Source organism: Drosophila eugracilis, unplaced genomic scaffold, assembly GCF_018153835.1.
Source record: "Drosophila eugracilis isolate 14026-0451.02 unplaced genomic scaffold, ASM1815383v1 contig_75, whole genome shotgun sequence".
Classification (NCBI taxonomy): Eukaryota; Metazoa; Arthropoda; class Insecta; order Diptera; family Drosophilidae; genus Drosophila; species Drosophila eugracilis.
Window position 1 is genome coordinate 334,812 of NW_024573645.1, and position 107,302 is coordinate 442,113.

General features: G+C 39.4%; 19 protein-coding genes across 24 annotated transcripts; 9 read left to right on the forward strand and 10 right to left on the reverse strand.

Moving 5' to 3' along the window:
• Positions 1 to 263: 263 nt before the first annotated feature.
• Positions 264 to 5,294, reverse strand: LOC108117252 (protein PAT1 homolog 1). The gene is given in 7 exon segments (XM_017229602.2): positions 264 to 1,914; positions 1,971 to 2,216; positions 2,342 to 2,701; positions 2,703 to 3,871; positions 4,166 to 4,502; positions 4,504 to 5,004; positions 5,183 to 5,294. Coding segments are annotated over 7 exon segments (2,931 nt in total). The 5' UTR covers positions 5,222 to 5,294; the 3' UTR covers positions 264 to 1,635.
• Positions 5,295 to 5,621: 327 nt separating this feature from the next.
• LOC108117279 lies at positions 5,622 to 6,440 on the forward strand. The gene is given in 2 exon segments (XM_017229632.2): positions 5,622 to 6,064; positions 6,066 to 6,440. Coding segments are annotated over 2 exon segments (594 nt in total). The 5' UTR covers positions 5,622 to 5,721; the 3' UTR covers positions 6,317 to 6,440.
• On the reverse strand, positions 6,435 to 7,597 carry LOC108117278 (putative tRNA (cytidine(32)/guanosine(34)-2'-O)-methyltransferase 1). Its single transcript, XM_017229631.2, has 3 exons — positions 7,375 to 7,597; positions 6,630 to 7,318; positions 6,435 to 6,575 (listed from the first exon to the last, which is right to left on the reverse strand). The coding sequence occupies exons 1-3, from the start codon at positions 7,493 to 7,495 to the stop codon at positions 6,471 to 6,473; spliced, it is 915 nt and encodes a 304-aa protein (XP_017085120.1). The 5' UTR covers positions 7,496 to 7,597; the 3' UTR covers positions 6,435 to 6,470.
• A 270-nt stretch (positions 7,598 to 7,867) lies between these two features.
• On the forward strand, positions 7,868 to 11,688 carry LOC108117277. The gene is given in 14 exon segments (XM_017229629.2): positions 7,868 to 8,017; positions 8,152 to 8,167; positions 8,169 to 8,288; positions 8,342 to 8,452; positions 8,511 to 8,670; positions 8,728 to 8,754; positions 8,820 to 8,985; positions 9,039 to 9,386; positions 9,440 to 10,258; positions 10,320 to 10,491; positions 10,543 to 10,639; positions 10,706 to 10,837; positions 10,900 to 11,041; positions 11,103 to 11,688. Coding segments are annotated over 14 exon segments (2,634 nt in total). The 5' UTR covers positions 7,868 to 7,922; the 3' UTR covers positions 11,332 to 11,688.
• Positions 11,689 to 11,970: 282 nt separating this feature from the next.
• On the forward strand, positions 11,971 to 14,293 carry LOC108117043 (peroxidase). Its single transcript, XM_017229215.2, is given in 6 exon segments — positions 11,971 to 12,252; positions 12,254 to 13,209; positions 13,271 to 13,610; positions 13,671 to 13,866; positions 13,921 to 14,026; positions 14,089 to 14,293. Coding segments are annotated over 6 exon segments (1,947 nt in total). The 5' UTR covers positions 11,971 to 11,985; the 3' UTR covers positions 14,171 to 14,293.
• A 228-nt stretch (positions 14,294 to 14,521) lies between these two features.
• Positions 14,522 to 16,931, reverse strand: LOC108117055 (translation initiation factor IF-2). Its single transcript, XM_017229228.2, has 2 exons — positions 16,894 to 16,931; positions 14,522 to 16,828 (listed from the first exon to the last, which is right to left on the reverse strand). The coding sequence occupies exons 1-2, from the start codon at positions 16,922 to 16,924 to the stop codon at positions 15,444 to 15,446; spliced, it is 1,416 nt and encodes a 471-aa protein (XP_017084717.2). The 5' UTR covers positions 16,925 to 16,931; the 3' UTR covers positions 14,522 to 15,443.
• Positions 16,932 to 18,127: 1,196 nt separating this feature from the next.
• LOC108117019 (basic salivary proline-rich protein 2) lies at positions 18,128 to 20,305 on the reverse strand. Its single transcript, XM_041819493.1, has 3 exons — positions 20,129 to 20,305; positions 19,348 to 20,052; positions 18,128 to 19,289 (listed from the first exon to the last, which is right to left on the reverse strand). Exons 1-3 carry the CDS (start codon positions 20,157 to 20,159, stop codon positions 18,133 to 18,135), a joined length of 1,893 nt encoding a protein of 630 aa, XP_041675427.1. The 5' UTR covers positions 20,160 to 20,305; the 3' UTR covers positions 18,128 to 18,132.
• Positions 20,306 to 20,904: 599 nt separating this feature from the next.
• LOC108117245 (peroxidase) lies at positions 20,905 to 36,233 on the reverse strand. Its single transcript, XM_017229590.2, has 9 exons — positions 35,825 to 36,233; positions 23,400 to 23,569; positions 23,132 to 23,338; positions 22,860 to 23,071; positions 22,052 to 22,796; positions 21,827 to 21,983; positions 21,396 to 21,765; positions 21,226 to 21,331; positions 20,905 to 21,166 (listed from the first exon to the last, which is right to left on the reverse strand). The coding sequence occupies exons 2-9, from the start codon at positions 23,567 to 23,569 to the stop codon at positions 21,061 to 21,063; spliced, it is 2,073 nt and encodes a 690-aa protein (XP_017085079.1). The 5' UTR covers positions 35,825 to 36,233; the 3' UTR covers positions 20,905 to 21,060.
• LOC108117246 (adenylosuccinate lyase) lies at positions 28,447 to 30,141 on the forward strand. The gene is given in 2 exon segments (XM_017229591.2): positions 28,447 to 29,703; positions 29,705 to 30,141. Coding segments are annotated over 2 exon segments (1,446 nt in total). The 5' UTR covers positions 28,447 to 28,587; the 3' UTR covers positions 30,035 to 30,141.
• A 2,040-nt stretch (positions 36,234 to 38,273) lies between the features above and the next one.
• Positions 38,274 to 42,652, reverse strand: LOC108117319 (epidermal growth factor receptor kinase substrate 8). 2 transcript variants are annotated; one of them, XM_017229688.2, is made up of 7 exons: positions 42,518 to 42,652; positions 41,056 to 41,449; positions 40,952 to 40,996; positions 40,010 to 40,891; positions 38,989 to 39,358; positions 38,574 to 38,914; positions 38,274 to 38,505 (listed from the first exon to the last, which is right to left on the reverse strand). In XM_017229688.2, the coding sequence occupies exons 2-7, from the start codon at positions 41,446 to 41,448 to the stop codon at positions 38,410 to 38,412; spliced, it is 2,127 nt and encodes a 708-aa protein (XP_017085177.2). In that variant the 5' UTR covers position 41,449; positions 42,518 to 42,652; the 3' UTR covers positions 38,274 to 38,409. The 2 variants fall into 2 exon arrangements, with proteins under 2 accessions (XP_017085177.2, XP_017085178.2); XM_017229689.2 differs by lacking the exon at positions 42,518 to 42,652 and adding an exon at positions 41,940 to 42,013.
• Positions 42,653 to 44,199: 1,547 nt separating this feature from the next.
• On the reverse strand, positions 44,200 to 48,531 carry LOC108117321 (chorion peroxidase). 2 transcript variants are annotated; one of them, XM_017229692.2, is made up of 11 exons: positions 48,274 to 48,531; positions 47,047 to 47,143; positions 46,552 to 46,885; positions 46,306 to 46,492; positions 46,033 to 46,214; positions 45,406 to 45,971; positions 45,149 to 45,296; positions 44,916 to 45,083; positions 44,738 to 44,855; positions 44,519 to 44,681; positions 44,200 to 44,346 (listed from the first exon to the last, which is right to left on the reverse strand). In XM_017229692.2, the coding sequence occupies exons 1-11, from the start codon at positions 48,347 to 48,349 to the stop codon at positions 44,316 to 44,318; spliced, it is 2,070 nt and encodes a 689-aa protein (XP_017085181.2). In that variant the 5' UTR covers positions 48,350 to 48,531; the 3' UTR covers positions 44,200 to 44,315. The 2 variants fall into 2 exon arrangements, with proteins under 2 accessions (XP_017085181.2, XP_017085180.2); XM_017229691.2 differs by having other exon boundaries at positions 45,149 to 45,320.
• Positions 48,532 to 49,235: 704 nt separating this feature from the next.
• On the forward strand, positions 49,236 to 52,210 carry LOC108117257 (splicing factor 3A subunit 1). The gene is made up of 7 exons (XM_017229607.2): positions 49,236 to 49,434; positions 49,553 to 49,717; positions 49,780 to 49,951; positions 50,020 to 51,479; positions 51,537 to 51,709; positions 51,770 to 51,940; positions 51,999 to 52,210. Exons 1-7 carry the CDS (start codon positions 49,326 to 49,328, stop codon positions 52,098 to 52,100), a joined length of 2,352 nt encoding a protein of 783 aa, XP_017085096.1. The 5' UTR covers positions 49,236 to 49,325; the 3' UTR covers positions 52,101 to 52,210.
• On the reverse strand, positions 52,128 to 55,136 carry LOC108117258 (xylulose kinase). The gene is made up of 6 exons (XM_017229609.2): positions 54,924 to 55,136; positions 54,383 to 54,504; positions 53,349 to 54,176; positions 53,074 to 53,295; positions 52,632 to 52,821; positions 52,128 to 52,573 (listed from the first exon to the last, which is right to left on the reverse strand). Exons 1-6 carry the CDS (start codon positions 55,053 to 55,055, stop codon positions 52,337 to 52,339), a joined length of 1,731 nt encoding a protein of 576 aa, XP_017085098.1. The 5' UTR covers positions 55,056 to 55,136; the 3' UTR covers positions 52,128 to 52,336.
• Positions 55,137 to 55,546: 410 nt separating this feature from the next.
• Positions 55,547 to 57,303, forward strand: LOC108117293 (ER membrane protein complex subunit 2). The gene is made up of 4 exons (XM_017229649.2): positions 55,547 to 55,703; positions 55,846 to 56,254; positions 56,516 to 56,672; positions 56,733 to 57,303. The coding sequence occupies exons 1-4, from the start codon at positions 55,670 to 55,672 to the stop codon at positions 57,012 to 57,014; spliced, it is 882 nt and encodes a 293-aa protein (XP_017085138.2). The 5' UTR covers positions 55,547 to 55,669; the 3' UTR covers positions 57,015 to 57,303.
• Positions 57,304 to 57,454: 151 nt separating this feature from the next.
• On the reverse strand, positions 57,455 to 58,960 carry LOC108117295. Its single transcript, XM_017229650.2, has 3 exons — positions 58,737 to 58,960; positions 58,247 to 58,678; positions 57,455 to 58,185 (listed from the first exon to the last, which is right to left on the reverse strand). Exons 1-3 carry the CDS (start codon positions 58,778 to 58,780, stop codon positions 57,810 to 57,812), a joined length of 852 nt encoding a protein of 283 aa, XP_017085139.2. The 5' UTR covers positions 58,781 to 58,960; the 3' UTR covers positions 57,455 to 57,809.
• Positions 58,961 to 60,739: 1,779 nt separating this feature from the next.
• LOC108117328 lies at positions 60,740 to 65,202 on the forward strand. 3 transcript variants are annotated; one of them, XM_017229702.2, is made up of 3 exons: positions 60,740 to 60,961; positions 64,035 to 64,084; positions 64,609 to 65,202. In XM_017229702.2, the coding sequence occupies exons 2-3, from the start codon at positions 64,072 to 64,074 to the stop codon at positions 64,878 to 64,880; spliced, it is 285 nt and encodes a 94-aa protein (XP_017085191.2). In that variant the 5' UTR covers positions 60,740 to 60,961; positions 64,035 to 64,071; the 3' UTR covers positions 64,881 to 65,202. The 3 variants fall into 3 exon arrangements, with proteins under 3 accessions (XP_017085191.2, XP_041675459.1, XP_017085192.2); XM_041819525.1 differs by lacking the exon at positions 60,740 to 60,961 and adding an exon at positions 62,435 to 62,451; XM_017229703.2 differs by lacking the exon at positions 60,740 to 60,961 and adding an exon at positions 63,882 to 63,899.
• Positions 65,203 to 66,581: 1,379 nt separating this feature from the next.
• Positions 66,582 to 70,522, forward strand: LOC108117297 (adenosylhomocysteinase-like 2). The gene is made up of 8 exons (XM_017229656.2): positions 66,582 to 66,945; positions 67,073 to 67,133; positions 68,410 to 68,479; positions 68,755 to 69,421; positions 69,546 to 69,864; positions 69,927 to 70,170; positions 70,228 to 70,348; positions 70,414 to 70,522. Coding segments are annotated over exons 1-8 (1,491 nt in total). The 5' UTR covers positions 66,582 to 66,943; the 3' UTR covers positions 70,421 to 70,522.
• An 884-nt stretch (positions 70,523 to 71,406) lies between these two features.
• Positions 71,407 to 73,465, forward strand: LOC108117296 (smoothelin-like protein 1). 2 transcript variants are annotated; one of them, XM_017229655.2, is made up of 3 exons: positions 71,407 to 71,752; positions 71,804 to 72,358; positions 72,421 to 72,541. In XM_017229655.2, exons 1-3 carry the CDS (start codon positions 71,518 to 71,520, stop codon positions 72,432 to 72,434), a joined length of 804 nt encoding a protein of 267 aa, XP_017085144.2. In that variant the 5' UTR covers positions 71,407 to 71,517; the 3' UTR covers positions 72,435 to 72,541. The 2 variants fall into 2 exon arrangements, with proteins under 2 accessions (XP_017085144.2, XP_017085140.2); XM_017229651.2 differs by having other exon boundaries at positions 71,804 to 73,465.
• A 112-nt stretch (positions 73,466 to 73,577) lies between these two features.
• Positions 73,578 to 73,919, reverse strand: LOC108117298 (V-type proton ATPase subunit e 1). The gene has a single exon (XM_017229657.2). It carries the CDS (start codon positions 73,885 to 73,887, stop codon positions 73,621 to 73,623), a length of 267 nt encoding a protein of 88 aa, XP_017085146.1. The 5' UTR covers positions 73,888 to 73,919; the 3' UTR covers positions 73,578 to 73,620.
• Between the last annotated feature and the right edge of the window lie 33,383 nt (positions 73,920 to 107,302).

The following is a 107,302-nucleotide window of genomic DNA, read 5'->3' on the forward strand; positions in this document are numbered from 1 at the left end:
CAAAACACAGACAGACACAAAACACGGTCTCCATTGATGTTGATGTTGATGCGATTGCCCCCACTCTGGGGATAATTGTTTATAGACATAAAAGTATGATTATAATTTATAAACTAGATCAAAGTAGATCTTTATTTGTAAAATTTTTAAATGAAACCAAAGATGTAATGTCATTTAAATAAAGGTATTAAAATAACAAGAATAAGTGCTAAGGATAATAAAATGATAATAGAAAAACCCCCAATAATTACTAGATCATTTTGTTCGGTGTGTTCTGTGAAATGGTATGTTTTATTTATTATACTCCTTGAAATTATATCAATTTTAAAAGTTTGCCTTTGAATCTGCGAACATATTTATGTTAAATGTTTGACGTGTTTTTGCGTGTGATAAATACAAATAAAACTACAATAATTATTGTATATGCGTTTACAATCTTAAACACCTATCGTATTTTGACTCTTGTTTGCTTAAAAAGCAATAGTTTTTGAAGTGTTTGCCAAACTCTTGTCTTTCCTTTCAGATACAAAACATGAATTTCGTTTTTTAAAAAATTACTTAAAACAACATTGAAATGATAGTGTAGATAAAATTAAAAACGAAATAAAATTAAAATGCTCCACAACGGATTCTTACAACAAATATCTCTCCGTTGCTTTACAGAAGTTTTGATGAAAATTGCAGTATTTTTTTTTAATTTCAAATTTGTTGATTTTTTTTTTTTTGGGTTAAACTAATTCATTCCGACCATCGGGTTTTCGTTTACGTTTAAAAGTCAAAATGTATCACAATTTTGATCATTTTGTTATAATAAACACGCTTTTGACCGTACCTTCTCTCACAATGCTAATTATTTAGTACACATTTATGCTGAATGTCTCGATTATATATTTAATGGGTCTTGCACAAATTTGATTCAATGAAACCCAAAATGTATTATTGTAAAAAATTTCAAAAAAAACGATATTTACAAATACCAGAAAAAAGGTTGATATATTTGTAGCTGCGCGTTTAAATGAGTATGCATGAATCGCGCATATATATATATATATATCGGTGCTTAAAAATTTTAAACGTATTTATCATATTCCCTTATTAACAGGGGTATAAGTTACATACATTGAAAGCCCAGTTGTTATTTCGATGACAAAAAAAAAAAAAGAATATTACCAGAATATTAATTTACACAGAGGGTCGATTATTCTTTAGAAATCTCTACAGAAATGCCGGAAAAGTACTCCTTATCAAATATAAAATGACATAAGTATGTACAATGGGCAAAACTAACCATTCGATATTTTATTTATAAAACATGCTCTCCTTTTCTCTTTCTCTCTACCTCTCTTGTACAGTGCACATAATTTTGGATAAAAGAACGTTTCTAACAAACTATTATCAAAATTTATTGACAGTTGAGTAGTTTCTCAATTTCAGTATGAGATTTTTTATACCCTGTATCAATAAGTTTTTGTGTAGTATGCGTAAAAGTAAACACGGTCATGCATATGTGAGTATTGTATACATAATTTATACAAACATATGCGTAATTGAGTAAAGCAATGCGAACTCGGCTACATAATTTCACAATCATTTAAAACGCTCAATCAAGTGAAATGAAAATCTTGCAAAGCAAACCTAATCAATTTGATGCCTGGCTTCAGTTATTAATGCTAAGAGGGCATCCAGCTTAAGATCTTTAAACCGATCGAAATGGTGCATAAGCGGTTGAATCGCATCCGACTCGATGGCAGCCGATATGGTCTGGTTTTGAATAGTGCGGTTGAGGCAGGACGCGACCTGTGCCAGGAACTCCCGCCATTTCTGTCTGTTCTCCTCACTAAGAGTTGCATCAGTTTGGGAAACGTATATTTCCTCGGCCCGAAGTATCAGGGCAACCAACGATAGGATTCCGAACTGTAAATTTAATGATTATAAAACTATTCCATTACTTGATAATGAGATTAACATACGCGACTGCAGAAGATTCCAGTCAGTTTTTTGTCATTCAGCGTAATGGCAGCTGAAATGCTCACTAGGATTTCAAAAGTGGCGTGGTTTATGTGTTTCTTAAACTCTGGATAGAGCGCGTACAAAACTCCTTCAACGTCGTCTTTGTCCTTTTTCACCACTGTCTGCAGGGAACAGAATACACCGCTCCACACGATCCAACGAATGTTTTGATCCGCGATGAAGGGCATAATCCGACGGAGAAGTATCTGCAATGACACATTGTTTTAGTAAGGTGTATAAACCACTTTTAGTGACCTCTTGTAAGTATTTTCAATTCTATCATTTAAATGCTACCTGTTTTCATAAATAATATAATATGAGACCAACTCACCTTTCCTTTGCGCACATTCATCATGGACACCACCTTTTCAAAAGCCAGACCAGCTTTTAACTTATTGACCAGCGCAGCGTTCGTCTCTACTTCATAGTTGAACTTGTTCTTCAGCTGCGGATTCATGGTCTGCGGATTAGCGGCTTCAGCGGCACGCTCTTCGGGTGTTTTATTTGCCATTTCTAGCTGCTCAAGGGCTGCAATGCGCTCGGCCTCCTTTTTCTTTTTTAACTCTATGGTGGCCATTACCTCCGGGCTCTCTAGATCCTCTAATTTCAGCAAATAACGATACAGCGTCTCGATCAAAAGAAGAATATGTCGTGACTTTCGCATGCTGCTGGGATTAACATCATGGCTCGCAAGAATGAGGCAACGGAGTCGAGCTCGTGGAGGGTGAAGTCGGATTGGCATCTGCATTTGATTCACCACTCATTATATCAGCATCGATGATTTTTCGCGGCGCTGTTACACTTCCGTACTGCAGTTTTCCAAGCGAATTCTCGAATTTCAGAGGCGAGAATATATAGCCTGTCAGGTTGTTGTTGTTATTCCCACCTGAACCGTTGTTCGTGCTGCCTGCTGTACTATTGGCGTTCTCCGAGTTGCGACGTTCACGTCCGTGTCCATTGCGTGTGCCATTTTTGTTGCCCAACTGCACGAGAATAAGCTGCGCATGCCCGCGTGGCTGGGTCAGCGGATGATTCAGCTGATTGTCCTTGTGCGCCTGGCTGTTTCGCATCTGCCCGTTCTGCTGGGCCTTGCGCTCCCTGAACACCGTATAGTAGTAGTCGTCGATATACGGCGTATCCGTGTTCAGCTGCGACAGCTGGATTCCGATTAGCCAGTGCTTATCGCGTGTGCTCATCAGGTTGGCATACTCATCGTACTCTTCCAGCGGATAATTACCCGTACCATCTGGACGTCGTCCTAGTTGTTGCTGTTGCATCTGGGTCTTTTGGCGATCGCTGGCCACAGATCCGGATCGGCTCTGTTGCATTTGTCGTACCACTGCTGCCTGCTGAAGTAGCGGATGGTTCTGCTGGATCTCCTGCACCAAACGCATGTTGAACATGTTGTACATGGAGTTCGGTGGCTGTTGACCTAGTAGGCTGTTGCCCCCTTGCAGGGGTAGCGGTAGCATTCGCGGTGGAATCTGATGCTGATGGGGCATTTGCAAGAAAGGCGGTGGATGCACACCAGCGGCACGCATTGCATTGAAGCTCGGATGCATGGCAAAGTTGTTCAATGCCGTGGGCAGGGCATGCGGATTGGGTAGTGGTCGCTGGTTACCGCCGGGGAGTGGAAAATTTGGTGGCATATGCTGCGGCATTAGCGGATGCTGCGGCATATTCCCGGGCAAACCTGGGGGGTAAATAAAACCAGGTGGTACTCGGTTTCCACCCATGCCGTTCAGTTGTTGTTGCTGCGAAGGCGGTGTGGGCAGTAGCTCGGACAGTGGATGGGGACCAGGAAAACCCAAATTTGGCCTAGGTGGAGAGGTCTGCGGCGTTCCCATAAAACCAGGAGGTGCTGTAATAAATTGATAATTAAATGTCAGTCCATGATGTTTTTCTGTTTTCTTATCTCATTTTGAGGTACTTTGTGAAATTGACTTTCAATAACGTTGATATTTTTTAAAGGATTTAAAGGATTTTACTCTTATAAATACTATAAAATTTTATAATTATATAATTTAAGGAAATTTAGGAGCAATATTTTGATATTTTGGCTGAAAAAGCACAAATTACATCCCCATTACGACTAAAAGTGAAAGTCGGAGCAGTTATGCATAAGTCAATAGAAATTGATTTTTAATATGCTCACCCTTGTGCTGCGTTTGTTGTGGAGGCTGTTGATGCGACTGTTGTTTCTGCTGCTGCATTTGATGTTGTTGAAGCTGCTGCTGCAATTGTTGCTGCTGCAAGATGGTTGGCGTGGCCACCTGCTGCCTGTTGCCCTGGCTGAAATCATCGAACATCTTGCGCTCGATTTGTGGCTGATTTGGCTGTTGTTGCTGTTTGGGCATGGCTTGCTGTATAATCATATTCCGTTCTATGTCCTCGAGGGTTGTAATCTTGGGGAAAGCCTGTGGAGGCAGTGGAAAGTTGGTATTCGCCTCCTGCTGAGGCTTCATCTGTTGTTGCTGATGCTGAATATGTTGGTTGCTGTTGCTGCGGTTTGAATGCACTATGCATGGGCTCTCGGAACAAATTTTGGTTATTGGGAAAAGTCTGCGATCCCCAGACGCCTGAGTCCAGTTTTATTCTATTGCTCAGGCCACCGGCTTCGTTGTCAGCCGCGAACGTGGATAGGTCCATGTCGTCCAGCTTCATCGAAGAGAGGTTCAGCTCTAGATCGGAGTCGCCGATGTGCCGCGACTGCCGGAAGGGGACATTAAACGGGGCCGGAGTGGAGCCGCTAGACGAGGGCGCCGAAGAGAGCGGATGGCCGTGCCTCAAAAAAGAGCCGTTGCCGTGATCAGCGAACTCTGTACTTCCGCTGGACTCCGCTGGCCGCTTGCGTACCCTTTCGCCATTCCCGCCCAGCCGCACCATCGTCTCATGGGCCTCCTCCCAGTCGCCATTTATCGCCGATCCAAAAGTTTCGTCATTGAGGGCATCGTACTCCGCCTCACCTATGCGTCCATCCCCACTTTCATCGTCCTGGGCATACAATTAAGATAAGTAAATTAGAAATTTGAACATTTTATTGCCCCCGGTGGCCTTCGATGCCCCCTTCTTTGCCGAGTGAAAAGATAATGTGTGCGTTGTGCATTTGCAGATTCCGGAACGGGCCCGTTCTATCGGATTTTTCTGGTGCAGTACCAGGATCACAGCTTACCGGTAGATTTGTGTCAAAGCCGAAAAACGAGTCATCCATGGCGATAAATATATTGCTTTACAAAAAATTATCATGACTTGTCAGTGACAAGTTGTCACCACACCAGTGTGACCAGCGCGGCGTGGGTGGTTGGGTAGCAGAGTATCGATAGGTGATATCGGTTGTGGCACGCTCTACTTAACCAAATAAAACGGCGGGATATATACGATGGCATAAGATAAAATAAAAAATCAAATTACAGATTGGTTAATAATGTTAAGTTAAATAAACCAGAAAATATTAAGAATTATTTGTCTTTTAATGGATGAGTCTGATTCCGTAATAAATTTATAGACATGTTACAATATGGATTGGCCATGCTAAACTAAATTTATTTTTGCAAGTACCCTTTATCAATGCATTCGATATTTTGAACCAGTCACGAGATATGGAACCGCGAGCGCATCTCCAAATTAATGGTTCAGTTATCGGTTCGGACGCAACGCCGAGTCTGTTTTTCTTTTCCCAATTACTTATTTTGACCAGTTAAAGCGGGCAAAATGAAGCGGAAGACGAGCGAGATTTGGTGCTTCTTCCGGGCGGTGGACGACACGTTCGCTGTGTGCAATATCTGCAAGGCTAAGCTATCCTACAAGACGACTACCACCAATCTGAGCAAACACATGAACAGAATGCATCCAACATCAGGACTTGGCCGGAGTACTAAGCACTACAAATTCCAGACCCAGAGCAGTAGTGCCATTGACCGAAATAGAGGGAAACCGCGTAACTCTACGCAGGAGGTCATAATGCTAGAGTTCGTGAAGAAGCATCCGCGAATGCTGCAAAATCCGACGTGGGAAACGCGAACTAATCTGGAATCACTGTGGGAGGAGCTGACCTCCGGCGCTGGCCAACAGTCGCGCGGCGGAGGAAAAGACGTCGCTACTTGACAAAATTAGCAATAACATTGAGATGGTCCATGACGCTGCCAACAGCGCACATCTCGCTCTCAATGAGTTCTTCGTCCTGTATAAACAGAAGCTGTTTGAAGACAAGCGACATCACTTAGCCATTGAACAGTTGATGGCTGAGAAAATAGAATTAAAAAAGAAACTCTTGGAAATCGAACAGCGAAAATTATCGCTAAAATGAGGGGATGTAAGGTAGTCTTAATAACGTAATAATTAAATAAACTAAGTATTCGATTAAACTGTTGCCTAATTGTATCATATTTCAACTTGCCTGATCCCAAGCCCACTTAATACACAAATTTAAACAGCATCCTTAAGTTTTATTTTTGAGACATTTAGCTGATTTGCAATTGTTCTTCGTATACTTCTTTTAGGATTTCTTTAAATTCCGCAGGATAAGCCGCATCGCTCATAACAGCATCGTAAACATACTTCACATTCTGTGCAATACAAGCTTTTAATTAAAAGGCCGACCAATAGTCCATATTACTTACCAATTTTGAATCAGCTGATGTAGAAGATTGAGCCTCATCAGGATCACTTAGCCCGTTTAAGTCTCCGCAAGCTATGAACGGAACTAGCCGTCGGTTGACATCGGATCCAGTTTTTTGTGCCAGAAGACGAATATCATCTCTTGCCGGGTTAATCACTTGTGGAATGTACCCCGCGGGCAGGCAGAAATCGGAGCATACAACAAATGCTTCGATGCTCGATGGACGCGAACTTGGTGGCTTGTAGATGTCGAATTTCTTGAAGAATATTTGCATTTGGGAGCTTAGTAGCCATGTGGCATTGCCCTTAAAGATCTTGGCAACAAAAGTTCCGCCAGTTTCAAGAACACAGGTGGCAATGCTTAGAGCAGCTACGAGTAATTGATGTTGCATGTACTCATCCATTTCGTGAACACCGGTAACATCGGGGGCTCCATCGCAAACAACCAACTGTGCCTTCTCGCCATTACTGCCGCCAAAGTGCCCGATGATTGCTTCTGCTGTTGACTGTTTGGTGATATCTCCCTGGAGTTGGATTATGCCTCTGATTGGTGCCATAGCCTGGAGATCAACGGCTATGATCTTAACAGCTGCTTTCTCGTCATCCGTTTGACAGGGATCATATAGTTTCCTCGATAGAACCTGGGACCAGCTGCCAGGAGCAGCGCACAGGTCTACCGCTCGCTGGACACCTGATTAAGAGGATGCAAAACGAAAATGGGGAGGAGAGAAAATATAAAACACCTACCATTTAAAATGCCGTAGGCCTCGTCCACGTGTAGTAACTTGAATGCACTCCTGGCCCTCCAGCCCTCCTCCTTGGCTTGGCGGTAATATATATCGCGTTTATCCTTCGATGTTTTCCCCATATTAAACTATTTTATAACTGGAAGAAAATAACTCCCATGCTGGGATGAAATATTAGGGATGGTCTGTGGAAGAACTGGATCCCTTTTAGATTTGCGAAACAAATGAATATACTCAGACAAGTTATATATGGGGTATTCTCTTTACAGTTTCAATTTAAAATTTCTGATTTTGCCCCATATACTAATTTATTTCTGGTGAAATTTAAGAATTATAAAATAAAAAGTTTGTTAATTCTTGTTTGTTTAGGTAAAAAAGCTAGCAAATAAAAATGCGTTGTAAAGTATCTTAGACTCCACAGAACAATTATATGTAAATTCATACAAAAATTGAGCCTGGATTTTATTAGCTACGCGATACGGTCTCATTGTTAGCGCGAGAGCTTTAAAAACACGCATTGGAGAGGTTTTTCCAAATTAATTGCTAAATATGCACAGAATACCACTGCATATGGTGTCAGAGCTTTGTCCCGAGGACTCTGAATATGTAACAATGTCAAAAGTCATGTCCCCACGCAACCTCATGTAAGTACCAACGCTAATCGATCTATGACAACGCAGGTTTCCCATTATTGCGAAATACTCGTTATCCTGCCATGAGGACGTCTGAATATTATTATATACTCCATGAGATACTTTCTTTTTTTGCAAAATTCTAGAGAATGCGAGCTGTTCCTTGAAAGTTTTGCGAAAGGAAAGCGAAGCAGTTTTTGGCGGCTTTTCAATATCTGCTCAAAACAGCCTCGATATTTCTAAAGAATGTCTGAAAATGAGAAATCCGAAAGTGTTAATGAAGGTATTTGCACAATTTGTACGATTATTATCCACGTTGTAATCAATTTTTTTTAGACTTTGCACAGCCTGGACGAGATCATATGCCGCGCACCCACCGCCACCACCACTTTCGTAGACGCTATTTTGGCCCGAAGTTTGCTCTATATGAAAAGTAACCAGCATGCGGTAGGCCTTCATAAAATATTTATTATAAACTATGTTTATAATGTCATATTACTTTTAGATTGCCTGCACTGACTTGTTGTTTTACGAGGCTTTGGATCCAACGCTCAAGTCACCGGCGGGAACTATAGTCTCACAAATCCTTCTCTGCATATCCCTCTACATGAATCGGGAATATCAAGCATCGAAAGATAAATTGGCTTCTATAAAAGACCTCATTGGTAAATTTTAAAATTGATTGAATTATTATTATAAAATTCAGTATTTATGTATTCTAGGGAAAACACCATTATCCGATAAAAGCGGTGAGTAAAACTTTTATATACGTATTAAATAACTGATGTAACCTAAATGTTACTATATATCCCAGAAATCGGACAGTTCATTACCCTTATAGAACAATACGAGGAGAGAATAACCCAAGCTAGGAAGAATGTAGAGTTTAATAAGAAAGTTCAAAGTAAGTCACTGATACCTTATGAGGGCTATAAGCTTTCACGGAAAATACCCTATACCAGCCAAGCCTGTGAATACTTGTAAGTAAAGAAAGATTGGTTTATTTATGTGTTAATTACATGTTATTGTATAGAGAAAAAACTACTAAGAAACCTGCTGGAGTGTACGCCTCCCGTGAAATTCCCAAAGGAGAATTGGTCCTAGTGGAAAATCCTGTCTGCTTTCAGTTCAGTGCTCCGTTCCTAAACTGCGATGTGTGTGGATTGCACCAGGAATTGCTCTACTCCTGTGAAAACTGTCGTTATAGAACATATTGTTCAAAGTTGTGCATGGAATCAGATGCGGATATTCATATATTTGAGTGCTACGGATATAGAATTGGCGTGATACCAATGCTAGAGGCATCGATGCTATTTCGATTATTTGTTGAAGCAGGAGATTATATACTTCCGGCATTAGTCGACTATGCGATGGAAGGCGGGTATGTTAAGTTTCGATTTACCGTTATCTAAATTCATGGTTAACCCCCAACAGAATAATAAGTAAACCCCGTGAAGCTTGGAACTTTATACTTGACCATGCTAAGGAAGAGGATAAAAAGTACAAGATTATTGGAGAACTACTTGCCACAGCACCAGACTATAGCCTTATTACCAAAGAAAAGTATTTCGAAATTGTAACAATAGCATTTCGTTTGTCGGTTTTCATTTTCAATGATACCGAGCTCGCAGACAAATATTTTTATTTGCTGGCTGTTGTCAAGACTGACCTTATCATTGTAATCGCAGCTATGCTGTTACGATTAGCCGGACACGTGCTATTAAAGTCGCAACGAGATGAGTTTTACTATCCGAAACTCGGAGAAGTCATGAATGAAACTCACGAAGAATTCACCGAGTGTGATGCACTTCCAGTGCCAATTGACCGTATAATCGCAAATGCGTTTAGTTACTATGGAGTAGATGGGAGATCTGATTTCGTAGACTGCTACAATAAAGTTCACGACAATTTAGTTGAGGACGAAAATGAGATGCACGAAAAGTTTTCTAAAGACAGTCCTATATTTAAGTTTGTAGATAGACTTCATTCCATATTCATTAAAAAATGTGAAATCGAAACTGTTGAGCAACTGATGGAAGCGAAAACCCTACCAGCTCATCAAGTGGATGAGATTCTTGAAATGTCTAACACTTCAAAACGCTGCCAATTGTTAACAATTATTGCCAAATATTTTCATGAATTTGTTCATCAATATTTCAACAAATTTGAAAACACTTTTCAATCTAAAGCCACACTTTGTATCACATTAAATACCTTTAAACAAAATTGTGCTACCGAAAACGTTAAAATCATGTGAGTTTAGTCTTTTGATATGTGTTAACATTTTTTAAAGATGATTTTGTTCTTTTCTCAGATCGCTTCCAAATGGAAAATTTGTCGGAGTTACTGAAAGAAATGTCGCTATTGGCGAGGAATTAGTATTATGTCCTGAATTTATCAAACATCGTGATCAGAACATTATATTGAACTTAGCACACTGCAAAGACTTAAATTTTTCTTCAAAAATAAATCATGGAAAACCAAGTGTAGGTATAAGGTTATTTTATTAAATCATTTACTAATTTTTGAATTTTTAGTTCGAAAAAACGGCTTCTCCCGAGTTTTTACGACACAACAACGCGTTCATCTCTGCAATCAATAACAAAATTTTAGCTTGGAAACATTCTAGACAAGGTGAATCAAGTGAATACATTTTTCAAGTATTTACCTATATAAACGTATTTTATGTTTATTTTACAGATCCGAAATTACAACTGAACTTGTCAATTTTATATGGTACTTATAATAGTTTTCTTGCCTTGCATTGCGAAGAAAATGATGAAATACGTTTGATGGGAGTCCTTAAATTTTCAATGTTTTTAGCAATAAATGGTTTGCATCTGTGAGTTTATAGCCTGAACTTGCTTGAACTAATTGTACAATATTTAATACAGGTTTTTTGCAACATGCCAGCGATAATATGTTACACTTAGTTGAGTTAATTGAGCTGGAAGACATATATTTTAAAGAAGTCCAAACTTATCGGAAAGTCCTTCGTGTAATTCAGAGTATTATGGAACAATATATTAACATCATGTGAGTTCAAAATTCTATATAGACCTATATAGTTTATAATTTACTAACTACCAATTTTTAGGACTGAAGTTACCCATATTGGGCCGGACTATCCCAAAACTGTACTTGTGAGCTGTTCCTTAATTTTAAAAAGACTGCAACTACATGTCGAAGCTTTAATTGATAATGCAGAGGCTTCAGCTTTATATATGGAATATAGTAGCCTTCATTACAAATGGAAAACATTATTTAATTCCTTTATTCTAATGCCACCAGGTTTAAGGCACTTCTTGGTAGACTCCAATAAGTGAGGTAAGTTGTGCCAAATATTTCCATAAGAATTGAATTTTTATTTAAGTTTTATAATTGTTGTGCTTAAAAGCATCCTGTTAATTCTCACTTAAGACCGAAATACTCTAATTTTTGTTATTTTAATACAATTAAAGACACATTCCAGTTAAATTATATTTATGAAAATAGAAAGCCAAACATATGTATTAGTTTAAGTTAAGCGTATGTTGTATATTTCTAGAACTAGCTTGTAAAGTTATTTAACAAAAAAAAAAAGAACTGTGAGTCAGAACTCTTTACTTAATTTACTTCTTTATGATTTCTCTATCTATTTCCATTGTTCATGCTGCTGGCAAAAATAAAACTTTCAATCTTTTTATCTTTATATATCACTTAGCAAGAACTTGGCCATTGTTTTTTTACGAACCGTAAACACGTTCCCGTTGACATTATTTGTTTAAGAAATTCGCCTACAGATTAAGACTTCCGAATATTGGAAATTATGCTTGCATATTTCTGCACGTTCTTCAATCTTGCCAATCTTACCAAGAATTTCGCGTTCTGTTATCACGTATACGAAGCTCGGAGATCGTGCGAGCCATCAACTGGCGTAGATCTATATATAGGCGCCCAGTTATTGGTGGTGCATTATGTTTTGTGGTGTCGTTGGTGCTATGAGAGTTTTTATAGTGGTTTTGAGTGTGCTGACCGTGGCGGTTGCCAGCCAGTGTCCTTATTCGTCGATGGAACCGTTGTCAAGGTCTAAACGGAATGCTTTTGACGTGCGTCCAGGGGTCAGTGACGGAAGTTTGGATGCCTTGATCAAGGATTTTATGCCCAAGTACAATTCAAACAATGTGCATAACAGTTGGGCTGAGCCTTCTGGACCCCATCAGACCTTACGGTGTGGGATTCCGCCTCGCAATTGCCTTAATGATACCTAGAAACTTGCAGTACCGGAGTTTAGATGGATCCTGTAATAACTTGCAGTATCCGGAGTTTGGAATTGCTGTTTCACGGTACCAAAGGCTTTTACCTCCTCGGCAAGTGGAACAGGCTCCGAATGCTCGTTTGATATCCTTGTCACTGTACGGCGAACAAACGAAGAACGATAGATTCCGCACCATGGCGGCCATGCAATGGGGACAGTTTGTGGCCCACGACATTAGCCAATTGAGCACACGGGGAGCTCCTCTGGATTGCTGTGCAGAACCACGTCACCCTCGTTGTTTGGCCATCAATTTGCCACGCGGAGGACCCATTGCCTATCATACCGGTAAGACCTGTCTGCACTTTGCCCGCAGTGTGTCCGAAGCTGATGCCATTTGCCCGAAAAGTGGAGCACCTTATCCTGAGAAGCTGACAGTGGCAACTGCCTACCTGGACCTTTCCTCTGTCTATGGAAACAATCCCTTGCAAAACAGCAGAGTACGCCTGTTTAAGGGAGGTCTTTTAAAGACAAGCTACACGAACGGCCAGCATTGGCTACCGGTTAGCCAAAATGAGGCGGGCGAGTGCGGTGCTAAGAGCGAGTGCTACATCTTGCCGGATATTAGGAACCGTTTCTCGCCCACCATCGCCCTTCTGCAGACTCTATTGGTTAGGGAGCATAATCGACTTGCTGAGAACTTAGCATTGATTAATCCCGATCACGACGATGAGCGCATCTTCCAGGAGGCGCGCAAGATCAACATCGCCCAGTTCCAGAAGATAACCTACTACGACTGGCTACCGCTTTTTGTGGGTCGCTCTTACACATATCTCAATGGTCTGATATATCCTGTGGAGCCAACGGAGTACGTCAACGACTACGATGAGACAATCAATCCTGCTGCTTATGCGGAGTTTTCTGCTGCTGCCTTACGATATGCCCATACTCAGATCCCTGGATGGTTCTCGTAAGTATTCAGTTTAATACCTAATGGGTTCTGTCATTACTAGAGTGATTTTATTTTACAGGCTGGTTGCCCCCAATCGAAGCTCTAACCAGACACTGCGCCTGAGTGACTACCTTGATCGATCGGAAATCATCCGTCTTCTTGACACGTCCGACAATTTTGATGCTTTGTTAAGGGGCTTGGCCACTCAGCTGCACAAGCGATCGGATGGAAATATTGATCGAGAGATTAAGCACTACTTCAACCGCAAGGAGTTCGAGGAGTATGGTTCGGATCTTAAGTCCATAGATATTCAGAGAGCCAGAGACTTCGGCTTGGCCTCATACAATGATGTCCGAGAGTTTTGCGGCCTGCGACGAGCTGTGGATTGGGCCGATTTCGCTCATGAGATTCCGGGAGAGGTGGCTAATCTTGATAGTTTTCATTTTAAGCAAAAGTATTTTATTATTTAACTTCTACAGAAAATTTCGCTGCTGCGCCGATTGTACGCCACTCCCGATGATGTGGAGCTGAGTGTGGGTGGCACCCTGGAGTACCATGTCCCAGATTCTCTATTTGGACCAACTCTTTTGTGTGTGGTGGGAAAACAGTTCCTGAATACAAGACGCGGCGATAGATTCTTCTTTGAGCGGGAGAGCGCAGGAGGTTTTTCACGCGGTAAGTTTTTAAATATTATTGTTCCTACAGAATATTACAATTCGGTTTCCACAGCTCAACTGGCGGAGATCCGTAAAGTGAGCCTTTCCAGTTTGTTCTGCAGCAACGCCAACTACCTGCATTTAGTTCAGCCAAATGTATTTGTTTTCCCAAATGCACAGTAAGTCTATACACCTTTAAATATTAATTAATATCCTCTAAAACCCATATTTCTTGTTTTAGTAACTTACTACTCAACTGCAATTTTATCCCGCAAATTGATCTTAGCAAGTGGCAGGATCTCAGGCCTCAACTTGTACACTAATGTTATTACTTGTAAATGTGTCTAAAACATATTGGAACGCTCAATTTGTTCTTTCAGATACACAAATTTTTTATAAATTTAATTTCATAGAAATTTCCATCAACTATTTTACACAAAAAAATAACAAAAAACGTTTGGTTTGGAATTTTTGAATTTCTTTTTAAAATAAAGTCTGGAAATTTGTCCTAATATTTATTTAATGTTAACAAGTTATTTAAAAGGAAATAAAAATGTTGAACAAAACTGAAATAACCATATTTATAATATGTTTATATTTCTTTATGCATTACCATTAATGGTAAATGAGAACAATATCAATCAAGGCACTACTTAAATAAGAACACTAACAAATTCTTTTATAATATTTTATTTAACATAATTGTTTCAGACTCTTTAACTTAAGAAATATTTAAGCTAGTTTGTGTAGTTTCAATCTCCTCATGCATTGTATCTACTAGTATAGATACAGGAATCCCAAACGCAGATTCTTTGGGAGTTGAAGGTATAATCGGATCATCTTGACGGCAAGGTCCTTCTCTGTGGTTAATGCCTCTGTTGTTTCTGTTGTGAAATCTTCTGGTTTATCTGTTGGATTGCTTGATTCCAATTCATGATCATTTATTATTGTTAATATTTTCTCTGGCACAAGTGTTGTGTATTCTGCCGATTCAGTGGTTTCCGTTGGATAAGTCTCAGGGTTATCGGTGCTCGTTATGGGTTCCAATGTAGTGAAATCATTTAAACTTTCTTCATCATTAGCTATATTATTCGTTGATTTTTCCTGTGGTTTTTCGGTGGTTAGTTTTTGGACGTCCTCTATAACTTTTTCTGTCCCTATATCGGCGTTTTCCATTTTTAAGGTTTCTAATTTTAATAGTTGTCTCATTTTTAGCACCAGGCGTTTTCTCAGTAAATGTGTCTAGTCCTTTTAAGATCTTGCTTTTCCTCTACTATTTTATCAATTTTAAACTGAGTTTCGCCTTCAAGTTTGTGATCTTCAAATGTAGTATTTGGAATTATTGGATTTATTTCTTTATTTAATACAGACATTTCTTCTTTGTCCATTGTCGTATCGGCATCATTCTGTATTGTTTGACTTGTTAGGTTGTTAATTGGGCTAAGTTCTTCATTTGTTTCAAATTGATTTGTTGATTCATCAAAAGTAGCAGGTTTCTCTTCAGTTAAATTATGTAAAAGGTTAGGATCTTTCTTTTCTTGAATATTTTTATAAATGTTAAGCTGAGTTTGATTTTCAAGTTTGGCACCTTCCACATTAGTATTTGATATCTCCAAATTGGTTTTGATTCACCGCAGATTCCAAGTTAGTTATTACTGAAGGTGCAATTTCTTCTGGTGCTGCTGGTTCGTTGTTTATTATTAAACTGGCATCATTCTGTATTGTTTGATTTATTAAGTTGTTAATTTCACTACTTTTTATATTTGAATCATTTTTCATTGTAACTTCATCAATAGAACTAGGCATTATTTCACTAAAAGGTGCTATATGGTTAAGGTCTTGATTATCTTCTGTTATTTGATTATTGCTGGTCTGAGTTTGGTTTCCAAGTTTGGAATCTTCCAAAGTAGGATTAGATATATATGAAATATTGTGATTTATGGGAGAATCCATGGTTGGTGATTTCTTGATTTCTTTTAATATAGAAATTTCTGCTGGCTCTTTGCTTAGTGTTGCATCTTCACCATTCTGTGTAGTTTTATTTATTATGTAGTTAATTTGACTAACTTTTATACCATTATTGGTTACGTTTTTCTTTTGCTGTGATCCGACTTGGGTGATATTCAAATTCATGGTAGTATTAACTTTTTCTGAACTGGGTTTCTTGAAACGATTTGTTACCTTGTTTTTGGAAGCCATTGGTCGGCGATGCAAATTGCTCGAGTTTTTAATTACCTTTTGTGTATTAGTCGGTTGGCGAACGATGGCGTTTGTTTTATGTTTTTGGGCATTGGACGTAGTTCTTCTTTTGCTATTCGTTGGGTTTATCTTGTTACTTTGATTGATTCGCTTCCGATTGGAAAGTGGGGAAGCAGTTGGTCGCTTGCGGTTTAAGTTTTTGTGGTTTTGGGTCAGTGGCGAACTTACTTTAAGAACCTTGATTTCATTGGAATTTGGAGGTGCCTGAGGTCTATTTGTTTTTGTTACCACTTTCCTGTTATCGGGTTTTGATGGCGGACTTTTATCGTTGCCCTTTGTGGTTTCTTTTTTGGGCGGCTGCTCCTCTTTTATTGCTGGTAAATAAATGATAGTCGGACCTTGCTTTTGGCGATGTGATGAAGATTTTCCAGGAGCTCCTGGTGGACCAATGGGCCCTGGCAGACCTGGATAACCCGGCCTCCCTCTTCTTCCACGTGCTCCATGCTCGCCACGATCTCCTCGATCTCCTTTTTCACCAGGTGGTCCTTCTTCACCCGACACGCCAGGAATTCCCGGTGGACCCGGCGGACCTGGCGGTCCGGGGCGACACTGACAATTTGTCTGAGGCCCATAGTATAGGGAAGAACCTATCGTTTCAGGATTGAAGTAGTACAGATCATAGTTTTTAGGATTCGACTTCTTTTTTGTTTTTGGTCTAGACTCTGTTTTAGCTGGCTGAATTGGGGTTAAAGTCCAGTAGCACTCGCAGAAAGTTAAAATGGCTAAAATAAAGAAAATCAAATTAGAGTAGGCAATGTTCTTAAGCTAAGATCTTTAGGTTACTCACCTGATAACAGCAAGACCGCGAGCAGCCTCATTTTGAGGCCCTACATTCGTGAATGAACATCTGTTCTGGGGAGAACTCGTCTTTTATAGACCCATAGAAGTAGATGAGACTTTAATGGGTTAATTGGAAACATGTTAAATTCAAATCTCAGATTTCAGATATCAGCTAAACGACTTTGCATAAATTTAACCCCAGAATGAACCAAGTCTGCTATGGATTATTGAGTGTTAATTGTGGTCTTTAGTGTTTATTTTTCTATGACCAATTATAATAATTTATATAATACGAGTATATATATCATTTTGAATTATTTCTATTAGGCTATATAAATATATAAATAAAAAGGTTAATTTACTTTTAGTTTCTATCTTGGCCTATTTTTCCTTTCTTGTTCTAATTCTGCACCCATTGTTTTGTTTAATATGGACCAATAAAAAGAGATACCGAAAAATGGAACGATCTCTGCCTTATGTGTTTTTACAGATACTAACGTCTTTGTTTTTTATGGCGATCATACAAATTGATTTTAAGTAGCGAAATTCTAGATGATACAAGCAAATATCTGGGGGGTAATAAAGGTGTGGATGCTCTAATATCGTAAATCTGAATATTGGGCTAACATTTTTTAACCATTTATGTATTTTTTTTATTACTAATCCCGTTTTTTTACCCAAAATTATCATGTAAACTGCAAAAAATGTGGGACTATCAAAAAGATGAGAAAACAGACTTTTAGGTAATGTTTGAGAAATTTTTAGATTTAAAAAATATATTTAAACAAAAACACTTTTACTTGTCTGGCTGATAAGACTTAACAATGTCCCATTGTATTTTGAACTATGTTATTGAATGTTTAAATTCATTCGTCGTCTTTGATTTAATTGTTTTATTTCTTTGTGATTTCACTTTTCACATGCCTTTGTTTATTGCTAATTTTTGAAAGAAGCACACAAAGCCAAAGCAATTTCTAAGAACAACGGAACTATTTCGCCAGTTAACAAAAACCTGGTTTATTGCTAATTTATTTAAACTTTTATTTTATAGAAATTCGAGAAGATGATCTTATTAATATTGTGATTAAATTCATTTATAACAGTTAGAAACAGTTTATGATTTTTCTCAAAGAAAGGGAATATACAGAAAAATCCCCTTCTTAATCCCTTTCCATAATCTTAAATATATCTTCATAAAAAAACACATCATAAGTTAAATATTTGCATTCTTTTTTATTTTCGTTTATCATTGGCTTGTTTTGGAGTTATACTGTTCATAGGCATAAATGTGAAAGGGATTTCTTGGAGTTCCAATGGCCAGGATAATTGGACCTTTGTTAGTTCGCTCCTCGATGATCTCTTCCTCAAGAGCTTGGTTATCTTCCAACATATCAGCGTTGTCCATCTGATCCTCCATTATGGGTTCGTCCTCTACTAATTCTTCCTCCATTTCTGGCTCGTAATAGTTATCCATACCGAAATTTTGATCTTCTTCAATCACTTCTTCAACGGAATCAGGAGATGTTGGATTCTCCACTGTGTTATCTAAGTAACTAATATAACCTGCTTCCTCGGCTTCTGTTTCGAAGTCATTGGGCTCATAGGGAGTTTCTTCCTCACCCTCCATGAAGTCAGAATCATCTATTATGTTCTCAACGATCTCCACATCTTCATCCAGCAAGTTCGGATCATCGCGGGGATGTTGCTCTCCACTGCTCTCGGGCTTCATTGGTTTAGTTCCTCCCTTATGTTCTCCATTACCATGAGTTCCATCGGTGGGCGGTGGTTGATGATGATGATGGCTGGGAGACGTATGATGGTGATGATTATGCCCTCCGTTATTGTGGGACGGATGTTGTTGGTTATGTCCATCATTTCCATGGTTATGTGAAGGGTGATGATGGTTGTGTCCATCATTTCCATGGTTATGGGAAGGGCGATGATGGTTGTGGCCATCATTTCCATGATTATGGGAGGGATGATGGTGATGGTGGTGTCCTTTGTCTCCGTCATGTGGATAATGCGGTGGATAAGGTGGTGGATAAGGTGGAGGATATGGTCCTGGCTGATTGTGACCTCCATGTCCACCGTCGTAGGGTGGATATGGATATTGGCCGCCCTTATTAGGTGGTGGTGGTGGATAATAGTGGTGATGGTGTCCACCCTTGTCACCCTTGTGTCCTCCTTTGTGTCCCTTGTCTCCCTTATTACCCTTTGACGGCCATGGCACTGGCACTGGAACGGGAATCCATGGGATTTGAGGTCCTGGTCCTGGATATGGTGCGGGAGGGGGATACGGATACGGTGGATATGCTGCTGGAGGTGGCGGTGGAGGAGGAGGAGGAGGTGGTGGAGGAGGATAGGTGTTGCCTGGAGGTCCTGGAGGACCAGGTGGTCCCATTCCTGTGTGGAATTTTAGGTTAGTTTAAGGATTTCTTCTTAGGTTTTGTATGACACTTACCCGGAGGACCTGGTGGTCCTGGGGGTCCCTTGGATCCCTTGTGATGGTGGTGGTGGCCTCCTTTCTGTGGAGGTGGGGGCAACGGAACGGGAACTATAATTGGAGGCGGAATGATTGGTGGTGGTTGTGGATGGTGATGGTGATGATGTGGTGGTGGAGGAGGAGGAGGAGGTGGTGGTGGAGGTGGAGGTGGAGGAGGTGGTGGTGGCGGTGGCGGTGGCGGTGGTGCCGGTGCTGGGTGCGAGTGATGGTGATGATGACTGTGATGATCGTGATCATGGTGATCATGGTGATCATGGTGATCGTGGTGATCATTTTTCGATTTGTGACCAGGTGGACCGGGTATTCCTGGTGGGCCGATGGGTCCCGGCAGCCCAGGAGGTCCAGGTAGTCCATAATGTCCACGCTCTCCCTTCTCCCCGCGTTCGCCCTTAGAGCCACTATGCCCCTTTGGCCCCTGCTGACCGGGAATTCCTGGCAAGCCAGGTGGACCCGGAGGCCCTGGTGGCCCCGGTGGACAATTGCAGTGCTGCGGCGGTGGTGGAGGCGGGGGAGGTGGAGGAGGTGGTTGGTAATAGTGCTGCGGTGGCAATTTGTAGATCACACTTTGTGCTGGCGCTGGAGCCGGAGCTGCTTGGAGGGAGGCTAACAATCTTGCCGACTCTGCGGCCGAACTCTTGGCAGTCGCTTGGGCAAAGGCCCAGCCTGAAAAGGAAGTGACTCCCATTTTAGTTCTATCCTGGTAAAGTCTGATGAAGATCCATTTGGGAAGATCCCTTACCTATCCAAAAAATCACTGCGAACAGTCTCATGGCGAAATGGCGTCTGCTGCCTTTCGCCAGCGGATGGATCACTTTTATACCGCATTATGAACTGTTAATCTCGTATGCACACTTTGTTTAAATCACTTTCATTAATCTAGATTCACCAGAACCGTTATATCATGTCCATTCAGAAATATGCTCGCCAAATCTCTCGGGAAATATGCAAACCTGGCCAAGATGATGACGATATCTTTCTTGAGGTTCTTCTCCCTCTCTGCAAATTTATGTAAATTTATGACCATTCAAAAAGTGGACCGCCTCTGAAGTATTAACATGTTAACAAGCTTTATGAATACGCGACTATCTATGAAACAAAAAAAAAAAGAACAAATTCTTTGTTGTCGATTGTTTGGGTTTACGATGCGAATCAACAAAGAGTCAAATATGGCAGAAAAAAAGCGTTTTGTCTCTTAATTGGCCGTTTCTATCATGTTTTTTCACACCTTAGTCGCGCGCCTGCATATGATTAACCCCGAATGATCGGATCGATCCTAAAGTCAACGAAAGTGTAAAGGTTTTCGGACACGGCTCTTTATTATCTGGCTACATTACGTAAGAGGAAGGCGTGACTGGTTCTTGATCTTCGACATTAATCGGATTCTCAATGCCCTTGACTTTGGTTTACTTTCATGGATGGTTATGGGGAGTTAAAGAGGTGAAGATTAGAATAGAATGAAAAAGCAGAAAAGTTAAGAAAACATCTTACTAATTAGAAAATCAATTACAAAAATGATTTAAATGGTAAGGGTTTTATTTCTGTACATCAGTTTTGGGGCAATATCATACAAGGGGAAGGGGGTTCGCTGCATTTACGATTATGTTACTGATTAAGCTAAAGGTATTTGTATTTAACTAGTTAATAATATATCCCCTAGTAGAAAGCAAGGGATCACTTCTTTCCGTAGTGAGACGGATCTACCGCGGCATATGGCTTTTGATCAATCCACTTGGTGAGGTCGACTTGTGGAATATTCGAGCACGGCATGATGGGATTCCTATAATTAATAGGCAGTTTAATTAATATCTTAAATATGTATTTTATTTTTCTACTTACGAATGGGAAACAGTTCTAAAAGCTTCTGGCTGCATGGATGAAATGTGGTTTCCATTGTCGCACAGCAAGCGAGCCATACTTGCCTTTCGCAGCTCTTCCAGTTGATCTATGATATTATATTTTAAATATTATAACCTTTGTAATTATTCAGTATTAATATTAGCAATTACCGGGAGTGAATCCAGTGAGTTTATCTCCATTTTCAAAGAAGAATCTGTCACCCACTCGAGTCCTGTAGAACTGCTCCGTGAGGATGCACAGGAATGTAGGTCCAGCCAAAGCTCCGGCAACGTGAGCCTCCAACGAGGCTCCCACAGTCAGATCCACGTCTTCGTGACTTGAGTACAGCGCCTTGAGTTTCTCCAGAATCGGGGGACTAATAAGGTCACCGTATTCCTCCCACGAGTGGGCACGTCTCAGTCCGCAGAATTCCCTCATATCGTTGTAGGAGGCCAAACCGTGATCGCGATTACGTTGAATGTCCAGCGAACGCAGATCCGAACCGAAGGGCATGTTTCGCCTGAAAAGGAAGTGCTTGATCTGCACAAGAATATGTCGTAGGTAAGAAGGGTTTAGCACATTGAGGAGTTATGGTACGCACCTGTCTGTCAAAGTTAATATCGGTGAGTTCCTCAGGCTGAGTGGCATGTCCTCTGGTCAGGGAGTCAAAGTTATCACCCACCTCGATAATGCCGGGACGGTTGAACCAATCACTGAGGGTCAGAGATCCCAGAACTTGACGCAGCTCAGATAGAAGACTGTAATAGATTTTAAAAAAGATAAATAAGTTATGAACTTAACTTATTCAACTTCTTATTCAACTTACTCCAATCGACCTTCAATCTGGGAATGGAAGTATCTGAAAGCAGCAGTCGCATGTTCATTCAGCACTGAGGGATCGATGTTATGATCGAAGTCGTTGATGTAGCTACCAGATGGAGCCTTGTAGATAAGTCTGTTCTTCAACATATTCTCTCCACCCAGGAAGATGGGAAGCCATTCGTAGTAACTGATTTGTTGGTACTGAGCAATATTGATTTTTCGTGCTTCTTGGAACAGCGTGCGATCATCGTAGTGTGGATTCAGAGCCGACAAGCCGTCAGCAATCCGGTTGTGCTCACGCAGTAAGATCGTCTGGAGGATGGCCAAACCCGGGTTCTGGTTAACCCTCACATCTCCGGAACGGTAGCAAACTTCACTGGCATCGACGGCATCACAATCGCCGGTGACATTACGAGAGAGTGGCAGCCACTTGGCCCCATTACGCTCCTCCACAATCATCCGTCCGCCTTGGAACTCACGGATATCGCTGTTCTGTTGAATGGAGTTGCCATAGACCAAGGAGAGATCCATGTAAGAGGTGACAACAGTTATCTGCTCTGCCGGACCACCGCGGTACTGGCAATTGGAGTCCCTATCCGTCAGGGTACGGACAAAGTTGAGGCACTCGGTGCCCACCTGGGAGTAGGCTGGATCATGGGGTGGCACAATAATGGCAAAACAGGTCTTGTGGGCGGTGTCCAGACCAATCAAACGGCCATCATCGGTACAGCAACGAGTGGGATGCTTTTCTGTTGGGAGTAGGAATTAGGATTATAGGGCAAAAGAATCTAGTTTAGGATTATATCACTTACTGGACTGAGTGCCTCCTGCCTGCATGCTCATATCGTGGGTCATGATCTGTCCCCACTGCATGTTGTGCAGAGTGAACTCTGGATCGGGCACATCTTGTTCTCCAAAAGCCACCAAGGAAACGAGACGAGCACTGGGCAGTTCTTCTCCTGTCTCTGATCTAGTGGGAGCCGAAATGCCATCGGCGTATTTTGGTGTCAAGAGGCGACCATACCTGGTGAGAAAAAATAATATTAAGAGCTTGCAAATCTGAGTATATTGGTATAGATATTACCTGGAGTTGGCTACTCCCAAACCAGGACGCTCCAGATGATTACAGGATCCATCCAGGGAGCGATAGGCAGTCTTCTCGCAAACTGCTGGAGGAGCAGCACATGACACTTGACCAGCAGTGGGGAAACTATAGCCATAAGCTGATACCGGAGGACTGGCAGGCGAAGAAAACGGATGTTGCGGAGCCGGAGAAGTGGGAAGGCTATTACTATTGGACATGGAAATTTGTAAAAAAAAAAGTCTAGAGAAGAGGAGTTCCTTGGACTTACCCAATCACAAATGGAATAGAGCCTTGATGATAACTATAACCATGGTAATTGGGATAGGAGGATTGCGGTTGATTGTGGACTATATGATAGCCAGAGGATACTTTTAGGCCAAGTGCACTTGAGACGAATCCCAAAAGGGCCAAGAGCAGAAGATCTCGTGCCCTAAACATCTGGAATAAAAAGGAAACAATTTAATGAAAAAGTGTTTATTATCAGATAATAAAAATGTTCATTTTCTTTTTTGTTTACAGATGAAAAAGCTGTATTTAAAAGTCTAGAAGGCATTCAAGATTGCTTAACACATAAAAATGCTTTAGAATGGAATAAAAAAAGAGGAATTCTGCTAGCAACATTCTTGCTAATTTTATTCTTAGGAATTTTCCTTTCCTGTTCAAAATAAGACATATTAATCATAAATATTGTAGTCCAAGGTCTGCGCTTTGTATGGCCATCGACAATCTTTGGTTATGGCATCCTGAACTACATGGGAAAAAGTTGTTAGCACTCCTAACACATTCAGCCATTCGGTGTGCTGCTGGTATGGTAACCCACATAAAAACCAACAAACTTTTTTGTAAAAGTACCTGCGATTGGCCAAAAAGAGCATACATTGTCTGTATCCCATCGGCTCTGCCGGCTGGCTGCTGGTTGCTGGCTGCTGCCACTTGAAGCCAACACTACCGAGTTGGACATGTTGGACACATTGGACACACATTTCATGTTCGCCGGTTGCAGACGGCAAGTGAACTACAACTGGAACGTTTTGCATTTTTTTCGAGGCAGCCGATCGATCTGGACTCTGACTCCGCGACTCCTTTGGACTTCACATATGGTCACAACAGGTTTCATCACCGTTTTGGTGCGCATTCATTATTATTTATTGCGACATTTTAGTACGAACATGTTCATTGCTCAGGCCAGACTATCTGGGTATTATATATACACATATATATATAGTATGTACTATATGGTATTGGGCTAAAATAGCGGACCAAACCCCTAACTAAAATCTGAACACAATGAAAAACACGGATTGAGATTCAAATTCGTGTGCTCAAGGCGGGCAAAAAGCGTGAAAAGTCTCATAATTGTTTTATAGCAACGGCATATTTGACCAATTTGCAAGCTACTTATGTAAACAGACCGAATCGACAGTAATGGTTAGCTTTACATAATGAATTTGTCGACGGCCCCGTTCTGCCGTCTACTAAGCCAAGTCATTCCCAACCTTTTCCACAAAAGGCCAGCAGCTGCTGCCAATGCCTTTGCTGCAACATGCAAATCCGCATCCATCGGCAGCCGTGGCAGAAACCACACAAAATAAAACAAAGGCTGACTCTGTCAATGTTTTAATTGCATGCCGTGCAGAACAATGGACCAGACAACAATTCGAGTTCGTGCCATGAGTCTTACACTTTCCTGGACCCTGGGTCCAAATTGATCGGATGATTGGAGGTGGCCCTATCCAGGAAACCCACGCCTACACTCGTAGTAATCATTGGCCCTTGTGTTTAGTTAATAGAGTTAATAATTTATGCAAGGAATTTCCTTATTAATTTTACTTATAGTGTTACAAATTGGTCTAATTAAGTTATTAGTTGCATATTATTAAAGCAATATATAATCCATTGGGTTGATATTAACTTCCTGGTTATACAGTTTATATAATCTATCAGGTTCTTAAAAGTTGAAGCATTCCTAAAAGTGACTTTTGTAAAAGAATCTTTTCAAAAACATTGTTTCTGAACAAGAACAAATATTTGAAAAACATTTTAAATAATTTTAAAATAAACCTTTTAAGATATAGATTTTCCTTTTTTCTTCCACCTTTAAGGTAGCTAACTAATTTCCTATATTTTTCCGAGTGCATCTCTTGGGTTTCTAAATTCGAATGGGGTCAGCGGGTGATTGGAACCGATGATTGGCTGGATTTTAAAACCACAACGCCAACGTCGCCGCTTGTCAATAGAAAAAAGATCGCCATACTCTAGACACAAACTGAATCTAAATTTGAATTGCAGTCTCAGGCGGACACGCCAAGGCAAACCAATCCATATGCAAGTTAGCACAGAAAACAGCAAACAGCAGCCGTTGGTCAGGGCCGGCATCTATATTGTTGCTTTTAATCTTAATGAGCCGTAACTAAGCACGAATGACTGGGACATAGAAATATCTGATATTGCTATCGTCTAAAATCTGTAACAGAACACAAAAATAGCTTGCAAAGATCTGGGTGATATTCGAATCGTTTAGATGGACAGGTCGTGGTTAATAATGGTCACATGAATAGTGCTGACAGATCTCTCGAGAACCATTATATTCTAATTTAACAAGCAGTCCCTTTCTAAAAATATTAAAATTAATGCATGTATGCATAAATTCTTAAAGCAAAGATATAGCTAACACAACCAGAACTTTATTAAATACCAATTGGGAATAAATGAACTTGTTTTTATGAAGAGACGAAGACTGTAAAATTCATGGTGAAAATACTTTTGACAATAAATTTATAAAATCAGTTACATAGTGAAAAGTTGACTAAACTTTTATCTTTATGAAGAACTAATCATTACCTAGAGATCTATGGTTAAGAGGTTCTTGAAGCCTTTAGATGAAATAAATAATTTGATACCTTCAAAGAAAATTGTAGTTCTTATTTCTTCTCTCACAAAACCGAACTCTTTTTGAACTTCTTAAACTTCAATTTCCGCAATAGCTTGAATCTCTAAACTCCAAAGTTTCACAACAAAAAAATTGAGTTATTATCCACTGGCGTAAATTGTATACCAAACGGTTGACTAAAAGAATCGGCTAGACTAACCTAATGATCTTTTCAAAGCTTGCCATTAACATATTTTAGACGCAACTGAATTTACAAACTGGTTAAAACCATAAAAACTAAACTAAAGCAAAGTTTGATTTATGATTTCGATTGATTGACTTTCCCTAAAATCAGAGCGCATACCAGAAAAAATGAATTATGGAGCTTTTAACCACATGTCAATAAGAAATAAATTGGCGTTACATAATGTTTGGCGGAAAGGGCTAAAGTTTATTTTGGCCATGCTCAGACCATTTTTGGCAGTGTTTTATCTTTTTGGATAATTTCATGATTGACATAGACCATACGTAATAGAGCCATGCACTTACATGCATCCAGGCAGGTGCACCCAAATGTGGGCTTCCATTGAAGGCGTGGCCAACTTGGCCAGATCCAGCGACCAAATTGGCCAACGCGAGCAAATTTTTTACGACTTTAACGACTTCTAATTAAAAACGAATTCATATCCCGAGCTATTTGGTGATCATTAAAGTGTAAAATAGTCCATGGGACGGCTGGTGCTGCCGTGATTGATTTATTGGCTGACTATGGTCGGCTATATACCATATAAGACATGCTCTATAACCGGAGACCGACAACAAAATCATTGCAATCGGCGTACGAGTGTTTGAAGGAGGTAAAGGTAGGTAGGGAGGTATGAAAAACGCGGCTACGTGGCGTGCACACAAATCGAGGACATTCCGATTTGTCCGACCGATACAGTAACAAGCACTAATTGAAATCACCATTTAAAAGGAAAGTGTCCCAAGCGTCGGGCACCTAAAGTTGGATAAGGAGAGAGACCCATCAGGAGCTGTCACTGCTCTGGTATTTCTTCGTTTTTCTACGGGCTCCCAAAATTTCGAAATCCGCGCGTTAATTACAAAATATGTGTGTAGTATGTCTGTGCTGTCATTTCAAATCAAAAATTTATGCAAGGCAATGCCAGCTTTTTGTTAAAACGCCGTCAATATGCAATTTCATAGCCAAAATGTCTCGAGAGTGATTTACGTAACACGAGTTAGATCACATGATCTCTGGGGGGATACAAGATTTTGATCTCGATCTCGGTCTCGTGCCCTGGCCCACGGTCTTGGAACTCGTGGAACCTGGTCATTTGGCCATTGAATGTTTTCAGCCTTCTGAGTTTGGCAGCCATTTGGATATTTTCACACATGCCAAATGCAATTTGCAATCGCCATAGATGCGACGCACTAATTGATTCTTAACTGTCTTGCACCGATTTCGGTGGACCACTTCTGTTCCACCAAGTGGTCACTATTTTCGGATGGTAATTATTTTTTATGTTTTGGCTTTGGTTCGATGCAAATTAAAATTGTCCACCAAGTGCTTCGAATTTTTAACAGTTTTGTATGGATTTTCATCAACATATTTTAGTTGACAACAGTTGAAAATCGATTTGAATCGTATGAGGCAACAAATTTTCGCTCTTTAGTAGATCTGTTTAACGTTTACTTGCTATCTTGTTAAGTATGAAAAACTAGTTCACATTTAAACCTAGTTATTAAACTTCATGTCGTCACTTTTATAGATTTCTGCCTGCAGTTACATTCGTTAAAATGTTTTGTTTTTTTCGATTTGTTTTTATGTTTAGGTTTTTTCCCACACATTTACGTCCTCTCTTTTGATATTTGATTTTATTACTAGTTTGAAATGACTTCGTTATTTTTATCAAATGACCCAAAATACGTGAATTGATTTTAAGCGGTTTTTGATTGATTTTTAAATGAATAACTGAACAAAATCGCTCAAATAGCTTAAGCCACCACCTTGACTTAACTGGATTTTTTTTATGGAATGCGGGTTTTTGCCACTTAAAAATGTCAAGCTGTAAGCTTAAGATTGTGCAGAATATAACGATTTGATTGAACAAACGATAAGCAATTTGAAAAGTGTTGAAACTACCACTCAAACTTAGACGTATTATTAAATATAGATTATTTTGGATATGCAGTGTTGGGGATTTTTGCTAAAATGCTGTGGAAGTATTATTATTATTATAAGTAAAAATCGTCTCAGGAAATATTAAGGTGTAGCAAAAGTTACACACAACTGGTTCTTTTATCTATTATCATTTTAAAGCTATATTGCTTTAAAAAATATATTATTTCCGGAAATAACTTTTTGAATTAATTATAACTGTTAATTTCAAAATCAGTATATTTTGATATGAGAATGGTATATTTGAGGGCATTGCCAGCGGTCACACTGCGTCGCCACATGTGAGATACCGCTCATTAAGTTGAGCAACAGTTGTTTTTCGACTCTTCGCCTGCAATTACGACTAATCGTCGCCAAATTTTTTAGATTTTGTATATATAATCTATAATATATACAACCCAAAAGATGGCCAGCAACTACGAGGGTTATAAGTCGCCTTTGAGCACCCGGTATGCCAGTAAAGAGATGCAGTTCCTCTTCAGCGACCAGAACAAGTTCTCCACCTGGCGCCGGTTGTGGGTGTGGCTAGCGAAGGCGGAGAGCAGACTAGGACTGGCGATCAGCGATTCCCAAATTGCCGAGTTGGAGCAACAGATCAGTAATATTGATTTTGATGAGGCTGCCGCCGAGGAGCGTCTCACGCGTCATGATGTGATGGCCCACGTCCACGTCTTCGCTAAACAGTGCCCATCTGCTGCTCCGGTGATCCATTTGGGAGCCACCTCGTGCTACGTGGGTGACAACACGGATTTGATTGTTCTGCGGGATGCCCTTAAACTGTTGCTTCCACGGGTGGCCAGTGTGATTGCCCGACTTAGCCAGTTTGCCCAGAGCTACAAAGATCAGCCCACGCTCGGATTCACTCATCTTCAGCCTGCTCAGTTGACCACGGTGGGCAAGCGAGCCTGTCTGTGGATTCAGGATCTGATCATGGATGAGCGAGCACTGTCCCGCTGCCTAGAGGATTTGCGCTTCCGGGGTGTCAAGGGAACCACTGGTACCCAAGCCTCGTTCCTTCAGCTCTTCAATGGAGACGGTGAGAAGGTAAAGCAGCTGGATCTGTTGGTCACCGAATTGGCTGGTTTCAAGAAGGCCTATGCTGTAACTGGTCAAACCTATTCCCGAAAGGTGGATGTGGAGATCGTAGGCGCCCTTTCCAGCCTCGGCACCACCATCCACAAGATGTGCTCCGATCTGCGAATCTTGGCCTCTCGCAAGGAACTGGAGGAGCCCTTCGAGACTACCCAGATTGGTTCCTCGGCCATGCCGTACAAGAGGAACCCTATGCGATCAGAGCGCTGTTGCGCCCTTGCCCGTCACCTTATCACCTTGTTCAGCAGTGCCGCTAATACCCATGCCACTCAGTGGCTCGAGCGTACTCTGGATGACTCGGCCAACAGGCGGTTGACCCTTTCCGAGGCCTTCTTGGCTGCCGATGCTGCCTTGCTGACCTTACTGAACATCTCACAGGGATTGGTGGTCTACCCGAAGGTAATTGAGCGGCACATTGGTCAGGAGTTGCCCTTTTATGTCTACGGAGAACATTATTATGGCTATGGTGAAGGCTGGCGGAGATCGTCAAGTGTGCCACGAAAAGATTCGTGTGCTGTCCCAAGAGGCCGGAGCCCAGGTGAAGCAGCATGGCAAGGATAACGACCTTGTAGATCGAGTGCGCAAGGACCCTTACTTCTCGCCTATTTTGGAGCAGCTGGATACTATTCTGGATGCCAAGACCTTTACCGGACGAGCCAGTGACCAAGTCGGCGAGTTTATCAAGGAAGAGGTGGAACCCGTGCTGGCACGCTACTCTGAAGCCTTGAAGAACGTTCAAGACGTCAAGCTGAACATCTAGACGTCCATTATGTTGCCCTGTTTTAATACTATAAGTTTGATTTCGTAAATATACACGAACATTCGCACCTAATCAACTGCGTCAGCCATTGGATGCAGTCAACATTATCGCAATAGACTCAATGGGTCGATGGCAGTCAGACCCCCGCCGTGATTTGTCTTTCTGTTTTTGTTTTGCCAGCTTATTTACAATTAAAAACAAAAAACAAAAACCACAAGCCTCGGAATCGAACTCAAGTCGACGTTCTTGATCTGAGTAAACATATATTTGCCGCCTGGGCCTTTGCCTTTGCCTTTGCCTTTCGCCACTTCTGCTGACATATCACGACTCCAATGCTGGTGGCAGCACAGTAGGTCGCTCTCTGGGTCTCATGCCAGTTGCTTTACTTTTAATTATACAACATATATAACATATAACATTATAACAGTGCTGAGAATTTTCTTAACCAATTGCTACTGTCTTTAAGCTGAAAAGTATCTTTACTTACGATCTTGTTTCCATAATTAAGATTCTTTTGATGGAAAATGAAATATCATAATATTATAATAAAAGTATATGAGTCTCTAAAAAGTAATTGTAGAAAAATTGTGAGCTAATCAGGAAAGTCTCAGCATGTCTAACTTTTGATGTTGTTAAATGGATTATCACTCAGATCAGATAAGATCGCATTAGGGTTATTCACTTGAGAAAAATATGAAATTTGATAGGAAAGATTCTGCTATAATGGTTTGCTACCAGTTTTACACTTTGTAACATTAAACTTTATAATATTAAAGTCTTATGCTTCATTAGCTATCTTGGAAAAGCAGTTAATATTCTTTTACAAAAGCCCCCTGCTGTCAGAAAGTCAAACCTATTAAATACATTTAAGAGGCCTAAAAAAAGGAAAGTTCAACATTTCTATTTGAAAGTACAAGATAATTACAAAGTAATAACGAAATTGTTAGTTAGATTAGTCTATTTTAGCTTGTAAATAGGCTGTTTATAGGTTTGTTTTGCTACCCAAAACATAAAATTCACTCAGAAAAAAGTTTTTAATGAGTGAAAAGTTCAACTTTTTTATATGAAAATTTAAAATAAAAAAGTTAATTAATATAACAGCCTTATTTAACATGTTTATTAGTTGTTAATAGATTTGCTTGCCTGCCATTGGTGGCCATAACATTTTAATCAACCCAACGACGACGACGGCAACCGGCTTCAAGTTTCCTTTTTGGGGCTGAACTGATGATGGCTATGAAATGATGAGCCGAACGTGTGTGTGGCACTTGTTTAGACGATGTGCGACAAGCACTTCGACTAATTAAGCTCAGTGTCCGGGCCATGTAAAACAATGAAACAACAACGGAGACACAAGACAGCGTTTTATGATCCGCTACCTGGTTGAATATTGTATATTGTATTGACTCTTGGGGCAATTAAATCTAATGTAATTACAATGGTCCGGTTAACACGCAAAATACGGCAGTGACAATGCCAACCAGAGCAGGGAAAACTCTTGCAATATAGCCAACATATGTAGCCAACATATTTGAAGAAAAAAAAAATATAATAAAACGGAAGCTTGCAACGACACGCGAGTGAAACAATTTCTTCATTAAAGTGTATCGCACTCGAAAATGTGTTACTGCAATGTCGGCTCGTTTTTCTGGATATGCATTCACGCAATCTTTAAAGAAAGACCGCCGACTAGGCCCATTCCCAGGCCCTTATTAATCGTTCACGACCTTCTTGGAGTCTGGGATTATTATATCTGCAGAGATAGGATTATAATGGTGTGTGTCTGTGTTATGGAGGAAAATGAGGAAACCGGAGGAGGAGTGCGCAAGGAAAGCCAATCTCGAGTTTCATTAACAAGTCGTGACAGACGCCCCGTGAATCAGCTAACCGACATAGCGGTTACAGACCAACTGAAGTGGTAATGGGGGCCAATTATGGACGGGCCATGTTGTTGCCACTTGCTGCCGTCGTTGACCGTTGCAATCTCGTTGGATTTGGATTCGGATTCGGTTTCGAATTCGGACTCGGGGGACAGCAGAAGAGACCTTGACTTTGAAAACGACAACGAAATCGATGCGAAAAAAATGATTTACAAAGGTGAAATTGGCCAAAACTGGTCGGACCCGAAATCGCAACACGATCGCTTTCTTCGGCCTGCATTCATATTGATTTTGGATCAACTGGATCAATGGGAGTTCGCCGACTCCAAAATGGGGATTAAGTCATGGCAATCATCTGGCATTACCACCCGTGTAATCGTAGCCAATCCGCTATGCACAAGGAATTTAACTATGTAACCAAGCGCATAAAATGTATATCTTGATGGCCACTAAAGTTAGTTATAGCTAAGGAGGGTTTTCGTTTTGGAACATTAAATATAATAGTTGCTAGGCTAGAAAAATTTTACTGCTAAACTGCTGGAGCTTAAGTTGAGACAGGTGCTTAGCCTAATTCAATTTCTTTATTTTATTTATTGTAAAAAACTGTGCTTGCATTAATTTAAAAGTTATGACAGGAAACCATTACTTTTAGTTTTATATTTAAAGAAAAGTAAACAATCTGCTTTCAAATTTAAATTTTGGTAAAAGTACTAGCAAAAATAAACAGTTCACTTAATATTAAAACTATTTTAATACATCAAAGTCACAGAAAAACTAAACTTATTTAAAAGTTATATTTATGAGACAACTTTAAAATTAATTTTGATGGTTTAACGAATGTTTACCCATAAATAAATATAATAAAATACCATTTAATAACTTTATGTTATTACCTACACTAGATTATCCTTTGCCTCTGTTAAAACCACGAATATTTTGAAAGTCTTTGGTCATCGGCCACATTCCACAAGCTCCTCAGTTAATTAATTATGCGATTGTTTAATTCATTCGGGTAATTGCAATAATTGCTCGAGCTTTGTGGGGTACTCTGTGGCGGTTCTTGGTCGAAAAAAACCCGCCATATGGGCTGAGCACGCGCCGGTCTGTCTGCCATGAAAGAGTCCAAGCCAAAGTAGTTTCAGATAGCCACTTTGATTCGATTTGGCAAGCCACCGACTTATGCACGAGTTTTGGGTGCAACGCCCGTAAAAACGCCCACTTCTCTAGGTGTCCAGTGGCAATATGAATTTCTCGAGTTATTTTTAGACATTTAAATGCGTTATTAAATTGCAACAGGTGAAGTTTTTTTCGACCGTTTAACTAGCTTATATTTACATTTATTTTCCTAAGTGTAGTTTTACCTGTTTGCTCACGCAATTCTGGAGCGCTTTGATATGGCCAATGTAACTGGCCTAATTAGGTAAATTGAACACCAGAAGTGAATTATGCATGTCTTCCAATTATGTGCAACTAAACTAATTGGAATGGGATTGCCAATTTCTTGTTTTTCAGGTGATATATAGGACTACATAGTAGTTCCCAAAACTAAACCATTGTTGGTGGTGGATTGACGTGACTTGAAGCCCAGCAGCTCTCATTATTATTTCCTATACAATAAATTAATTTTATGTGAGATCGACCGACAAAGACGGATATACAACACCTGCCATGACGCCTGCACACACAGAGGAAATTTACATACCAAAGATCGTAAATGACTTCTGGGTTTTCAGCTAAATGGCAGTTCGGGAACACAACATAACCGTTAAGGCTTAAGACCACAAATGGGTGAATGGCAAGTCGTCAAATGCATTAAATTATATGAAAGTATTAAGGCACACACACACGTCACTTATTGGCCGCGTTTGCATAACAGGCTTAAGATTCCAATCGAGAGAAAGTAAAGTTCACGTAATAACTCATGATCATGAGACCCAAGAAAACCTGATCTAAATGATCGATTTTTATGTTCTAGATGACTTATTAACCCAAAAGTGCTTAATGGGATGAAGAAAGGAAAATAAATTGTCGATCATATAGAGCATATATCACAGCTGTCAAGTATCTGAGATTTATATCAAAGTAGTGAAGCCGAATCGGACTTAGAATGCAACAAATAGAAATCAATTTAATTCGAGGCAATCAAAAGGCCGCTGCGGGTGCCGATCAATGTGGTTTTTTGGTTTTTTTTTGGTTTTTAGCCAACTGGAAACCTTTTGTCGAAAGACCCGCAATGGAAACCTGAAGGTCGTCGCTTTGGATCTCAAAATAATTGTCTTGGCTGTAATTAAAAGATTTGTTACTTTCAACGCAATGCTTGGGTCAGTTGTTTACCGCCAACTTGGCTACGAGTGGTTTTATTTTCAAGAGAGAGAAGTAAAAAAAACAACAACGTTTGACCGTAATTTATATTAAAATGTGTAATTTAGAGCAGTCTTGCAAACCGGTATGTGCTTTAAGTACGTGGAGCTATTGAGCTTCATAATTGGCCATTAATTAAAACAAAAAACTCATTCCGTTTCAAAATCAACGCTCTTAACAGATATATGTCATTTGTGAGAAACGCGTTAGCCATACCGTAGGCGCTGTTTAATCTTTAATCAAATAAAATATATTATTTGCAAATCGTCGTGTTTTAATTTGCAGATTTGCAAATACAACTCATTAACATTGGATGGAAAGCATTTATGGCTTTTAATTGAAAATACATAATTGGCTGAATTTAGCCCTAAGTTTCGTACTGTTGAAATGCGGTTTCTCGTTTTCAGATTGCAGATAAAACTAATTAGTCTCTGATTTAAATCATTAAAGGCAATCATTGCAAATTTGAGTTAAATATATCCAATTTGATGCAAATTTTTAGGCTTTCCTTAGTTTTTGCTTTTTTTGGTGCCCTCATTTCTGGTCAAATAAAAGATACAAAGTGCTGATTGCGGTTTTCAATTTGCAGTTAAAAATCATTAACATTTGATCTAAAGCAACAGCTTTTGTCTCCTGCAATGCCACAGTTTTTTGAGCTAGTTATGAGCAATTTTCAAATCATAAATGACGGAAATTGAAAAAACAAAGAATAACAATGGCTTGTCAATAAAACTATTTTTAAAAATCCTAAACAAAGGAATTTCCTATTTAAATATTTTAGGCGATCAACATTTTGATTAATGAAAGTAGTTTACTTTTTTATTTACAACAAATATAATATTATAATATTAAAATAATATCAATCATATAAAAATATGTTAGATAATCAAATCAAATGGAAGTTAATGAACTTTTTATTTAACAAAGATTAAGAAAGACTTTCCTTGAAATATAAAAGTGAATATCATGCAGCTTGAAGATTTGTTTACTTTTTGATTTTTGAGATTTTGAAAATATGTTAATTTGTTAAGTTAGCAAGTACATAAAATAACTTCTCTGCTAATAAATTGTGTTGTTTTATTTGAAAATCAAAAAATAAATATAGTTAACATGCCAATCAAAAATTTGTAAAATAAGAAAAACAAACGAATTACTTATTTCCAAAAAATATATAAATAAATGTCTCAAAATATATGTTGGCACTAAAGGTTGAAGATTTTTTTTAAACACAATTAAATTTTTGCTAAATCAAAGTTGTTAAATATTTAAGTTTGTAAACAAACACATTCCTTGAAATATTTAGCATTATCTCAACATATTTTATGGTAAAAAAGGGTTTGTAAACATATAATTTGTAAGCAAAAGCAAATTCAATTTCCCTGAAACATAAAATATTTGAACAAAACTTCGATGATACGCACTTTTAAGTGTTGTGCACTTTCTTGTTTTTGGGACTTAAAAATCGGTTACTGTGATCATTTCTTAGGTTACAACACATTTCCCTGCTATTAACTTGCGTTACGGCACTTTTCTTCGAAACTATACTTACTGTTGCTTCAAGCGAATATCCTTTCTCCCGACGATTAATCAACAGTTTGTCTGGGCGAATACAATGTAGTTCTTTCACTTTTATTGCTAACGATTTTCGGTGAAGGGGGTCGGTTTGGAGGGGTATACTCGTATATTCCCTGGCTGAAAACTACTCAAACTACACAGTATTTACAATCCATCAATTTCGAGTGCGCAATCGCGAATTCCACGCTGAGGTGAGCAAATTGCTTCGAATTATGTTGGTTTTCGCGATTACTATTGACGTGAAAACAGTTCACAGTTTAATTAGCTTTGCACCTGCCCACAAAAGTATAGGGCTTGGCGCTAATCCGCAGGCGATTAAATATTGGATATATCTTTGTATATATATGCTATGCTTTTTGATCGATTGGTTAACTGTGGCAAGGCCCAAGGCGAACTAACTGCGCTGCCGCTGAATTTGGGCCTTTTATAACGAATCGGCGTGCGCTGCTGCGCATGCGCAAACGTTGGCGTTAGCGTTAGCGTTTTTTTTTATTTTCGAGCCGCATATCCGCGGAGAGTCAGCCAGAGCTGGCAGGCCGGTTTCACTGTACTTGCATCTGCGACTGTGTAAATCAAAAACTCTGTTTTTTTTCCTACTCTCTGCTCCAATTTAATGGCGCTATTGAAAACAGCGCTGCCTTATGCTTTATGTAATTTATGTGCGGAGAATTGTTGTCTTTGGCCAGGATTCGCTTACCTTAACTGAGTTTAAAGTGTGCTTAATGTTATTGGTTATTGGTTATCGTTTAGGAGGAGATCGGGTAACCTGTTGACCTTTTTAAAGTGCCAAGCTTTGTAATGTGGGGACACACAGCCACAGCTGTGACCTAGAAAGCTTTTCTTTCGAAAATGTTTCGAAATCAACGTCTTGTGTGTATGTCACTGGCTCTGCGTGACCGTCGTTATGGCTAATTGTTTTCATTAATTAAACATTGGGGCCGTCCTAGAGCTTAATGTACAAAAATGTGGGACATTACTTGTTACAATAAGACACCCAAAAATGTTTTTATGGGAATACAAAAGTTAAGAAATGCAGTCTTGCATTGGTACATCTAGTAATGAAAAAGTTTTATAAACCTCAAACTTAGGGATTCTATCCTCATTACCCCAAAATGCTAAAAGAGCACCCAACAGCAGATCGCTTAAAAAAGGTATTTCTTGCTTGGAATGTTTGCCGCTGTCTAAATCAATCGTGTTACCAAATCTCCAAACAGTTAGTAATTATCTGTCAGCATTAACTGGCCGCCAACATAGTTGCATTGAAAGATGTCAACATGCATTTAAGCGAGCCAAGAAAAAAAGGCTATCGTTTAGATACATACATTACATTCACACACAATTTGATCTGTCAAATGGATTACACATCGATTAAATGTCCTAGCCGTAACAAAGGTTGACAAAAAATCAAGTATCAGTCATAACTTGTTTGGTTTTTGTTTATTTGTTGGTCGGTTGGTTGTAATAAATTTCTGTGTATAATTGATTCGATTTGACCGTCTATTAAACCCAAATAACCCGTGGACCTGTTTTATGCGTGGCGCGTAATTGCAAAATTAATTCGTTCTAATTGGCAAAACCGCCACAGAAAGCGAAACAATTGGACATTTAAGTTGTAACTGGACAAACTCGAAAAATCAAATTCCGAATCAGTATCTGAGCAAATGGTTGTACTTTTTAATGTTTTAACGAGTTAGTACACGTGGACTTACATATGTAGGTATACCTTGTACAATCATATAACCAGGCGAATAAGAGACCGACCGGTTGGAGCCTTGAAACATGTGACTTCACAGATCTAAGCTATTGGGTGAACATGCGCGTGACTTACATTTTCAAACGCCTTTTTTCCCCCGCCGCAACGTGCATCCAAAAATATAAAAGTCACATGAAGAGTTACGCCCTCACCGGTTTTAGGCGCCCACTGAACAGACTTTTAGGATGCACTTATGATGTAGAATTTATGAAGATTACCACTTATAGCTTGGCAGTATTATAGCACTTAAATCTTCATATCGATGAAAATCATGCTTATGGAATATCAAACTCAATTCGGAAATTATGTAAGACTTTTTGATTGACGTCTGCAGTTCGAAATGGAGTTAGACATAAAAGGTATCTGGGTTAACCATTAAACATCGCTTTAAGGCTGTTCCATAACCAGTTTTTTTATAAGGTTCCTGTATTGATAATCATATTCTTGCCTAATTAATCATGTCAGAGCATTGACATGCATACTTACCCGTTCTAATGTTAATATTTTTACAATATAGGGAAATCAGTTGATTTTTATGTTGATTTCATATGTATTTGATTCTTAATAAGAACACATTTTCGTTGAGAATTCAATTCAATATGGTTTTATTAATAATCAACTGTAATTAAATAAAATAAAAGCATTAAAAGCAGTCGTAACACTTTTTTTCTGGGTTTTTGTTTTAATATAGATATATGTATGAACACTGTTTAACATAAATGAAGAAATATTACACATAAATAAATTAATGGCAAAACTTAGCTCCCCTGAGGCGTTAATATAACTCCAGGACATTGGAAATCATACTAGAAGACCTCATTGGGATTGCCATTAGACTGATCGGCCTTTTGACGAGCACGTGCCAATTTGGCAGAAAGCTCAGAAGATCGAATGGTTTTGTACTAAAGAAGTTAAAAGTTAAATGAATATTAGATAAGATATTATAATAGAGGTATATCCAATAACCCACCTCGCAGAAGTTCTTTTGCAGCACAATCTGGGAGATGAGGCGGCGACTCTCCCGCTGGCCAAAGTAACTTTCGATGGTGTGTGGTGACAGGGCGAAGATCTCCTCGCCGGAGAGCGTGTGCAAACGCTTGATTATGATATCCGAGAATCCCTTACCACGCAGCCATTCCTCAACTTCACGTGGCTTCGAATTCTGGGTGATAAAGATCTCAGGAGTCTTAAGGATCTCAAGATCCTTGCGTCTTTCTCGCTGCTGCAACAAAATACGCAGCTCATCGTTGACATCGTCCTGCATGTAGTAGGCCTGGTCATCGGCCTCGCAATCGTTGCGGGCACGCATGGCTATGGAAAAGCGTTGGGAAAGTTAGCATTACTATAGAAAACTATTATTATTTATTCTATAACAAAAAACCAACCTGCCAGAGCTCCTGCTGCAGCCATATTCCGTTTGAGGGTGCCACTGGGAGTGGGTGGTTGGCTGTCACTTGGTGGCGGCATCGGTGGTGGAACTGGCACATTGGGCATCGAGTAGGAACGTGGCATTGACTTGCCATTGGTCACCGGCTGCTCCACAGGAGCTGTATACATGGCCATGGTGTTGCGATATAGTGGAGGGTTGACCTCCTCACCACCATTTTCCGTCAGAGCCATGGATGCCAAAGACTCTGTGTCCCTACCATTTACGCCAGGCTCAAAGTTGTAGGGCGTGAGCACGGTGTGCGGCACGTAGCCAATATTGCCGTAAGAGTTACGGGCTTTCCACCAGTTGCGGGAGTCATCGATAATCTTGGAATCAAAAGAGGTACATATATCTTTTTATAAGCCTTGTTATCAAATGCATAAGGTTCTAAACTGATAAGATTGTTTGTATATATGTATGTTTCTAGAGATTATAATAACAATGATTAGTTAGCAATAAAACGTGGGAAATGTGGCTATTGACTTTTTTAAGAATCTTTACAATAATATATAGGTCTTCCCCGAATTCTTGATGTTTGAGTAATATTTATACAAGAATTGCATGAGTTTTCTAATCTACTTCTTATCTAAAGCTTTTGTTTATTATCTTTTAGATATCAGATACTTCAAAAGTTCAAACTATTCACGAGTTTAATTGGTGGCTTCTTAGAAATCGAGCAATAGGGGTTTCCCAGTCATATAGAAATCCCATTATTTGTTAAGGCAAAAATATATATAATACATATGTATATATGTATATTTTATATTTAAATCTACTTGTCTTTTACGTCAGCAAATATATATAAAAAGCTAAATCAAGTTAAGTCACTTGCACTTATCAAAATAATAAAAAATCTCAAAGAGAGATAAAATCGATTTTAATTAGTTTAAGAGTTCTTAATTTGTTGCTGGAAGATTTTGAATGAAAAATCTTAATTTAAGCGTGGATATATAATATATATGAATTCAGACACATACCTCCAAATACTCCCCCTTGGTGACTTTCAATTCCTTGTCATTCGTGGCAGATTTATTAAAGGAAACCTCGGCGATCTTGACATTGCGGCTCTCCAGACGATTCAACCAAGTGCGATTGCCCGGACTCGGAGGCACAGGAACTGCCACTGGCGATGGAGTTGTGGTCTTTTTCAAAGCAGGAGCCAGGTACTGTACTTCCTCATCCACCACCCAATCGGGAGACCAATCATCGTAGAAAATCGGATGATAGGAACTTTTGTGATCCTTGAACTGATCCTTGGGAACCGTCCAGTTGGGACCTAGACTCTGCCACAACTGCTTCTCATTGGAGTCAAGGGTGCCATTGAGAAAAGCAATAGTCTCACGACGCAGAAGAGGATTAACCACTGCCTCTGGAAGACCCGCATCCACGTAAATATCATTACAAACGTTAACGATAGTTTTCAGCGATATGAAGACATTGTGGACTGGATCGGTGGACTTGGTGAAGTGGTTTTGTAACCGAACGGAGTAGATAAGTGCTAGTTTCACCTTGGCCAAGATGTCATGGAACTCGCTTTCAATCGGTGGTCGTGATCTTAGGAAAAGGAGTCCTTCACCATGAGGATTATGCTGCTCTTTGCGCAAATTTAACTCGTTAAGAGCCTCGGCGGCGTAATGAAGTCGGGCCATGAATCTTTCGATGTCCTCGAAACAGTGGTTGATCACTTTGACATCCCTTTCGGTCTGCTCCTTGTCCTGGGCATTCCTCTCCGCTGCGATTCCGGCCACTGCAGCAGCTATTCCATACTGATCCTTGGGCTGCTGATTTAGTCTATCCGGTTTGGGCAGCAGGATAGGAGTCTTGTTGCGATCTATTGTTACTGGAGTTCCCTTGCTCAGCTGGAGAAATAAGGAATTTTGATTATAATGATCGTTTAACCTTACTTTTGCAAAGCTCACCTGCTTCAAATCCTCTACCAAAAGAACTGAACTCACATCGGCCACCTAAAAATTAACGTTTTTAATAAATTAAGAATTCTGTAAGAAAAATATTTAACATTTACCTGAAATATGTGCATCTCGGTGTTACCCAAAGAGATTCCAGGCACTGAGAAGACTAAGATATTGTTATAAGACTCCTGTGGATGTTCAGTGATAAAAGCGGTGGGCTCTGTAATCAAACTGCCTGGGAAGTTCTCAATCTCATTCATATCACTGTCCAACATGACCAGCCACTGTCCATTAAAGCTCATGAACATCTTATGTGGCCAAATGCCACCAGTTTTGTCCAGTTCCACCAGCAGCTTCATCTTCTCCTTGGGCTGCTTGATCTCGGCCTCATTCTTCAGCTTGAAGGTGGCCAAGTGTTCCAGGGCATATGTGGGTTTGTTCTCATCGTAGTTCCCATTCGCCTGTCCACCGTTAGGGACTCCATTTTCGTAGCCGTTACGTGGCATCCTGGGGAATGCGTAAGCGGGTAATCAAAATCACTTTGCTATTAATTTATTATCATTTATTGATCCGTTTATATTATTTAATTGTTGCCCATATTTCAAGCTCAATAATCGGTCGCAAAAGGAAAATAAACTGCGCAATTGTTCACTTATTTCCCTTTTTTATTTGTTCTATTTCGATTTGTTTGATGATAACGATAAAAGGCAATTATTGTATGAAAAGAAAGACAAATGTCAATGAGAATCGGGAATCGGGAAATTCCCCATTTTTTATACATATTTTTAAATAAACGGTAAACGGTTTGTTTTTAACTTTCGAATAAAATACCATCAAAATGTTAAGGAAATCCTTTGATTGGTATTTAATTTGGTATTTTATCACATTTAAATAGTGAGGCCGTGTACACTTTTTATTATTCCAAAACTATGATCATAAACAAATCTAACCTCGAATCTCGGCTCTAATTTCCCTGTCTATCACTCTAGATATTTACCCATACTTGACCGATATGGGTCGGAAGTACTTCAAGGTCCTATTGCCTGCTTTGACCATTCCGTCGATGTGGAATCACAGCGGACTGGGAAACTATTGATTCCGAATGGGCAATGGGATATAGACAGATAGATACTATTTGATACTTTTACATGCTGAATATATGTACATAGGTACATAGAGGAGTACCGCCTATATGTGGTAGCCACCTGCCTCGATTAGATAAACGCAATTAGGCACTGAGTTTGCGATTGCCTTTGCTTTTTTGCTTTTGCAATTCGAGTTGGCATTATTTTTTTTTTCTTTACTTTTGGCAGTTATCACGAAAAAGCCAGGAAATTCTTGGCACATGAAGCAATCATCAATGAAAGCTTATTACATAAAGAGTCGAATATAAGAGTTAATCGTGTATTTTTAGGCCATGATTATGGGTCAATTGTTTATTGCCATTAGATAGATGGCATCTTTGATTTGATATATATTTATTGGTTTTCACTCTGGCATGACATCAGATCCTAAGATATCGATGTCAGCCCTTTGATATCTTGATTTACGGGCTTAGATGTGCTGATTGGTTACCTTGTTTTGCCCACTGTGCTCTTTATTTATTTATTTTCTCTTTCTTTTCTTTTTTTTATTTATTTGGCCCGAACTCGTACTCTCGACCCGCTGCGAATCGTATTCGAACTCCAACTAACTGACGTTATTTGGCCTAAACGAAATTGGCGATATCAGCTGGTTCTCCGCTCATTAATTGATTGCCTCAATTTGTATTGTTATCGCAAAAGCAAAAGTGTCCCTTATCTTTTCGGTTTGCCAGCGCCGCAATGATAGTGCATCATGCACAGAAAGAAAATGTTGGGATTCAAATGATACACCACTAAATAAAATTCAAGAATATATTGAAAACTAACATTCTATAATTTCTCTTAACTTAAAATACATTAAACTTACTAAAAAAAACATGCTCGAAGGTCAAACTGCCTTATTTCTATCATAATATTATAATATTTCAAAACATCAAATTGATAGCCCCCATATCAATACCAAATTGATATGAAAACTCATCAAAACAAGTATGGTTTCTTATCAATTTTTTATCAGTGTATCGCTCAATACTCATTGGTACTTTTGGCAATCTTATCTGGGCAGGGAGAACACAAAAATAAAACCAAATATACTATTCCTTATAGAGAGAGTCTGCTGGCAATGGGCCTAGGTTTTGATATCAGGCCCACAAGGTAATCGCATCAAATGGTCAACGGTTGTCCCTGGGCCACCAACAACTACTCTGAATCAACGATAAACAGGTGAACCAGGAATTTCGGCGAGTTTCCCGCAACATTTTTCACATTTTTTCACTGGCCGACAAAGTAATCCCCAAGTCTCTTTTGGCATACTGATATGCTCCGTATTTTAAACTTCTGTTTACTAATTTAACCATAAAGAGAGAAATGTCTTATTTGAATAATATTTATAAATAAATATGTATATGAATCAACACTATATATCACAAACGTTAATCTAGATAATTATTTAAAAGCTCAAGTCATGTTAGTTTAGTTAAGGAATGTCAGACAAGTTTCCTTTACTTACCACCCTTTTTTGTTCTTTCTACCGAAAGTTGTAGAGTCCAAACTTCATTGTAATTAATATTCAAAAATATCTTTTTAACGTACTTTGTATACAAATAACTCACAATTTAAAGTTTTCAATCACCTATAACAGCCGTTGGCAACAGTCTTATGACTATTTCTTATGAAACCTCATTAAAATAATTGATTTGTTAGAATAAAAGATTTTCCATCAATTAAAAAGATAATTTAGAAACCTACAAAGTTGGATTTTTATATCATACAGTTATAACTTCTAAAAATGTTTTATTATTTGAATAATTTGTAAATTTAAGCAATCTTTTTAAAGGTCTGAGAAAATAGTTTATTCGTTTATTGGCCAATAACCTTTTATTGGTGCTAATTGTGACATTCCTGCCTTTTATTGGTGTTTGCGAGCTAATTCACGTAATAACAGAAAAAAGCGACCCTAATTAGGATTGAAAATGGAAATTGTTGAAAATGGCAATACACGTATCGCTGCAACACTTTCTGCAAAAGCTTTTGGGTATAGTAATATTGCGTGACTCTAACGATCTCGCTTCTGAATCGAGAGTTATCAAAAGTGTCAATCAGACAATCGATCCGCAATTCCATGTTCATTTGGACAGAACATATTGTTAACAACCAATAACAAAACCATACAAATGAAGTTATAACTGAGGTATTTATTAAGCTTTGACTCTTACTTATATTGTTTTTGGTTTTAGGAACTTAATCTAAAATTGGTTTGCAAAGTATGAGGGGCGGAGTCTTGTCAACCTCTAGACATCTGCACAAGATACCATTTGATTTCTGTAAAGAAAAACACACGAAAAGCAATCATTAAGGTTGTAGATAATTACTGTCTTGCCGAGCTTATCACCGCCGGCACGCAGAACACTATCGAATGGGAACCAAATGGTGTACAGAATGTGACTCAACTGGGTGACAGGTGATCTATTATGCTTGCATTTCATTTCCTTACCTGGCCGATGGCAACTGGAAGATATTCTGCGGGACAGCCGAAAGACCCGAGTTCAGGCACAGGAGTTTGGTTCCATTGAAGTGGCTATATTCCCGAACCAATTGGGCGTGCTTATGGTCTGGATTCTGCTCGTGTTGCTTAAGAACATTTACAAATTGCTCAGCTATAAAAGGGAATAGTTAGTTTTACATTTAGCATGTATCTTGGGAAGGAACCTACAAATTATGCAGCTGAAGGTGGGACCAACGGATCCGCGAACTGGTCTCTCGGAAATTCCACCCACAATTAGGTCCACATCAGCCCAACTGGAGTAGATGGTTTTCAGATTATCCAAACCCTTTTTAGCAAAGACAATTTTTAAAATAAATATAATAATACTAAACTATTAAAAATGTACCTCTTTGGGGATAAAATTCTCAAAATCTTTCCAGCTATTTACGGGCCTGGACAGGACACACGATTCCAAGTATCTATGATATGGCAGCAGACCGTGATCTCTGCCCCTTTGAATGTCGAAGGCTAGGATATCAGCATGTGTTGGCTTGGTGTCCTTGTGCCAAACGACCTGTAAAAGAAAAGAATAAAATTTAAGTTTCTTAACCTATTAAATAAAGAAATCATTAGACTTACACCACCAGAGTAGGCGGCATCCATTTTCATAATCTCCTGATTAAGTAAACTCTCGAGGATGTTGTTTAACTTCGCAGAAGTGTACTGAAGTTTTGGCTTGTAGATTTCTTCCTTAAGCTCAAATAGGTTGGTCGTCTGTAGCTCCTTGCTAATAAAGACATATTCATTATTTCTGTAGAGGGATCAGATGTTATTAATTATAAAGGGTTTTTTATGTATGAAGTATACGAAATATGATTATATAAGACCCAACTCACTTTTCAGTTCCATAAACTACATTATCCTTGGTCAGATTTTGGAGCTCATTGGGCAGCATTGAGAAGTAGAACCGAATGGCGGCCACCGCAAACTCATTAGAGACCTCCAAGGCACTCTTTTGGTGATTTCTCTTAATCTCAGCAGCCAAAGGATTGCCCAGCACAGCTGGCAGCCACTCCTCAATCACAACCCGACGGTATATAGCCACATTGATCGCCTTGGCTGCCTGGAAGAGCTTCTCATCGCTCCACCGGCGATTCCTTTGATGAAGTTCGGCAGCCACATTATTATGGTTTCGCATAAAGATTGTGTAGATTAGGATGGAGAAGGGAGAGCTGTTCACACGCGAATCTCCGGACACAAAACAGGTGCCATCTCCAATGTTTTCCCTGGCGCAGAAAGACGGTCCTTCTGTATTCGTAGCAATGGGCAGCATGGAACTGTCGTACTCGCCCCGTGCTGTTGACCTTAAAAGACCACCTTCTAGGAGTCTTAACTTCCTTTCTGCTGCTGCGGTAAAGCCATACAGTTGCGACAGATCCAAGGATCCCGTGGCCTGGTTTAGCTGTATAGGAAATGTGGAAATTTATTAATATTTCGGAGATTTATCACTGAATTCTTCTCACCTGCTCAGCGCCACCGAAATTGCAATCAGCGACGGCCAAAGCACTTCTCACATAATTGAGGCAATGGGGCACGTCGTATTTCCCAACGGGCTGGTAGAGAATTGGAGCACATGCCGGGTGGTTGTGACGCGGCTGAAGGTTGATCTGGTCACGGCTGCAGCATTCTATTGGGGCTCCATTGCCTGGGAACGGAAAAATCAATAATTAAATTAATATACTAAGTTGTGTTTAAAATATATTTTTTTTGTATAAATTTATAAATTTTAAACTTACTCATCGATTGTGATACGGGCTTACTAAGATCATGCTCCACGAATTGGGCCCATTGGGCCAGACCCAAATTCGAGTTGTTGTCAACAATTTTCTGTTTATATGTCTGAATATTATCGGGTTCATACAGGTCCTTACTAATGGACCAAGCAGCCGGCACTGTTTGACGATTACCAGAATTGGGGAACATCTGAAAGAATCATGGAACTCTTTTATGTATTTTAAAGATTTCTTTAGGACCAGACCCACCTCATAGAAACCATCCCTGTAGTGGCTGTCCTCAAGTAACCTCCTAAAAGCATGGTGACCTTCTCGGTTTCCTCTTATCAAATTTTCGCATTCTGTCCTCAAACTACTGCCCTCCGGAAGTGGTTTTTCCTCCAGGTAACTGCGACAATCATCTCCATCGATATCATTGGGCAAACATTCGCTATTGTAAACAGTCAAGCTGGACTTCAAGATCTTTAGTGCAATCTGACAATCTTCTTTGGAAGCTAGATTTGGTAATGTATCCAAAAGTTGGACATGGGAAAGACTGCCATTCCTTACAGTGATATCAGAACGCAACAAATTTTCTTCCAGGCTGAAAATGACAGTGGAAAATAAAATATTTAAATATAAATTTAGATTGTTTCCTACTATTTAAAGCCTAAACAGTCAGGAAGGTCTCACTTCCTAATCTTATCACTGCCAATAATTAAAATTTAACTGGTTTTGCAATGTAATAATTAAAGATTTACAAACCGCTTTTGTCTTTTCACTGAGTCAAGCGCTGAGTCGACCAACTGCAACCATTTCGACGCAGGAATCTTGTTTAGCTCTGCATTGACATCCCGTCTTGCTAAAAGTATAACAAATATTTGATAAATTAAATAAATATGACAAAGCGTGAGCAGATAGCTAATTCAGTTTTCTTAAATATTTCTAAAGCTAACCAAGATTTTTTTATTTATTAATATCATTACTTTCGTGGGAGTTTAATTTCTTGGCGTCTATTTAAAGTAACTTCTCAATTTCTAAAGAAATCACACAAATAATTGAATTTCTCTGTGGAATTTCCCATAAATTAGGCAATGTCAACACTTTAATCTAAACAATTTAAGAAAATTATATTACAAAAGCCAGAATTAAACAATTAAATGTACATTTTTGTGAATTGTTATTGAACGATCATTGTCAAAGGTGTACATCCCCCTTTAAGAGAAATCTAACTGGTTAAAATATGCAAACTCATCTGAAAGATATTTTGCATTTGAATTGATATATAAAACATCGATTTGTTGCCACGCTTATAAGAATCTATTCGATCAGAATAATAAACAATGGTTGATAAGGCAAAAAATATAGATGCATGCCTTCACGAGTGTGAACTTTGTGGGTTAACATTTGGGATTTATTGGATTTATTTATCAGCATCTATAAGCAAACGGGTTTTTCTTTGAAATGTAGTATTTTTGAAATGTTTACTACAATACAATGAACAAACGTGATACCTGGCAAAAACAAGTGCATTCATTCATGATGATATAACGCGTGAGCTTCGGCCATCGATCACTTTGAACCGGCAAATAGAGGGAAAGTACATTTTTTGTACCAAGATGATAAAACAGTAGTATCAGTGAGATCATAACTACTTTTAAAGGTGCGTAAAATGTAAAAATTTATGTTCATAATACTGCCATCCTCAGATTTTTGAAAGTCTTCCTGTTTAATCAATAAAATATGCACTTTATTTCAAAGCATTGACAATTTTATTTTTATGGTCAACTGAAGAGTTTAACAAGGTCTGAAATTGATAGGATCGCATTTTTATCTATTTTTAAGTTTGTTTTTTTATATATACTGAGCTCTATATGAAGAAATTAGCATAAGCGTGAGATACTTGCCACCGTGCGATCAATAATAATGATAAAGCAGAAGCTTAAAGGGAATTTTTGAATAGTTTATGGGGCATTTTGTTGTCAGACTTACAAGTTGCCTCGCCTATTGTCAATAATGATGCTCCTATTATGAGAGCCAACAGGCAGATGTACTTGATTCCACCCATTGCAATGTTCTTTGTTCTAGAACACGGATTTCTGAGCCACCGGTTGTGATTCACAAAATACCCGCACGTAAATGGAATTTAAGTCACGTCGCTAGCTTTTGATAAGGAAGTGATCGAACTGCGGTTCTATTTCTCGTAATCCACGCTATCCGTCCTATTAAACAGTGTTGACGGCTCAGCGAATCGTAGACTACTGAGCTTGGGGGCAAATCTCAGCAGAATCGAGCCGATGAGAATGACTCGGATCGTTATCACGCACAATGGAGCTCATCATCATCATCTGGCTGGGAGCTCGCTCTCTCATCGGATAAATGAAATCGAATAAACGTAAACACATGTTATTTTTGTGTTGGCTTGGTGAGTCAAATCGCACAAAGCCAAACGATACACACTAACGTATTATGCAAATGACAACCACACCTGAGGGATTCATTTTCGCCCACGCCTTTGAAATTTACCTACCTACTCAGAAAAATCATTTTTATTAAGTTTAAAGCTTTTATAAGACATTTATAAGTCTTGGACTTATATTTTTGTTAAGCGGTTTTTTAAATTAACCGCTAAATTTAAATTTATCGATAGGTTAGTCTGGATGGTTCCGGCTCAGAACTAGTTTACTTATACTAGTTCTTATACCTATTCATGTGACTTCTATAATTTTTAATGGATTATAAATCATTTGTAATTGAATTAGAAGAACAACGTTTAGATTTGTTTAAAGCTTATACATATATACGTATTAATGGCAAACAAGTTTTACTGTACAAAATAAAAATACAAATTAAAGAATATTAATAATACAACTTTTTTTCCTTGAATTCAAAAAGCTATCGATGTTGCCGGTTGAAGCAAGACCATCGCTACTATCGGTATTGCCATCGCGGTTTCTTCCACCTCTAATTTTCATCTAAACAAGCATTTCTTGTTTTCCGAAAAGTTGTAACTTTATCAATAAAATAGGACGATTGGAACAGCCATGCCAGCCTTAGATGCGGAAGCCACCGATGAGCAATTCGGGAATGATCAGCCCAAGTCAATGTCGGGTCCCATTGTTGGGATTATCTACCCGCCGCCGGAAGTCAGAAGCATCCTTTTACCAAACAACAACACATTTTTTCTAATTTTGCCTAGAATAAGATGATTGATTATATATATGTACTTAACGTTTTCCACACACTCAGTTAGCAAAGTTTTAACTAACAGATATCGTTGACAAGACCGCTAGTTTCGTAGCTCGCAATGGACCGGAGTTCGAAGCACGAATCCGGCAAAATGAGCTGGGCAATCCAAAGTTTAACTTTTTGAATGGCGGAGATCCCTACCATGCCTACTACAGACACAAGGTCAACGAGTTCCGCGAGGGCAATGGTATGTTTTAATTCACCCAAATGAAGCTCCCTTGTTTTATGTAATGCCAAACCTCTTTTTAGATGCCGGAATCACTGCGATTGCGGGTATGAAGCAGCTTGCAGTGACCAGTGCCGCCCAACAACGCCAGCAGGAGCTTCTCAAGCAGGTGGTGGAGCAGCAGTTTGTGCCCAAGGAACCACCGCCGGAATTCGAGTTTATCGCTGATCCTCCATCTATTTCAGCTCTGGATCTGTGAGTGTTCTTACTCAAGGCAACTGTGTGGCTTAACTAATCCATTCTATATACTTCCCTTTTATCAGAGACATTGTGAAGCTTACCGCTCAGTTTGTGGCTCGTAATGGTCGCCAATTCCTAACTAATCTGATGAGTCGGGAGCAACGCAACTTCCAGTTTGACTTCCTGCGGCCACAGCACTCACTCTTCCAGTACTTCACTAAGCTCCTGGAGCAGTACACCAAAGTTTTGATACCGCCAAAGGATTTGCTGGGCAAGCTGCGAGCCGAGAGTGCCCCGGGCAGGAGCAGCATGAACCATGTGCTGGACCACGTCAAGTACCGTGCCAACTGGCAGCGCCACCAGGAAGCACAACGTCGTCGCGAGGAGGAGAAGATCGAGCGAGAACGCGTGGCCTATGCCCAGATAGACTGGCACGACTTTGTGGTGGTGGAGACGGTGGACTATCAGCCCTTCGAATCGGGAAATTTCCCACCGCCCACGAATCCCGACGAGGTGGGAGCCCGTGTCCTAATGGAGGAGCGTCTTATGGATGAGGAGGGCGACACCGAAATGCAGATCGAATCTGACGAGGAAGGTGACTCCCAGGTTACCAGTCACCTAGAAAGCGGATTGAAACTGTCGCAGATGGAGAACCGAGTGGGCATTCAGATGAAGAACGTATCTTCCTACGGCCAACCGACGGGCGCCAAGAGAGACAACACTCAAGTGCAGGACATGGACGAAGCCTCCAGTGATGAGGACACCCCGACAACTAAGCTGCAGCCGTCGGTTGCGCCCATGCTGCCACCCACCCACGACAAGGTGGTGGTCAAAAAGTACGATCCGAAGGCTTCGCAACCTAAGCCGGCGCCCATGCCGACGGATGAGTATCTCATCTCGCCGATTACAGGAGAGAAGATACCGGCCTCCAAGGTCTCAGAGCACATGCGTATCGGTCTGCTGGATCCTCGATGGGTGGAGCAGCGTGATAAACACACTGTGGAGAAAATCAATCAGGACAACGTTTTTGCCGCGGGCACAGCCATTGAAGCTAGTCTTAAGCAACTTGCTGAGCGTCGTACTGACATTTTCGGTGTAGGCGACGAGGAGACAGTGATCGGTAAGAAGCTTGGCGAAGAAGAGACCAAAAAGGATGATCGCGTCACCTGGGACGGGCATACGTCCAGTGTGGAGGCGGCTACGCGAGCAGCCCGAGCAAATATCACGCTAGAGGAACAAATTCATCAGATTCACAAGGTCAAGGGATTGCTGCCGGACGAGGAGAAAGAAAAGATCGGGCCCAAACCGGTGGGCAGCAAGGCAACCCTTTCGGCCCCACCACAACCGTCAACCAAGTCGCAGCACAGTCACGCCAGTCAGAGTCAGCACCACCAGGGTGGCGGAGGACATCACGGACACCACAATATGCACCATCATCATCCTCCGCATCCACAGGCGCCGCCACACCCACCCCACCATCACCATCCGCCACAGCAGCCTCAGCCAGTGATGCAGCTAATGCAGTTGCGTCCACCCATGATGCGTAAGTACCAAATAATATCTCGTTTTGCTTCCAAAATCAACCAGATTTATTTAACAGAACCTCCATTTGGAGCCGGTGGTGGAGGCTATATGGGCATGCCACCTGGAGGAGGACCCCCGCAAATTGCACCCGCTCCACCTGTTGATATAATGGAGGATGAACCGCCATCGAAGAAGATGCGTAGCGAGGATAACCTAATCCCAGAGGCAGAATTTATTGCCTCTCATAAGGTCTGTTGGATTTATGTTTTTCCTTTACAAAATATACATTTTTTTATTTTCTATTTTCAGAGTCCTGTAACTATTCAGGTTCTGGTGCCCAACTCAGACAAATCAGAATGGAAGCTTAATGGACAAATGATAGCTGTGACCATGGCACTTTCAGAACCCATAACCAATCTCAAGACAAAACTACAAGATGAAACTGGCATGCCACCGGCCAAGCAGAAAATCTTTTATGAGGTAAGGTGTACGACTTTTTTGTAATAAAATTTAACTAACCAAACCAATCCTTTTTTAGGGAATGTTCTTCAAAGACAGCAATACCATGGCCTTTTATAATCTGGTGAACGGAACCACCGTGCATTTACAGGTCAAGGAGCGTGGTGGTCGCAAAAAGTAAAAGTGTCAAAGCATAAAGGGCATAACATTAATTAGAAAAGTTCCATCATATGTAGAAATTTATTTGTATATGGTTTCGCATAAATTTGTAATAAATCGTCAATCACAGAATTCGTTAATTGCACTTTAGTTAGTTCTATAGTTTTTAGGTGAAGTAAATTTGAAGGAAATTTGGGAGTGATTTTGGGGAATGTTCGGAGTATAAAACGGAATGTTACGTTGGGTTAATTGGAAAGTCTATGATTCTGTATTAGCTAGGACGCGGGCCATTTCGCGATATCGTAGTAACATCGGCGCGTATATTTCCTTGCTGTCCTTGTTTGGTTCGCATACCAGTTGCAGCTTATTGTCCGTCAGACTGAGGACGTAATCTCGATAACTAAGGGCCGTCTTCTTTTTATCCAGCTCCTCAACGTACAACGCATATGCGGCTCTATAACCGGCTCCCATCAAGGCAGCCTCATAACCATCTTCCTGCAAGTAAAGTTATGGTTCATTTCTAGTTCTTAAATGGATGTACACATTAACCCACCTGAATATGGACAGGAGAATTGAATACATCTGCGACTGTCTGCAGGATTGATTTGTTAACGGATGCGCCTCCAGTGACAAGAATTTGCGTATCGGGCCCAAATTTGTAGCCAAGGTCTTCGGCCACAGCTCTGTGATGCAGCATTTGGCCTTCAACTAGAGCTCGAATTTCTATTTGAGGTGAGCTAAATCTGTTATACAAAAGTATAACAAAATATTAATTAACTTAAAACAAGCCAGACATAAATTTAGCTTAATGTTATTTATATGGGTGTAGGTGTAATAAAAATTAAAGTCATATCTTAAAATAATAATTCACAGATGATTGACGATATTGCTTCTGACTTGCCCTCCTCAGCTAATGACAGCTGTTATTATTTTTAGATTTATGACTGGTTTTATGAAGCTACTAACTAAAAGTTAAAGAGTGAATTGTGACTTACTTGATGACACCCTTTTCTGCCTCCGGAGTGTTGGGTTTGATCTCCTTGCTCCATCGCAGAATGCCCTGGGCCTTAGGTATAATTTCCATATCGTTAAAGTGCACGGCCATATTTCCGAAGTTTCCACGTGGCGTGGAGTCGAGATACTCATTAAATTTATCCCAATTGCCACCGGTAGCTGTCTTATTCAAGCCTTCGCGAACCAAAGATGCATTTCTGAAACTAGAAAGTAATATGTAAATATAGTAAGATATGATTCCTCGAGGACTACATACCATAGAAGGCCCATGAAGTTATCCGTATCGGTTGGATGACACAAAATATGTCCCTCCTCCCAGTTCAGTGGCTCTGGCAAACTCACCATTAGGGTATCGCTTGTGCCGAGGGAAATGGTCAACCAATTGCTTCCCACCAACATCCCAGACAGCGCCGATGGATTGTCTCCCGTGCTGGCGATTACTTTGCATTTGGGCGAAAAGCTAAAACGCTGAACATAGTACTGGGAGACGTCGCCTACAACCGTATGTGGACTGACGGGGAGCCCCAGACGCTCGTCAAGATCGGGGGCGCAGACATTTAGACACTCCTTGGACCAGTTCTTCTGTCGAATGTCCAGCAGATTCATACCGGAACCATCACTGAAGTCAATCGGTGCCACAGAGCCGAGGAAGAGCGATGATATAAAACTGCTGACCAATGAGATTCGTTTAGCCTCTTCGTAGGCGTGACAGCGCTTCTGATAGATCTTCCGGATTTGGGGGCCTGTGAAGCGTTCGTAGCACTTAGAGCCGGTCAGTTTAACCATATTCAGCGTGCCGCCAACGGCCATTTCCATCTCTAGGCATTGTTTTGTGGTGGTGGCATCCATCCAAATGGGAGTACGGTTGACCACAAAGGCAGAGTCGTCGATTTGTGCGTGAAGGAACTTGTCGGAGTCGAGATTTTTCAAGGTTTTGATTCCGTGTTTGGACCAGTATACAGATCCGTGCTGTTGTCCGGATCCACTGATAGCCACAACAGTACTAAGATCCGCCTGCTGCATTACCAGTCGGTCCAAGACAATGTCCATGGCCTTCACCCACATTACAGGCTGTACATAATATCTACGAAAAAAATAATTTGAACTTTGATTTAGTATTTGAAGTTATTTTTTGTACTACTTTTTGTTTATCCGAAAAATATTACGTTAATCTTTGTAAGGCAAAGAATACACCTATTATCCATTAGTTTAATTCTTGGTTAATATTTAACCCGATTAAAAACAAAGATTTCTCTTTCAATTTGACCTTATTTGGATGTCAAAACTCACTCATTTTTGTTGGGTCCGGCATTGGCTCCTCCATTGGTCCGGAACTCCGGCAAATCGGTGTCAAATTTCACTTCAGCAGAGGCAACTACCTCCAATTTAGAGCCCAGGAGGACGGCTTTGAGCTAAGAGAAGCAGTGGGGTAGTAATTAGAGATATGGAGACACACCTCGAAAATAACGATCAAACAGAGGGCAACTAGGAGTCACCGCTGGCGTCATTCAGGAATTGTGAAAGTTATTGCGGTATTATTAAGATAATGGAGGGGGCCAATACATCCGAACATGAATTTTAATAATCAAACCATAATAGTTAAATGGTTTGTGTGCCAAGGGGCTTCAGCCAGATAAGAAAGAATCGAGCCCCAGGTCACTGTCACTGATAAGAATATAGTTGGTGTTCTGGGGTAAACAGGTTCCCGAGTTCCGTCTGACCTTTTCTACTAACACCATTCACACGTTAGTTAGCTGAGATCGAGTAAATCTTGAAGACGCCTCTGCATCTCAGATGAATAAGATACTACGTAGGCAGTTACAGTTCTCACCTTTTGCGTACTCAAGTCGAAGCCAAGGAAGGTTCGTTTCGGCTGGCTTGGCGGACCCATTCTCAAACTGCTTCCGGAGATTTTTTGAATTTGGAAACCTAATCGTCTGTCTAATACTCGACAATACCGCATGCGGCGCTGCCCGGTTCTACGGGTTAAATAGCCGGAATACCCGAGAGTATTTGCTTTTGTTGACGGTATCAGAATTATTCGAGTTTTAGAGTGACTGTAACTTGATGTAAAAATAACCCGTATTTCAGGTGGCGCGCTTTTTAAATTTTTAAACCGGCTTATGTAGTCGCATCTTTTATATAAAAATGAGAAGCTTTAGAATTAATGGATGCTGTACTTGGTGTAATCAACGGAAAAATAAATATTAAAGGTGCTAACCCGAAATTTAATATTAAACAATACATTTATTTTTAAACTTCCACCTGAACTTCAATTAGTTTCCTAGCTATATTTAAAATTGACCTTTTAATTAAAATTATCTTATTCCAATATTTTCATTTATTTATAAAATGAAAGTTATTTAAAAAAGTTGTATGAGTCATTTTAAAAATGACAGTTTCATAATATCAATCTAGGTTGGCAGCCCCGTACCCACAGTTATTTGGTATATTTTAACGGCTCATCCGACGGTCACACTTAGCTAATTTTTGTGCCAGGAAGGAAATTGCTAGTTATAGTTCACAATTGGAAAATTAAGTTAAATTGAGGTGATATTTCAGTCCGCCTGAGTGAGCATGTCGCTAAATTACGAGGAGATGAGCTGGTCCGGTGAGTTATCCACTTTTCCCGACTCCATGCGGGTGGACCCACGTCAGTGGTCCCATTGTCATGTGTCCGGTTTTCCGTTGAGCGAAAAAATGGGGGCATGAATGAAAAGTGCCGGATCATAATCCTACGACCATTCTTCCAGATGTACGGGATCAGTTCAGGAAGTGGCGCGAGGAGACAGGCCGCCACAGCGAGGAGGTCGTCCAACTGTGGGTGGCTGTTCTGGAGGACAAGGTTCACAAGACCGGCAACGAGCGCCATCTCATTCTGGAACAGGTGATCATCGCTGCCCTGGACACTGCCCGCTTCGACATTGCCACTCAGTGCACTAAGCAACTGGCCCTGGAGTTCCCGGGCAGTTTGCGCGTAATGAAATTTAAGGCGATGCGCTATGAGGCTCTTGAGCTGTACGACGAGGCCGACGAGGTCCTGGATGCCATCATTGCCAAGGACGAAACTAATGCCGCGCCCAGAAAGCGCAAGATTGCCATTCTCAAGGCCCGTGGTCGCCGCCTAGAAGCCATCAAGGAATTAAATGAATATTTGAAGAAGTATGAATACTAGGCTCTTGTGAGAAATATTGAAAAGTTTCCTTTGTAACGGTCTTAAGCGTTTTCCTAGGAATATAGATAAATCTGTAAGAAGCAAGCTTGAAGGCACATTATTTTTCATAATTAGAGTTACATATAATAGTTTAAGATACCATGGATTTCTTTTAAAGTTTCCATTTATCTTTTTCTTGTTCATAGAAAATGACTTCCTTTTTTCGTAGAATACTTATCATCCTATTTATACTTAATATCACATCTCAGGTTTATGTCTGACCAGGAGGCCTGGCACGAGTTGTGCACCATGTACCTGGCTGAGGGAGAGTTTGGCAAGGCAGCGTTCTGCATGGAAGAGGTTCTGCTGCACAATCCCCACAGTCATCTGATACATCAACGTTTGGCGGAAATTCGCTATACAATGGTAACCCAAATAAACCAGTCAAACTTCCAAAAACATATTTAACCAAATTCTTTTTTTTAGGGTGGCGTCGAAAATGTAGAAACGGCTCGAACTTACTACTCCCAGGCCCTGAAACTGAACCCCCACAACTTGCGTGCTCTTTATGGCATTTACTTGTGCTGCAACTATTTGGCCAACTCTCGAGCTGTCAGCTCCAAGCGCAAAGAGCTGCAAAAGCTGGGCCAGTGGGCCCTTGATCAGGTTACGGAACACACCACAAAACAATCCACAATCAAAAACAACGATAAACTGATTCTATCATTGGAGGCTGCCTTAGGAAATTTGGAAATCAAATCGAATTGACCAATATAAGCACTAATGGATATCAAATCATTTGTGCAATAGATGCCAGAAAGTAATGATTCCAAATATTCTCAGAAATGGGTTTCCAGTTTCTGTTTCTTAAGCAAGTTACATAGATAAACATGATAAATGGGAGTAAAACAGAGAATTTTATAGTCAGTGCATCCGAGCTAGTATTTTTTATGTTAAAGTATCGGTGTCGGCTTTGAGCTCGGATAATTTATAACCTTGAACTATTGAGGTATGCGATGAATAGTCCTGTAATAAATTTAGAAAAATCAAATATCAATATGTAAAGACTTTCCTTTGTAACCATTTTATTTATTTTACTTTTGTTTCCATGTTCATTACTATATTTTGGATGGCCTTACATTTTAAAAACAAAAGCTCTTACGAATTCACATCTGTAACATTGATCGGACATTGAACGACATTCATAATGCTGTTAAAATGAAGAATTTTTATTCTGAAGATGGGGTCTATTATATTCGTACTGTTTACTTGACTATTCATAGAGTGCATTGACTCGCATTATTGTAAAAATTGCTTTAGATTAATTCTCACTAGGCTTGTGCGTGTCCATCGCCATACAATTGCATATTTATATACGTACATGGTAATTATCGTGCATATGGTGTGCATATATTTACTTGCATCGCACTGTAGGTGCAATCGACTACGAGCAGGGCATCCGAGGGCAGCTCTGGCTGATAATCCAGTGGACGGTTAAAAATAGTCCAACAATGGGACAGAATGCAATCAGTGGAATTACCCCCCCCCCTTCAACAGAACACTTCAATTTGTTGAGGAGCCGTTGCCGTAGGTCCGCCCACTGTGCGATTTCCTTGAATGCTTTGGCCGGAAAAAGTCCTTGAAAGTGAGTGCGGGTGCGGGCAGTGGCTTTTCTGAGTTGCTTGTGGAATCCGGACCCTGTCCTTGTGAGGATGAGAGCGCTGTATGGCCTCCACTCATGCTGCTGGGGCAAGTTGGCAGTCCATCGAGGTATTTTAGCTGGGGAAGCACCTGCAGGATGTACTCGCGGGGTCCTTGGCCACCGAAAACCGTGATGATACCAGGATTGCCCATACAAGAAAGCTGATCCAGTGCCGGACACTGCCGTTCGATGCGGTGTATCCAGTCTGTTATGTTTGCTATATCGCAGTTGTTAATCCTGAAAAACAAACGAGGCTATTATTTCGTTGAAAATTTTATAATTAATTACTTTTAATCACCACAAGATTCTTAGGCTCGGTAGGTAAGGAAATGTATTTATGTCCAGGTTCACATTGCGGTCCAGTATCAAAGTATCCAGATCCTCAAAAAACGACAGAAATCTGAGATTCCTAAAATCATTGTGACTCAAGTCGAGGAACTTGGTCTGTGCCGCAAATTTGTCGGCCAGTCGCCGGGGAATTGTCTTTAGGTTCTCATACGCCAGCGATATACGACCATTGTCCTCCAGAATGCTCTCCGTGAAGGAAACATCTTCACTTGGACAACTGCTGATGGAGATGTTACCGCTGAAAGAGTATGGATTCGGTGTTATCATCTTTCCCTCGCTGGATTCGGTGAGGAAGACGTCGTTGTATTCGTAGTTCAGGCTTTCCAGTGACTGGATATTCGCACAATTTCTGAGCACCTCCGTCAGGCCGGGATTCGATGGACTGGAATGGGAACATTTAGGATTATAATCTGGATCTTTGACTACTCAGCTGATCTCACCTGTCTTCAGAGTTGGAGCGTTCAGATGTCGATGTTCCAGACATAACGCCGGGTAATCCTCATAACTAGTAACTGATTTTTTTCTTATTATATTCCAATTGGGATTGGGAGTCCGTCAGATTGTATTTATTTTGGTCCAACGTCAGTGGAAGACTGAGGGAAAAATGACACTTGATTCTCGCTCCGCGAAGATTATCTGAGTCTTCTTGCTCCCCAAGCAAACATATGGCCGAGATTGTGAGTGAATTGAAACAATTGTCATCCCGGTCGTCACAATTACACAGAGCACTCAAAATACACTCGAAATAAATATTTGTAATCTGTATGTCATCAAAAAAAGAAATATTAAATTGCTAATGTGGTTTTGGTGGTTAAAAAACATATTAAGGGTACAAAAATTCTGAAAAATAAACAAAAAAATACACAGTGAAATTAAATAAAAAGTACGGAGTAAGGTGGTTTCTCATAACCTGAAAACCATACATTTTCATAAAAAAAATAATTACAAAAAATTTTATTTTACTCCAATTATCAAACTAATAGGTACTTACTCATATGTTTAGTTTTCAGTGTAAAGTTACTCGCTCAGATTAGCAAGAAAGAAAATAAAGCATAAGGAAGAAGTCTATTGTTTTCTCTTTGTTGATGTTGATACTCTTCCGTGGAATTATCTATGAACATGGTAGGTTAATTCTTAAGAATAGTTTGTATACTACTTATTTATCCGTTACCGAAGAAACTTATCAAATTGAAAGTACCTTCAGTTAGAGTTAGTTAGTTCTTATCTCAAACATTTATAAGTATTTTTAGTGTTATTCTTAAAAAAGTTAGTAGCTTGGAAATTCAAATTTTTCTAATTACGACTAGAAAAATAATATGTCTTGATAATTAATATGAAAACAGGGTTTACATCACTGAGACTAACTCAGATTTCATCGTTAAATCAATAATAATTTTTAATATTATTTGCTTGTTTTTGTATATTAAATTTCTCATTTCCAATAATAAGGGTGTAAACAGTGTGAATATACATACTTGTTTTCCCTTTGTAAATATTTTTTACACTTTGTACGCATGAAATTGATTTTGTACTTTTGTTTATATGAGCTAGAAATGATTTCCAAGTCAACTGCAGGCGGAAACATAAAGAAAACGTGAAAATATGTTGATTAAGTGTCACTAATCTGGCTTTACAGCACGGCACCAGTTATATATTTTTTTTATTTTTACTTTAGATGACAGTGTAGTTTGTGCTGTAAGTATTGCTTTTCATGTTTTATAAATAAATATTGTTTTTATGTTAACTGACTTACTAAGTCTTAATTTAAGTGGAAAAAAATAACAGATAAACATACATATTAGATTTTTTATGTCATAGATATTATTTTATCATATTTTATCATATTGCATAGGTTTTGGATACTTTACGTTGCTCTATATAATAATAAATGCAAGACTTAAATGATTTTAAATTTGTTTACTAAAATTTATTATTTATAACAGCTTTCTCCGTTTAAAAGTAATTATATTTTAAAAAATACATTTAAACGTGTTTCTACACCATCTTTGTCCTGTAATTGATCTGTTAAGTGCAAAAAATATTATTTAGTTACTAACTGTACTCATTATTGTTCAAATGACCGAAGCTCCACTGTGGTTACACCTAAAAATAGTGATCGTAACTGTCCAAGTTGACATCTTAGACTTCTCTTGTAAGCTTTGATTCGACTCACTCACTCATTCATTAAGTCAATTTACCCATTCGCACTCGTAAGAGACTCGAACAAGTGGCCAAGGCACTACCATATGCCATATACCACTAAGCGATTTAGTAGAATGAGCGGCGGCGGGCGAGCCCCCGGCGGACTTTCGCTCTCAGCGCCACTGAAACCGTACCCGCGCCCCCAACGCTCGTCGGTCGTACCGCTCGTAAAGCTGCCTGGTACTATGGTACCGCTGCTACAGAGCATGGTGAGCAAATGGCACGGCAGTCAGCTCCACGCTCTAGACCCCAATAGTTCGGCGCGCGGCCTACACGCGGCAAAAGCTCAGCAAGATCGATCCGAATCGAAGTGAATCGAAAACTGAATCGACTTTTTGAGAGTGTGCGTGTGTGCGCGAGTGTGTTGTGTTTTGTTTTTAAGAGGCAGTGCACACAGCTGTTGACTAATATTCAATCGGAGCTTGGCCTCGAGTTGCAAATCGAGTCACTTCAAATCGCAGCGGTAATAACAAAAAAACAGCAAACAGCGACTAAGTTTACATAAAAATGCAATTGAACATGCGAGCATAACGAAAGCTGAATTGAGTTTGTTATTGATTACTTGGGTTGCCAGTGGCACCACCTCCCTCCCAAAACAATCATAAAATCGATTGCTTAGGCAGGGGGGAAATATGTCAACAACATGGAATTATTAAAAAACTCACCGAAAATAATAATATTTACATTAAATTTGCAAAAATGATCAGCAATTTTTGTAATATATCTACACTCTGAATGAAAATTTTAGTTATAGATGTTGTCTATATAAAATATAAAGTCATTATTCAGTGAGTAATTATGAAAAAATTAAAAATATTAGTACATTCCTTAAAATATTCAAATTTTAGATGGTTTCCATTCACATGTATAGGCTTAGAAATTGATGATTGATTTTAACCAATTATTACAACGTATTTCCCCATCCTATTTATTATTTAAAAACTTAATGAAAAACCCCAATAATTTCTGATTCTTGATCAACTAATTATATTTCAATACTATATATTTAAAATATAATGTAAAGTGGGTCATAAAAGATGATGATTATATCATTTAATATACAAATATATTACCTTTTGTAGTTAATTAGCATTATTTATTATCCATTTTTAATGACTTTCCATTTAATATTTCTCTAGAGGCCTTTGTTTTTCTCCCTGTGTGAGAACCCCCACATATTTATTGATTAACTGACAACATACGATGTACATCTGTATGTAAAAACATATCTATGTACATCAGTATCAATTCACCGAAAGAGGTCTTTTCGCTGTTATCGCCGGCGCGTGTATACCTCCCAGTGAATTTAAATGCCGATTCGCACTTGTGGAAACTAACTATTTAACTTTGTTAGTGTTTTAGTGGCTTTACTGTGAAACAGTAGAGCGTGGCTTGCGCAATTCGCTTAGGTAGATGTGCATAATCTAATGGCATTGGCCAAAATCAGGTTTTGGCTTGAAGCTTAAATACCAAAACATTGTTACCCTGGCACTCTTTTACTGAGTGTTGTTTGTAGCTAGTTGGTACTGTGGCAGGGGCCTCAAGTGGAAATGGGCATCTGCGAAGCGAGTGAGTTCATTGATTAAAAGTGCTCAGCTGACGTTGCCGTTTCTTTGTGAATCTTATCAGAGAAGCAACAAAAATAGGAAAAACCAATTAAAAAAAACGCCAATATACATCGTATATGAGGTTTTGCCATGCAAAAACGATCGAACCCCGGGGGCAGTCGTGTATAAGCGGCGTATTAATGCAGATACTTGCGTAGTAGTCACAAAGAATCGCCTTGTCTCAGACCAAAGTCCAGTAAAAAAGCCCTGTCTGACTCGCAAAAACGCCATAAAGAACGATCACTTCGTCAAAGTTTATCATTCGCTGGTGAAATGTGCTAAAAAAACAATCTAACTGATTGCGTTAGAAACAAAACCAGTATAGTTAAAAGTTAAAAGTGTTTTGGTAAATATTTGACACTTTCTCACAGGGCGCAAGCAAATATGCACTTAGAACTAAGGTTTATTTTTACAGTTACCCAGCATATGTTTTGTGTATCGAAAGTTTCTAGGAAAAGGAAATAGTTCGGCTTGGAACCCGGGGTATCGGTTTTGTAAGCTGTCGTAATGCCGGAATTCAAGGGCAGTCCACAATGCGTGAATACTGATTTGGATCTGCGACCTTTCTCGATGTCATTTCGGAATACGAACGCTAAGTAAAATATGCAAAAACCGCATACAAAAAAATTGAAGGCAATATCTGTTCGAATTCTTTGATACCCCTTAAACATAGGGCATATTGATTTATTTATCTTTTTCAAATGCAATTCAGCTTTCATAACTTTGTTTTGCCAATTTTTGATTTACTATATGATTCTAGCTGAATGAACAATCTAAAAATAAGTACCGGATATACAAATATACAAAACGCCCAAAAATTTTCAATTTGTTTGTTGCTTCTTTTCCTTTTGTTTATTTTAGTTTTCCCCTCGTTTTGCGTCACCAACTTGGGGGGAGTTTTCTCTTTCTCACAATCACATCTGTTTTTATCCCAAATAGTCTTCCTTTAAATTAGAATATTAACTTAGAGATAAGGATAGTGTTAAATTAAATTAAAGTCCATTACTTATCGACTTGTTTTTCGACATTGGATTCTATCAGTTGGATATCCGTAAGGGCAAGGTTGGCTTTTCATTAAAAATATAGTCACGACTCGAGGCATTTACGTAATTGTAAATTACAAAACTAAGGAAAAGATAGCTAAAATTTGAATTTATATTATATAACTATACTATGCTAAATTAAGAAAAATATAAAACAATAAATTGCCTAGCAGCTTTGTTTAAAAGTAGCCACTGCTAGCCAATAAAACCTGAAAATTAGATAAGCAATTCTTTGGTAATTTCCTGGTCACTCGCTCTTTCAGTGCTTATCAAAAATTGCAATATTTACAATTATTGATTACTTAAACACCCAACATGTGATAAACTTTTTGCCATTCCTGACATTCAGTACAAAGTGATTGATTTTTGCTTTTTGCCCTCCTGAGTGGCACCACTTTTTCTCATGACAATAAAATAAAATCAATGCCAGCAACGTGTAAATAAGGGGAAAATGTGAAAAGTCAGGTGGCGTCTTACCCACCTGCCAGCTCACACATATAAAGTTCTTAACTAATTGGAATTTCAACGGACTAAAGTCTATGCGAACTCACAACGGTTTAATGGAATATCATATTCATTATATGGGAATATACATATATACTCAGACTTTCCAATGAATAAATTCATTGGCGACATTTTGAGCGATGGAAGGACAGGGTCAGGCACTTAACCGCCGTGTTCCATTTTAATTTGTCGAATGCCGGAAAGTGTGAGCGCTAATTGATCGTGTGCCTGGAATGCTAATTAGTTGGTCGTACTTCACCTAGAACGTTTGATTACTCATTCAGAACGTTTCTGTACATACAGAAACACATTTCATTTAATAGGTGTCTACGTACGCAGTGCTTTTCATTTAATTGTTGATTTTTTTTATGTGCCATTTCAGGGTTTCCAGTTGAGAACTTACTCCCAAAAAAGGCAAAATGACTGGATCTGGTAAATATTTAAATTAATGCAATTAATTTGACATCAAAAAAGAGGATTTGCACTTTGTAGCAAGATCACTTTCATATGGATGCAATCATTTTAAAATAGCTGTTTTACAACTTTTATTTAAAGTGTCATGAGAGGTTTGACGCAATGTCTGGAAATATATTTTTATAGCATACTTATAGGGAAATTATTATTATTATTTTCGTGTAATGTAAAATTCTTGTGTATAATAAGCTAAGTCAAACTTAGTTTCCTCCAAAAATTATCTGAAGGCACTACACATAAAACTTAAAGAAAATTGTAATTTATATAATCATTTATGGGTCAAAGAATTTAGGTTTCCTCTACCTAAAGTTGTGGTTTTAAATAGCAGAAAATAGTTAAAAAAAACAAACAGAAAATTGTATATTTCGTGTAAAGTATTACCCATATCTTAGCTACTAGTGCTGCTTTCTTATCTACTTTTATTAGATATGTATATTTCCCTTCTTAAACTTACCCTATATTTCTGTTAATCTACCTTCCAGTTCACGATCCCAAATGGAGCCTGGAGCGCCGGGAATCCTCTGGCCATTTGGTTTGGCGCAAGGATTCCCCAGAGTCAAAAGTCCGATTTCGTTTTGATGTTGAGGTCCTAGAATTTGAGAAGCACCCGCATGAGGAGCTGGATGACAGGGAGGATAACTTCTCGATGACAAGTCTCTCGGCAACAGTGGCCTTGTGTGCCACCTGTGTGGCCGTAGTGGCTGCCTCCGTGTTCCTGCCCTGGTATCTGATGGAGAAAGTGGGCTCCATCTGAGGAAACTGGCCGGAAAGGCAATGGCTTCTTGTATATAGGTACCTTGACGGTATTAAGTAGACTCTTGTATATAAACAAGCGTAGATTTAACTATTTGTAAATAGTACGTACGTTGTAAATAGAAACTAAATGTGGTTTTTTTTATCAAAAAATGAAGAGTTTGAAAAACTCTCGGTGCAATATGAGTGCGACGATAGTGACTGCTAATGCCAAACTATGGAATGTGGATTGTATTTTAGGATGTGTAAATTCTCATAAGCTTAGTCCTATTCAAAGATCACAAAGATAGTTTATGGAATAAACAAAATACTTGCCCTAAAAAGTGATTTTTCATTTATTAAGGGAAACCCAAAGGTCACATCTGCAATATGCCATAAAAAACGATTAAAAGATCAGAAGAATACCCCACAGAAGCTGCTGTAATAAATGTTTATCACGTTGGTTAGTTCTTCTAAGGATATTACTCAGAATTCAAAGCAACCAATTAGACCATCGAAGTCACTTAATGAATTTTCCAACCCCTGACTCTGGACCAATTTAAGGTAACAATCAACCCCCGCAGATGCTTACAACCCCGAAACAGCATCTTTGCGATTAGGGGTTGATGGCTTAATTCCCATTTCGTTGCCTTGATTAAAATTCTTCCCTTCTTTATGGCCATGCTAAAAGCGTAGGAAAATCCCATAAAATTCAATGCCATCAATTCATTGGACAACGTTGGCGAAAAATGGCCGACTGGCAAGTTAGAAAGTAAATTTAACGAGCAACCCTCGCAAACAGGCAAACTACTTTGGAAAACTAATTGGTGCTGGGATTAAAGATGTATTAGTTAGTGATTTAAATCTTAAAATATACTTTATAAGGGGTTTGGAATGGAAAAAAGAATATAACTTCTTCAATTTTTTAAAGACATAATTATCTAGGAATTTCTGAATAAGTTTAGACGGGATTTTTGAACATTTTTTTAGTATTTATGAAAATTTATGAAAAGAAAAAGCAGATTTACCTTTAAGTTTTTATTAGATTTGTTTTTTAATAATAAAACAGTTGAGGAGTGTTTCCAAAAATTCGCAGGAACTAATAGTTAGCTGATAATGCCTTAGTACATTTTCTATGATTAGCCAGTTTATTTTTGAAAGAGTTGATAAGACTGGTGTCACTTGAGGGCTATATAATTATAAAATACTTGATTTACAAAAACCAAAATATATAATATGTATATGTATATGCCCTTAACCTACATGATAAGCTTTTATATTTCCGATTTAACTTGAATTAACAGTTTCCGAACGACAGCTCAACCTGAAGTGCTTACACTTCACTGGAAAAGTAAGTGGCGAGCTGCATTAATGAAATCCACTCATCCGAGTGGACACTTTGCCTACGTCAGAGCTGGAAATTGATTTCCGTAATCTTGGGAACACTGCACGGGGTGAAGTTGGATCATGATAAGTGCTTAAGTAAGAGTGGGATGACAGAGGAGAGCTCAGCTGAGCAGGGCGAAGACAGGGGCGATAAGAGCTGGCGTCGTGATAAGATTCTCATAAATGTGGCGATCTTTTATTTGAACCGCTGCTGCTGATACTCGCTCCGTGGTCTTGTTGTACTTTTTTTGTTTTCTTTTAGTTTATTTCTATACGATCGTGCTGCTCCCTATAAATCCAATGCAGTGCAGTGAGTCAGTTTGTTGTTTGCCCCAGACGCGAGCGGACGTCTGTGGAGACCGGAGATCGGAGACCGGAGATCGGAGATCGGAGATCGCCCCAGATACAAATACATAAGGCAAACAGACCGAGAATCGATCGAACGTCTGGCGATCTCGTTTGAATTCGAAACGCGGGCCAATCTAGTCTGATCGGAGATCTCCACCAGAACTGACGTTGTGCCTCCGTGAAAAAGTTATAGGCGATACACATATATAGTCTAGGTGATATCCAAACACTTGCACTGGACGATTAGAGCCGGCCTCTGGGGTGCAATAGAAATAGAACGTAAGAAGTCGGAATAAAAAATAAACATCGACCAAGCCGAGCATACTTATAACCTGTTTCGAATCCGTCTAAATGTAAGTCCCCGAAGGTCATGCGCTCTGTTTTCGGGTTTTTTTTTTTGAATAATTTCTGACGTTTGTTTGTTTTTATTTTTATTTGAATTTGTTTTTTGTTTTCGTTTTTTTTATCTCCGCTCTCCAGGGACTTCAAAATGTCCAAAATGCCAGAGACAACGTTTGCCGACCTGAGTCTGGCTGATAAGGTAAATATAACAATGGGACTATCGTAGTGAATTGGCCAAGTTAGTATGTGTTGGCCAGATTCGTTCGACTCGTTTCAATCGCTGAACTTGCCGATTAACATATATGTATATATTTGTATAAAAAACAGCACGTGACACCTCGACAACAAACAAACAAAGCCCCCAAAGACGCTCTCCGGGCAATAAATTAAGGCGAGACATTCACCTCGAAGCTTTTAATACCCTTTGTGAAAGTGATCGCATGACAAATTAAGTTAAGCAGCTTTAATTGAGTTCGTGTAATAGGGGGTCAAGTAGGTGTGATTATTTCAAATCTATAAACTCAACAAAAGTTTAGATAGAAACATAAAAAGCACAGCCCACATGGCTGTAATAAATCTTCTTTTAATTAGCTTTTTCATTTTACTAACTTCCAATCAAAGACTGATCTGTTGTGATTATGAATGGGGGGCCAGTAAATATCCGCTGAATAAGATCGTTGGAGAAATATAATTTCTGTAGATACAAGTGCATGTTTATTCCATATGGCCAGCGAAAACGTAAACAACCATAGTAGAGACACAATGGGTTAGGTATACAATCGTGGATTTCATTAATTCAACTGTTTACATACACTCCCCGATGCGATCGGATCTAGAATCTATATTCGCAATTATATATTTGTACATATATATCTCTCTGGGTATATCAATTGGCGCGACGAATTATCGGCGATATGCTAAACGATGCCAATTAGTGAGAATTTCGAGTTTTTACCCTTCTGCTTTTCTTTGCACTTAAATCTGGATTTAGCTGGAAATTTTAGCAGAAACTTCACAAAATTGATCAATCCCTATAGCCGATTTGTTAATTGAAAAATGCAATAAATTGATCGTTTTGTGATTCGGTGCCATTACCTTTGATTATACGTGATATCTAGTTAGTCAAGGGAGTGTAATCGAAGTCATTAGATATTGACAAATGTATTTTTCATTCACTTAGCACTTCACGACGGCGCTACAATCTGTCTTTAAAGCTTTTTAGAATAAATTAAATTAAATTTCCATGCAGGATGAAAGTGTTTATTAATAGATCTCTCTTGTTATATAATTGTTTTTGTGGCTTAAGCTGTAAGATAAACTTTATGATCTCCTCCTAATTAGAGTTGGTTAAGCGGTTGTTATCTTTGGAATGATAAAACAAAATAATTTATTAGCTGACAAAGGAAAATGTAAACAGAGTTTTGTTTTGTTTTATTGGCTTATTAAGATCATAAAATTTGTTTATATTTTCGTAGACTGCAGTGAAGAAGTCCAGTATCGAGGCTCGAAGGTTTTCGGATGTCTCCACCTGCTCGTTTAGCTCCAGTAAGTGTTAATCTATTTTATTAAGATAATTATTTATTCACAAAGTAATAAGTTTATAAATCATTTAATAATTATCCAAATAAGCAAGCTTGTAAGAATTTAATTTAAAAATTTCTTCATAAATGTTAGGAAAAGTTTTGCAAAAATAATATCCCTGAAAAATGCATTTTTAAACTTTTTGAAAAATACTTTTTAAGATTATTTTCATCATTTTTTTTGCTTAAAACCACTTTATTTTTTTTATAATTCAACAATCTAATCAATTTCTCAAACAGCCTGTTTCACTGGAAGCTCCGACGAGGATGAGATCTCGCCGAAGGACAACCAGCAGCGCAACTCCGCCGGCGGAACTGACTTTTGCGTGAAGAGCATCTCAAAAAGTGCCTTTGGACGCCGGGAGATTGAGATAGCCGAGTCGGAGATGCCGGGCATCATGACACTGCGGAAGAGGGCCAAGGATGAGAAGCCCCTGAAGGGAGCACATATCGTGGGATGCACCCATGTGAATGCCCAGTCAGCAGTGCTGATCGAGACCCTCGTCCAACTGGGCGCCTCTGTTCGCTGGGCTGCCTGCAACATTTACTCCACACAAAATGCAGTGGCTGCCGCTCTGGCAGATGCGGGTATCCCCATCTTTGCGTGGCGTGGCGAGACGGAGGAAGAGTTCTGGTGGTGCCTGGACAGGGCCATCCATTTTGAGGGCTGGCAACCGAACCTGATCTTGGACGATGGCGGTGATGCCACGCATCTGATGTTGAAGAAGTACCCGGACTACTTTAAGGCCATTCGGGGCATCGTAGAAGAGAGTGTGACTGGGGTTCATCGGTTGTACATGCTCTCTAAGAGCGGAAAACTTACCGTTCCGGCCATCAATGTTAATGACTCGGTTACGAAGAATAAGTTTGATACTTTCTATACTTGTCGTGACTCGATTCTTGATAGGTAAGTTTAGGTATTCCTTTTCATGTAGGCAGAGGAATGCCTATAAACAAATTCCTATGACTAGTTTCTAAAATATATTCATACTATTAATAACTGAAATCTATAATCCATTATCCCTTCTCAGCTTGAAGCGCACCACGGACATCATGTTCGGTGGAAAGCAGGTGGTCATCTGTGGCTACGGCGATGTCGGCAAGGGCTGTGCCCAGAGCCTAAAAGGTCAAGGCTGCATAGTCTATATTACGGAGGTGGATCCCATATGTGCTCTTCAGGCTGCCATGGATGGCTTCCGTGTGGTCCGACTCAATGAAGTGATAAGGAACGTGGATGTGGTGGTCACGGCAACGGGTAACAAAAATGTAATCACTCGGGACCATATGAATCGCATGAAGAACGGCAGCATCCTCTGCAACATGGGGCATTCCTGTTCGGAGATTGATGTGGTAAGTTTTGGCAAGAAATAAATTGTTGAGAGAAGTGTACATATATTTGAAATCCCTTTCAGAATGGCTTGCACACTCCAGAGCTCACTTGGGAGCGAGTACGTTCCCAAGTAGATCACATCAGGTGGCCCGACGGCAGGATGATCATCCTTTTGGCCGAGGGAAGACTGGTAAATCTATCCTGCTCCACAATATCCTCGTTTGTCGTATCCGTGGCCTCCTCCACGCAGGCTCTGGCCCTCATTGAACTCTTTTCAGCACCAGGAAGATACAAGTCGGATGTCTATCTGCTGCCAAAGAAAATGGGTAAGAAATCGATCAGTTCTTTATAGAAATTCAAGGTAATTTAATGTAAAATTGCAGATGAGTATGTGGCCAGCTTGCATTTGGCCACCTTTGATGCTCATCTCACGGAGCTCACTGATGAGCAGTCCAAGTTCATGGGCTTGAACAAGGCCGGGCCTTTTAAAGCCAATTACTACAGGTTGGTCTGAATTTCTTTCCCTTTTAAATCGACTTTTTAATATATGATTTTTATTTTATTTACAGATATTAATCAGTATTTAATGTTTTATCTTGTTATTCTCGTTCTGTAATTTTGATATTATTTAGAAAATATATGAATATGAATATAAATTGTTTTCTGTATAAAAGTTAATGAATTTTGCTGTTTGAAATTGGCGGTTGGGCATGCTCACCAGCACAAGCTGGTTGCTATGAATGTAGGTGGCGTTCTGTTATTATTGGTTGTTAGTAGTTCTGGAAATGCCCGTTGTTCAAGTGGTGGTTGAATTTCTTCTATTTGTCTGAATTCTCTTATATTATTATATATTATATCAAGCAGAACCTTCTTCCGCCTGAAATAGTAGTCAAACATGTAGGGCATAAAAAGTTATCTTTAAAATGGAGATCGAAATAATGGCAGTTCATAATGAATACCCTCACGCCTGAACAACGCTTGCAAATAGTGCAATTTCATTTCGAAAATAATGATTTATTGAAAGACATGTTTGGTGACCACCTAATTTAACGTTTTGGACCTGTGAATTGGCCTCCAAGATCTTGTGATTTAACGCCGCTACACTACTTTCTGTGGGGCTATGTAAAGTCATTGGTGTATTCGGATAAGCGGTCATGAACTTACATACCCTTACCTTACCCTTACTATACCTCTATAGTTCTTATATGTTTCTTATATCGGGTAGGTCCTTCTTGCCTTCTTCCATTCAAAATAATTGGCAAAGATGTAGGGCATATAAAGTATCTTTCAATTGGAGATGAATATATTAAGTCCAAGGTGGTAAAAGAACTTACATCGGAATGATTTTTCAGCTTAAAGATATTACTCTTCCAAAAAACGCCACAATAAATACTTTCTTAGGGATATATGTAAGCACTTCGACCACAATTTTCACTAAGAGTTAAGTGAGAATATTTGTTAATCACCTGCCTTTTATTTAAGTATAACTATAAATGTTCAGAATTTCTGACATTTACCTTTTTCTGCCGTATATCAAGTTGTATTATGTTTAAAAATCAAATCAGTTTCAAAATTCTCAGAAGTTATTTTCAGACATGTCATAATATTATATACGTTTCTCAGGGTTTTTATTTGGTCATATCACACTTACTTTTCTTTAGATATCAGAGGCGATGGGTTCCATATCGAAGGAACTTATAAACCAGATGAAGGTCATACAGTCTGACTTCAAGAATGACACGCCACCGGGTGAGGCGACCGGAGATTCGAGTGGCAAAGATGTTCTCCAGATGAAGAACTGCCTGGGGAAATTGGTTGCGTTGACGAGGACAATGAGGGAGTTATATGTGGAGAGTAATGAAATGTCCGATAAAGTGAAATCCATAAATGGAATGATCCTGTCAAGATGTAAGTCCATGTAAGGGGATTACCATTAGTATATTTTATATTTATTCCCAGGTAATTTACACATTAAGCGCCTGTCTTCGCTCTTGGGATACTTTGATTTTGATGGAAATCTAAATATAGCGAATCAATCAATTTTTAAAATAGGCGTTGATAGTGTTCTCTTTGTGTTAGACAGTGTTATTAATGAGTCCTCAATAAAGTCCTCTACGTCAGAAACGGCCCTTAAAAAGGCAAGTCAGATAGTCAAAGAGCCAACCTTAAATGAGAGCCAGCTAAAGGAGTTAAAGGACTTACGTCTCAAACTGAAAAATTCCGAGAAATGCTGGGATTTGGAAAAGTTAGGACACAATTTGATGCTATCAAGAGAACGAACGTTGGCCCTTCAGGCAAGAAAAACCCAGCGGGCTGTGGAAAAGCAACTCGTCAAGGAGCAGCAACGCGCTAAGGAATTGGAGGAAAGTCTTTCTAAGTACAAGAACATGCTAAAGATCGTCACGGAACAGAATCAAGAACTGAAGGAAAAAAGCAAGGATACTAGTGAGGTCACCGATCAGAGTCAACCAAAAGAAAGTTCTGTTCAGAGATGGAGTGTTGAGCAAAGAAAGTGTAAGATACCAAGCCGTGGGAAAAGTTTAGTAAAGACCCCTTTAAAGTTAAACCAATCGCAGCAGGAAGCTCTTAAAAATCTGAAACACCGCCTCAAGCAGGAGAAGAAAATTATGGGGAAAGCCAAGACAGCAATATCCCAGCTCAAAAAGGACATAGACGAACTTTCTTTCAGAAAAGGAAAGCAGCGAATTGTCATTCAAAAAGAGAGAAACTCAAAAAAAAAGTTAGGAAAAAACCGAAATCATCCTTTGAACGTTATAGATGATGTATTGAAATCCCTGGACCTTTACAACAATTTCAAAAACCCAGAAAGCAATGCCAAGTGGAGCCAACTTATGGAATCCCTTCAGGGTAATCTACTTATGATACGAAAGAGGTGGCAAGAAACCTGTCCTGAGGGAGGGCCAGAGTCAAAAACAAATTCAGTGAAGCCAACTTCAAGAAGCACTAAAATTGAAGAACTTAGGTTCAAGCCCTGCCCAAGGTATCGCCCACAATCACAATCATCCCAGGATTTGTTGGACAAGATCTACAAGCCCAGCTGCCCGTCAACTCCTGTTCCATCCAGAACGCGTTTAGCTCGGGTTGTATCCAAGGAACGGGCCAAACCTGTGAACTTCGGGGTGTCCTCATTACCTCTTCAAACTGGATCCAAGACCTCCAGTATCGTTTCAAATGCCCCGCAGTATCTGGGAAAAACCTTCGGAAATCGGCGTCTAGACCTGCTCCGCTGGTGCAAGCTTCGGGTGATGCCTTATGGTATTCCCATGTACGAGTTCAGTGCGTCCTGGAGAAGTGGTCGAGCTCTGTGCGCCATCATCCACTCCTATCGCCCTCATCTGATTGACAATAAATACCTGCAGAAGAAGGGATCCAAAGAGACCTTGACCTATGGCTTCGGTGTTGCCCAATCCCTTGGTATTCCTGGCTCCACGGACCTAATTGCGGAGTGCCAAAAAAGCCAGTCCTGATTTCCGAAAGATCATCGAGTTCTTGTTGAAGCTGCAAGGCTGCCTACAGGCATAGAGTTGAACAAATTTTATTTTGCTTTTATAGAATATATTTTTATAAAAACTTTAGTTTTTAGTCTTCGAAAAAGATGCCTTTCAAGAATGGCCTTTCTTGTATTCAAAATATATATTTTTTAATAAGTTTAACCTGTTTTTATAAGAAAGAAATCACAAAGAAAAAACGTATAAAATATACAACTTATTCTTTATTTTATTCATTAAAAATATATATAGGAATCCCTCACAGAACTATGGGTCCTTTTCATTGTGCATAAAGGAGTTGGGCCAATAGGTCATCATGCCGAGGATAACCTTTTGGTCACTTTTTGGTCCCACGAGTGGATTCAACTGCATCAGGAAGGTGACCAGCCAGGCCAAGTAGCAGCATACGGCCGTGAGGATGCAACAGCACCTGATGATGCCACGCTCCTGGAATCGATAGGAGACCAAGAAACCAATGATGGCGAACAGCAGCCAGAAGATAGAGACCACCGCGAATGTCACATGCTTTTCCATTTCCGGAGACAGAGATAGAGAGGGGCAGTTTTGGCCAGCTGGACGAATGTGTCTGAAGTTCTGACAAGTTTCCACCCTGTGTCCTGGATCTGGGCAAGCTTGGGCAATCCCAATTTGGGTGCCTGCGCGCACTCATAAACTTTTATGGCTGCGAACATTTCGTTATTTTATGGCCAACGGGCGGAGGCTGCAGGCGCAGTGGAGCGCGAAGGTTGTAAATGGAAAACTGTATACATTTTCCGAGTGCCGGCGGAGCGGTCCATAAAATTGCCGCCGCTGCTGATGCTGCTGCTGTTGCACGCATCCTGACTAAGCGCAAAATCCGTTTTATGAGAATTGCCAGCTCTCTGGCAAGTTATCCTGCCAGCTCCTCCGGGTCATCCCCTCGACGTCCTGATGATGCCATAAGTGCCCAGGCGCGTCTCATAAAATGGCGGCTGTGCAATGGCATTGCAATGTGTGACGAGGGGTGGTGCTGGTGGTGTAATCGAGTTTTCCCAAAGTAGCAATAAATGTTAATGGCGACATCGAATTTTCCATTTTCTCGCCATAAGTATCAAGACGTCCGGTGCCAAGCCAGGCAGGCGGTGTTATTTCGCGGCAATGGCCATCTTTAATTCCATTTTGATGTTTCTTTTGGGGTGGGGGGAAATCAACCTTATAGAGAGAGTTCTTAAGAAAACAGTAGCTATCTCGATAGACAACTTCGCACATTGAACTCCAATGGAAACTGACCAACTGCCAAGATGTTTTGGCCCAAATGGAATCGCATTTTCGATGCCACATAGTTTTGAGATCGTAAATCACCGGCTAGAGGTCTCACAGATCTGGACTCGCAAGCAAATGCAAATCGGGCTAAATGTGTGATTTCCCCTTTAACACGGTCGGTCGGCACTTAACAAGAAACTGAGTTGCGGCTGAAGACGAACCTTAACCCAAACCCAAGCAGCCAAATTCTGGGGCACCGCGTTATCGGTTCCGGTGAGGGTTTGTCTTGTCACTTCTTTGACAAGCCGTCAAAATATTTGACTCGAAGTCGCCTTCCAAGGAGTGTGGGTGTCCAAGAGAGGTGCGTGACGGATTTCAATAGGTTTGTATTAGGGTAAGTTGTTCGGGGACTCTTCCTTGATGTCTAGAAAATCATGCAATAAGGAAATAGCTTAAACAGATAAGTCATTTGGTGCATAAAATTTAAAAAAATTAAACTTGTTGCTTGAAATTTGAGAGTGGTTTTTACTAAAAACTTTAATGAAAGAAGGAAAAGTTGGAAAAACTTGCATTTAAGCTTACAAAATGTAGTTTTGAAAAGTATAAATGCGTTGATTTTCAGAACCCTTTATTGCTATTTCCTCTAATGACAAATGTAGAACCACAAAATATGATCGCAAATCCTTTTTTTTACAAAACTACAGCAACAAAAGTTATTTTTTAACATAAAGAAAAGGTAAAAAAGGTTAAAGAATCTCGCATAAGAAGTTACTCAAAGTTTAATTGCAATATTTATATACTTTGAGGAAAGTTCTGTTTTAAAAGGATAAATCAAAAGCTTTCGAACGCTGACTAGTTCAGAGAACAAAAAATAGGATTTTTATATTTTTGGTAAGCCGCGAAGAAGTTTTACCACAATTATAAGACTTTAACGCACCCGCCTACCTTTTGTTCTTATTAAAAATCGCATGGAAGTGACTAGTGAGGGAACTTAAACAATTTGGATTAAGTCGTACGACTCTAGCACGCGTTGTTTGTGCAGCCACTTAGCGGTTTGTCTTAGCACCGGTTAAGGAAGTGTCCGCTGTTCGCCACACAAAGCTTGCAACACATTTCGCAGGTAAACACATGGCAAGGCGTCGAGTCGGCTCTTTGGACCGTGTCGATGGCGCTGTGTCCGGTACCGCTTTCTGTTCCCCTCCCTTACCCCCTCAACCAGTTGAAGAAGAAGAAAGGTCTGGAAAAGTGTCCGTTTTGTGTTTGGGACACAAACTGTGAGAGTTCTAGTCCCTTGCCTTTGTTGGCTTTCCTATTAGCACACATCCATGGTCAGTTAGATCGTCAGTAAGGTCACAGAATCCGGTCATATGTTGGTTGGCAGAAGGAGGAATTTTATTACGGGACTCACTTTCCATTTTCGATTTACAACTATTTTCACGTTCCCATAAATGTTGTTACAAGTCATTGCAGTCTTGGTAAGGGTTAGTGTAGTTTTTGGCTATAAGTTGCTTATGCAAAGAGGGAAATATTTTTGAGCCTAGAGAATGTACATATTCTAGGTTTTATTTATCAGAGGATTTTATATATATATAACTATGAAATGGATAAATTTGTTTATCAAATATATTTTTAAAGGCCTCGTTGCTTCTAAAAATCTAAAACACCTTTAGAATAATTTTTGAAAATTCCTACAAAAATCAAAAAAATAATAAAGATGTTAATTAAATCTTTAAAAAGTCAATACGCTCAAAGGTTAAAGTTAACTTTTTATGTATAATAAACAGAATACATTTTAGCTATGATGGGAAAAGTAGGAACATTTTCTTTCAGCAAAGAAAGAAATTCTTAAAGCTCTTCAGTAAGACCTCTATTGGTTTCTTCCAAACCTCAAAGATCTCTGCCATAATTACATTACAGATTAAGGACTTTCGGTTTCATTAAGGGTCAAATTTATTTCAGCAGGTCGTTCTCTCGTTCGTTGTCAGAGCGAATGCCCCTAGTATTAAGACCCCTAACTGCTGGGAAAGTAAATAAGAACCTGCGGCATGAGGCCGTCCACCCCCGAAAAGTTTGTCTTCATAAAACGGATTCTGCGCACGATAAAAATGCATCCGTCGATGGTGATTGATTTTCGACTTGGCACCGCTCTTATCCGTCTCTGTGTTTGTGGCCAAAAGTGACTGGTACTGTTTCTGTTTTTAGCAGGGCTCACTGCGCAGATACAGATACAGATACAAGTACAGATACAGATACAGATACAGATACAAGTACAGATATAGATACCGGAGACATTATATGGGGCGGGGGCGTGAACAGTCGGTGGTTGATTCCTGTCGCCGGCGAATTTATGTATCTGGAACGGAACGGAGCTGCAACCCCAATAAGGCCAAGAACCGAAATCGAAGAATATCGAATATTTGAGGGTGCGGGTGCGGTTCGACGGGCGAAAAAAAAAGAAGATATATGCCCGTCATATATCTAGGCAGTTCCCCATGCCGCTTTATTTATTTGTTTATCTACTATTTATGATCCAAAGAGCCGAAGTCGAAGTTTTTCTTAGACTCCCCCTCGTACGCCGTACGCTGCATTCGTCACGGTCGCCGTTGTTGCCGATTTTCCTATAGCCTTTAGTCTATAGGTATAACCATAGCCATAGCCATAGCCATAGCCTTATTGGCATTGCTCTGGGTGACTCTTGGCGTCGGCGTCGTACATATACATACATATATATAACCGAGTGTGTATATCGAATGGGTGTGCGAGTACAAGTGTGTGAGTGGGCCATGCGATTGCGATTCCTGGAAACTAACAGCGATTCACAGACAGCGGAGAACTCGCACACCATTCAGTTCACTCGATGACGCTCCGCACCTCGGACTCCAAAAGCCAAAACCAAAACCAAAAAAAAAACTAACACTTGGCCGCCGGCGTGCTCCGCTCTTTTCCCTCGAAAGTGTTAAAATAATAAACCAACAACAATAATAACAATAACAATAAGCAACGTTTACAACGCTAAGAACGGGAACTATAACACTGTAATTGACAGACTATTGGGCCACAAAACAAAGATTTAATGTGCAATTTTCATAAACACTCCCCGCCATAGCCAGACCCATTGACTGTGTGCTTTAAATTATAGCCATCATCAAATCGGAGACACATTAGCCAGCCCAGTTCGGTGGCAAATATCTCGCCGTTATCAATTATTCCACCTAATCGCCAATTTATAATATATAAATAGGGTTCTCGAATTACCATTGCATTCGGAGCCGACGGCAAGTGAGTGTTTCTATCAAATGATTATATTTTAACTCGATCTCTGGGCGATATTAGGTGAGTACTTTTTTTTTTTACTCTTTCATGGATGGGAAATAAACTTCTTAGAATTCAATTAGAATATCCAAAAACTACTTCAAAAACAAGTTGAGCAAATCGACTTCCGAAACACATTAAAATAGTTTCATTCTTTCCAACTTTTTGGGTTGATTTCCAGCAAAAAGCCGCTAAAGGTTTCTTTAGACATCTTAGAAATCGCAAGACTTGGCTTCTAATCATAAAACTAAGCACAAAAAATATATTGATGTCATAAAATAAATATATGTATTCTGCCTTTAAAGCTTATTTCATTATGAAAAGGAAAAACAAACCAATTTAGGATGACAGAGTGTAGCTTGTGCAGGGTGCAGCTTGTACTTACTAAGTTTGTTAGGTTTAGTATTTTAAAATAGATTTAATCTTAATCTTAAATAGTACAAAAATTGTCATAAATTTTTGAAAATATTTATAAATATCAATAAGTTATTAAAATCAGTGAAAACACAATTAGTGAGGTTTTAAGCTTTTAAAAAATGTGTAATTTAGCTTTTCGCTACTGAACAACCTATTTGAACTGAAACTGAGAAACAGGCTGCCTCTTAAATGGGTCTAGTTTGAAAAAGTATATTTATATCTTAAACAGTTAAAAGACAATAATTTCAGTTTTGAATGCTCTCTATTTAAGATTTAACAGTGAAAAAGCAAATATTCAAATCTATAATATTGTCATCTATCTGGATTAATTATGATCTATGGAAGATGAACAGGTCTTGGTCGTAAGACAACATTTCTAACAACATTGACCTTAAAAGTAAGACACCTACATACGAGTATATAGAAGACTGGTTTTTGAAATTGTTAGGAAGTGTTTGAACGGTAAACCATTTCATAAAGCTTAATATTAGTTAGCTAGGTCAGACTTCATTTGAAATAAAATATTTATATATACTTTTTAAAAGAGAATACCTTTCGAAAAGAAATGTTTAATTTTTAGTATTACTTTCTTTTTGGGAGAGCTTGTCAGACTCATATTTACCCCATTTTATATTAAGCTTAAATTTAGAATTTTCATATTTAAAAATCATAAAAGTTTTATTTTCTATAAGTTTCCCTTTATTTTGGGGATTTATAACATTTTAGAGGGACAATTGGTTAAGCATTTTTATTCGGAGTAAAAAGATTATAAGTAAACTTATATAGAGCTTAGCTGCTATGGCTCCTAGCCCAATGTTAACTCTTAAAATTATTATTATTATTATTATTATAAAAGGTAGAAAAGTTTACAAAACTAGGCTAGCTTAATGATAAAGCGCTGGCTACTGTGGTCTTCGGCTATGTGAGTGGTTGGTGCTTAAGTCTCAAGGGATGATATATATACATGTTGTGTCTTAACTTAATATTTAATCGTTATCTATGTATTCTGTAGTCTTACTCAATGTTTATATCTAGATTTTGTGGTATAATTGTGTTGATTTTAGGAAAAGTAGTATTTTTTTAATGTTTTCTGGGTTTAGGTCAACTCTTAAAATACATAAATAAATAAATATACAAACTTACTTAAAATCCAATAATTAATTGGGAAGAAAAGAGCAATAACAACTTGGGCAATCGGCTTGATTAATAATTTTAAAAAATTCTAATTTGTGTGAGCTCCAAAAAAGAGTTCTTAAAAAGTTTTAGTTTCTTGTCCCTTCTTAGGCAAAATCTTGATTCTTTGAGGAGGAAAGTGTATAGAATATCTTAAATTCGCTTTAAATAGAAAACCGGTTTAAAAACTCCATTTAATTAGCATTCACAGAAAGTAGAGAATGTTGCTCTGAGTGCCTTCCCACGCATCTCAATGCAGTCGAAACCCCAATAAAAACGACAATGTTATCATAGCCGTGCTTTATATCACTTTTAATTCGACTTCCCTCTCTTCCGACAGTGCGTGATACAATTTGCAGTAACCCTGCGGCAAGAGCAACAATTCGTTGGGGCAGAGAAAGGGATGAAACAGATTTCCGGTCGCCATTCGCCGTTTATGTCATCTGGGAAATTCCCACGGCTTGGAAGGGACCTTCGCCTCCTTGGCAAGATCACGTACGGCCATAAAAGCCGAGGCACACATAACGGGAAATGGAATGGCGGCACTTAAGAACCGCCGCCGCTTAATCCAATTCTGCAAAATGGAGCCACGCTCTCGCACCACCCCCACTTTCCATCCCCTCTGCCATGGGTTCTTTATCTATTTTTCTACCATGGCTGTTCCACCACCTTATCGGCTTTGAGTGTGTGTGTGTGTGTTCCTGTGTGGGTGCGTGTCTGTGTCTCTAATGGCCGTACACATTGTCGCAGCTCATGCGGATACAGATACGTTTTTATATTGTTTCCCTGCGACAGTGGGCGGGGCTTGGCGAGGAAGTAATGGCGTGCAGATACTACAGCGCTGCCAGATCTGTGCGAATTTGAAGTGCTTTTTCAATATAGTCGAAGAATTATTACTCTTTAATTTACTTATGTTTTAGTAACAGTTTTCACATTTATATCAAAATAGTATTATGAATGAAGTTGAGTTTTATTTTTTTTTACGATTTTTATATTTTCTTATATTGTTTTTTATTATAAGAGTAATATATACTGATTTATTTGAAAACACGGCTGATAACAGAAATTCCTATGCCTCACCTTAGGAAAGTAACTAGATTTATATGTAACAATCTTAGCAATCTTTCCAACCCATATTACTTTAAAACCATTAAATATCTCTTCGTATATAATATAATAATAATCGAGCCTTGATAATTTTCACTTTTTGCTTAAATGGGATAAAGTCTATCAAACCCATCTAGTAAAAATTAAACAAAAAAATTATATACGTAAATCCTTTTTATCATTCATATTATTTGCATTAGCTTGTAAAATATGTTTTATTATGGGGCCCTCTCTTTCGAACCGCGTTGTATAACTTTTTAAAAAGTATTTTAACTTTTTAAACTTTTTTGTTTAAAATTTATAAAATTGCTTGAGCTTTTTAGCCTTTTTTTAACCTAATAAATATTTACTTTGAATTTTAATCTCAAGAGAAATTTCATTACCCAACACTGTTTTTAAGTCCTTTTAAGCGCCAACAATTTGTTGCATACTTTTGTGAGAAGCAAGAAGTTCGTTAGCCAGGATGTGTGCTACCAAAACAGCTTTTAGTAAAGTCACAAACCACTTTTAGAAGGAAGATAATAAGTTCACCTCCTGGTGGACTTTGGTGTTATGCCTGAATTGTGTAAGCGCCACCTAGCGATATGTGTACAAAGCAGTCGTATAAGACTGCGCAGAGAAAATATAAGACAAGAGAAAACATTCAGTATACGAAAGGGGCGGAGCATAAATCCATGATGGCCGCCACGCGTTGAGGCCATTCACATATACACACACACACTACTGAATTGGGAGTTGGTGAATTTTTAGGGTTTAAGGTTATTTATAACACATTAAAAATCTCAACTTTTTATAAACTACAGCAAAGGTACATAAAATTGGCAAAAAGTTTTAAAAGAAGTAAAAGTGTAAAATAAAGTTCGGTAACTATAAATAAAGTACGAAAGGCTACTCCATTAAATATATTTTTGTATATAAATATCATTAAATGGATAAAGATATTTCCTTATTTAAAATTAATAAAAATAATAATATTAGTGAGTGAGGTCTACTTATACGTATCTTATTGGCATCACCAGCCGATGGGCTGGAGAATAGTAGGACTTCAGAATTTTGATTGCATTATTAGCTATCCGTGTTAAGGTACTTTATTAATGGTATAAATATTTTACAAAAATAAATGATAATTTAAACATTCTAGAAAACATATTTTAGGAAGAATATGACATAGGCATTAATCTGTAATTTAATAAACTAACAGAGAGTCTTAAAGATTTGTGGATTCGAAGGTTGCAACTAAGAATAAAAAAAGTTGCATGTTAACATTTTTATTTAGTATTTATCATTAAGCAAGATTAAACATGAGGAAAACGTCTCGACAAAGCTGTAAATTTTTAATGTTGGTTAAATATATTTTCTGATCCTTTTTATAAAGAATTTTTTTTACCATATTTAAAGATAATATTTAACATTATATAAAGAAGAAGCTCCCTAAAATGTTTTCTGACTTCAATTTTGATAAGCATAAATACAGAATCTTGAACTTTTGGTTTTTCTGACATTAATTTGCAAGGCCCATCGAAAACCTCCAAGCTAGCCTTTGAATATTAAACATGGATTGGAAAATTGAAAAATTAAGAATGTTGTGTTTATAAAGGAAAGAATAACATTTTTTGCCGATTAAATAAGAATTATATCAGATTCTAGACAATGTATACCTTGGTAAAATTAACCGAAGACATTCATTAAATATTTAATATTTAAAATAAAATCATATTAAAATAGAATAGAAATCCCAAGAAAACAGCATCTTTACGCCCCTTATCGGTCAGTCATAATAACCACCTTTTAACTAATAATTAGCTAGCATAAAATAAGCGATAAAAGTATTCTTAAAATGCTCGGATAAACACTCCAATGACCCTTTAACGTCGGCACTCCTTTATTATTCCCATTCGAAACTCGGCAGTTCTTAACGATCTAGCATTAACCATAAACGGCGACCTTGGCCCAAATGCGGCCTCGTCGATCGAGCATAACATTGCGCAATGAAAGGATACGCATCGTCCTTGAAGCAGATGCATGGCCATAACGATCCGGTTTCTAAAGCCATTTGGAGGCTATGAAAAGAGTTGAGTCCTTTATGAGCTGACCTGGGATGTGGTGCGGTGGCCTCAAGGCCATCAACTGCATTACGTGGGTGTGGTCCAGTTTTCTATCGAAGGATGCAAATCAGTGCGGCTTGCGAGCTCAGCGGTGTGCAACATGTGTGGCACGGATCGGTTGTTGTGTTCTTTAACCTTTTGGAGATCCAAAAATATATCGGAAAAGCAATCGAAAAACGATTTCCACAATTGCCGGCGGACCTTCACGTGCGTGCAGTAACGGTTTGTGTTCCATCGTCCGCGAAATCTAAGCGTTCTCGTAAATCCAAATCGTTGGTCTTGGAGTTGGAATTCAAGTTGGTTCCCTGGGCTACGTGAACTCGTAAACTGGCCAACTGGCAAGTGACCCTCTCCCAGAGACAATATAATATCCCTGGGCTTCTTACAATGTCGAGAGCTCCCTTTGTCTGCCCAAAAAATGCCAAAGAAATGAGTAGAAATAAACGGAAATGCCAGAAAGAAGCAAATTTATTGCCAGCAACGGACTTTGCGAAAATGTCAATTTCGTTTTTATGACATCAAATGTTTGAGAAGCTTATGCGATTGCCTGTCACAAAGTGGATTCCATGTTTGGGCATGGGGTAGATTCTACGCTTAGATACTTTGTTTGTTATGGCTGAAAAACAAGAGTCTGAATAGTTTGAGATTTTTCATTCAGTTTTCTTTTAGTGCTGATATCTCCTTCGAAGAAATCTCTTTCGTAGAAATGTAAGTGCTGCAGACCTTGGCCATTAAACGAGTCAAAGCCAAAGTTCGTCTTTGTTGCACTCCCCGTGGCTGGGCATTTAAAGTGTTTTTTTTCTTCTTTTAATGGCGGATCAATGAGATTTGTATAATGAGCCCCGCTTTGTACGCAGCTTTGGGCGGACTCCATAAAAGGCCCCGCTTAATGCTTAATGCGACTCCGCCATTTTACTTCATCATCTCCGACCAGAAATCTTCACTCACATCCAAAAACCAAAACCAAAGCCAAAAGCCAAAACCAAACCGAACCGAAACGAAACGAAAGGCAGCAAAATGAAAAGAAATCTGATATCATTCGGCGTACGTAAAGGAAAATAAAGAGGGAACCCTCGCTTTTTTATGGCCAAGGGGTCGTTGAGATTGTGAAGCAGAATTTACCATTTTGGATGCAGTGTGTGTCTGTCTGTCTGTTTGTCTGCCCCGCCACTCTCCTTGTCCCCTCAACAATCCAATCAAATCGAACTCAAACCCAATTCCAATCCCAATCCCAATCCCAGTCCCATCTTCGCTGCAGACAGAGAACGAGAGGTTGGGCCTTTGTGGCCGTACTTTTTAACAAGTTTTATGGGATGTCATGTGTCAAATGGAAATGAGAATTTATGTGTTTGTAATTGAAGGCGAGGCGCGGGCAGTCGCCGCAGCAATCTTCCATCCATGCCCAGACCCAGAGTCCACGGTCTCGTTTCCCTTTTTTGTTCTTTTTTCATCTTCTTCCTTCTCGGAGCTCTCTGATCTCTCTGATCTCTTCCTGAGCCACCATTTTGCCAGACCCCAAACCTCGAAACACGATTCCTCGGACGAACGTCATGCTGGTGCCTGGGTTGTTCTTGGGTCTCCTCCTCTCGCATTTACATAAATTATAGCCCCTTTGTTCGGGTCAGTGTATCTTGACTTATCATCATCAGGCAGCAGCACCAGCACCCATCCGGGACCCATCCCATCGGGAAATCGATGCAGGATGAGGCATCATCCGGAGCCTGTTCCATCATTATCACAGCAGGTCACATCTGTAGGATATTGCTTTCTATAATAGGAGAGCTGGGAGCAACTTTTATACTTGCCAACATTCAATCACAACGAAATTGTAGATTAAAGTGCTTTTAAATGCTGTAATTTTGGGAGTTGGAATCGGTTTAAGGCAAGTAATTTGAGGTTTTATTAAACTTTGGTCTTACTTTCACTACTTGAATAAAGTTAAAGACTGTTTTAAAGAGGCTTTTATAAGGGAACTTCTTTTTCATTCCTAAAATGATAAACCTTAGACTTGGAGTTCCCATTCTGAAACTCTTTAGGCCACAACTAAGCCATAAAACCAGCTAAAACTGAAACTATTTTTGGCTTGGAAGTAAATTCCATGAATGTCAAATACCTAATCAAAGTTAAGATTAGCATCTTCCGTTTTCTAAAGACCTATTTCTGCCTTGGCTAAAATGCAAATATGGTAAAAACTAAACCGAATCCAAGAAACCCGAAACCAAAACTACCCACGCTCTATAAAAAAACCCTTTGAAAACGTAATAGGTGTCAGAAATATTATTAACGAACAGCCTAAACTACCCATATTAATCATCAGACCAAAGGAACTTGTTAGCCATGAAGGGCTATGAACCAGTTTGTGTACCCATTGGGCCATAACAAATGATAAATCAGACTGCTCACTCACTTTCCCAACCCACAAACACTGAGCCATAAAATGACCAAAAAAAAAACGAGGAGAAGAGAAGTGCTTTATGACCTAACAGTTCATGATAGTAAATGTATGTGAATAGTCATTTGTTTATTTGCATAATGAACTCCCTTCACTTACCTCTCTCTCTCTCCCTACCATCATATTTCCAGTGTTCTTTTTGCCTTTTAAGTTATTGTTATGTAAATTTTTCGAGTTCTATGCAGTGGCGATGAGGGATCACGCAATTCGCTGGTTTCCCACACGAAGACACATTGCATTGATTCGTTTTTATGAAATCAGCCATCAAATTAAGTTTATGTCTCAATTAGTTTGGATAGTCAATAATATTTCGTTTCGTTTCGCGAATGGGCCACGGCAGTAGCGGCAACAACAGTTTGGTTACAATCGAAGCGGACTCCATAAAAGTACCAGCCCTAAGACCTGCAACCGTTTTAACTACTGCCAGTGAGTAAAGTAAAGTAACTAAAGGGGCGGCGGCGGCGGCGGCGACGGGGGCAGAGCTCTCATTTGGCGTGGTGAGGGGAGGGGCTCTTCCTAGTGACCATTCGATTGTAAAAAACGGTTATAGCCAATTAAACAAAATACTAAAACTTAGCACTGCTTCCAGAACGGCGCGAATAGTTGTTGTCGTCTCATCTTCGATTTTGCTGCAAACACACGGGGCGTATGTGTGATATTTCTAAAGATGGCAGGGCGGGGGTCGTTTTTAACCCCTTGCTGTCTTTCCCACCACTTCCGCTCGATTAAATTTTGACATTTTCCAGGCATCTTTGTTGCCTCTTCCGCCATAGCCATCTTCCATCTTCCATCGCAATTTTAACGCTGATGAGCCGATGAAGTTGTGCATCATTTTTATGGCCAAAAGCAGAAAAACATTGACGGCGGAAATTACATTTTTCGGCAGCATTAAAACGGCTCCCGGGCAGCTGATGTCAAATGCATTGGCTCGGTTTTAGGACACGTCTTTGTGGCGGAACCCCACCAAGATGGAGAAAAACAAATTATAATAAAACCATATGGATTTAATAGGGCGCTTAAAAAAATCAAAAAAATGTAATTTGCATAGCAGATTTAATGGCTTGAAGCTTTGGCAGAGAACGGGAAAAAAGAAAAGCAGGCCAAGTCGAGGTGTGAAGTGAAATAAAAAGTGTGCCGAATTATGTTTAGGTTATGAGGAAGGAGGAGTGGGATTATTAAACTTAATTTTTGGTTAGAAAAAGTTGAAGTTAAAGATTAAAAGATGTTAAAATCACATTCTAGAAAGATAATCCCTGATCCGGGTTGAGTCCCTTCTACTATCACCAAATTAGCTCAAAAAACCCGACGATGCCAAAGAGCGTGCTCCCGATAACCCAGTTCAGCCGTATCTTTCCCAGAATTCCAATTTTCAATGCCAGCAAGCTTGGGATTTTACCAATTCCGCCTGCGTTTCGCCTCCATTGAAGCATTTACTCTCGGAGTATGTGAATATGTGTGAGTTTCCCTTACTAAAACTCAACTTTTCATTAGTTAAATTGGAAATTAGTTGGCAGGCATAGACCAAGCCCACGTTTGAGTCAAGGAGTCCATGTGTGAGTTCCCGCCCCTTCAGAAAAATGTATATATAGAAATGCGACTGGCAGGCAGCCGAGGAGAATGAGGGCCGCCAAGCCCTGTGGCCAGCCAGCAACTGCGAAGGCCATAAATTGCGCCTGTCACTGTCTTAATGTCCCAAAAACTCCACAATCAGCAGCGTCCAATGTCCTGGTCGCACCCATTCCTTGATACTTCCTTCTGGGTGTCCTGCGGACGGAGGACTGCGGCAGCGAAACTAAAGGAAAAACAACGATAATTTATAAGTCGTAAATGCTCGCCCGCCCTCCCTTGGAAATGCGAAAATGCCGAAATGGTGAACAATTTCCTAAATGTATTGCCCAGTCCCAGTCCGATTAGCAGCCGTCCTTTTGTCAGGATACAGTAGCCTGGAACCACCATTCCTACCCAGACTAAAAACCAAACCATCGGAAAATGCCCTTTCAAGATGGCGGAGTGGAGTTTTCTTTTGGCCAACAGAAAGAATATCAAATTATTTTTGGCAAGGACGAAGTCGCCGGGCCATTTCGGCAAATTGCAGAATATTTTCAAGCTCGCTGAGTCGCATCGTAAATTATTGGCTCGTAATTCGGATTCCACTAAACCCAAATGAGACGGGCAAATTGTTTTCAAAGTTAAGGGGCAGATTTCGGCCGGGCATCAAAATGAGACAAACGTAATCGGGGCTTATCAGGAATGAATGTCTGCCTATCAATCTGAAAGCTTTTACTATCTCCAAGCCAGAAGTGAGTCACTGGACAGATCATAGAACTAATGAGCATGAAATTATTAGTAAAATTTTAGCTTTAATTTAAGCATTAAGTGCAGGAAGTGCAAAGCATTAGGCTAATAGGTTTTTAGGATTATCAGCAGCTGATTAGCAGGAAATCGTGTTAAGAAATATACAAGAAAAGAATCATTATAAATTCTAAATATTAACTAAAATTTTATATATATTTTTGTCAAAATCAAAGCACTAGAATTTACTTTAACATTCAGTAAATGAAAAATGTTTTCATATTTTATTAAATAATTTGATTTATGAACTATTTTGGCTATAAAAACTTGCCCTATATCTTCGGCTTAGTTGAGATTTTCCCCCCTGCCTTAACTTACCTTTCTGTTTCGGGTTATTACACCTGAGGCTGAGTTTTTAGTACCTAGAAAGGTGTTCGTTTTTATCGATTAGATGAATGTGTGCCTGTGTGTGTGTGTGTGTGTGTCAGGTGTTGTATCCTCTTTGGGGTGTCTTCTCTCCAGATTTCCCCCTCATTTCCATCAGCCATGGAAAACAGCCACGTCGACCAAATTCGAATTTTCAATTTTCTACGCCTATGGCGCAAGCAAGGGGTGGAGGGGAGGTTGAAACAAGGGGAATCCTGGGGGTCAGAAGGAAATCACGAGAGCGAGAGAGAAAGAGCGAAGCAACCAAAAAAAAAAAAGCCAAGAGATTTCCACTCGCAGAGCGGCGCAAAGTGGTGATTTCGTATTCGCCTCACTCTCGCACAAGCAGACACAAGCACATACACCACTACCAGACAAACACACACACACACAGGCACATATATAACAAACCAGAGTATCTGTGTGTGTGTGTGTGTGTATACCTCTTTAAGGCTGTTGTTCTGGTTTTGGCGCTTGGCGTTTTTTACGGTGCGCCGCCCGAGTATTTACCACTTTACAATGGCGTTTTAGTACCGCGAGTCGTCATTGTCGTCGTCATCATCGCCGCATAAAGTCGAAATTAAAACCGCGGAGTGTCAGCCATAAAGCCATAGCAATATAGCACTAGCAAACAGACTTAATCCCAGCCCCGATTCGGGTTAATCAGGCTAACCATTGTCCATAATTAATACCATTTCGCGATCGAGCTTTTCAAATTAAAAAAAATAACAAAAACGAAACTCAAATTGCAGAACAGATTTAAATGATTTGATTTTATGAAGTGTATGAAATTTCGGATTTAACGTTGTGCAGTGAAAACTTTCTGACCTGCAGTTTTTTCACAAAAATTAAGAAAAGTGAAAAACATGAAGAAACTCCACTGGCAGTTCATGGAAAATCTGGAGTAAACTGTTGAGCTAAAAATCTGAAGCGGTGAATAGGCTGGGAACTAAAATCGATTTTAAATTCATTTGAAGTGAGTTAAACGGACGGTAAGCGATAATTTCAGCCATTAAAGTTTTTGTTAAATTCAAAAGAAAGTGTTTTTATATGTAGTTTGCAGTTTTTTAAACCTTAAATATATCTTAGTATCATTTTAAAATGAACATTTTAATGTTAACCAGGTAATAAATGTCTCAGAACTTAAGGAAAAAAGTGATCTGTAAGGATGTATTTTAAGCTTTTGGGATAGATTGAGAGTCAAGAACATAGAGAAGAATTTTGAGAAAATGAAACTTTTTGTAAAATATATTCCCTAATTTATTTGTTAAGATTTAAAATGGTGAATTTGATTTTTAACAAGAATTTTAAATGTTAAAAATCATACAAGTTTCTTGAAATACAAAGGTGTTTCCGTATCTCATTTAAGATTTAAGTCAATCTATCAAAATTAAATAAACTTAAGTAAATGTTAAAAATACCTCATTTTTTAGATAAATATTTTTGTACATTAAGAACTCGTTTTCTCTTTTCCAAGTTGAGATGGAAGCTTCATTTTTTGTTTAAATTTACAAAACTGAAAGCAGTTTTTAATGCCTATTTCGAAGAAGCTCATCCAAAAATAGAGCCAAAACTGAATGTAATTTGGAATCATTATGGAAAAATGGAATCTTTTTATGCCATTTCTCAAATTGGAATTAAGAAAAACCACAAAAATAATAAAATTAATTAACTAAAATCTAAGTTGAACTAATTTAAAGCCTCTCCTTAACACAAAAACTCTCCGTAACTCGAAACCCAATCAAATAGTAACACTTTCAGTCACTCTCCCACTTCCCACTTCCCACTTCATTACCCATTTTGGGCCCCAAAATGTTAATTCAAAGTGACTTGCCATTGGCTGTTTGTTCCGGTCGACGGAGCAGCCACAATGATAGCTATAAGCCATAATGCTATTATTTTGATTGCCCTGACATTTGATCGGTACCAGAGAGACCACATGCCACTGGGCCAGCGTCTAATTAGGCAGACTGAAAGCGTTTAGCTAATTGCAGTTGGTCCAATTGGACGACGCGGGTGCTCACTGACTGACTGGCTGGCTGGCTCATTTACGACTATCTCAATAAAAATAATGCATAATAATGGCAATAAAACAATAAAGTTATGAAACGCTCGGCATTCAGATAGAATAGAGAGGGAGATAGCCGACGGACTGGGCCAAAATGAGCACATACGATGGCCATAAATATTTACAGCCAAGCAAACACTTGCTCAAATTAAGTACTCGTTAAATTGGAATTGGATGGCAGACCACCGGCCAACAACAACAACAACAACAACAACAACAGAGACTGACCAGCAAATTGATAAAAAGATAAATTGAATCATAAAGACGTTCGCTTCCCCAGCAGCGATCCACATTTTCACTGCCCGATTTCCAGGCATTTGGGTTTCTCTTTTTCTCTTTTAATTGTCATGGAAAATAATGCAAACAGATTCGCAGTTGTGTCTTCGAGGGGGAGAGCTTGGGGTTGGGATTTCTAATCCCAAACTTTGTTTGCCCAGTTGGAAGGGTGGGGGAGTGCGGCTGAGGAGGGTTTTTACGGCCCGGCAACATGAGCCACAGCCGCAATGCGCAGATCCCGTAGCTAAAACGTAAGAGCCATTACACATAGGAAATGTTTTACTGGAAGGGAACTCTTAGTAAGTCTTAGGGTTTTATGTAAATAACACAAATATATACAAGTTTATATCAAATATCCGTAGTTCGTTTTGATTTTGCAATGATTCTTCATTCATTTATAAAAACTTATAGGAAAGTATCTTAAATTTGTCATCATTTTTCAATGTTTTCAGTTTGATTAAGAAAATATGCTCCTTTCAGTTTGTCTTAAAGAAATCATTTCAATAAAAAGTTCTAAATATTTTTTAGAGGATTTTTAATCTGTATTTTTGGGTATTGGAAAATCAGCATTCAAATATTTTACTTCCAAGAACCTGCAATATAGTTCCCAAGAAGTCATAGTGTCTAAGAATATTTTCTCTTAATTTTCCAAATAAAATTACAGTTTTAAAGTAAACTTCCTTGCCCTAAACTCTTATACTCTAAAAACAAGACTGTTGTCTTAAAAATAACCAAAATCTAAGAAGAAAACTCCATAAATTCCTTTCATAAATTTATCTTAAACAGAAATACTTTTTCTATGTGTAAAACCTCAAGCCCTACCAGCAGCCCAGCCTGGGGCCTTTCGTATGATTAACTTTCGGATTTTGTAAAATTATAATGGGTTTTTATGCTGTGGCCCTGTTTTCGGGGGTTTGGGGGTTGGGCTGCCTGGCAAATGGCGCTGCTCACCCCCCAAACCAACCCAAAGCCCAAACTTTTTTCGGGGGTGGCAAACGAATTAAGCTCGTAAAAGGCCACACAAGCGGAAGGGGCTTCGCTTGGGGATTTTTTTTTTTTTGGGGTGATGCTTCTGGCAGGGTTTTTGGGTTCGGCTTCTGCTTCCGCTTCCGTGGCTCGTAAACTGGGGTAGGGGAAGGGGGGAAAAAGACCATTAAAATCGCAACCCTCGAGCCTTGGAAGGGAATCTGCATTAGCATTCTGGCGAAATAATGTTGCCTCCGAGTCCCAGAAGCTTACACCATCTTGTAATACGAGCGGGGATCTAATGTAATATACACACACGTGCTCGTGTTGACAAAAATACAATTTCCATCCTAAGCTGAGGAGCATTTCAGGGGTTTTGTTTGCATTCCTAGTGGGCTTGACATGGACATGGTTTTCTCATTAAGATTGGTCAAACGGAAGGGATATTATAGAAGTTAAAATAACTTTACTTCTGCTAAGTTACAGTTTTGTACATATTTTTATTAGAAATAATTCTAACATTGGAGATAAGTAGTTATATTTATCATTACCATAACAAATTGAAAAAAAGTAGTAAGCAAAGTTTAGTTCTTTTAAAAAAGGTAAATAATTATATAAATATACATTCTGGGTAAGGAAACTAACTATTTTTAGCCATGTTTTGGACAGGTTAATGATTATTGATAAGATTTGCATTATTTTTTTAGGATTTTAAGCTATAGCTTAGTACAAGAAACACGTACAGCTAAAACAAAGACAGTTTTGTGCAGTTTACGACTAAAACTCACCAGCCATGAGTCCTTTCGAAGAACTTTAAAAATCAATTTTAAACAAATTTTCCATTTTTGATCTTTTTATGCGAAAAATTTAGAAAATTCTACATTTCCTAGTAAAAATGCCAATCAACTAGAAATTTATTTTCAAGTTCAAAGGGTTATGACATTTCTTATCTTACCCATTTTCAGCTTTCTTATGGTCAAAAAACCGTTTTCTTATGTGGAAAAACCTAAAAAGCGGTCAAGAGCCATATTTGCAATAATTTGTATATTATTTTAAAGTTAAAAATTAGTGAAAACAAGAAGTACTTTTAGATCAATCACTGATTTCTGCAGCAAACAATCGAAGCCAACGACCCCTATAACTTTACAGCAGATTTTAAAAAGATAAATGTTGGTAGATTTTGGTAGATTATTTTCTGAAAATTTTATTACCAATCTGGGAATCAAGCTCAGTGAGATATTACATTCCATTTTTCGATTATTATTATCTGGAATTATTTTAGTCAAAATGGTTACTTTTTAGGACGTCAAGTCAGGAAAAGGTTAACTGAGCAAATATAAATCGTAGAAGCTAGTTTTCATCATTTTAAAGTTATATTGAATGTTGACAATATCAACATTATGGCTATCATCAAACAGAGTTTGCATGATTCTAATCGTAAAGGAAAAACTCTTAGCTTTTCCTTGACATTTTCTTGATATGTTAGATAAATGTCATAAAAAGATCTTTCTTTTTCCTCCAACCCAACCAAATGCCACCTTAAATGATAGCCACTTTTAAAGTAAGGCCAGCTAGGCGATGAATAACCGAGCATAATGCTGCAGGTTAAATGTGTTTTTGCGATTGCAAAAGAGTTTCCCAGGAAACCGAAGTCAGGAACCGTAATTCCGAGAGGAGGGAGCCTCTTCCCAAAGGCTTTCGGACGAGACAATGCGGCAGATATCCAGGCCATTTAAAAGGCTGAAAGCCTTTGCTGATTAGAAATTCTTGTAGTTTTTCCCATTCTTCTTTTGTCCGTCGGATGGGAGAGGGAATGGCAGAGGGACAAAGGAGAGCTGGACAAAGCAAGAGAGAGAGAGAGAGAGAGAGCCATAAAATGGCTGCGAATGAGAATGGAAGGCGAAGGCAGAAGGCAGAAGGCAAAAGGCAGAGCAGACGACGAGGGGTGGTTTTATTTCATTTTAGAGATACACAACAACAGGAAAACAGAAGAAAAAAGATACACATGGCAGGCGCACCAGCAGATACAGATACAAAAACCGATACAGATACAGATGCATGTTTCTGGCCATACACAGATACACACCACACACATACCAGTGCGTTTGTGTGACAGAGAAGGCTTTCAAGCATGCGCATGGGTGCAAGCGAGATGAAATACGAAATACGAAAAGAGCGAGAGAAGGAGAGTCAGGGTAGAGGGGGGGCACTGAAAACAGGGGGTCCAACGGAAAACACATTTTCCAGCCTCGTCGACTTTTTACATCGCATTTTATGGCATTTGGTCGTAAACTTCTTGTTAGTATAGAGCGGATCGCAGCGCGCGGAGCAATCGAAACAGCGCCACGAAAACAACAAATCAATAGGCGAAGGGCCGAAGTTATTAAGCTCCCCTCGCAATTACCACCAATCAAGGTTGCCCCTCTTTTTAAAGTGATTTTCCCAACCTGCGAAAAGGTGCGCGCCAGTGAAAATGAGGCTGCAATTTATTGAGAAAAACCAATGCAAAACTCCGCCGCTTTTCCATCAACAAAACTGACCACAAACTGCTAAAAGGCGTATATATTTTTCATCATTTCAACTCAAGTAAGTGCTAAATACTAAAGTTTTCCCAAAATGGGAAAAGGAAAATGAATAGCCTAACGTGAGAGGTGTGTCCAATTTGAAAAACTATTCCAACTGCTGCAAGGCCACCCTGGAAAAGGTGTCAAATCTTCAAGGTTGCTGAGAAGGTTTAACTCAAATAGCTGCATTTTGCGATTGCCTTGGCTCTTTGTGTCGACAAATAGTGACTAATGTGTAAGAGTGCAAGTTTTTAAGATTGTTAAAACGTAATGCAGAGTGGTAGAAGGGCAAAGATGTTGAGCATATCTAGTTACTTAGCCTTTTCAAAGGATTCAAATTGATGTGTTCTTTCATTTTTAAACTTTTTTGAAGGACAAAGAATGCTTAAAAATAAGTATTATGTTGGGAATAAAAAGTATAGTGACTTTTATAGCCTTCTAAAAATCCAAATAATATTGTAAATTTATGTGAATTTTAGTTTTTAAACTTGTTTAAGTTCTCCAGAATAATTTTAGCATTATTAATGTATTAAAATATTTCAGGAAAGTTTGTTAGAAGAAGTAATCATAATCAAAATCACATCCAGAAAAGATGAATAGCTTCCAACAGATAATTATGAGTTTACTTTTCTGTAAAGTTGTAGCTTTTCTTTACTCGACTTCTTGATAAAATGAATTTACGATTTTACAAAGACACGATTTATGATGATCATCTTGGTTAAGTCAGCAAAAGTTTAAAAATCAATGAGTTGTGAAGTAAAAAATATCTCCTTTAAACTTAATCGTGCATCATCATTAAAAACAGCAACCTTTTCAAATAAATAAAATAAAATTCATAATAAATTTAATGTAGAAGTCTGCCAAACACTTCCGTTCTTACAAATTACACAGATCTAAGGCTCAAGACTTAAGACCTTTAGATTAGAAAGTACAATCATAAATCACGTTCCATTAAAATGATTTCATTGAATTCGGTTATCAATTTGAACTTGTTACTCATCTCACTGATAGGCCAGTGCTTTTAGTCTAGCAACAGCATTGAAATCTCAAGAATTAATCCATTCATTTTATAAGCCAATTAAAATTTAAGAGTGTGATTGCGTCAATCGTGTTTATGGCATAACCGAAAGGGCTGAGCGTTTTCCTCAATTGAGTTCTTGGTTCTCGGGGTTATGGCTAAGAATACAATCCAAAAATAGCACCCACTCTCTCACACATATATGGCTACCGTGCACACTTCATTACCGATCAGGTGTTAAGTGCATTCCGACCATGCCAAGACCAGGACTACTCCTGCCTCCTGCCTTTCTGGCCATTTGGCCGTTTTTGGCCGTTTTATGGAGGAATCTCCTCAATTGAGCGCCATCGTTGATGGCGCACTTAATAGCACAACCGCTCAATGAATGCCGCTCTGTTTGTGTGTGGATTTATGGGAGGTACTAAAGTCATTAGCGCCAGTCACAGTCGTCAGCCATCAGCCATCAGGCATCAGGCATCAGGCATCAGCCATCCAAAGCCATCAAACAGCCATCGAAGTTGCGTGCGGTTTTGGCATTCTACAAAATCGCCTCTCACCTTTTGTTTTTTTTTTCTTTTATATTTTTGTGGCAAGGTAATTGCGGTCATAATTTCATAAATATCCCTTAATCGGAGCCTTTGCTTTTGGCTTTTACGCTTCGGCCAGCCAGTCACCCAGGCTAGCTAGCTAACTGCTAGCCATAAAACACCGAGTTGATTAAAACGCAGTGAAAAAAGCGGGTTTAAATTTTTGGGGTCCTGCCCCCTGCGACATGCGTACTATAAAATATGGTATACTACTCGCTAAGCGGCGCGTCGGCCATAACGACCAATCTCTCACGCGAACGGCGGCGGCCATGATGGTCCGAGGCTTTTCTACCTTCGGGGGTGTGTGTACAGCTTAACCATTGGGCTGGGCCTGGTCAGAGAGAGAGTGGGAAAGAGAGTTAGAGAGAGAGAAAGAGAGAGAGAGAGAGGGTGAGAGAGGGATTAAGATAAAGGAATTAAGGGAGGGGAATGTATCTTAGCTGCGTTGATATTTGCGTGTATGCACTGAGGGAAACGGTGGCTTAGTTTCTTGAAAAATTTTAATTTTTTTAAGTTAAGAATTTTGTAGGTTTTAAATATAATATTTTTGTTTTTTTTGTGATTAAACTTTAGTTTAACTTTTGTTAAAATTTCTTTCAATATTTTATTTAAATTTTAATATTAAAAGACTTCAAAGAAAAAGTAATTATTTTGAAGACTTTTAAGAAAATGTAGCTGATTTTTTAATCTCTATATTCAGTTTCCAACCTGAATTACGTTGCGTATACGCGATTAACGTCTTACCATTTAACTAATTTATAACAGAAATAATTAAAGACGCTATAAAATGTTAAACAATAACAATCTCTGATTAATATATGAGCGTGTAATTACGTTCACAGATTGCTGTTCTTAAATTTAAGTGTGTGATTGCAGCAATCTGTGGGTTTTCACCAAGGCTGGTGTATTTTACGATTTAATAAATTTTTTATAAAAAAATTTTATGACTTAAATATGCCTTAACAAGATTATGTATTCTTATAAATAAATATTCAACCTCTTAATTTCTCAAAGTGTATCTCAAACCGGTTATGCCAGCCTTCCCCGCTCTCGGAGCGTGCGTATAAGACGCATTTTCTTATATTCGGAGATTGCCTAGTCAAGTGAAATTCTCATCTCAGAAATGTTTGTTGGGTTGAAAAGGCAGTTAATAAGTTAGTTCGCCACTTCCCCGCCAGGGGAGTTGTGTGCGTGCTTAGGTTCGTGAAATGGGAGCTATCCTGGTTAGTGCGCCGAATCGGCAACAGAGAGCGTTATATTTCTAGGAAATTGTAAAAGACAAATTATAATTTAAGGAAAAAATTAAGAAATTACAAAATGAAACAAAATGTTTCTAATCTGAATGCCTAACCCGGAAACCATGGCGCCAGTGCTTAGGGTGAAGTTCTCGTACAAATCAAGATTAAAATGTTTCCAAGCGTTTCATCACTTCAAAATCCAGAGTTCATTAGTTCAACCGACGAACAAGTAATCAGCGTCTATATTAAATATACAAAATTTATGGCCCAGGCAATTACTAAGCTAAAGTTTTCTTATAAATCAAGATTTAAGTGCTTGGCTTTTAAGCGTGGCGTTATTAGGAAATCGAACTCAAGCAAAGTGAAGATAATCCAGGGACCCGTAAAATTTGATTAACTTAGCTTCCGTTTTTAATTTGGATTTTTGCTAGATTCCTTCTTTTATTTGATATTTCCAAAAAAACCCACTCTGATTCTGCCACCTTAAGTATACTTCAGAACACTTTTTGTTGATTATTACTAGATTTGAGGCCAAAATGGTAGACAGATGGAAGACAGATATGTGGCAGTTGCAGGAAAATGAATGGCGGGGGTGGAGTCATCGTCATCGTCGCTTGACGACAACAACAACCCCCTTCAACTTGCCAGTTGCTGGGTTTTATCTCTGGACAATTTCGAGTGCAATTGTTCGAGAGTTGGCTCGTTTGGTCCCCGCGGGACGTGTTGTCCCATTGAAATGCCTTTGAAATCGTGTTTTTCTGCGGAGGAAGGAAGCCGGAGTCACCCAAGCATGTAGCTACAAGACTTGGCGAATGGAAACGTGAATGGGAATGGGAACGAGCATGGAAGAAAAAAGGGAAACTGCCTGGTGCACGTACAGATGAAATTCGTCGTCTTCCAAGAAGTTCTTGGGCATGGCAAAGTAGCAGCATTTTTGCCTCTTCGATCGCGAATATTTCCATATCCATACCCATTTCCATTTCCATTTTGCCGGCAAACTGAATTCCCAGGGAAAACGCGGACGGCAGAAGTTTCTCAGTTCCATGGAAGTGACAGAATCATCAGCATTTGCTCCACATTTGTCTGGCAGTCTGCCCGAAATGCGACTTCCGCCGGGAAAAGAGGCCCCATATGGTTCATACGGCATAGCCGACCCTGAGTAGCTCTTACATATTATTATTATCGACACTTATTTGTGCGCCATCCGATGCTCTCCCGTTACTGTCCCAAATTAAATTGGCTTTTCTCTTAGGCCAGATGGGTTCTTCTTTTGAAAATATTGAAATATTTATAGAGCTGAGCATGTGGCTGGGACACACCTTCAGCTGAAGTTCGTCTCTTGCCAAAAATGAAATCTTATTCTAAAGACTAATTAGTAAGAGGTGTTCGTTTATGTTTCATATTTTTATTTTTGGCTTTGTTTTTACAGACACTCGAACGCAAATTAATGGCAATTTGCATTGGCACATTGAAAGTTCAGTTTTGATTTAATGGCATCGTCAAATTCATGGCTCTAATTTTGGACCATTAAAATTATTTAAAGTCTAAATGCTTATAGGTAGTTGTTCGTCTTTATACTTAAATTCAAGGCAATTAAGTTAAGCGAATGACTAATAACTTTTTTATTTTATTATTAAGTTAGCTACTGAATAGATTAGAAGTAAGTTAAGTGGCTTAAAAATGGGCTTGTTAGTTGTTAAGTTTATTATTAAAATAAAAGTTTGAAATGTTTTTTTAATAATATAATCAGATTTTAGAATTAAAGTGCTGGGAATTATTTATGGAATATAAAAATATATAAAAAATGTCAACAAATCAAAAAAAGGAAAGGCAGATCTTTAACTTATTCCTAGCATAATACAAGGACTATCATCCTGGCATATAACCATACTGGTACAGATCCCTACACGTGCACGACGGGATTAGTTGGGAGCCAATTTATTTTATGTCCCCCTGGCACAAACATAATCATGTCTAATTTTGTTTACTTTCAAAAATGTGCGTGCGTGAGTTTTTCCATTTCCCTCAGAGCAGAGCAGGCAGTGTGTGTACTACAAGGCAGAGTGTTTTCGGGGGGCTGTTTCTGGGTCCAGGGACAGGGACAGAGGCAGAGGCAGAGGCAGAGACAGGGACTTTTCCTGGGGGTTTCCTGCAGCGCAGCAGCAGCAGCAGCAGCAGCAACGACAATGTTCATTAACTAAATTTAGAGTGCGGCGGCTGGGGAAATTACACATTTACGCAGAGGAAAAGTTACGCAATCGAACGGGGGAGAAGCGCGACATCGAAATCAGGATGGTGAATGGTGGATGGCAGAGTAGGGGGAGGGAGATGGGGGAGACCTACGGCCATTTCGCACTTGAAAAACATTTCGGGAAAACTCCATACTCAACTCCCAGACGAAGGAACCCTTGGCGAATGGGGTGTGTCCGTGTGGTCGGGAGATGCGTGAGGCTTGTTTTAAAATTGCGTGTTGCTGGCACAGCGGCCCAGGATGTTTCAATTTGGGTTTGCGTGCCAAAGTGATTACGTAAAAGAAGGCAGAGAGAGCACAGGGCACATAGAAAAGGGTTCCCAAATCGTATTTCATTTTCGGAGGGAATCGGAATCGGAATGCGAATAATTTGAAACAAAAGTTGCGCCAGGCCAGTCACAAAATGGCGGCAATTAAAATGTTTAATGAAATTTGGCCAAAGCGAGGAATTTCCCAAAGACGAAGGCCTTTCAGATATTTTAATTATCTTGGCGTTTGTTTAATGGCCTCTCTAACCCACCAGCCCCTCACCCAACCAGCTGCTCGAAAGGGAGGAGGGCAGCGAGTAAGGAAAGGGGGTAACAGACTGAGAAGATAGAGGAAACAGGAAAAGCGGTTTTGAAAGCCATCTCATCCATATGCATGTTGGCTAAAAGAAGGTAGAATATGCGGTTTTCCAAGGCAGTTGCAGTTGGCAGTTGGCAGTTGGCAGTTGGCTGTTGGGAGTCGTGAAATCGGATTGCGTGTAGCCCATAAATCTGTGATTTTAATGCGCGTTATTAAACTGCAAACGGCCGCCGTTGGATTCGAATTCAGAATCGAAATGGGGAGAGAATCTCGAGAATGGCAAAGTCACTTGGCAGTGGCAGGCCAATAAAATGCAATTAATATGTTCCGCCAACGTGCAACAAAGTTCAGCTCTTCAGCTCTGGAGCTCTTGAAGCCTGCACAAAGTGCTCCACCGAAGGATGGGGCAAGCTCGCCTCGCGCGATCATGTCATCTTGGACTCCATTTTTTCAGAGCATTTCGATTAAGTCCCTGAGCCCCTGACTGGGGAATTTGCATTGTAAATTCAGACAGAGATCGAGTGGATCTTATAGCCGATATCGGCCACTCCCCCATAAGGAGGAGGGTTCGAGGGAAAGAAAGAGAAGCAAAGGGGCAAAGAGAGAGAGAGGGGGGCAGAGGACTGACCAGGTTCGTTATCGGGCGGCGCAAACAAGTCACGTCGCCTAATTTATGCGACGGCAACAGCGACGGCCAAAGCTAAAATATTCGAAAAACGTGTCTTTCGATTTTTAATGGCCGCGCATAAATTTCAACATTAAGACTCGTAATAACTTCATTACACGAACTATAATTCTGTTTCTCTTTTTTTGGCCTTTGTTCGGCTTTCTGCCTTTGCCGGCGGCTCTTGAAATGTCAAGTTTTGCTGGGCTTTTGGCTGGAAACAATATTGAAATCAAGACTCATCTGCATTTCGCATATATTTCAGTTCAGTTTCGGGCTTGTGAAAGGAAAAACCAAAGGTCTAAGCTAGACAGACACCCACACACAGCTGATGATGAATGGGGTCTGTATTTTTATGGGATTAACTGTAGAGGCCTGGGAAGGAACTGAAAAGATCATAAGTTAGTCTACTTTGGCATAGAAAGAAGTTTTAAATGTTTTGGTTTATTTTATATTCTTTCTTTTAGTTAAAAAACTTCAAAGAAGGGATTATTATTTGAAGTAAAATTTACAGGGCTTATAAATATTTTGACAGAATTTTTGTTTAACAGAAAAACGAATTTAAATTTCATGTTTATAGTTAGTTAATGATTTGGATGCAATGTTAAGAAGTTTTAAATCATTTAAAGTTCATTTTATGGTATCATGGCATTTTGCTGAACAAAACTACGATCTTTGAAGTCTAACTATTATTACTATTTATCATGTCTTGGCAGTACCTTTTCTTTGATGGAAAATAACAAGATTTGTTAGCATTTTTTAGAGATTTTCTTAGGATTTTTTAGAGATTTTCTTAGGATTTTCAAACATTTCTTACTTTTGCATATTAAAATATCAAAATCTTATTAAATACTTGTTTTTCCGCTTAATTAAAAGATAAATATATGACAAAAACAAGGTAAAAACTGATAAAATCTAAAAATGAATTTGTAATTAAAGTAGTTTAAGTCGCCTCCCTTGATAGAACTTTTGTTTTTCATAACATTTAAGAGACACCTTTTCCTAGGATATCCCAACTTTAAAACATTTTTTAAAAAATATTTTTGTACACTAACTTAACAAAGCGAATACACTAATACCACTATAGCCTCGCTAATGAGTTTATAAAATGCACCTGAAGTCGAGCTGGGCTTAGTTTACGAGCATGAATAACGAAATATGTACAGAATACATATCAAATATGTATTTATGCATCGTGTACGGCCACGCCGCTGACACGTGAGCCCGGCTCCGGGACTTATCCGTAATCCCCATTGCTCCCTGCCCCCCTGCCACCCTTCCCACCTACCACCCCCTCTCTCTCTGTCTGAAATCCTGCTACCCAAAACTTCGTGCCACAAATCTCATTTCGTATGCCAGTCCGCCATCGTTTTTTCAGCGTCTGAGCAAGGGTAAGGGGGGTTCAAGACTACAACAACAATGCGGAGGTGTTGATAGAATAACGCAGGGCGTGAATTTTTAGTCGAAATATTACATATGAACACAGAGACACGTACGAAGGGGTAGAGCCCCGGGGGTTATACATATTTAAGCCCCTTAACCTCCTCCATAAAGGCGGGCTAAGGCGAAGGCGAACGCGAAGGAGTGAAGAGCAATCAGTGGAGAAAACTGCGATCCGGCGAGCGGGATAAATGCACATATTAAATTTGAAACGTATTTGGAATTTTTGATGAGGAGCCCAAAATGAGGTTAGCTTGGGCTTTGGGGTGGTGGTGGTGGTGGTGGGTTTTTCGGGTTTTTGGGATTTCGGATTAGGTATTGGGATGGCGGCATATGGTCCAGATGGATGGTGAATGGTGGCCGGGGGTTAAAAGCCACTTTCGTTGCGCCATAGTTGTTGCCATTTTTCCTGTCTTGTTTGTCGCTGCCATTTCCTACGCTGCCGTTGCACATGGAGCGTACGTTAAACTGAGTAGTCAAGTGTATCCAAGAGATACAGATACTTTCAAGATACCAATTGCCTCGTCCCCTTCTCGTTTGCCCGATTCGTTGCGGTGGCTCAGCAAATGATTGAGAATGGGGTCCCAGTTTCAGCCAGTCTTTCCATCTCTCCATCTTTCAATCTTTCAATCTTTCCATTTAACCATCCGCTGGTCTGCCGTCTGTGTGGGTATCTGTATCTCATGGCAATGGCAATGGCAATGGGATTGGGATTGGTATTGGGATTGGGAATGGGAATGGCCATCGTGTGGGCACTCAAAACTCAACCCACTTGACGGAGCGGCGCGACTGGAACTCATCTCGAATGCGCGCCTCTTATCCGATCCATTATTTCGATGGATTTATAGGCATGAAGGTTGGGCAGCCACTCCACATCCCCAACCCTATACCATCGCATCTTGTCCAGTGTTTTCGTTGAATTTTTTATGCCTCTTCGCCGGTCCTCGGATCTGGGAACTCCTCATCGGCTGTTGTTGTTTTCGAGGTGGTTTTATATTTCGTTATCTTTCTTTTTAAACTTTTTCATGCCTTTGGTTAGATGTTTTTTTAGGAGTTTTGTGGACTTTTTTTTGTAGTTATTAGTTGGCACTTCGATTTGCTGAGTTTGACAAACTCAAAAGTGAGGAAATAAAAGTGGTTATGATGAGGGGTGCTTACTAAGTTAAATACTTGTAGTTGGGTAATAAAACTGTAACTGCAATTTATTAAGAAAGTAGCCTAGGCATAGCCATTAGGGAAAAATACTTAAAAGTTTATTTTTTGCTTTATTAAAATAGTTTTAAACTTTTACTAGATTGATTACTTTAGTAGACTGTTTTAAAGACATTTAATAAATGTTTTCCTCTGCTAAATTCCTATCCATCCCTATACATTTCTCCCAGTACATTCACCCTCAGAACAGAAGAGTACCAAAGGACAACCTCCTTCCAAGACCACCACTCTAGCAGTGTAATTTACAAACTGAAACTGCCTCCGGAGGAAGGAATAGAGCAGCATTGGGGGGAATATTTTAGAAAGTTACATAAGCAAACAATCCTTTTGTGTACAATATATCTCTGGGATTCGTTCCCATCTCGCCAGTCACCCTCAATGTGTTGCTCTAATTTCATTGTTCACGGTCTCTTTGCCCTTTGTTTGAGTTTTGAATATGCCGGGCATGGTTTTTGGGCCTGGAGAAAGACTAAAGGGCGCAAAAGGGTTTCTCAAACGGACTCGGTTCTCAGTTCTTGATACTCGTCCAACCGTCGCCATCATAAATCAGTTGAGCATCGACTTCGACATCGACAGAGGAGGGCAATATGCGTAAATGCAATAAAATCATAAAACGAATTGTGGAAAAAGGGGCAAAAAGCGGGATGCTAAACGGAAAATTTGAATCTCAGCTCGCGCGGCGGAGAGTTTGTACCGTTTTTGGGCCGACGCACGGACGGCTTTCCTTTTTATGGCCCGGGCGCGTTAACTGGACGCAAATAGAGCTCAACGGGGAGCAATCGAATGGAGGGGGTGGCGGTGGAATGGAGGAGTAGGAGTATTCTTCTCCGGGCTTGACATTTCTGTTGTATAAATATACAAATACATATTTTGATTTGGTGCGCGTGCAGGGCCTTGCCATGACCCATGCCCTAATTTTCGGCAAGAGATACTTTTTCCCTTTCTCGAGATAGTCTCGCATCCATTAGATACAGATACAGTCCGCAGCGTGGCCGTTCTACATTTGTTTTGTTGTTTCGTTCTTTTTTTTTTCGGACACCAACTCTGCGGATCCATAAAACGCCTTTACATTTTGTCCCAGCCTCGTTAGGTTGGAACCTGCATCTGCCAGATACAAATGCAGATGCAGATGGAGATGGAGATGCATAAATGCAAATGAAGAGCATGTTGTGGGATGCAAATGCGACTGGTTATGCTCGACCATAGACCATAGTTCGTAGATCATAGACCATATAGACTATAGACCATGGTTCGTAGAGCCTGGGACAACCCGCGGCGCATTCCGAAGTGCCCTATAAAAGTGTCACTTTTTATTTGGCCCCAGTCGCCTGGCTGATTAGTCAGCATGCCATACAAATGGCCCATTGGGCTTTCCTTTTGGCCATCTCCTTAGCTTTTCAGTCTTATTTATTTTTTCCTTTATTTTCTTCGCTCTCTTTGCCTTTCAGAAGCCGCCTGGGAGGTGAACAAACTGCCGGCAGGCAAATAAACACGAAACGCTTTAACTTTTGGCCAAAACGCCACAGAGACATTAAATCAGTTCATTTGCATTCAGCGACCCACGATCCTGTTTATTTGTTCAGAAATGTTTCCATAAACAATGTTCGACTTTATTTACAAGAGCCGGACAAAGAAATGCATTTGTTTACCAGCTGTTTTCCCCCAATGCAATGAAAATCTCATTCTTACTTTCCAGTCAATAATTGGTTGTGCATTGGGGCAAACTGTTTATTGATTGTTTGTGGAACTTGGCAGCTTTTTGGCATGTTTTACTCAGCTGAAATATGGCATTTTTCTTTGTTTTTTAACCGCATGTTTTGTGTTTTATTTATTAGTTAGGGAAAACCTAAAGAGATTGCTGGAAGAAATGTGATCAAAAAATGTTTTTTCTTTGTTTGAATTGGTGAAGGATCTGGCGGTTATATGATATATCTTATGATATACACGATTTAACCTATGAAAAGAGCAGTATTTCTAGTTGCTATTACCTCAATATTATCTTGCAATATCAAATAAACCTATTTCGGAACCCATAAACCAAAGCTAACTATAACCTTAAAGAAAAACCAATTACCTTCCATTTTTAGATTTGTTTTCTTGCTTTGTGCCACCACCTGATTCGATTTGAATGCAGTTTGTGGCAAGTAACGGGGTTAACATTTGTAGCTACAAATGTCCAGCTCCTCTTGAACTCCCTCAAAACCCCTCGAACCTCGAATCCGCCTTGGCCAAAGGGCGATCGGCGATTTGGGCAGCCCGCCGCCCGCCGCCCGCCGCCCGCCGCCCGCCGCCACGTGCAATAAATCCAGAGACCATAATCAGGATTTATGGGGCTCGCTGTTGTTGTTGTTGTCGGCGGTGCTTCAAACATTTTTATGATGTCTCTGCAGTATTTATGAGCGACTGGCTGAGCGGTAGATGATGGAGAGGGTGCTGGTGCGGGTGGGGGTAGCAGGAGCGGACGTTGGAGCGTAGCAGCCACTGATATTACGCGGCGGGCATAAAATCCGAATAATTTGCAACAGGTGATAATTGTTTTACAATATGTTCGTGCATGCGAGCGGGGGAGCGCGTAGAACAAGTGTATTTATTGCCGCGGGAATAATAAAAAAAAAAAAGAAAAAGTGAGAGAGAGAACCTTGTTAGCACCTCGATTGCGGCCAATCGAATAAGCTGAATAATAGAGGGCCAATATAGCCGGCATATATCCATTTTATACACTTTGAATTGCTTATTAAATAAACTTTGTGGCTTTCATGTAGATTGATTGATTGATTGATTGATTGCCCGGGCATACTGATTGATGATTGGCAGCCCAACGAATGGGAAAATGCTAAAACGCCGCCGCCGCCGCCGCCGCCGACACCAAAGCTGGGTGTGCAATTAAAAAAGAGGCAAAACTTTTATGATTTGTTGTGATTTTTGTAATTGGCATTTTTACGAGGGCTACCTGACGATGCGGATTCCATGCGGAATCGAAAAATCGCTCATTTCTATGCAGTATTCAGTGCGGCTTTTATTGTCTTTGCAATTAATTTGGCATTGTTAATAGTTTTTCTGGGCTCCGAATGCCAGAATGGCTGGCAAAGGTGCCATAACTCAGGTAATAAACGCCGCGGCTTTGTCACACTGCGCCTTCAAACATAAAAGATACTATATCGCGTATATATATACATATATATATACGTATATGCATAGCTTATGGCCAAGTCTTTGGCCCATAATTCACTCGCCCAAAACACATGAATGGCCCTCGCAATCGTAAAAGCGAGGAAAGCCTGTGCGTTCTGTGGGGAAAGAGTTTTACAATCGTTTAAAAACTCGTCAAAAAATTAGACCTTAAAATATTGTATTTGCGTTTTGACGTTATATAGACTGGGTTAGGCCCCTTCTCTCCCCTCCTCCTCCTCCACCTCCTCTTTTTATGGGCCAACAAAATAATTTTATATTAGCAATAATTTCACTAGGCGTGGGGCTCTGATTTTGATTGTGCATTTTCGGCATTGTTTGGCACTTTTTTACTCCATGCTTTGACATTTTGATTCATCCGATTCACCGTTCATCGCAATTAAAAAGCATTTATTTTTTATTGCCTCTTTTGTTGTTGTTTTTCTCGCCTTTTTTTTCTTAGCCATTTCGCACAGTGCACTGCGGCTGCTGCACTACTACTCTCTCTCCTGCTCTGGCAAAAAGTGGGCTGTGCTCTTCTGCGGCGCCATGCGGCCGCCATTGCTCTTGCCTCTCGCTCTGGCGGGGCGATCGTTGCATTGCCAACTCACTCGCACTTATGGTGGGCATTATGGCCGGCTGAGGTGAATTTCGGCGTGTGTGCGTGTGTGGTGACTTTGCCGCTCACTTATGGCGGCGGCTGCTGTGACGTTGACAGAGGCAGCGCTGCCTTTGTTTTTCTTTTGTTTTTCCTTGCAGCAGCTGCACTTTTCCGGTCTGAATAAATTTTAGGGAAAACTCTTCTAAGACAAATTGAGATGTTAAGATAGAGATAGTGTACTTATCGGAATGGGTTTTGAGCACTTTCTATGGAAATGTTGGTTAAGTTTTCAGTTCAAAAATATTTCATGTTTTCATAAATGTGTTCTTTAGGTGCCTTTTTTTATATTTTTTAGTTTTAAATACTTTCCTTTACTACATTAATTTAAAAATTACTTCATTTTCTGTAGGAACTTTCTTCAAAGATGCTGGTTAAACCGTTTAAAGACTTATAAGGGCTTGTCTTGTTGTTGTTGATTTTTATTTGTATTTGGAATTACTTCTATTATTTGATTCTTTTCATTGATAACCATTGATTGATTGATAACCATCTATTCATTGATTAACCTATTAAGGTTAAAATAAAAGAGTCTTGCATTTAGGAAGTTAGGAACTAAATATTCGTATGCATAACCCATGAAATGATGGATTAGTCTTGATCTGCCTTTCTATATTCTTTGTTTGTTATTTTATTATACTTATAATTCTATCATAGATCACTTTTTATATAGCTTTAAAATGATTTTAAGAACCTGAGAACATCTTTAACAAAATATTCATTTTATTGAAGTCATTAAGAACGAG

Bases quoted from the DNA above. Each gene is read 5' to 3' on its own strand.
- LOC108117278 (XM_017229631.2), bottom strand. From the start codon at position 7,495: ATGGGGAAAACATCGAAGGATAAACGCGATATATATTACCGCCAAGCC. The intron at 7,319-7,374 runs GTAGGTGTTTTA...CCTCTTAATCAG, and splicing joins GGCCTACGGCATTTTAAATG to GTGTCCAGCGAGCGGTAGAC. The intron at 6,576-6,629 runs GTAAGTAATATG...TGTATTGCACAG, and splicing joins CATCAGCTGATTCAAAATTG to AATGTGAAGTATGTTTACGA.
- LOC108117055 (XM_017229228.2), bottom strand. From the start codon at position 16,924: ATGAGGCTGCTCGCGGTCTTGCTGTTATCAG. The intron at 16,829-16,893 runs GTGAGTAACCTA...TCTTTATTTTAG, and splicing joins CGCGGTCTTGCTGTTATCAG to CCATTTTAACTTTCTGCGAG.
- LOC108117019 (XM_041819493.1), bottom strand. From the start codon at position 20,159: ATGAGACTGTTCGCAGTGATTTTTTGGATAG. The intron at 20,053-20,128 runs GTAAGGGATCTT...CTTCCTTTTCAG, and splicing joins CGCAGTGATTTTTTGGATAG to GCTGGGCCTTTGCCCAAGCG. The intron at 19,290-19,347 runs GTAAGTGTCATA...AATTCCACACAG, and splicing joins AGGACCACCAGGTCCTCCGG to GAATGGGACCACCTGGTCCT.
- LOC108117245 (XM_017229590.2), bottom strand. From the start codon at position 23,569: ATGTTTAGGGCACGAGATCTTCTGCTCTTGGCCCTTTTGGGATTCGTC. The intron at 22,797-22,859 runs GTAAGTGATATA...TACTCCCAACAG, and splicing joins GGCAGGAGGCACTCAGTCCA to AAAAGCATCCCACTCGTTGC. The intron at 21,332-21,395 runs GTAATTGCTAAT...ATAATATCATAG, and splicing joins ACTCACTGGATTCACTCCCG to ATCAACTGGAAGAGCTGCGA.
- LOC108117319 (XM_017229689.2), bottom strand. From the start codon at position 41,998: ATGGTCAAAGCAGGCAATAGGACCTTGAAGTACTTCCGACCCATATCG. The intron at 41,450-41,939 runs GTAAATATCTAG...CGCATTCCCCAG, and splicing joins CCCATATCGGTCAAGTATGG to GATGCCACGTAACGGCTACG. The intron at 38,506-38,573 runs GTGGGTTATTGG...TAACTTCTTTAG, and splicing joins TGCAAAAGAACTTCTGCGAG to TACAAAACCATTCGATCTTC.
- LOC108117321 (XM_017229691.2), bottom strand. From the start codon at position 48,349: ATGGGTGGAATCAAGTACATCTGCCTGTTGGCTCTCATAATAGGAGCA. The intron at 46,886-47,046 runs GTTTGTAAATCT...TGTCATTTTCAG, and splicing joins TCAGTGAAAAGACAAAAGCG to CCTGGAAGAAAATTTGTTGC. The intron at 44,682-44,737 runs GTAGGTTCCTTC...TCCCTTTTATAG, and splicing joins CACCTTCAGCTGCATAATTT to CTGAGCAATTTGTAAATGTT.
- LOC108117257 (XM_017229607.2), top strand. From the start codon at position 49,326: ATGCCAGCCTTAGATGCGGAAGCCACCGATGAGCAATTCGGGAATGAT. The intron at 49,435-49,552 runs GCATCCTTTTAC...TTTAACTAACAG, and splicing joins CCCGCCGCCGGAAGTCAGAA to ATATCGTTGACAAGACCGCT. The intron at 51,941-51,998 runs GTAAGGTGTACG...ATCCTTTTTTAG, and splicing joins AGCAGAAAATCTTTTATGAG to GGAATGTTCTTCAAAGACAG.
- LOC108117258 (XM_017229609.2), bottom strand. From the start codon at position 55,055: ATGCGGTATTGTCGAGTATTAGACAGACGATTAGGTTTCCAAATTCAA. The intron at 54,177-54,382 runs GTGAGTTTTGAC...TTTTTTTCGTAG, and splicing joins GCCGGACCCAACAAAAATGA to ATATTATGTACAGCCTGTAA. The intron at 52,822-53,073 runs GTAAGTCACAAT...TTTGTATAACAG, and splicing joins GCAGAAAAGGGTGTCATCAA to ATTTAGCTCACCTCAAATAG.
- LOC108117293 (XM_017229649.2), top strand. From the start codon at position 55,670: ATGTCGCTAAATTACGAGGAGATGAGCTGGTCCG. The intron at 55,704-55,845 runs GTGAGTTATCCA...CCATTCTTCCAG, and splicing joins CGAGGAGATGAGCTGGTCCG to ATGTACGGGATCAGTTCAGG. The intron at 56,255-56,515 runs GTATGAATACTA...ATCACATCTCAG, and splicing joins TTAAATGAATATTTGAAGAA to GTTTATGTCTGACCAGGAGG.
- LOC108117295 (XM_017229650.2), bottom strand. From the start codon at position 58,780: ATGTCTGGAACATCGACATCTGAACGCTCCAACTCTGAAGACAG. The intron at 58,679-58,736 runs GTGAGATCAGCT...TTCCCATTCCAG, and splicing joins CGCTCCAACTCTGAAGACAG to TCCATCGAATCCCGGCCTGA. The intron at 58,186-58,246 runs GTGATTAAAAGT...TTTGTTTTTCAG, and splicing joins CCGAGCCTAAGAATCTTGTG to GATTAACAACTGCGATATAG.
- LOC108117297 (XM_017229656.2), top strand. The intron at 68,480-68,754 runs GTAAGTGTTAAT...TTTCTCAAACAG, and splicing joins CACCTGCTCGTTTAGCTCCA to CCTGTTTCACTGGAAGCTCC. The intron at 69,422-69,545 runs GTAAGTTTAGGT...ATCCCTTCTCAG, and splicing joins CGTGACTCGATTCTTGATAG to CTTGAAGCGCACCACGGACA.
- LOC108117296 (XM_017229651.2), top strand. From the start codon at position 71,518: ATGGGTTCCATATCGAAGGAACTTATAAACCAGATGAAGGTCATACAG. The intron at 71,753-71,803 runs GTAAGTCCATGT...ATTTATTCCCAG, and splicing joins TGGAATGATCCTGTCAAGAT to GTAATTTACACATTAAGCGC.
- LOC108117298 (XM_017229657.2), bottom strand. From the start codon at position 73,887: ATGGAAAAGCATGTGACATTCGCGGTGGTCTCTATCTTCTGGCTGCTG.